The sequence below is a fragment of the Sapajus apella genome, unplaced genomic scaffold (assembly GCF_009761245.1).
Source record: "Sapajus apella isolate SASKATOON/1434 unplaced genomic scaffold, GSC_monkey_1.0 scaffold21, whole genome shotgun sequence".
Classification (NCBI taxonomy): domain Eukaryota; kingdom Metazoa; phylum Chordata; class Mammalia; order Primates; family Cebidae; genus Sapajus; species Sapajus apella.
In genome coordinates this window covers 26,997,871-27,110,953 of record NW_022436961.1, presented here as the reverse complement: position 1 = coordinate 27,110,953, position 113,083 = coordinate 26,997,871, and the positions used below count along the sequence as shown (strand labels likewise).

General features: G+C 37.0%; 2 protein-coding genes across 2 annotated transcripts in view; both read right to left on the bottom strand.

The window, feature by feature from the left end:
- Window positions 1–30,101: 30,101 nt before the first annotated feature.
- ADAM7 (ADAM metallopeptidase domain 7) lies at window positions 30,102–76,453 on the bottom strand. The gene is made up of 20 exons (XM_032288552.1): window positions 76,245–76,453; window positions 74,743–74,846; window positions 69,961–70,037; window positions 59,809–59,887; window positions 58,371–58,447; window positions 57,174–57,363; window positions 55,337–55,390; window positions 52,439–52,510; window positions 49,056–49,225; window positions 46,385–46,469; window positions 44,437–44,567; window positions 42,742–42,916; window positions 41,191–41,280; window positions 39,979–40,174; window positions 39,475–39,577; window positions 38,837–39,023; window positions 32,751–32,831; window positions 31,685–31,763; window positions 31,060–31,165; window positions 30,102–30,493 (listed from the first exon to the last, which is right to left on the bottom strand). Exons 1-20 carry the CDS (start codon window positions 76,294–76,296, stop codon window positions 30,337–30,339), a joined length of 2,265 nt encoding a protein of 754 aa, XP_032144443.1. The 5' UTR covers window positions 76,297–76,453; the 3' UTR covers window positions 30,102–30,336.
- A 29,032-nt stretch (window positions 76,454–105,485) lies between these two features.
- The window catches only part of ADAMDEC1 (ADAM like decysin 1), a 20,346-nt gene continuing 12,748 nt past the window's right edge, over window positions 105,486–113,083 (bottom strand). The window contains exons 8-14 of the mRNA XM_032288551.1: window positions 112,816–112,887; window positions 112,332–112,501; window positions 111,904–111,985; window positions 111,083–111,213; window positions 110,048–110,225; window positions 107,411–107,496; window positions 105,486–106,182 (exon numbers count right to left, since the gene is read on the bottom strand). Of these exons, the coding sequence (XP_032144442.1) occupies window positions 106,176–106,182; window positions 107,411–107,496; window positions 110,048–110,225; window positions 111,083–111,213; window positions 111,904–111,985; window positions 112,332–112,501; window positions 112,816–112,887 (726 nt within the window). The 3' untranslated portion in view covers window positions 105,486–106,175. The remainder of the gene's footprint in view (window positions 106,183–107,410; window positions 107,497–110,047; window positions 110,226–111,082; window positions 111,214–111,903; window positions 111,986–112,331; window positions 112,502–112,815; window positions 112,888–113,083) is intronic.

Here is a 113,083-nt window from a genome sequence, read left to right as displayed (position 1 = left end):
ATTCTCCTGCCTCAGCTTCCTGAGTAGCTGGGACTGCAGGCACACGCCACCACACTCAGCTAATTTTTGTATTTTTAGTAGAGATGGGGTTTCACCATGTTGGCCAGGATGGTCTCAATCTCTTGACCTCGTGATCCACCTACCTCTGCTTCCCAAAGTGCTGGGATTACAGGCGTGATTCACCGTGTCCGACTGTGTACTTGTATTTCTATTATGAGTAATACTGGGAATATTTTTTCTGTGTGTGTGCATTTGTGTGTGTGCATTTGAGTGTGTGTGTGTGTGTGTGTGTGTCTGTGTCTGTGATTGCTATTTTAATGAATTAGGACCACAATAGGCCTTTCCTTGGGGCATGTTGAACCAACCATCTGTAGTTGCTCAGTGAGGACATGAGTGAGTAGTCATAAGCCAGGCCAGGGCTAACAAACCCAAATGTAGTTCTATCTCTGAGAGCATAAACACGTAGGAATGAGAGTAACTATAAGCAGCATTAATTATTTCTTGATTTGAGCTGTCAGTTTACAGCGGGGTCTGATCTAATGAGTGGTACAAAACAAAGAGCTTCTATATAGTGAAGATATGCCTGATAAATAGAAACCAATGTCATGGTTCCAGGTGGTCCATGTGGTTTTGAACAAAATAAAAACCAACATATAAAATAGAGAAAAGGGGTTCAGTCCCCAAAGCAAATAAAAATGAGGATAAAGTTGTCTGTCAGGGTCCTCTCTATATCAGCTGGGTCTCAGCTCCAGTTTCCAATGCCATCAGGAAACTGGGAGTACAAATCAAGGGTAACTCGGGAAACAGATGCAGAAGCCCAGATGTGTGGTCTGGAAACTCATGGAAGAGATTAATGCAAGATTGCGGCTCATTGACAAGCAGATGTCTATGAATCACTGCAAACAAACCATGGGCTGATTCTTGACCCTATCCTGAGGTTCTTGGACTGGCCAGGAAGTAATAACTTTTACTCAATATAAGGCTGGCAACTCTAGAAGCCAGGCAAAACAATGGGCTGATTCTTGACCCTATCCAAGGGTAGCTGCCAGTTTTCTTACGGTCTCCCTTGGTTTAATCTAAATGGCTCAGAGCTGAGTCTTCACAGTATAGGCCCAAGAGCTATGGTCCAGTCTGGAAGAATGCAGCAGGAATTGGCTCATAATCATGATACCCTAAGATGTTTCAAACCTATATATTCAAAGAGAGATCATTCTAAATAGATTACCTATGCATTTTAAAGGCAAAATTAGGAATTTTACTGCCTTATTCTTTTGGAAACAATTTTCTTTTCTCAGTGGAATGTGAAATTAAGACAGACAAACCTCTAAGCTATATGTAGGCTATAGGAGCAGAAAGTTACTTCCCCAGTGGGGCTGCAATGGGAACTCATGGGGAGGAAGTGTCAGCAAATTAAAGGCCTCAAAGAGAAAGCTTATAATAAACATCTTATGCCTGGGGTATTCTGGTAAAAAATGCTGCACACTGTAATACTGAATTCAAACAAGGAAATATGACCAAGACATGCTGTAATTAGAACTGATAGGTATAGGCTCCAAACTACAGTTGTGAAAACAGGCACCTGAGTTCAAATTTTATGTCCAATATTTTCAAAGAATCAGAGCAGACCTAGGAGCAAATCTGTGGTTCTTTTAGCACCTGGTTTAAACTTTAACCGTAACCCTGTAGATTTTAACCACAATATTTTTACAGAAGAATTTGTTCTTGCAGCTCTTTCCCATCTCCTGGTAAAATTCCTTTGTCACTATTTAATTTCTTGTTTTTATTCTGCTCATAGTCCAACTGGGTTTCCACTGACATCTATTTCTGTAGCTGGAGGTAGATGAAAAAACTCCTGTGTTTTAGAAACACCTTGTGGCACCTTGGCTTTCTTTAAATGTACCATTCCCAAATATTCCGTTTTGAGAGCTGCAAGACTGGAGTTGCAGGGAAATTGGTGCTGCTTACTAGGGGTCATTCCAGTGTCAACCAAAGTAACATCTATGCTGTCTTTACGCAAATTCACACAATATAATAAATGAAGCCCAAGGAAATGAATATGAAAGCAGCCAAGCATTGAAACACCATGACACTATCATCTACCCCACTGAACCCCAGTAGATTTTTATTACATTACATAATACTGGGTGACTGAAGGCCAGCGGGTCATTAGGTTGCATGGAAGCATTGACATTTGAATGTCGTAATGAATCTTCCACAAATCACAAACATCAGTTTCCGTGACTCTCATATCAATCTTGGTAATGTTTTTCATTTTGCTCTTTTAAAGATATACCTGGTACTTTATTTATTTTTATCTTATTTTTTTTTAGACAGAGTCTCATTCTGTCACCAAGACTGGAGGGCAGAGGCACAATCTCAGCTCACTGCAGCTTCAACCTCCCAGTTTCAAATGATCCTCCCACCTCAGTCTCCCGAGTATTTGAGACCACAGGCAAGTGTCACCATGCTCAGCTAATTTATTTTTGTTTTTTTTTGTAGATGCAAAGCTTGCTATGTTTCCCTAGGCTGGACTAAAAGTCCTCAGCTCAAGCAATCTGCTTGTCTCAGCCTCGCAGTGTGCTGGGATTACAGGCATGAGCCACTGCACGCGGCTGAGACCTTGTATTTTAGACAATAGTTCCCCGTTGCCCTGAGGAGTCTACAGCAATTCTGGAGCTGAGATGGATGGGTTTATCAATCTAGGACATTGACAAAACTCAGGAAACTTTAAAATCTGTAATTCATTCCCGCCTCTTAGGCCATAGAATAACAAAATCCGTGCTGCTCAGGCCCTTACTCCTTGCCAAAGCCAAAACAAACAAACCAACCAAAACACAAAACACTATGACCTGCAAATCACTTAGAAACATCTTCTCATGGATCAAAAAAAAAATTACACGACATTTGGGAAATGTAAAATGTCATATTAATTCAAACATGGCTCCGTTAATCTGAAACCCTGAAATATACACATACAATTACATTATATGAAAACAAATATTTCTTTTGCTTAAGTTCAAGGCAGAGTGGGTGCTTTCAGTGAGTAACAGTATAAGCAGCATGAGTTTAGGTTCATGAAGTTCAGAGAAACTTTGGTTTCTCTGAAACTGAAAGCATTGCCCCTTACTAGGTATGTGATCTGCACAGATAATTTCTTAAAGTCTCTGTTTTTTAATCTACGAAAGAAAGATAATCACACACACACACCTCACATACATACCCCTCACAGATTTGTGAGGGCTGAACGAGATAACCCAGGCAAAGTACCCAGTGGAATTTCTGTCTTAAAATTTCCATAAGGCTTTCTATATAAATCACTAGAGGATATCATGTTCAATACAAGAGACAGACTAAGGAGGCCCATCCCAGTAGAGGTGCCACAAAGAGAAAACTCTGTTTGTGTCATTCTTTCTCATTTGAGCTCCTCTGCTTGGAATATTCCTGTGGACTCAGAATAGTGTTTAATTAATAGATAGAACACTTTCTGAACCCCATGCCATAATGGGTCACTGTGAGTTTATTGATAATGGAAAAATTACACTGGAGAAGGTATTGCTGTGGTTCGGATGTGGTTTGTCCCTGCCAAAGCTCATGTTGAAATCTGATTCCCAAGATGGCAGTGCTGGGAAGTGGAGCTTAGTGAGAGGTTATTGGGTCACAGGGATGGATAGATTAATACCATCTAGGGGAGTGGGTTCTCTCTCTTGCAGGATTGGATTAGTTAGCATGAAACCAGATTGCTGTTTCTCGTTTGGTCTCTACGAATTCCCCTTCCTTTTGCCGTCCCCTCTTTCTCCCATGAGTTGAAGCAGCAAAAGACCCTAACCAGGTGGGCTGCCTGATTTTGGAATTCCCAACCTCAAGAACTGTTCTCCAAATAAACTTCTTTTGTTAGTAAATTACCCCATCCCAGATATTCTATCACAGCAGCACAAAACAGGGTAAGACTGGTGTCCAGATTGTAGTAGAAGCAACATGAGACAGGTGCCAGGTATTTAGGGATCTATTTTCATTTGGCAGCTAGCTAGCAAGTCATCCAGTTTCTTTAAGTGTCAGTTTCCTCACCTGAAAAATGAGAAAATGGCCTAATGACCAATATAGCCCTGAACCACTCTTTGAATCTGTGAGGTAAAATTCCTTCATGAAAGAGTGAGTTCTGCAGCTCAGCAAATGGACCAACTGTTATGGAAGATTTAGAAGGTTTTAGAGGACTCAAGAAACCTATCTGTGTTATTTCCTAAGTGTGGGTTTGGCTTAAGGAGTTCCTGGAGCACTGACTGATGTCAAAGCAGTGGCTTCATCACTGAGAAGAAAAGTGCAAATGAGTTTATTCCAAATGGGAATATTGCCTGCAATGCAGCAGTAGTTTTCTAACAGTGTCATTAATGAAGCTATTCAATATCTTGAGGGTTTTACAACAATGTCATATGAATTTGATAGCATTTCATTTGCAATGTTTTATATAATACTCATGCATTTTAATAAGCATCATGGGTAATTAAGATGCCACAATATATTTATTATTCTCTCCTAATACCCTGTGAATCCAAATGGATTAACAAAGGTATTGCTTTGCATTTTACCCTCTCCCACATTAAGGAAGCTTTTCTAGGTCAGGGGCTTTGTGTCACTTTTCTCCTTACACCCAGCACATAGCATTGTGCTTAAACTGTGATTTATTTGGCAAATAAGATAATGAATCAATATTGGGTCACAAAGACCTGATGCAGTACTGATTTGGGACTTAGCAGACATTCAGTTCAGTGACAATCTACCAGGAAGTTTAAATTTAGAAAATGTGGAATTCAGTTTCCATCAGATCCAGGTATGTAATTTTCACCTCTCTGAGCTTACATGTCCTCCTTGTCAAATAAGAGGGTAGAACAAGGTAATTGTAAAGGTATCTTTCAGTTCTAAATTCAGTGTTTTCATGCTACATACATATTGAGAGTATAGATGTTCTCACAATTGTACTTAGAAACTACACAGATTTAAGGAATACTAAAATTGCTTTCCCCCCACCAAAATATAAAATGACTGTCCAGTGCCTAGATAAATTTCTGTTACTTAAACCAGGTATTCCATTCCTTTGTCAGAACATACAATTTATTACATTTGACATGACGCATTTTGCAAGGTTACTTTCAACATACAGCATTCACTATAGAATATACAACTTTAGAGGCTCAATAGCATTTCTTGTCATAATTGTCCACTCACCTTATTTTTAATGTCTTGAGTGGGGGATTGTAGTTTTTATTTTGGTTCTCATTGATGCTTTCCATATAAGAGATGCTGAAATACATAAGAGTATGAATGAATAAATAACATCAAATCTTAACTTCCTTCAAACACACATGGTGAAAAAATAAAACAATGAGTAAATCTAGTGAGAAAGATGGAAAAGGACTATGAAGTGGATCTCCTTTAGCTATAGGCTTGTTTTAATTCAGAGGTTTAATTAAGAGAGACACAGCTCAGCAGTATACTGTTGAAAATTCTTAGAGGAAAATTCAGATCAATTGGGTTGAACACATAGACATTCAAATAAATGATTTCTGTTAGTTATACCAGGTGAGTAGCATGTGAAAGGTATTGATTATGAAAACTGAGTGTTCTAATAAAAGATCTCTTTGTGTAATCTTGAGCAAACTACTAAACCCCTATAGACTTAAGTTGTTACTAAACAAGGAAATGCAAAGAATGTTGCATGGAGCTTGACCTTTTTTTAAGTACTCTAAACATGCTGGCTTTCTTTTTTCCTCCAAGATTTTATACTTCTTACAGTTGTCCATAAGGGAAAAAGAAGGCATCATATGCAGAATATTTAGATAATCAGAAAGTGTAGACCACTTTATGACCTGTAATCGCATTGGAGTCCATGTGAGATGGACTTTGTAGCCATTTCTGATCCTTTTCATCTCTTTGCCCTTTTTCTACATTATTGCTTCTTCTAGCCTACATTTCAAAAAGTGTGCCATCACAGAGGTAGACTGGGCCTAAAGAATTATGATCTACTCACTTTTCAAGAAATAGCAGTTAAAGAAACTTTCTTGTATGGTAACTACTTCTGGGTGAGTTTCTGGACATTTTGTCAGCTTTGCAGTTTCCACCTGCAGAGCTTTGGTGAAGCCTGTTTATCTGTCATCTCTCTTCTACTGAGCAGAGCTTTAGCAAAGTGCTGTAGTTCTTCGTAAGGCTTGCTTAACTATGATTTACAGATTTCCATATGTGCCATTATGGAAGAATGGGCCTGGCTTCTACTGGTTTCTACATTGTCCTGAAAGTTTAAAGGGTCATTTTGAAGATAGCACTACCAGAGCGCCAAGATCTCATTAAATTAAACAAAACTACTAAAACAGAATTCCTTCCAGTGGTCTATCACTTGTCTCTTCAGGTTGATTTTAAACCTTCAATGTCTTTCTATTGCTGATTACATCTAAATGTAAATACTTCTACGTAGCTTTCAAGATCTGCCTTCAAGTGGCTTCCTCTACGCATGTGACTTCATCTTCCATTGTTCCCTAAACCCCACTTCCCTCAATGTATTAATGTCCTACCTCATTATCTTTGCACCAATGTTACCTTTCCCTGAAATACTTTCTAAATTCCTTAATCCTTTTTATCTGTCAAGGTCAAGTCAATTTTGTCTCGTACATAAAACCTTTTCTGATTTGTCCAACCTTTGTAATTATCAGTTTCTTACTTCTCCCTGCTTCTATTATTAGAACTGAGAACGTTCTGCTTGGATAAGCTAATGCTCTGTAAGCCAAGCCTTCCCAACTCTTGTTCCTGTCAGCTGAGCCTCTTTGTATCCAAAGGCAGGCAATGTAATTTTTGTTTTATGCCTGGGAGGAATGTGGTGATTAGGAGGAGGATTTATGAGGAAAATAGAGGATGGGAAGAATAACTTGATTCCTTATTTTTATGGTTTTTTTTTTTTTTTTGCCCTTTTTCTAAGATTGTAGGGCATTGAGTTTTATGAGATTTGGTGTAACTGTTTGAGTTTGCTGGATATAAGCTGATCTGCTTTGGGCTCCATATAATTGCACGTGACACCAAATGGGAAAAGAGAGTGAATATATTTCTTCCCTTCCTTTGGCATGAAACTCAGCAGAATTTTGACATTGTGACAGTCAGAGTCCAGGCAGGTCACAGGTGCTGCACTTGAATGGGGGATAATTGATAAGTGTAAATGAAAGGAGTACCAGGAAGAGGATGATTTGCCATTTTGCAAAAAAGGTATATTTAGGATTTCAGGAAAGTCAAAAAGGGTGATGAAGAACCACAAGGCTCTCAGCAGCATCTGGTCCTTACCACCCTTATCCTAAAGGGCAAAGGGGGTGAACTATTGCCGGAAGAGAAAGGTGTGGGGAAGTTGCCGTAGGGGACAAGGCTGCTTGACAAGTGCTGTGGACTTTAATAAAGTAGCACAGCAACTTCCCAACCCATAGCCCTGTGTGAAAAGAGTTGGGAGAATGAAAAGCCCAATCCCTGTCTTTCCCTTCCAAATTTCTGGCTATTGTGTCTCCTACTGGACAAACTCCAAAGGAAGCCCCAGAAAGAAAATGTTCATTGCTGCGGTCCACAGCATCCTTGGGCAAGAAAAAAGGGTATAAAGTGAATCTGACAATCACGTAGAGAGTATCCAGCAGAGGCAGCCTGATGATTGAAAGTTCTGAATGATCTGGCGTGCACAGTGCTGGGATGAGACAGCAGAAAGGGAAAGCATAAGCCTGGGTGGGCAAACAGCATAAATTTGCATGAACGCAGCCACCTCTGTGATTTGTTGGGTACCTGTGAGAATCCCTGTAGGACTCCCAGAACTATTACAGATGGAGAACATTTTGTCAGGGTCACCAGCTGTGGGGGTCTGTCCTGCAGACCCTAACTCAATGATGGATGAATAAGGTACACTAACACACAGATGCTATGCTTTGCCAGTTCAGCTGAGTGTGTCCAGGAAGCTTATGGGCCCCCTGGAGAGTGCTGTAAACAGTTTTATTGGCCCCCACATGCTGGTCTCTCCAGCCTTTTTTCAGCACACGTTAAATGAGAAAAACTCTGAGCCAACACCACTAGAGTAAGGGTTAAAGGACAGGTTCTGATGCCCAAAGCAAGCACCATTAGTGAGTAATGTCCCTGGCTGACCTCCCCCCAAGAGAGCCATCCAGCTCAAAGGTTACTTGTAAGACCACATGAGTAAACAAGGTATTCATGTAAACTCCCCCATATACCCTAGCCATTTGCTTTTCTTATTAACTAAATGTAAAGAGGATTTAGGCTGCCTTCAACCAAAACTTCTACTGAAACTATGCAAACTTCTTGGCCTTCCAAGAAAGTTTGTGACTATATTTTAAAACTTTCTCTAATATTTTTCCCTTAATATTTTTGCCACCACCCTGAGTGAATCCCTACTATATTTAAAGTTAGGTATTATTCTGTACCTACCAGTGAAGCTTATGGGGAAGCAGTGAAAGCTTTAGTAATGGCTGAGAAACATGCCACTAGTATGTTTCAGAGCTGAGAAGTCTAACTTGAGTGGCTTCACTGCAGAGCCAGCAGTATTAACGATTTCACTCCTCTGTCTCTATTTTGAAGTCACACTGTAGGGAGACCTGGGATGTTTACATTATGTAAAACTATATACTGTGTACTATATCGAGCTTTGAATGACATACTTTGTATTGTTGATAGGTAGATCTTATTTTCATAATCTAAATAGAAAGATAAAAATTGCTTTTTTTTTTATTATGAGAAATAACAATGAAATTCTAAGCCTCCCAACTGACTAAATGGACCCCTTCTTGTCTAAGGAGACCTCAGAGAAACTTGAAAACTGAGTTCTGAGGCATGATGGGATGGGAGGTTAGACATGCCTCATTATATCCCTTCCTTGGCAAACTGCTATTAAGCTTTCTTCCCTAAGAGAAAAACAGAAACCAGCCCTTTCAAAAGATTCTACCAATGATGTCAACCAACCAATGGATACTGCTCTACCCTTTTGCAGTTTCAACAAAACAACAACCACATTCCTTCCTGATAAGAGCCCACCAACCATGGAGTGGCTTTGGCCAGTCTATAAAGAATGTATAATGAGGGTTTTTATGTTGTCGGCTTCACCTTTGGCCATCAGATGGCTGAAAACTCCACCTTGGGGGCATGCTTTTGCAGCCATTTATACTCATGAAGGATCATGAAACTCAACTGTGCGTGCACACGTTTCTCTTTTCATAAATATACATGACTGCCATAGCTTTCCAACTATACATATTTGGCCACCCTGCTTAGCATAAATTCCTGTTCCCTTTGCCCCTCCCTTGAGATGTGTTTTTGGCTCCTGATCAGAGGGTATGCTTCCCAGTCTGTCAGAATGGTCACCCTTTAGGCTGCAACCCTTTATGAGAAATAAAGCTCTCTTTTGTAAATTGATAAACCTCACTATTTTAAAGTTAACAACAGTTGTCATGTATATTTCATAGTCTTTCTGAGGGCTGAACACACAGTAGGTGCGAATTAAATTTTTGTTGATGGCTTAGTAGCCTTTGAAAGCTGAATTTTATAAAACTTAGTTATATATAAAAATAACTATCTGGCCATAGCTATTTTATCCCCATAAAACTTCTAATGAATGACACAATGACAATGACAATGAATATCCTTGCTGGAACCTACTTTCTGTGTATCTCATTTCCCTTGTGTTCATACATTTAACATGGGGAAGAACAACTGTTACATTTTCTATATCTGGCTTATATTCTCTCACTGGTAACTATGTTAGAATGTCATGAACAGGAATTACAATTACTTTGAGACATTTTATGTAAAGTGAATTGAAGAGAAAGATCACCCAAACAAGAACCAATGCTTTGAGATATATGTACAGCAAATCTAGTACCATGTTCTATAAATGAGTGCTTACTACAGAGCACAGTGTTATAGCAGGAGAAATGGCTATTCTCATTCACAATTAAGTGATGAAAAACTAAGAAAATAAAACAAGCCAAAAATTTAACCACAATTGGATATAGAAAGTTTCCTACTTAGTGTAGTGTTTTTCCAAATTTTTCTCTGGGATTTTCCTCTTGTACTTAATATTCAATACAGAAGACACATTTAAGTAGGCGTCATCAGGTAACTTCATCCTATGTTCCTCCTCTCCAGTAATACACAAGATGTTTTGAAAACTCCAAGAAGATTTTTTACTAAGATGAGAGGTGGGCAGTGCGATTGGCAATGCCCTTCATGATCCACCTTCTGTGTTAGAGGAAGAGTACGTGATGCCCTTGTTATGGCAGAAGAGCCTGTGTTATAGTTCTGCATCTGTTCTAAGATCTCAAATGAGCCATCTGCTGTTCTGAGAATGAGGATGGCAAGTCAGGTGTCTCTCATTTTTCCATCTTAAAAACAATTATTAATTTGTAGATTACTACAGGAAATCCCCATTGATTTTAACTAGTAAATTATATGGCTTTATAAAGATAAATTTGATAATCTCCTTGCCTCTTTTGTTTTCTATTTCCCACAATGACCCATGCTTAGAGCCTGAAAAAATAGTATTTCTCAGTGTCCTTCAGGGTCAAACACATAAACTCACATATAAGGATAGATCACCCTGTGCAGTCAGTCTATTTAAGGTTAATGTGTGCCACTTACCATGGGATTGTTTTCCTGTACATATTAGTCCTTCTTCCTAAACTTATATAAGTTCCCAAGAGCAAGGATGATTTAGAGTATCTGTTATGCCTCCTTTCAGATAAATACAATCCCATCTCCTAAGCCAAATCAAACTCACTCACTGCCAAGGTGTACTGCTGACCCTGTCTTGACATGACCTTTTCAATCATACTCTGAGGACCTATTAGAAATCCTAGTATTTTGGGGGCTATCACTGACTTTCTTAAACAAGTACCCCAGGTCTTAAAAAAATACTAAAATAAAACGAAAATAACACTTGTATTTCTTTTATTTCTAATATCTTGTCAAAATGTGACTTTCCTAAAGAAAAACTTTGCACCTCTTATAATGGGGGGAAAAAACCATACATGCATGAGTAGGAAATTTGACTGTGAAAAAGGGAAAGATTTTAACAAATGAATGCAAGTATTAATATCACTAGCTTATTGCATTTTTAATTTTTTCTTGTGACGTAACTATTCTTCTAAAAGCCATCTTCCACCTTCTCTAATATATATGCATACCCTTTGAATACACTCATAAAAATTACTGTCTTAGTGACTAAAGGAAAATTGAATTCTCATATTCTAAGTACTACAATGTAATGCAAGACATTCTAATCATTAGTTCTAATTAAAATAGTAAATCTCTTTTAAAATTCCTTGTGTTATTACTACAGCCTTGATTTTAACCTTCCTATATTAACATTGCTTCTTAAAGCAGAAAAGTATGCCCATTACCTAGAAGAAATGAGCTTTCAGTGCTAGGCTTTTTAGTCAAAGGCAGTATGTAGATATTTTGTCAAGTCAGATAATAGTGATGCTGTCATCCAATGATGCTGTCTCATCATTGCAACAAAGAGTTTTGTCTTGATCACTTGCAGACTGGTAATTTAATCTATTTGGAGGGCTCATAGAGGCCATGGATTGAATTTGAAAATTCAGTCCTTTGTGTGTTTAGGTATATATGTATTGGTTCTAATTTTGAGGCCTCCCATTATACGGCACACTAAAGTAATTTTTTGTCCCATCTTTTTTGAATGGAAGAACTCACTTATGCAAACATATATGGAGAATTTGTACAAGCCTAGTGGCAGACATTGGCTCTCATTCTGGAATTATTCCAGGCCACTTCTTATTTTCTTCCCTCATCTCAGCCAGTTCTCCCCAAATTGCCTAGCTTTCCGATTCTAGTTCATTTCAATATGTGAACTCTTGATGCTTCATCTATTGCAATTTTAAGGACCCACTTTGCACATGCTTCTCTGGCTCAGCCTCAACATTGTGAGTCACAATTTCACATTGTCTTTCTGGCATGAAGTAGAGATGATAAAGGAACAGTCCTGGTCTTCCTTGAGCCAACTTTGTGGACGTAACCCCTCATTCTACAAATTCTCCAATAGGGAAGCCAATTTGAAATTCAGAAACAAGCAAACAAACAAACAAACTATATATATATATATATATATATATATATATATATATATAAAATCTATCATCTCTCCATCCACACATCCATAGGCACCTATATATATTAAACATATGTCATATAATAATAGATATAATATTAGATATTTTGGGCTTTATACACTGAAGACCAAAAAAAAAATACATCTCATGTTATTTCAATCAAGAAATAAAAATATTGTTTTTAGCAAAATTATGTGAGTTACTTACTCAATTGTATGAACCATAAGTTGAATTTCTTCATTAGCTCACTGTATCTTGTGATGGATAGCTACTTTACCTTCTTTGAAAATAGGATATTTTTCATAAAACGTACACATAGTTTAAGATATCAAATAACATCCAAAGATTTATAATGAAATACGGGAGCTTCCGTCCCACACTACCACTTCTGATTCTATTTGTTATGTACTAAACATTCCCTGCTTTTATATTCCCACCACCAGCTACTTCCATATATCTAAGTAAGTTACTTCTACTTCCATTTGTACCCCTGTCGGTTTTAGGAATTATATGCTGTCTTGCAACAAAGAAAGTGCAGTCTGATGAGCATTTTCCTTCAACTCTTGAAGGCTTTACTCTCTTTTCTTCTAAATTCCCAAGCTGCATTAAGAAATATCATGCCATCCTATTTCTAATCCCTTTTTTATAAGCTGTATTTTCTCTTGCAGGTGTTGGGTTCTTCGCTTTAAACCCTATGATTTGAAATTTTACTATGACTTCCAAGAAGAGTACTTTTTGTGTGGAAACTCAAATGCTCTAGTTTTGAAGATGCTTTTTTCTTTTCTTTTTCATCTCCTTCTTTTTCACTTTACTGAAGCATATTTACCCATTGTTATTTGAATAATGCCAATCCATTCTCTCATCACTTCAGTTAGATATGTTACACCTTTCTACTTTCTCTTACATCTTTCAACTATTCTTTTACTTTTCAACTATATCTCTGTATGCTGTATTTTGGAATACCTTTTTTAGAATTGCCATAAAGCTCACTAAGAATCTCTTTGGTTATGTCCAAAATGCTGTTCAACACATTCACTGCATTTTAAATTTCAACTATGTTATGTACGTTTTAAATATTCAGGCTATTTTTTATTTGATGTTTCTATTTTTCTGGCCATCCTATAACTTTTTAAATATAATGAATGCAATAATTTTATATTTTGAGTCTATTACTTCCAAAATTAATATTTGTGAGACTTTTTTTTTTCTGAGACGGAGTTTCGCTCTTGTCACCCAGGCTGGAGTGCAACGATGCGAACTTGGCTCACTGCAACCTCCCTCTCCTGAGTTCAAGTGATTCTCCTGCCTCAGCCTCTCGAGTAACTTGTATTACAGGTGCCCACTAGCAGTCCAGGTAATTTTTGTATTTTTAGTAGATACAAGGTTTCACCGTGTTGGCCAGGCTGGTCCCCAACTCCTGATCTCAGATGATCCATCCGCCTCAGCCTCCCAAACTGCTGGGATTACAGGAATGAGCCACCTCCCCTGGCCATAGTTGTGAGTCTTAACATTGTTGTCTACTTTTTCTACTGACCCTTGCTCTGGATGACTTAGTTCCAGTTCTATTCTGTGATTTTCTGAAACATAGTCTCGTGTTCACAGGAAACTTATTGTGAGATGAAGCATTGAGGTTGGGATTAAAGTGGTTTGTATTTAGCTTACATTTCTGGATTTATGTTTCTCATTGTTTCTGGACTCAGAATAACCTTTACTTTCTTAGCAAAACAGCAGTGCATTTAAAAGTTAAAAAAGTTCCAGAACTTTTTGGTGTTTTGTACCAGGTATATTTCTTTGGCTTTCTTGTTCACTATTTTGCCAGCTAGGGAAGCTACAATTCAGCTTCACTCTTTGCTTGTATCCAACCAGGCACTAACTAGAGAAACAGGGACCGGATTTACCCTCTTATCTGGAACAACTGCAAAAACTTAAAGGGCAAACAGTATGAAAACAACAGTTCAAGGTACAAGCACTCCAACAGTGAAGGCTGATGAATCCTCAGAGACTGGAAATGAAGGAGGTGAACTATCTGGTTTCCCAAACTCACTGCCTTGAGAGTTTTCAGGCTGCAGCACAAAGAAGGGGGAACCCAGGCAGAGCCCAGCAGATTCCCTGAGGTGAGGAGGAGCTATGGATCCAAGTAAAGTAAGGCAGCTATATTTCACAGAATGTATTAGTTCATTCTCACACAGCAATAAAGAGATACCTGATATAGGATAATTAAGAAAAGAGATTTAACTGGCTCACACTTCCATAGGCTGTACATAAATTATGGCAGCATCTGCTTCTGGTGAGGCCTCAGGGAGCTTTTACTCATAACAGAAAGTGAGGCCAAAGTAGACATCTTACATAAAAAGAAAACTTAATCAAAATTAACCCAGAGCAGACACAGATGTTTGATTTGGCAGACTAGGATATGAAAACACTATAATATCCAGTATGTTCAAAAATTTATTTAGAGACATGGAAGATATAAAAGATATTAAACATTTACACTGGCATTCTAAGACAGGGAAATAAGGAAGATAGAATAGGATAAAAATGTCATTCTTTCTTTTCAAATAGAATGCCTTTCTTGCTTGAGGGAACCTTAACTTTCTCCCTTGAGAGGCCTTTATTGGGGCTTAGAGTGAAAGTTCTAGAGGGGCTTACTCAGGAGAGCTATAAGGTCTTTGCAGTTTGCAGAGAATTTTTGGAATAGCCTAATAGTCTTCTCTGTCTGACCAGTGAGTCTACAGGTGAGCAGGGACCATGTGCTCCATGAGAAGCAAGTGGAGTTGGATCCTGTTTGCAGAATCTTCCATCTCTTGTTATTTTCCACTAGTTGTTTAACTTCATTGGGCTTTGTTTTCATAACTTGTAAAAAGAATATGTTTCTTTTAAATCTAAAACAATATTTGATAAATCTACCCTGTACTGTATACCCTGTGCTCCTAGTCCAAGGTTCTAGACAGTCAACTGTTAGCACAATAACTGAGTAAAATCGAACGCATATTTTTAAGTAATCATTTTTTAGGAAAACTTATCTGAGTAATTATTTCTCAGTATACTTTTTTTAGATTTTTTGGTTGATATATAATAGGTGTCCATATTTTCAGGATACATGAATAGGGTGTCTGCACTTAACATTCATCAATTGTACATCATATTTCAAAGTAGCTGGAAAAAATAATTTGAATGTTTCTTGCATAAAATAGTTAAATATTTAAGGTGATAGGTATCCCACTTACCCCGATTTGATTACATAAACTTACCAGTATACGTTTATCATTATATTAACTCACTATGTTTATTTACATAAGAAAGTTAAAAATGCATCAAACTGTCATCTCCAACCTAACCAACTTCCCTCCGCTCCCCTCCCTTCCCCTCCCCTCCTCTCGTCTCCTCTCCTCTCCTTTCTTGGTGAAGGAACCAATGAAGCTTCATCCACGCAAATCAGAAACATAGAAGACAACATCAACCCTGCCCTCCACCTCATCCTTGTTCCCTCACCCAGTCAAAAAATAATTTATTGAAGCCCTCCCTTAATCTATGTTTCTACCACCCCTGTCTCTCTGAGGTTTCATATTTTCTAACTTGGAGAGTACAGTAATGTTCTCTCATCCAACCTTCAAAATCATGACTTCTTTCCCCCTAAAACAAATTTTACCTTATTACTTTCATTTAAGTTAATTTACCAAGTCAGTTGTCTTTAAGATACCCACAGCAGGCCAGGCATGGTGGCTTATGCCTGTAATCCCAACACTTTGGGAGGCTGAGGCAGGCAGATCACTTGAGGCTAGGAGTTGGAGACCAGCCTGGCCAACATGGTGAAACTCTGTACAAAAAGCAAAAAAAATTAGCTGGGCGTGGTGGTGCACATCTGTAGTCCCAGTTGCACGGCAGGCTGAGGCAAGAAAACTACTTGAACACGAGAGGCAGAGGTCACAGTGAGCTGAGATTGTGTCACTGCTCTTGAGCCTGGGCAATGTAGCAAGACCTTGTCTCAAACAAGAACAACAACAGTTAACCACAGCATAGAATACCCTATGTAGTCTACTTTGATCTATTCTCATACTATGCTTTTCTATATACCTTATGATATAATTACACTAATGTGCTTTCATGATCAGACCCATCAAACTCAGGTATGCTTAAACTCACTGCTTCTCCCTGGAATGCTGATTCTCTGCTTGGCAAACCACTGTACCTTTCTTAAGACCTTGATTAAAAGTTGCCTCATTGATGCCTTCTCCATTCCAACAAGCATTACACTCTTCCTCTTCCTTCCCCTGGGCAATTTCACCTATTGCCTTCCTCTTTGGTGCCATGTATCATTAATTTATTTTTCTATTTTTTCCCAAGCATTTCAGTTTTCATGTATATGTGGTAATGTATTTTATGTTTAATCTTTTAATTTTTAATTTTTGTGGGTGCACAGTAGGTATGTATATTCTGAGGATACATGAGACATTTTGATACAGACATCATGTAATTTAGTGACCATCCATTTAGAAGCCTGTTTTGCTTGTTCACAAGGCTTGGTTTTCTCAGGGCAGGGTTCGTACACCTGCATATCTTCACATCCCCAGAATAATCCTCTAACACAGCCAGTGTGCGATTGGTACATGTTGAACGAAAAAGTGAATGGAGAAGTAAACAGAATGTACATGACATCAGTCCATATTTGTTGCTTATTTGTATACTTTTTTCCTCTGAAATCTATAGTTGTTATTGATCTCTGCCTCTGCTTTTTTTGTTGTTATTGTTTCTATTTAGAGGAGTCACTGAGGGAGCCTAGTGAGCTTTGCCTGTTCTTTGATGCAGGAGGTGATATCATGTGGTTCTGCCATTTTATCGTTGTTCCTTCTGAGCCTGAGTGTTCTTTCTGTCGAAGATTCAAGTGAACCAGGACAGGAGGATGACATCACGCTGGGCTTGTACCTGACAATTCATTTCTGAAGGTGCAACATTAAGTGTCGCAGTGTCCAGCTGGTGATGTTTTCAGCATAGAAACCTGTTAAACAGCCAGGGCCCCATTAACGAGATGGAATGAATTGATTTATTTCTCTTCTGAATTGCTTGGCATTGCCTCAGGACTGAGGCATCAGATTTGCACAATGTGCTACTTAGGAGATTATTTCTTCCTTCCCTCAGCCAGACAGAAAACTGCAGTAGGTAATGATAGCTTAGACTTGGGAAATGTCCTTCTTCAGAGAGAGCACCAGGAGACATTTCAGAGAAGATCAGATGACTCTCCAGCTGCTTTCCCTGGTGGACCTGAGGAGGCCCGCCCCTCAGCCAGGACTTTAAGGGAGAGGGTGGAACGACCTGGAAGCTGAGGAGGTCACTCCAACCATTATTTCCCCATCTGTGGCTTATTGACAAACACTTTGATAACAAGACACTGATTTTGATAACGTGAGAGAAAGGAATAGGTTAATTATGTGAATGATGAGCATTTTAAATGCTAACGGCTTTGTCTAAAACAACTCGCATTTTTCCATCCAGTGATTCCTCTCTTGAATCTTGTTAGACTGGCAATAGATCTTTTAATTTTTTTCTCCCTCTAGGTATGACTTTGAAGAACCTGAAAATGTGAAAATGAAATGGATACTGTGCTCTTCTTGGCTAGGACTGGGGAGGGCCCACTTACTGATCTCTGCTACCCAGCCCCTTTTAACATCAAAGCTCCTTTTTGCAGGATTGAACTCCGAGGCCACTCAGTGGCCAGTTGTGATGCTGTTGTCACTCTTAAAACTGGAATGAGTTACGGTTCAGAGGGTGGCTTTTGTCTGAGGCCTTGGATTCCTGTTTTGCCATTTCTTGCCTGTGTGTTTGAGGCCCTCTTATCCCTAGCCTTTTCATTTGTAAAATAATCCTTTCTATGGACCTTGTACATTTCATGGAAAAATAGTAGCATCTTACAGGTGCCTGGGGTCTGGAAGATGCTTTGTAGATGCCATGTCTTTCCCTGCGTGTTCCAAGTGACCATCATGTGGTGCATTCTTCATTTGATTCAAGCAAGGAAGAAAGTGTTGGCAGAGGGCTCTATCTCTTTATTGGCCCCTGCCATTCCCTGGCCCACTCTCTTCCCTATTATGCACAGTGATGGCAGAGACAGCAACAGACGGTTTGGCCAGACACACTAAGCTGAATTAAAGCACTACTCAGGTTGAGGTCTATTATGTTAAGAAAGCATCATCCAGATCGCATGCGATGCCTAATGCCTATAATCCCAGAATTTTGGGAAGCCAAGGCAGTGGATAACCTGAGGTCAGGAGTTCAAGAGCAGCCTGACTAACAAGGTAAAAACCCTGTGTCTACTAAAAATACAAAATTAGTCAGGTGTGGTGGTGCATACCAGTAATCCCAGCTACTTAGGAGGCTGACGCAGAAGAATCGCTTGAACCTGGGATGCTGAGGTTGCAGTGAGCCACAATTGTGCCAGCCTGGGCAAAAAAAAATCCAGAGATTGAAGTCACTATAACAAAAGGGAAAGATTTAAGGATCACAAAGTGCCTGCTAGGAAGTGGCAAATGAGGGCTGCACAAAGTGTTTAAATTTTAGTCCATCCCCAAATACATACATCCCCAAATACAGCCTTGGACAACAGCATCTCAGCCATGCGCTGGCTGAATTGGGAGGTGACAGCTGCCTGGCTTTGCTCTTCCTGCCTGCTGTGTTAACTCATGCACCATTATTACTGTGGTTGGGAAGTATGGTGAATGGTAGATGGAAGAAGAGAATGGGAGTGAGATATTTACACAGTTCTGAATGTTGGGCGTGAGGGCTGTGCATTTTCCCTGTCAAAATTATATTTATATCAGCAGCGTAATAATGATTAAAAGCATACTCTTTGGAGTTAGACTTCCTGGCTTAGACTTATGACTATACTATTTAATTGGCTATCTCTCCTTTGACAGATTTGACTTTTTTGATATCAATTTCCCAAGCTGTAAAATGAAAATAGTAATAGTATTTAACTCATGGTTTTAAGTTAAATAAAATAATACATATAAAGTGCTTAGAATAATGTCTCACAAATAGTGTGCACTCACTAAATGCTGTTTGTTCTCACTGCTGAAGTAGCAAATCTCTGGTACCCTTGGGCAAGAGATTTTGGCTTTTGAATTTACTTATCTAAGATCCTTTAGAAGAGCTCTAATACAATTTCTTCCCAGCAAGCATTCCTGCGATCCCAAAAGCCCCTTTTCTATATTTTTGGTCCTTGGAGACTTCTCAGGTTTAAAGTTATATGTATCTTCTTTTCTTATCAATCAATACCCATTACATATGTCTCACAATTACAGCTTTTCCTGGAGACAGATGTTAATGGATTCTGTCCAACCCACAAGACCATCACTGCCCTGTACATCAGCTCTTGAGTTTCCTAAAAGCCTGACCTTCAGTTAGAAAGTGATCAGGAAGCTTCTAAAAAAGCCTAGGAATCTAATCAATATTTCTCACTCCATGATGATGATTAGTGGGGGCCATCAATTGTTGTCAGCAGTCCACCACAATATCAGATAAGGAACACAGGCTGCAGGCTTCTGACATTCACTATCCATTATACATCCCCCAGGAGGTGGGAGCCCTTCCAGTTTCCATGACAGCAGTCGGCCAAGCTAATTTGATGGTCTTCAAAAAAAAAAAAAAAAAAAAAGAAATAGAGAAACCAGATAATATATAAATAAACAACAGTAACAAAAACTGGACAGTAGTTTTTCAGGAGCCTGAGTTTTTTAGGGTCTATCCAAACACCAATGATTGGACTTCAAGACTCAAAAAGTAAAGAATATTTATCCTTCCAGTCTCAAATCTCCATTCAAAGCTTTCCAGCTGAGGGCCCAGTTCCCCTTTTGTTCAGGGATATGGTTCTTGATTGTTTATTTCCATCCACAGCTCTTCCAGAGATTAACACGGTGTTTGAAACAATTCACCTAGATTTCCTTCTATAATAATCGAGAATGGAATTGATCAAATTCCTTAAGAAATTTACTTAAAGCCACAGTTTTCAAGGCCCAGTGCTGTCTTGAAAAGGGACAGCAGCAGCCTGGAGCACTTTTCCAGCTAACAGGAATTCGTTAGCTATGTGGCCACCTAGTGGCGCTTCCGTGAATGTCACTGACGGACTGTCAGGTACACAGGCAATCGCTGCTAATAAAGAAGTTATTATCTTTCTTAGGCTATGACTTCCTAATTTTAGCACATATGATGTGAGTTTCTGAATTCTAGAATCGCCCAGGAGGACAGATGCCTTGAGACAAAAGGTAGAATAGCTGTGGGGAGATGGTTGGTATTTGAGAATAATTGCTGGTGTATCAGGAATGCTGGTGACAGGTCATCTGTCAGTGAAGGTTTTGTTTTGTGTCATCATCGGTGCATTTCTGGCAGAAGTGATGTAAATATGTACGTGAGATTCCTTGCACAGCAACATTTTGATAATATCTTATACCATATGTAGAATCCAATTTATTGTTTTGAGTGTTTTTTAATAAGTGGCTGAGCTGGTCCTAAACTGCACAATCAGTTTCCCGAGTCAACTCCCCTAACTCCGTTCCTGAAGTGTCCAGCCATGGGCAGCTCTTCTCAGGTTTTAATTCTCATTTTTATGTTTTATCCTGTTTTTCTATGGGTTGCCCTGGGGTGGGCGTGTTATAGTGGTCAGTAATTTGGACAGAGGTTTTGTTTAAGCCCCCAGGGGTCTGTAAAATTTCAGCCCTCAGAGCACTGGTCTGTGCGTGGGTTGGGAGTGTAATCAGATCTCATCAGCTTTCCATCCTCTCTTGGATTTACTCTCCGCCATGCTCTCTCGGGTACCCACTCCCATGCATGTCTCAGGGGTGATGGAGAGCTTGGCAACCCTTCAATGTTTCTTTTCATTCTCAGACGTCCCTGACTGTGACCCTAATTCCAACTTTGGCTGGTCCACTCCTCACCTCGGCTGCAACTCCAGTCCCAGGATAGCTAAGACACATCTTTGTCCTATTTCTTTTCCATAGGTTATAGCATTTTTGCTTATAAATCATTTGGATTTCCCCAATCCAAATCCAACCCATGGAAGGGCATTAAAAGTGTAAATGCAGAATTAGATAAACAATGTTGAAAAGGTCAGTACATATGATGGGCTCTAAAGGGCAAGATCATTTGCTTCCAGATAAATCTGTGTCTGTTGAGTAGAGGGAACATGACCCAACTGCAAGGACAACTCCATACCCTAAAACACAGCATCTCCAAATACAGCAAACTCAGGCTGAATTTGGGCAAGTGCCAGCAGTAGAATGGGTTCTACATCTATGTATGGGGAGGGACTCCCGATGTCCATTCCTGGGAAATCACAGTCAGTAACTGGCTCCACGGCCATGGCAAAACTGGGCTGGTAAGGGGTCAACAAGTAACAAGGAGCTGTGACATTTGATTCTGCTCTGTAGACACTGGAAGGAGAGGCTTGCTATTTAAAAGAAATAGAAAGTCCTAAGGCCTGGGGTCTACATATGGACAAATTTAGAGAACGTGACCTAAAATTAAAAAGGGGCTTAACTGTGAGAGGCTTCTGGGGTTGTTGGAAGGAAAGGGAAGCAAATTAGAAATGTAAAGTGATCTGAACAGGAAGAAATAAGGTGGGAGAATGGAGGGGGGCACAAGACATGTTTACTATTGGAGAGAGAAGAACTTTGAGAAACAAAATCACCAGAAAGTAGCAGTTAGTTAAATATGGAGCCCAAGACAGAAGCAATGGGGGGAGATGATGTTCTCTGAGAGAGCTACAGAAAGCATTTAAAAAATGAATCAGAAAGGTGATCCTTTTATAAAGGAAATGCCATATTATCAAAATGTGCTTTGTTCATTCACATATGCAGTGTTCAGGAGAATATGAAGATGTGGCTGTTCCTTAATTTTGGACGTTAGAGGCTTATTGTTTGCTTTAACGAGGCCAGCATATATTAGATGTGGAGTTTCTGGGGTTCTTCCTTTATCTACAAATTTACATAAAATGTTTAAGTTCGTTCCTTTGGCTTTAAGTGCACATTTGTCCATATCTTTTCTTTCTTTTTTTTTTAAATTGTACTTCAGGTTCTGGGGTACACATGCAGATCATGCAGGATTGTTGCATAGGCACACACATGGCAATGTGGTTTGCTGCCTCCATCCCCCTGTCACCCACATCTGGCATTTCTCCCCATGTTATCCCTCCCCGACTTCCCCACCCACACCCTCCTGCTGTCACTCCTTTGCCCCCCGAAGACAGACCCCAGTATGTGATGCTCCCTTCCCTGTGTCCATGTGTTCTCATTGTTCAACAGCTGCCTATGAGTGAGATACCGTTTCTTAAAGTGGCGGCTTTGATAAGAACAACAGACGCTGAAGGCAAGCTCCTGTGGTATCCATTGCTGAGTCACTGCTGTGCTCTGCTGCAGGCAGGCTCTCCTCCAGGAGAAAAACAAGTCAGCAGGGCAACACAAATGTCAACAGGGACAACAACCTTTCTGCCTTCCTTTGTAGCCTTTATTTATTTCATCTAGTCAGAACATTTTCATTTAGCACTTGAAATCTTTATTTCAGTAAATGAAAAAAAAAAACATTGCATGTAGCTTTAACAGTTCACAAGACGAAAATAGAGGACACAAGAGAACACCTTGAGAGGCATCTGCGTTAGAAGCAGCTGAAATCATTCCCAGGTTAACCCCCATCCCGTAACAGACAGGGAGCGGGCAGAGATAGCACAGAAATGGCACATTGTCAAGTTGCACAAGATAAAGACCTTAGAAGCCCTTCTTAAGAGTTGTATGTCCTCTCACTTGGAATACATTTTCTGAAATTCTTGTTACCCTCTGATTTCTCTGTCAGCTTCTTAAGAAATTCTAGAAAGGCAAACCTAGGAATTTAGAATTGCCAGGAGCATTCTATGTCTTCCTTTCCTGCCACTATTATTTTAAGGACTATCTTGCAGTTCTGGCCACTATTCTTTTGCCTCTTTCACTTTAAATTACCTGGTGGAATCCATGTCACTCTGCCCTGCCTTCTTTGGCATTTCTGCAGGAATTTTATTTAGGCCAGAAGTAGTGATAAAGACGTCATGTTGAGGTTTTTTAAAAGTAATTTTATGTTTTCAAAGAACTAACTTTTTATATGCAGTGTTTTACTTCTTAGACTATAAGTTATCATCCGCGAACTTTGACTCTTAAAAGAAACTAGAGTAACATTTTGTAGGAAAAATCCTACAGCAAGAGTACAAATTTTGATATTACACTAAAGAGCATTTGAAAGACCTGAAGAAATTTTTTTCCGCAGCATATGTCTATGATAGAGAGTGTGAATTCTACTGGTGAATATTAACAGGAAGAAGTTGTTTCTCTTAAACATTTTCTGTCTGAATAAAGAACATTAGAAGAACTACCAAAAATTTGAGTAGCAAATATCTAGGTAAGGTTGTGAAGATCTTGGGATCCAGAATCCCCAGCCTAGGCGTGCACAGCCATTTTGGATATCCAACTTCAAGCTCTACATAGAAACAGATGGTTAAAAATAAGTTGTTTTCTATAAAATCTGTGAACTATGTATTTCTTCATTTATATCTACTAATTAGAATAACCTTTCTGGATTCTGTAGTCTCACATTTATTTGTGCTTTTAGAGATCTCCCTAGCCATTGCTAATTAAGCAGTTATAAAATAAATAGGCCTATTATGAAAGAAAATAACTGTGTTTTCCATTATGGGATGCCAGTTTGCTTGCACCAAGGAGTGTCTCTACTCTCTACTCCCTGTGGGACAAGTTTGTCATTGTGGAATGTCAGGATCATTAGAAGATACTGTGCTTTTCAGTGGAGGGAGGCGGTGTATCTGTGTTAAGCAAAATTCCTCATAACGCTTTGTGGAAGGAACCTTCATACTAATCCAGTGCCTAGTACACTATAAAAACTCAGCAAAAATGAAAGAAGGAAGAAATGAAAACAAACTCGAAATATACTCAAGCCATGCTCGTTTTCTTTCCCTTTGACATAAATCACAATTTTTGGATAAATGTTCTAATACAGACATACTAAGTCAAATGTGTAATCAACCCTCCCGCTTATTGATTTGGTAAGGGGAAGATTCAGAAAAGTCATCGCCAAGGAAACTGTTCCTTTGCGGTGATTCCCAACATTACTAAGTCCTTTAACATACTTGAAGAAAACCTGTGGGTTTGTACCCTCTGACCAACCAAAGTCTGAAAGAATAGTGCTGCTTTCCTTCTTCCTGACCTGTATTGAGACTCTGGCACTGTTGAATTCTAGATTGCTCCTTTGGTCAGGCTTGAAAGTTTTGGATTAAAACAACCTTAGCAAAATTATGTATTAGAAATTTAAGCATATCAGCTAAAACAATTCTAACCCTTTTATTCTGTTGATAAGTACAGAAGATACCCCTAGTAAGTCAGTGAGTAGTTAAAGAACACAAAACTATGCCCGCATTGGAAAAACAACAAAGGGAGGTACTATCTGTCAGGGTAACCTACCACTTGGCATTTTGATTGGGATCTGCAATTCCTCTTGAATCCTTACTTGCAGGTTTCTATAATAAATAAATTATGTTGTATCAGGAGCTGCACCAGATGTTAACAGTCATGTGCATCCACACACAGACATGTATAGGCACACATACACATGAGCACATACACACATACGCAGACCACCTCTGCTTAACACAGTTTGTAAATTCCTATAGGACTGGGGGAGAGGTGGATAGATAGTTCTGGCTAAGTGAAGTTCTGTCAGAAACCATTATTCCTTGTCAAACTTGTGACTCTTCCCTAGAATATATTAGATAAGAGATTTTCAAATGCTTTTTAATTATTAGCACTTTCATTCCAATAATATCTCTATTGGAATCCCAGGAAAATTGATTTTAAACATAGGCACTGGTTCAGGAATAATTTATTCATACAACTCGCCCAGCTGTTTGGCACTTCCTGTGATCCTGTTGTGTGATCTGAAGATTCTGTGCAACCACAGACTAGAACTAATCAACGAATCACAGCGTTTTAGTCATCCATAAAGAAAGCTTAATGAGAATGGTTGCTTTTAAAAATACAGAGTTGAAAATCTGCGTGTATTCAGCACCCAGTTCTGAGTAACAAGTGCTCTATGGAGTAGCCTTGAGGATGTAGAGATAGAGATTCTAGCTCTTTGGGCAGTTCTTAGAAATCCTGTAATCATTCTCTCTCTCTCTCTCTCTCTCTCTGTCTTTCTCTCTCTCTCTCTCTCTCTGTGTGTGTGTGTGTGTGTGTGTGTGTGTGTGTGTTGACTCAGTCTCTAATGCATGTGTGTGCTAAGATGGCTATTTTGTTTCTCCCTTATAAAGAAAGATGCAGGGATTATACTCCCTCTGCTAAATGAGGGTTCCAGGGGAGAGCCCTCTGGCTGATCAAGGACACATTGAAAACCATCACTGTTTTTTGCCTTACAGAACAGGGGCCAGGACTAGAGTGTGGAGAGTGAGGCATTGGTCTCAGGAGCAGAATTTAAGGGGTGAAAACTAATTCAGCAATTAAGATAAATTATGTGCAAATGTGTTAGTTTAAAATATCCAAATTAATTTGCAAGAAAATACATGTATCATGATGAACAAAATGCCAACATTTTAAACAAAGACTAGGTCTGCCCCAGGACTTGTCTGGCTCACGTCACCCCCTTCACCCTAATCTCCACACTGTTAAGAAGTAAGCCTCTATGAGAGCATGTCCTATTTCTACCTCCACTCAGAGAGCTATCGATGTGATATTTTTCGGCCTTTTCAAAGAACCAGGAAATGGTTAAGTTGCATAAAAATTATTAGTGGAAAGGACACAGGCCATCACCAAGAGGAATGGGAGGGAGGACATACCAGTGTGATGTAGTGAGGACTTGAAAAACTGGTGGGCAGGCTTTCCAAGGACTCTGGAGTTGTCTGCTTGTGAAAAGACAGACTGTTAATCTGCAATTCCTAGTAAATATAGAAATACTAAAAGACCCAGATACAATATTCTTGCCTAGATTGTTACCCGACGACACTTGAGTCTATCTAAGGATCTGTCTATAAGGAAAATTTACATATAAAAAAAGTGGTTATTTGTACGTTGTGATATGAATATGATGAGGCAGGTCTGTTAGCCACCAAATCTTACCATCACTAAGGGACTGTATGCCTGAAATTCCACAACCAGACACATTCCTTTGGGATTTGAATGTCTTTGAGAAACTCCACAACTTCCTATTAAAGTACAAAAATTCCTAAATTAAGTTTCCCTCTTTAAAGTGCATCCTGGCTGGGTGCAGTGGCGGCTCATGGCTATGATCTCAGCACTTTGGGAGGCCAAGGCAGGCGGATCACCTGAGGTCGGGAGTTCGAAACCAGCCTGACCAGCATGGAGAAACCCCGTCTGTACTAAAAAAAAAATTAAAAAAAATTAGCTGGGTGTGGTGGCATATGCCTGTTAGCTCCTCGGGAGGCTGAGGCAGGAGAATTGCTTGAACCCAGGAGGCAGAGGTTGTGGTGAGCTGAGATTGTGCCATTGCATTTTAGTCTGGGCAACAAGAGTGAAACTCCATCTCAAAAAAACAAAAATAAAAAATAAAAAAAATAAAGTGCATTCTCATAAATTCCTAGTAGACATTAATACAACTAGAAAGCATGGTCCAGTGGAAGCAGGGCCTGGGAGAGGCACTGGATGCCAGAGCAAGGAGAGAAAAAATAAACAAACAAAAAGCAAGCATCATTAATGTAACAGGTAAAACACACCAAAGATGGATCTTCTACAAGCTCCCAGTGTGGCTGAGAAATGGTCTTTGGTGGGTAACTATGTCAAATAAGCATCAGTTAAATCATCATTGTTTGCAATATTTCATGCCAAAAAAATACAAAAACTCTAAATGTGATGTTTGAGGGTCCAAATTCTGCTATCTGTGTTAATATCATGGTGTATATGCCATCAGCAGCAAACTGAACTTATTCATATATTCAACAGATATTTATTTGTGTTCTGTTCAAGGACCCCTCATTTAACCAAAAAACCAAAAGCCCTTAGAGGAAGCTGAGAATCTGGAATCGTTAACAAATATGTCCTAAGTTCTCTGATTATTCATCACTGACCAGTGCTCAGGCTACCTTTCCTGACCCCTCTCTCTGGAAGTCCATCTCTTTTAACATATTAATTTAAGGAAAATGTAATTAGGAAAGTAACTACAACAGCACATGAGGCATAGTAGTTTTTTTTAAAAAAAACACATGTTGGCTGGGTACAGTGGCTCATGCCTGTAATCCCAGTACTTTGGGAGGCTGAGGTGTGCAGATCACGAGGTCAAGAGATCAAGACCATCCTGGCCAACCTGGTGAAACCCTGTCTTTACTAAAAATACAAAAATTAACTGAACGTGGTGGTGTGTGCCTGTAATCCCAGCTACTTGGGAGTCTGAGACAGGAGATTCACTTGAATCTGGGAGGCAGAGGTTGCTGTGCGCCAATATTGCACCACTGTACTCCAGCCTAGCAACAGAGCCAGACTCCATCTCAAAAAACAAACAAACCCACACATATCGAGTGCTAAATATATACCAATCACCGTGCTACATACATTTACATACAGTTTCTCATTTAAACCTCAGCACAAATGAATGAGAATTATATTAGCATCATGTGCTTTCATTCCTGAAACTTTCAGTGTAAACTTAAAAAAAAATCATAGATTTATTTTGTCCATTCTAATGGACAATTAAGACTCATTTTTACTTTTTGGAGTCACATCTGGCATAAAAAAGAGTATAAGTGGATAAAATGATAAGTAACCATCATACTTAACCAGAGAAAGATCCATTATGGCTATGCTCCAGTGACATTCAGCAGAGGCATTTCCGCTAAAATGTCATATGTGTGTTCTGGGGGATACAGTGAGGGCATGCTCTGCAATGCTGTACAGTAAAAAAACGCAAGGCTTATGGGATGCCGAGGGCCTGGTCAAAGCATTCAGATGTAACAAGACCACCCCACCATCCAAAAATATCCTGATTTTAAAATACTGCCAACATTATATCTGTATTGGCACTTGCATGTGGCAACAGTCACTTAATTATTAGCCTTAAAATTTGGGGCTTTCGATTCCTTCTTTATGATTTAAATCCTAAATCATTTCAAAGAGATAATCTTATCAAGGATGATGCTTTCTTCATCAGCTAATTTTTTAAAAAGCTAATGCCTTTATAGTTTCTTAAACTTTGCTTACAGGTTTTGTGTTGTTTTGTCGTTGTCGTTTGAGACAGGGTGTCACTCTGTAGCCCAGGTTCAGTGGCATGATCATAGTTCATGGCAACCTGACGTTTGGGCTCCAAAGATTTTTGGTGCCTCAGTCTCCCAAGTAGCTAGGGAGTACAGGTGTGCACCATTGTGCTTGGCTGTGTATATACAGACAAAGCCTTGCCATGTTACCCAGCCTGGTCTCAAACTTCTGGCCTCAAATGATCCTCTTGCCTTGGCCTCCTAAAGTGCTGGAATTACAGCTATGAGCCACCGTGCCTGTCCACTCAGTTTTTAAAGTGAGCTGAATGTATTGGGAATCATAGCTGTTGCTACAGTCATTGAGCAAGCTGTGATTAGCAGGGACATCTGCAGAATTTTCAACGTTTTTCTTAGATCTTCATATATTGCTTATATTCCTACTTTACTGAGTTTTTTCTGGAATAGATTTTAGATTTTTTTCAAATATTTTTCCTGCATCTATTGATATGATCAAATGATTATACACTTTCATTGATAATACACTAAATTAGCTTCATTGCTTTTTTGAACGGTGAAGTTTCCTTGCATTACTGCAGTAACACCTGATCATGATGCATTATCCTTTATAATGATCATGATGCATTGTCCTTTATCATGAGATTCAATTGGCTAAAATCTAATAACAATTCGTGCATCTATATTTGTTAGTGTATTGGTTAGTAGTGTTTTCTTCTTGCAATGACTTTGTATAGGTAGGTATCAGAGAAATATTGGCCTCATGAAATAAATTGGAAATTTCCTCCTTCTTTCCAATTATCTGAAAAAGTTTATGTGGAATTCCTGTTAGGTCTTCATGAATTTTTAAATAGAATTCACCAGTAGAGCCATATCGGTCTAATAACATTTTTGTGTGTAGAAAGTTTATCTACAAATTTAACTTACTAGATACAGAGCTATTCAGATTATTTATTTCTTCATGAGTAAACTTTAGTAATCTTTATCTTTTAAAAATTTCCATTTCATTGCACTGTCTAAATCTGTTAAAAAGTTTTTCATAATATTTTCTAATTGTCAACTTAATACTTACGGAATCTTCAGTGATATTGCCTTTCTGATTCTTGGTGTTAAAAATACGTACTAACTAGTTACACTGGCTGGAGGCTTATAAAATTTATTAATCTTCTCAAAATACATTTTTCTGTTTTCTATTTCATTGGTGACCAATCTGACATTTACTTTTTCTTGTCCTCTACATATAAGGCTTCATTTTCTTTATTTTCTCTTGTTTCTTAAAGTAAAAGCTGAGGTATTGATCTTCTACCTTTCTTTTCTAACATAAGCAGGTATAAATTTTCTTCTACTGATTTTACTATAAATTTTCCTCTACTGATTTACTGCATCCACCTGTTTTGGTGTGTTGTATTTAGTTTTTATTTAGGATAAAACACTTTTTAATTTCCCTTTTGAAATTTGAGTTCCTTAGAATTCATTATCTAATTTTCAACTGAGAATTTTTCTAATCAGCAGTATCTTTCCGTTAGTAATTTCTATTGTAATATAATTCTGAGAATATATTTTATATGGCTCTAATCGTTGTTTTTTTTTTTTTTTTCTTTTAGTAGAGATGGGATTTCACCCTGTTTTCCAGGCTGGTCTCAAACTCCTGATCTCAGGTGATCTGCCCATCTCAGCCTCCCAAAGTGCTGGGATTACAGGCATGAGCCACAGCACCTGGCCCAATTGTTTTAAGTTTAGTAAGACTTGCTTTATGGCCCATAATGTGGTTTATACTTGTAAATTTTTCCAACAGTGCACAAGTCAGTATTTTATTCAACCAATATATTCTGCTCTGAAATAGTATCTTGGTTATTGTTCCATATTTGTTTTGAGTACTGACCTCTTTCATTTCCCTACATGTAGATTCAAAGCTTCATGTGTGTAGAACCATGTTAAATTGCTCCTTTGCACTTTTGGCCTCATTTAGCTTAAGAAGGGTTCTACTTTAAACACACACTGTTGAAAATAGAACTTTCTTACATGTAGGAAATGAATTTCTGGCAGGATCGGCTCAGTCTTCCTCTGCTGCTCATCACCAAAGTATCCTTTATTTTCCACTCCCAGGGTTTCTGTAGGTGGGCTGTCAAGAAGGAAATTGAACACTTAATTTATTAGATATAGGGCCTTTCAGGTTACTATTTCTTCATGAGAAAGCTTTAGTAGTTTTTATATTTCAAAAATTTCCATTTTATTACACTGTTAAATGTACTGAAATAATGTTATTTATATTTTTAATTATCAACTTAATACTTGTACAGTCTTCATTGACGTCTCCTTTCTGATTCTTGATGTTGGAAATATCAGAAACTATGGGATAAACTTATGGCTAAAATTAAATCATCTACAAGATTTTTAAAATAATGATGCTCAAGTTGTATCCAATAACAATTAAATCACAATGTCCTCAAACCACATCAATATTTTTTGAAAGATCCATAGGTGATTTCAAAGGGCACAAAGTTTGGGAATTAGCATTGGGATTAGCATCTGGATATAAGCAAGTACATAAAAGCTTGAGTTACTACTATTCTTATCAGATCTTCAGTAAAAAGCCCTTACTCACCCCCATTGAATATACTCTGTGGCTACAAAGCTTATGTATTCTCAGTAACAACTCCCTTCAACACACAGAAAATGCAAATGTACCTGTGAACTTGCTTCAACTTAATACACTTTTGGTAACGAATTAATAGTATGACAACTCCGATACCGGTAATAACCAGGGCAAGCACAACGACTGAGATGACGACATCTGCAACATTAAAAAACATGGGCTTCAGCCAGGGCATCAGTTGCAGAACAGTGAAATATTAACATTTAATGGAGCTGTTACAATGCTACTTATTCCTTTCTATAGGACTTTGATTCTCCTGTCCTCTCAGTTATTTTACGTAAAGTAAAAACCCCAAACATTATATAAATTATCATTTGTATTTGCAACTGAAATTCCACCCAATATTCCATTATATTTAAGGGAACCATGATCATCAGGAAGGGTTTTGGTTGTCAGTTATTAACTATAGAATAGCCCTTGTGTGTTGAGGGTTTGTGGAAGACCTAAGAAAATCTAATTTATCTAGAAGAGACTACATTGGCTCTAGAAGAGGATTGCAGTAAAATCAATTTGGCTGACTATGTAAAATAATAAAAAAGACCATACAAATCCATATAAAAACAAAACAACTAAGTCCAGACTTGAAAAATAAGAAAAACAATTTTTCTTGCTGGGTAGACTTTTGATATATGAAAGATTTTATTTTAGGATGCTCACTGGTAACATTTAAGGTTTCTTCCCAGGCTACAGGTGCCTGTCCTTCTTCACAGTGGCACTGGAGTCCATGGTCATCCATCTGGAAAAGCAGCCAATGATATTTTCTCAAATGACTAATATAAATTGTGTTCTGCAGCTCACCTAGGTTGGTGCTACCTCTACATTAGACATACATGTACACAAGCACACACACATACACATTTTTTTTATTAGCTAATTAAACTACCTAACAAAATTAATGATGCATAAAAATAAGTAAACAAATTACAGGAATCAATCATCTTTGAAAAAGGCCTTTGAATAAGAGAATGATACTGACAAAGTCAATGACAGATGAACAAGACAGCATGATTTATCTTTCCAGAAAGCTCCCTTGTCATTAAATCAACAGCCCCTGTTAGAGCTGGATACATCATAGCTGAAGATCAGGCTCCAACTAAGCTTAGTAATTATGAGGTAATTTCGATGTGGGAAAAATGTAGTCTTTCTAAATTTAAATCCCAGCTTTTCCCATAACCTTTTAAGGTGATTATGAAGATTTTAAAACTTTATGTGTGTGTGTGTGTGTGTGTGTGTGTGTGTGTGTGTGTGTGTATTACTATATAAGTGTTACTGATTAACCCAGCTTATGAGAGATGTTATGCACAAACTGTTAGTAATTGCTGGTATTAAATTGTGTTAATTAAGTGAAAAAATATATGTTTGTTGATTTTCTCAAAAGCGTAACTTGACGTTGGTGTAATTTAACTATAAGGTATGTTGCAATAGATTCAACTTTAAACACCAGATTTAAACTTTATATATACATAAATTGCTGAATTTCTAGATAGCCAGTCCAATAATGAAAGCTTTACTTGTAATACTGGCTATATCTGTGTGTAATAATATGTGGTTTTGCTCCCTGGATCAATGTTGTTGATAACATATGAAAAAATCCCAAATATATGTTTGATTTAAAAAGCAGAAAACATACATATACACATACATATACATGCACATACAGACTGAGGAATAAATTAAATATATGGCTGATAAAACGTTAATTTTAAAAGAAGTCAAACCTTACAGCATTTTCATGGCACTGAGAAGAGCAATTGGTTGAGTTGTAGACCTTTTCCATGTTTAGACATTCACCAATGCTGCACACCTAGAAATGAAGCAACCAAGCATGAGTTAAAATGGCTTACAATTCATGTGAAATTGTAATTTCACATAATTCATGTGACGTGTACAATTTTGCTTGTAATTTACATGTGAAAAATTTCAATTTACATGAGTTAATTACAAGTTATGTAATTTTTCCTGTTGTAAAATTCCACACGTAGTAACTTCTGTGGATAAAGAAATCCCCTATAAATGTTCGAGGAATATACTGTACATGCAAACAAATATTTTAAACTCATTAGTTATTAAGTGTTTATGTTCTTAGTAATTCTCTCAATGTTAATCTGTCAAAGATTCTAAAACTGCAATCACAACAGTTTCTTTTGTTTCAGTGAAGTTTTTCTTTTGATTTGGTTTAACAGTGTATGTTTATTATACCACAGTTGCTGGTTGGGTATTTTATTAATATCAATTAATCTTTTTGTGTTTAATATTTTTGTTTCAAATTTTCCTTTGTCTTGGTAAATTTTATCAACAAAATATTATTGGTTTTGTTATTTTTGGTCTTTGGTGGTTCATCTTCACTTAATTTTTAATTATTTTTAATTTTATTTATAATTAAACATTTATTTATTGGCACCAATTCAAAGATTATATTTACATTTTGTATAGGGAGAACTTAATCCATTCATATTTATTGTAATAAGGGGTCTATATAGTCTTTCTCCTTTCATTTTTATTACTTGATTTCCAATATTAGACATTGTAGCATACCTTTTACTATATTTGTCACTTTTATTTGGCTATTGTTTTCTCTGATTTGAAAGCTATACATGCTAGTTTCTAAATATTGATTTGGTTTATATTAATATATTTTAATCTAAACAATTCTGTCATTTTCAAGAAAAAAATCAGCATTAATTCCTCCTTCTGTAAGATAAGAAATTTATCATGTTTTTACTTATTTCCTCTTTCTCTCAGTTCAAGTTTTTGATTGAGTAAATGAGATTCTAGGTTGTGAAAATTATTTGTTATTCATGAGATTATTTACATTCTTGTAATAAATATATTACAATAAATAACTAAAATTTACTCAAAAGTTTTACAGATTTTGTTGCTTGTAATCATTCCCTTAATATCCTACCTCCTCATTTTACCTTCTTAATTTTAATTTATTTCTCAGTTGGCCAGAATATGTCCTTGACTATTTTTCTTTTCAGAAAATAAGAGCAGTTTATATATTTCTATATATTTTATAAGTCATGATGTGTGTGAGAGTATCATTCTGTTGCTTTCCTGTCTGAATAATAACTTGGCTGTATACATAGTTTTAGGGTCCTAACAATTATATTTTCAAATCTCTGCAGACATTGCTCCATTATCTTCTGGATACTTGTTGCAGAGAAGTTTTATGGTAACCTGATCTTTCTTCCTGAGGAAAATTAATGGCCTTTTCTCCTTTGTGCTATCACGTGTATTCTTTATTCTTGACATTCAAGGCATGAGAGTAAGTAAAAGCACTCATCTCTTTCTACAAATTTTTCCTGGCACTAAGTGAATTTTTCATATATTCTTCAGATCAGGGACACATTATGATTATTTCATTAATTATATTTTCACCTCTCTTCTGCTTTTTTAAAAAAAATTTATAATCCATATTAAATCTTTAATGAATGTTTTAGAACTCTATTTCCTGCTTTTACCTATTTTCTTTGATTTTTGAAATTCCTTTGTCTTATTCTGTGTTAAGAAGTTTAGCTTCTAACTTACTGATCTTTTTTTGTAATATCCATTCAGTGCTTTACTCTCCACATTACATATAAACCAGCAATCATGACATTTTGTACTTTGAAGGCAATGCTCTTTGATCTCCAATTATACTGTTTCATATACATTTAATATCTTTTAAAATTTCATCCAAAAACTTAACTTTTTCTTAATAAAGGAGGAAATCTTTGAACATTGTATTAGTTTATTTTCATGCTGCTGGTAAAGACATATGTGAGACTGCTCAATGTACAAAAGAAAGAGGTTTAATTGGACTTATATTTCTACATGGCTTGGGAAGCCTTACAATCATGGTAGAAGGCAAGGAGGAGCAAGTCATGTCTTACATGGATGGCAGCAAGCAAACAGAACTTGTGCAGGATAACTCCCCCTTATAGTAAGCATCAGATCTCATGAGACTTACTCACTATCATGAGAACAGCATGAGAAAGACCTGCCCCCATGATTCCGTTACCTCCCATTGGGTCCCTCCCACGATGTGTGGGAATTCAAGCTGAGATTTGGGTCAGGACAAGCCAAACCGTATCATTCCACCCCAGCACCTCCCAAACCTCGAGTCCTCACATTTTAAAACCAAGCATGCCTTCCCAACAGTCTCCAAAATCTTAACTCATTTCAGCATTAACTCAAAAGTCCATAGTCCAAAGTCTCATCCAATACAAGGCAAATCCCTTTCACCTATAAGCTTGTAAAATCAAAAGCAAGTAACTTACTTCTTGGATACAGTGGCAGTACAGGCATTGGATAAATGCAGCCATTGCAAATGAGAGAAATTGGCCAAAACAAAGGACCTAACAGGCCCCATACAAGTCTGAAATCCAGTGGGCCAATCAAATCTTAAAGCTCCAAAATGATCTTCTTTGACTCCATGTCTCACATCCAGGTCACACGGATACAAGAGGTGGGTTCACATAGCCTCAGGCAGCTTGGTTTCTGTGGCTTTGCAGGGTACAGCCTCTCTCCTGGCTGCTTCTATGGGCTGACATTGAGTGTCTGCAGCTTTTCCAGGTGCACAGTCCAAACTGTGGGTGGATCTACCATCCTGGGGTCTGGAGGATAGTGGCCCTCTTCTCACAGCTCCACTAGGCAGTGCCCCAGCAGGAACTATGTGAGGGGGATCTGACCCTACATTTCCCATCAACACTGCCCTAGCAGAGGTTCTCCATGAGGGCCCTGCCCCTGCAGGAAACTTTTGCCTGGGCATCCAGGCATTTTCACGCATCTTCTGAAATCTAAGTCTAGGTTCCCAAACCTCAGTTCTGTACTTCTGTGCACCCACAGGCTCAACACCACATGGAGACTGCCAAGACCTGGGGTTTCCACCCACTGAAGCAACAACCCAAGCTGTACCTTGGCCCCTTTTAGTCACAGCTGGAGTGACTAAGGTGCAAGGCACCAAGATCCTAGACTGCACACAGCACGGGGATCCTGGGCCTGGCCCACCAAACAATTCTCTCCTAGGCCTCTGCGCCTGTGATAGGAGGGGCTGCCATGAAGCCCTCTAACATGACCTCTGGAGACATTTTCCCCATTGTTTTTGAGATTAACATTTGGCTTCTCATTTCTTATGCATATATCTGAAGTCAGCTTCAGTTTCTCCTCAGAAAATGGGTTTTTCATTTCTATCATATTGTCAGGCTGCAAATTTTCTGAACTTTTATGCTCTGCTTCCCTTATAAAACTGAATGCCTTTCACAGCACCCAAGTCACCTCTTGAATGCTTTGCTGCTTAGAAATTTCTTCTGCCATATACCCTAAATCATCTCTCTTCGGTTCAAATTTCCACAAATCTCTAGGGTAGGAGCAAAATGCCACCAGTGTCTTTGCTAAAACATAATAAGAATTATCTTTGCTCCAGTTTCACCTTAAACTCACCTTTACTTGAAATGACGATTGAGACTGAATGATTTTTATTTTATTCTTTAAATTCATTCATTCTTTATTCTGTTCCCTCCATTCTTCTGTTGAACTCATTCACTGAATTTTTGTATTCCAGGATTGTATTTTTTTCGGTTCTAAAATTTTTATTTGGTTCTTAGATTTTACACATCTTTGCTGGAACTTTCTTTTACTTTGCTGAGACCTATTTTTTTTTTTTTTAATTTCAAGCATGTGTGTAATTGTTCACTGAAGCATTTTTATAAAGGCTGCTTTAAATTCCTTATCAGGTAAATCCAACATATGTGTCACCATGTTGTTGAATGTGGAGATTGTCTTTTGTCATTTCAGTTGATATTTTTGTGGTTTTTTGTGTAGGAGTGGCATTCATATGTATTCTAGATACTTTGAGGACTATGAGGTATGGGATCTTATTCCAATCTGTTGTTTTAGCAAGCCTTTTCTAAAACTGTTCTTGTAAGGGAACAGAATCCCTGTGTCACTCCTGCCAGCTGGGGTGGAAACCCAGCCTCCTCACATACCTTCATGACACAACAGGGTTGGAAGAATTCATCACCCCTGAGCTGTAGTGAATATCCTGACTCCCATAAGCCTTTGCTGAAACCCTGTGTGGAGGCCAGGCATCTGTCAGAGCTGGAAGAAAATGAAGTCTGGGTTTCCCACTTGATCCTTGCTGATGTAGGGGGAGTCAGACCACAGATTTTTTCACTGATGTTTGGCTGGAGTGGGACAATTACTACCAAAATGTTTTCTGTCTTATTAGCCTACTCCTTTGCTTGTCTTTTGCTTTTAGAGAAGCCCTGCTCAAACAACAGATTTGAATAAGATCCCATAGCTCATAGTCTAAAAATAGCATTTCAGTGCCAAAAGGAAGATTTTTTCACTCACATCATTGTGATATTCACATAAACCAGCATTTACTATGCGTGAATTTCCTCGTTAGAAAATGGCCAGAGAACTGGCACCACTGTGATGGATGTACTTCTGCCCTAGGCCTTCTGTTGAAGGATTAAGCCTTCTATGCAGAGTACATGGTCACAACGTACTTAGGAGATGGAGATGGATTCCTTAAAAACTGCCTTTCTATCAGCTCCTTTCTTCAGCCCTTGCCACTCTTAAAGAAGGGAGCACTTTATATCTCAGGCTCGTTTTTCATCTCTGAAGTGAATAGCAAATCTTTTGGTATTTTCTTCAACCTGAGGCTTCACACTTTGTCTTATTCAGTATCTTTGAATTTTTTAGTTTTATGGTTAGCATACACACCTTAACTTTCACAAATATAAATTTCTTAGCATGTTGATATTCATTTAATCATTTTAATGGGAAGGAGTGTAGCTAAATATATAGACTCAAAATATAAGTCTCTATGAAATATTTAGTTCTAATTCTTTTTTTTTTAACATTCTGAACTTTGGTTTTCAATTTATTTCTCTATCACACTGTACAAATGTCACTGTAATATTTTTGGTGATAGTGTAGAGACAGAGGGGGAGACATACCACAAGGAGAAACTACTCAATTTCAAATAGCTGATTTTTGGAGTAATCAGCTATTTGATTGTGCTTCCCCTATATTCTTTGTGAGCCAGCTAATGTTTAGAGGATGCATTCTAATATTGTTGTCTTGCTGTAAAAACCTCTTTCCAATTTGGCCCCGTTCTGTCTTAATTTCATCTTTTACCATTTAACCCAAAGGTCAAGCCACTCTGAAATTGCTGGTTATCTGAATTATTCCATACACTTCGTACCTTTGCATATTGTGCAGGCATTTTTTGCTAAAATGTCTTCTTCCATTTTCTGTGTGTTCAAATGTTCATCAAGTTAAAGCTGAAATGTTACTCATTTAAGATGCCATTTCATCTTCTGTAAGCAAAGTCATGCACTTTTTCCTTTAGTCATGAATGTACGTTGGTCACACCAAGAAAACACTTTTGTTAAACTATAATTATTTAATTTTTAGCGTATGAAATTCTCATGTATGCTTACCTTTCATGTACAGTCAGTGGCACCATAGTACTTGGCCAGTAGATACGGTTGAATGAATAAAATAAATGAAGTATGTGAGGCTACTTATAGTCACATTAATTAGAATAATTTACATCTATAATTTCATTAGATATCCATTGTAAGTTACTAATTAAGCACATTTGTAACAATTATGTATCATTTGGCATGACTAAAGTTAGGCAAAATGGATGTTTATTACAGTGTTACTGCTACTCTGCTCCTCATTAAAAAAATACTTTTCAATATTTTTTCCTTTTCCATATCTAGGCCCCTTTGGAACCAATTACAGTATCCAACAATTTTTTGAAAGGATTGAACTAAGAAGTTTTAATAAAACAAAAGGCTTTTGTCTTACCATTCCATCTCCGCATTTTGTTCCTGAAGCCACTAGGCCAACGTCTCTAGAATCATGGTATAAAAAACTGGTTTTGCATTCGACAGTAACATTCTGCTGGGGATCCATAAGGTGATAGGTCTTGTCTTCTCCAAGGACAGAGGAATGGTCCCCTCCAGTGCAGTAGACCTTTCCACATCTGACATCTCTGAAGGAAAGGGAGAATAGTCACACTTGGAATTAGAAACACAACTTTTGAGACTAGGCTGGCAATGAAGCCGCCTGGCCACTTTTTGTCTAGATCCAGATTTCTCAGCAAGTTAAGGAGGCTGGGATGGGCAGAAAAAAAACACTGGGCAAAGTCTTGGTCCAGGGAACTGAGATGAGTCAGTAAAAAATATAAAATGATCGCATTTCTTTTGGATTTCCATGTGAACCTCACTAAGCAATGTTGACTTAAGTTTACAGAAGATATTTCTTATTAGTAATTTAAATTATCATCATTTTAATCAAGATGCTAAGATTTCCTTCTTATTTCCTGTTCCCCTCTTCTCCCAATCTCAGTAAAAAGAGGTTAACAGCTATGGGAACAGGAGCTATTCTGATTTTGGAAAAACACTGTAAGAAGGCAAATTACTTTTTTTCCACAGGGCACTTACTTCTCTTCACAGGGAAGAAATCTATTTTCCTTGTTTTTGCAGTATCCAAATTTATTTCCTTTTGTATTCATCTCGTAGCAGATATCATGACTTTCTGTTGCCTCTGGGGTAAAAAATTGTATAAAAGTAAAACAATAAAAGCATGAATATCATGAATCATAAAATACCTTAATTTTCTAATGTAATTAAACTTCCAGGATCATGTCATAGTGAAGTAGAATGTAATAAATTATTTTAAAACTATCTTCCTGTTGCCTTAGGATAATACTTTAGGCTGGAGGTAGAAAACAGTAACAAATGTACAGAGCTCACATACTGAGATAGTCAGTTAATACTGATGTAATATCAACTCATATTGGAGGTAATAGCCAGAGAAATGCTAAGCAATATCTTGGAATAATGCCACAGATGGTGTTATCTCTGATCTTGACCCAATTCCTATAGGGAAATAACAGAAATATAGGCCATCATCTGTGTGAATCATTCACTGTGATTGTCTCTCACCATCATCAAATAATTCAGAGCATTGATCCCCACGAGTGGGACACTTCCCCATGAAGCAGTAGCCTTCTGAGTTCTTGCAAGGAAATCCATTGACTCTGAACTGGTCCATAGGACATGCAGGCGAGTGGCCGGTGCACATTTCAGGAAAATCACATTCATCTTTCGCTGGTCTGCATATGGACCCTGCTTTTTTAATCTGTTGAGGAAAAACAAAAAGGTTCCTGAATACATTTAGGTCGGTAAGGTTTTGTAAGTGGGTAGAAAGTTGATGTATTTATCTTAAAAAGGTTTTAAGAATAGATCATAACTTCCTTCTTCATTCCACCAAGAATCATTATCATTTGTAAATGCGTTGGCACTCATGTGATCTTAGGAATGACAATGCTGTTTTTGAAATCTGGTATTAGAACAGCCTTAGGTAGAGTTGGGATGTACATCAGATGAAGAAATGGGCAGGTGTTTTTATTTTTCTTGTCTTGTCTTTGTCCCACGGGATTCAGTACACCATCTCCCTGCCCCTACCCACCTCGAACTGGGAACCCCTACCTATGATGAGGAAATCTCCAGTCTCAGTGAATCAAATTCCTGCATATGAGCTGGAAAAAAATACCCTTGCTTTCTCTCCTGGAGGGAACTGCACAGAGATAATATCTCATTCAGCCATTCAATACGAATTTGATTACGCTGGGTTCTAGATGAATTTGAAGATGCATAAGACATGTTTGTGTTCTTTATGAGTTTATAACATATTGGGTGAAAGAAGCGTCAATAAACCCCAGGACAGAGCCATTGGGGTTTCCAGTTGTCTTCCTTAGTAATGTTTCTCTACTTACTAGCCACTACCACTTTCCAATCCTAAAAAAAAAGCCCTTTCCCTTTTAGCTCCCGCTTGGGAGTTCACCTATCCTCTCAGCTAAGGTTAAACAGATTGGTGATTATTTACAAAGGAGCAAGGAAAGAGTTGGTCATTTGACTTCCCTCCTAAAACTCCAATTGCTTCTTGAAGTTTCACCACTCCCCAAGCCATAGCACAGCCCAATGCTCAGATGTTGGAGCATCTCACAGGAATCTCTGTTGGGTACTTGCAAGCCTAGCTTCATTCTGGAATCAATGGTGCAGGGTTCTCCAATGGTTAGATAACTCTTGGATCCTACATACTCTTAAACTGAAAAAACGCTTCTCCTGGCAATGTAGACCTTGTCACGACCTTACCTGACAAGATTCACAGCATTCTCCTTCTGCACAAGTAAATCCTGGCTTCAGTACACATGTGTGTGCATCACAGCAAGGATTAGTACACTCCTGGCAATAATCACAAAAGAAAGTTGAGAAGTTGGTATGTGCTTTGACTCCTGTTTGAAGAATTAATTAGTTCTGCTTCTGTGTAATCTGCTAGACTTAAATACTAAGGCATGATTGTTGGCTATGGTGTATACATAAAGATTACTGTTTGGAACTGCTGTTTGGGACTTTCACTGTGTCTCCTTCTCTCATGCTATTCGGTACATTACATGTAATGGATTCTCATTGACAGAATTAGTGAGTCCAACATTTGTAATCTTCCACTATCCTAATGATCTCCATTTCCTTGAAGGGTCTTAACGCTTCCCTGTACTGAAGTGTGATGTGAGATAGTTCAGCTGCTGAAGATCTGGTTTTACCTTTTGCTCAAGCTGCCAGATGATTCTGGCTCACTTTTATTTTTTGATATATCATTAAATAGCATCAAAACGGTAATTTATGCCCTGTTTTCTCAAATAAAATTAAAATCTCAAAGAAAATGGAGTCTGTCTGGATAAGGTACCTCACATGTAAGAATGAATTCATGGAACCATTCCAAAGAATGCATATGGACTGGAGAATTTGTTTCCAAAATTAAGCACCTCATTACATTTAAGCTGAGACATTTGAAGACATTCTTATGCCCTTTGGACAGGTCACTGTTTCCAGTCTGATTATGGAGTCTCTGACAGTCCTTGAATTGTGCATTATCTAGACTGTAGATAACAAAATTGTGGTCTTCTGGCCAGCAACATCAGTGTAACCTTGCAGCTAGGTAGGTATGCAGAATCTGAGCACCACTCCACACTTACTGAATCTGAGTCTATATTTTAACAGTGTCCCCTGGTGATTCATCTGCACTTATTAATTTGAGAGGCAGTTGTCTAGAACACACACCTATGTGATAAGGTCTTAAAACAAATAGCATCTATGTTGGGGAAAAGCACATCAAGAATCACTTTCAAATTTGCCTCAAGGGCTTTTCCTAAATGCTCCAGAGACCACAGCTACAATAAATACATGAAACAGTAGAAGGTTTCTGCTCTATTAAGAAAAAGATTTCTGCTCTATTAAGAAAGAGTTTTCTAATACAGTTAGAACTGTCCAACTGTGATACAGGTTTGACTCATAAGTTAGTAAATAAAGCTTGATTGAGTAAGAGATTTTGTAGAGCAGATTCCAACTGTGCATGAGAGATCAGACTTAAGGACACTTATGGGCCCTCTGACAAGCAGAACCAATGACATATAAATAGGAAAGGTGATGCTGCTAGTCTGCAGCAAGGTCACTACCCATGATTTATGACTTGTTAAGAAGCCTTGGGATGCACCAATAATTTGTTTTATAAAATAAAGATGGAAAGCAAAATTTTAAAAAGTGTTACAAGGAACACTGTGGTTGATTGGATTAATGGCCGTGATCTGCCTAGGTTCTACCTGGTCATAAACTTTGCACTTTAAAGATCATATCATTTGTACATACCTGGCTACTGCCACAGTCACATTCTTCACCCTCATCCACCCTCTTGTTTCCACAGTATTGGAAATCATCGAGATTGTAAGGAAACGGAATGTTGAGCATGCATGTTGGCTTGTAATCCTTCAGGTATTGCCCGTATTGGTCTTGGCTGCACTTACTGAATTTTAGTGCAGGAATGCTAGAGATAGGATGAGGTAAAATAAAGATTAGTCATATCCACGCAGAGTGCTACAGCAGCTGTGAGCATTTTATGAAGCATTTAGAAAGAACCAATGTAAATGTAAGTAACTGGGTTCTTTATTATAGAAAATACCTTCTCAAAACACAGCTAACCCATGCTATTTTAGCAAAAATATCTTGGCTGTACAGCTTCCAGCAAATCCTTCCTGAAGCCCACGTTATTGCCTGATTTTCTATGTTCACTGCTTCTATAGCCTCTTTAATTTGGTCCCCTTGAAATAACCTGTGTACTTGTTCAGCATCCCTACTTGATTGCAAGCATCTCAAAGCAATAATTGTATCATGTGCGATTTAAAAACAAAACAAAACAGAACAAAACACTAGTTAACACAGTGCCTGGCACAAAGTGGTTCTCTGAAAATTTGTTAGGACAAACGGTGTATTTAATAATACTCATATCTTTAAGAATGTTATATACTTCTTAAAATGAAATCTGTCTCCCTTCCATCTTCCTTTTCTTTTGATTCCCTTAACATTTTTATTGACTTAATAATTAAATACAGTAGGACTTTAGAATCTTGATTTCATTAGACTAAGATGGTAGGACTCTGAATAATATTACTAATTATGTAAATAATAATGTAAAGCTAAATATTAATTACTGAGTTCTTACTCTATGCCATTCATCACATTTGGGTGTGTTAGCCACTTTACTTCATTTAATTGGTGTTTGGAAGCATTGGTCTTTAAGAAACTTTTCTTACTATATATAATGCTTTATATATACCTGCTATGAAGGAATTCAGAGTTATGCAAGACTTAGAACCTGACTGCATGGTAATTTGCAGTACAGTGGGGAATGCTGGACAGTCATTTATTCTGTTACTATTTATGGTGTATCTAATATGTGCTTGGGACTTTTCTAGTACAATGGTGATGTAACAGTGATCCAAACAAATAAAATCCTCTGACCTTGGGAGACTAGCTTATATTCTAGCAGAAGAGTACAATTATAAATAAGCTAAATGCATAAAACAGAGAATATGCTAGATAGTAGTAAGTACGAAGGAGAAGACAAAAAACAAAAGGAGTGGGAGTTGAAATGCCAAGATATATGTGTGCTCTAGATCAGGGGGCCAGAGCAAACTTTGGTGGGACAAACATTTGAGTAAAGACGTGAAAGAAGACATTATAGCTGATAGAAAAGATGACAAAACAAGGCATACAGTCTATTTCTCCCCTAATTGCCTTAGTAGTGATTGGTACTAATTGTTCAGGGTACACTTTTGCAATGCACCTAGAAGGAGTTTTGGAATTTCTCTCACGGTATCACCATACAGAAACACTACCAGTTGGCAAGATTTAGCTTCAGAAGAAAAACTCCCATGCTTAGTTTATTATGTAACAGATTTTTTAGGAAATTCCATGGCATAACAACATATGCTGCAATAATGGATTTTGACTTGAAGTCCACTTCTGAAATATTTAAGTGTATTCTCTATATTGTTAGAACCTCACCTTCCATCGCTGTCCATCACACATTTTCCTGAAGGACAGGTACATGGGAACTCATCATGCTGCATCCCGAGGCTGTGCCCCAATTGATGGGCCATTCTGTTTGCAACTATATTTGTGTCAGGTAAAAGATCCTGATAAAACAACAACAACAACAACAACAACAACAACAATTGACTTAGAAATTTTTGAAAGATAGTACATAGTGCTTTTTTTTATTACATAGTGTATTACATAGTGCTTCAAACTAGTGGTTGAAAAACCTGGTTTCTAGCTCCTGGTTAACTGGTACCTATTTAAAAAGGCATGGACTGAATTACTTCTGTCCCCTGTATCTCATTTTGTTTAATTATATAATTAAGCCAAGAAAGTGACTTTTTAAGTACCTGTAGCTCTAACATTTTGAGTTTATTTCTTTGTGGCTTAATAATAGTCATTGTTAAATTTATAGAAACTCATTCTTATAAATAGCTAAAAACTGTTAGCTCTTCAAAGTTCATATGTTGAAGGAATAAAACTAACCTCAAGGTGATGACAATAGGAGGTGAAGTCTTTGGACAGTGATTAAGTCATGGGGGGAGAGCCCTCATAAGTGGGATTAACGGTCTTATAAAAGAGGCTTGAAGGAGATCCCCTTCTCCTTCTACCATGTCAGGACACAGCAAGAAGGTGTCAACTATGAGCCAGAGAGGCTTCACCAGACGCCCAATCTGCTAAGGCCTTGATCTTGGATTTCCTAGCCTCTGGAACTGTGAGAAATAAAATCTCTATTGTTTCTTAGTCATTCATTCATGACATTTTGTTAAAACAGCTAGAATGAACTAAGATAAATATCCTACACGATATAAGAAATAATATTGTCTTCTTTGTACTAGATATTCAAATTTGATACAAATAAAAATATGTGAGGTTCTCATTTTCAATGTATAGTCTCACATGGCATAACAAGGCTATACAATCTTAAAGAGGAAGTTTCTATTATGAGAAAAACTTAAATGTCAGAGATATCCATGGAAGAATTAGTTGTTAACTGCTTTAATTTCTATGTTAATAAAAAATTAATTTCCTAAAAGAAGTAGACTATCAGATTACTATAAAGCTAATCAAACACGCCAAATTTAATCAACTCATCTTACTCACACAAAGTTTAACATGTGTCCTGGAGTGGTTATAATATCATAATCTAGTCTAAGTAGCATAATCTAACAGCATATATCAGATTAAATTGACTTTATGATTCAAAACTTATGTTACTGAAATACCATAGGAAAATGTATAAGCATAAAAATAGCTATATAATAAATATGTCATGTGGTCATTTAAATAAGTACTAGCTTTTAAGTTTTTGGTTTTAATGCCAGAAATGGCATAGCAACAACTAGGCAGCAACATAAAGGAAATAAATAGAAACCTTAATGTTTTCAAGAATCTCTCACATGGGTTTACTTGGACAACATTTACTAGAAGCTTAGAGACTTTGGAAAGGATCACATAAACAGAGTCAACAGTTTATAGGTCTTATGCTTTCTAAAAGTAAATTGAAAGGCTGTCTTGAAATGCTTTATGAAGTGGTTTATGTTTCTCATTAACATCACAAGAACAATTATCTTCACTTGTTAAATGAGCCGTCAACTTTTGTGGACATTATTTGTCCTTATAAATAGCATATGTCATATGCAAAGGAGCTTTACTAATCATTGCATGCTGATCTGTGCTATGCCATCCTTCCAAACTCTGAACAAAACTAGTTTACCTTCAATATTTATATATAACTTTTAATGAGAAATTTTTACTCATTTAATAAAGAAAACAAAACAGTCTATTTGTGACATATCTTCCTGAGTATATATGAGAAAATGGACACATGGTCTCTTTCCATGGAACTCAGGACATTACAGAAATTTTATTCAAACATTTTTGATTAGGCAATAATAAATAAAACACAGCCCACCTTAATGACACTGGAGGAATAATAGGGCAGGCACATACCCCCTGGATAAGAAATTCCTTGCACATGTGTGTAGAGCCACTTCCCACTATGGAAAAGATGCAAATATACTCTTCAATCTGAGTTCATAGTTTAGTTAACACAAAGATCAAATTGCAGTGAACCCCAACAATGCCAATGCTTTTGCTTGTGAAAATGCCTTCTTCTTTTTGGAGTTTTGGAATTGAGGCTGACCTTAGTTGATATTGAGCTCATCTTTAATCTGTGGGATATTAGAGGCATTGAAAAAGCCAGTGCAATCTTAAGCTGACATTATAGAAAGGTATAAAACAAAAACAAAAAAATACAAATCAAAAAATAAAATTGAAATCCCATTTTACCTGACTCTAGTCTACTCTGCCCTCAGCTTTGGAAGAAACCACTTACAAGATGAGAAATTAATTAATTAATGAAGTTTAAAAGTGCTTAGAAGGAAAAAAATAAGTAACACAGTGAATGGACTTAACACCATGATTGATTAGCTGTGATTGAAAAGCATTAAGACTTTTAATCAACTGTAGAAACTCAGGTAGGATTTGATAGCTATAATAAAACAATGAAGGAGTTGTCAGACAAAATGAGGACTGTCGTTGGATTACTTGAAAAGACAAATATAGATATTTATACTATAGGAATCCAAATTTGATTTGATTTCAGGAATGGTATTTAGAGTTGAACCACTTCAAAAAGAGCCTTTTAAAGGCTGAAGGGCCATACCTGGAATGTAATAGAACTCAAAGACAAGAAAGGTGGTCAGATTAGATGACCCTTTACAGTCTTTACTTTTTGGTTAAGATACGCTCCATATATTTTTTTTAATAATTGAAATGTTTCTCTTCCTACACTTAAGGCATCAGTATTTGACCATCAGTATTTGAAATTGACTATACCGTGATAATGCCATATATACTGTCTTGCCTCTTCTATATCTAAGGGAATACAGAAGGAAAGACACCCAAGAAGCTTTTAACATGTAAGAAGACCCAAACATGATGCTTACTTGGCTATTTAGTAGCATTTCACCCTATCTCCTTACTTGCAGGCATCCTATTGATGTGAGATGCTACTGGTTAGAATAGAAGGTATTCTAAGGAAGTTAAACAGTTTTCTACTTATACCCATTCAAAATATTGTTGGTTTTATTTATTAAGTATTTAAAAATACATGTATAAGGAGAGGACAAAGTAGTTAGTCTTACCCACTCTGAAATTTATGGTGAAACTTTGCTACTCTCTATTCCCCATGATTTTGGGGCATGCTAATGCATGAATATTGAAGTCCAAGCCCAGGCACAACTATGCTTCTCGAGATACATGCTGTGGGCCATCCCAGATATAAAAACCAGAAATTACATTACTTTGGAGGTCTGATTCACTCTCATGAATCTGCCAAAGGACTGAATCTGACTTCTGACTACAGGTATTGGAAACTTCAGGGTTTTGAGTTCATACTGAAAGCCAACACTTAAATAATAATAGATTACCAGGCTGGGTTTGCAGGCCTCAGGGGAAATAACAGTATTATGGGTACATAAAGTAGGAAAAGTGGATACTATTCTAATACAGTAGCTTTAAGGGCATCAGAAAAAATGCTAAAAGATGGCATTGCTCCAAAGTAGTTCTTCCACAATTTAGCATTCTTTAGGATTACAGGACTGCACTAAATACTAGTTTATATTAGATTCAGTTCCATAATTACCTATCCTTTTCCTCTGGGTGAAGAACTGTGCTAGGTATCTTGAATAACAAAAATAATAAAAGTCCCCTTTTTAAATAAATTAAAGATTGAGTAGTCTAGACAAAGTCACACTTTTACTTGGGCATATTAAAGCTGTGACAGGTTTCACTTATCAGATAAGGTTCCTGTTCAATTATATAGTAGAGAAGATGGTATTGAAGGACTGGTCACTAGGTAGGCAGATTTTGATGAGGGGAATGTCCAGAAAGTGAGGTGCTTTCCCAAAAAGGCAGGTTTTGGTAAGATATTAGAATGGGACAACACTGGGAGGGTGGGAGGAGTTAGCACTGGATGCTGATAAGAAATGTAAATGGATTCCAAAAGCACTTTGTTTACCTAATGGCATTTTAAGCCTACCAAGCAATATGAAAATATTAGAATTTTTCTTTTCTGGTATTAATGTTAGAAAGATTATGAAGTAGTCCACTTGAAAACTTCTATTTATTTATTATTTATTTATTGAGACAGGGTCTCTCTTTGTCACTCAGGCTGGAGTGCAGTAGCACAGTCACAGCTCATGTTAGCCTTAACCTCCTGGATTCAAGAGATCCTCCAGCCTTAGCCTCCCAAGTAGCTGGTACCACAGGTGTATGCTACCATGCTTAGCTAATTTTTAATTTTTTTGTACAGATGGGGTCTGGTATGTTGCCTGGGACTGGTCTTGAACTCCTAGGCTAGAACGATCTTCCCACTTTGGTTTCCTAAAATGTTGGGATTAAAGGTATAAGCCACTGTGCTTCGTTGGAAAATTTTTGTATAGCTACAAATAGCATTTTGTCCCTGTGTACTACCCAAAAGTCAACTGCTTTAAAAGTTTGTTTTTTTTTTCCGTTCAGTTTTGTGTTTTCTTTTGTAATAATCCACCTACAATCTGCAAGGAAATAGAGCAGTCACCAACCTGAGTAATAGAACATGATCAAAATCCTTCCTTGTTTTAAGAATCCTTTCTTGCCAAGCTGAAAAATGCAACAAGGTAGTTTCTATATTTGAATGCAGTTCTATTTTATCTCCCTGTGTCCATATTTCAACACCAACCAACGTCACATGGATGTTTAAGGTTTTATAAATCTGTTAAAAAATCATTTTTCACAAAGTCAAGTTGCTAGAAAGGTTCTTCTGCATTACTATATTCCTCTATGTTTCCCCATAAACAATAACTTGAACGTGTGAGGTACATAAGGAGATGGTGAAAGCCTTATTTTACAAATAGATGTATCAAAGTGGAACAGAGAGTGCATTGCCCAGAATACCTGATGAATTTTCTGGTCAACAATAAAACTTGATCAGAAAGGTCTGCTTCCTTGAACTGTCATTAAGTCTTACAGGCATCGTCTCAGGATGTGCTGGAAGAATTTGTTGAAGTTCTGAGGTTAGAACTGGCCTAAAAGTGTGAATTTACTAACAGTGGCAGGTGGTGTGAGTGCTCCTTACTCACATTCATTCCTTTTTTTTTTTTATTGCATTTTAGGTTTTGGGGTACATGTGAAGAACATGCAAGATTGTTGCATAGGTACACACATGGCAGTGTGATTTGCTGCCTTCCTCCCCATCACCTATATCTGGCATTTCTTCCCATGCTATCTCTCCCTAACTCCCCACCCCCTGCTGTCCCTCCCCCATTTCCCCCCGACAGACCCCAGTGTGTGATGCTCCCCTCCCTGTGTCCATGTGTTCTCACCTTCATGCTTTAGCCCACGTGTTTATTCTGTGGCAGGTTAGAAAGCTGGTATTGGTTTTCAAAAACTTAGCTTAGCTGCTGTGTTTTATCTTTATGCGTGATTTTTGTAGGTGCCTTTTAAAAGAAAATCTGAGAAGTGTTATTAGGCATTGCTCTAAGCAGGCAGAAATAGTTGTAGCCTATAAACCTCACACCTGTCCCTACCTGATCTGTAAACACTTGGGTGATAGATGCTTTTATGCCGGGACAAAAGAAATCAGAGTTCATGTAATTATTATGGGAATTTTGAGAGAAAGGAATATGTGTTGTATCTGTGTTACATTCCACAATAGTCAGTACAAGAAGTTTGAAAGAAAGTGAATGATAAACTATGAACACAGAATGAACAGAAATGGAAAGATCATCCATACAAAGTTACTAGGCAATGTAACTAGTCAATACAAAGTGTGATACTCATATCATTCCTATAGCAATAATCTTGTGTTAATATTCTACTTTTTTTAACCTACAGGATATGAATATACTGAATTCCATGTGTCAATAGAGCCCAAAAAAGTCATTTCATAATCATGAGAATTAGGTGCCTTTTAAACTCTCCTGAAGTTAAATTCTAGTCAAACTCTGACCTCAGATCTATTCTGGAGCCTGTAATATGTATCCTTATTCTTCTTGGCCCTGAATATATATATATATATATATATATATATATATATATATATATTAGCACTAAAGGTGGATTGGATAAATTGGAGTAAATTTTTTACAAGATACTTCTACATGGGTAGTGCTATAACACTATCTGAAGTTAGATTGTGTTTTTTTAGAAATATATTGCACTCATATTTAAACACTAAAAATAGTTTTTAAAAACCAATGGTGGGGGTAGAATAAATCATAAAAAATTATCCAAAAGCAGGCAGGACAAAGGATAAGAGAAATGAAGAACACTGAATAAGTAAAAATAATTAACAAAATTATAGATTTTAATCCAATTATATCAACAGTTATATTAAATGTAGGTTGACCAAATATACCAGTTAAAAGATAGAGATCATCAGATTTGACAAAGAAAAAAATATGTTATCTACAAGAAATTATATTTAACTATAAAGATATAAGTAAAAGTAAAAACATGGCCAAAGATGTAAGCACAAATAAAAAAAAAGCTGCAGCAGGTGGCTGTATTAATCAGATAAAGTACGCTTAAGAACAAAGAATATTTACAAAGGTTATGGTCAATTCTCTGAGAAGGCATAGTGATTCCAAATGCATTTGCCACTAATCAACAGAGCTTTGGAATATAGAAAGCAAAGCTGATAACAGTGAAAGGAGAGACAGACAAATTCACCATTATAGCTGGAGAATTCAACACTCTTATCTTGGTAATTGTTATAAAACAGAAAATTAGTATGAATATAGAGATCTGAAAAACACTATCAACCAACCTGACATACTTGATATCTGTAGAAAACTCTAACAAAGCAATAGTGAAATATTTTTTTTTTTTCAGGTACATGCACATTCACCATGCTAGACCAGATTCTGGGCCATGAAAAAAAAAACTCAAATTTTAAACAATTGAAATTTAAAAAACCATAATCTCTAATTCTCAAAGAGTAAAAATGAGGGCTTAATAAACATAAATAAATATAATAAATTCCCAAATATTTAAAAATTAAAAAACACACTTAGGTATAGCCACTGAATAAGAGAAAGCTACAAGGCACATTAGAAATATTTTTAGTTGGATGAATATTTAAAATAAAGTATGTCAGAATGTGTGGGAAACAGCTAAAGAAGCACACACTTCGATATCACCCAGTATTCCTACTTCTTAGTTATTTACAAAAAATAAATTTTAATTTGCACATACAACTGTATACAAATATTTAAAGCCATTGTATTTACTGTTTTATGTATATCTGAAAAACACTATCAACCAACTTGACATAATTGGTGTCTAAGGAAAATCCTATAAAAACTACAAACAAATGTCCCTCAACTGGTGAACTAATAACCATTGGCCTAGAGGGGCCTTCTTTACAGCTTTTTCTTATTTTTCTTTATAGCTCTTTATCCTCGTATTCAGGCTGAGGTGTCTTAGAACAAAAAAATGTTCTAAGCAAACAGTGAGCAAAAAAAAATGTGTTGAAATTCAGTTTTTTTAGACAAATTGAGCATTTTAATATATTTTACTGAAACAGTTACCCCACTTACCATGCCAAACCATGGACAATAGATTATAGCTTAAAAGGCTTTTCATTATACAAGTCTACAGAACAGTGATTTAAAGTAGTGAGATTTGGTTTATAGTGATTGATATTCATATTCTTTGTATGTTGCTTCATAAATTTTGTGATTATAGACCAAGTTTTGAAACTTATTTCAATATTAAATGTCATTTACGTAGAAAACTGAAAATTCAGAGCTGTGGTTGTTGTTATTATTTCTAGTGGATTTTGGCTTATTAATTTATTTGGTGAATATCTGTAGTTTGTATTGCCTTAATATCAGATGACTACAATTGTCCAGCAGAGATCTGTGATAAAAGGTTCTTTGCATTTGTATTTTTGGCTCGATTCAAAAACCATATCAAACCTTACCATGTTGACAAAATTGACCATTCCCCAAATTCGGTTCCTTAATTTATCATGAGGATGAATATTCCTGCGATACTGGAAATATAAATATCATATTAACATTCATTAAGAATAGGAGTTGCATAAAAGCTCACCAAAATACTTCATTCATCATCAGAAAAAAAAATCATTGGCTTAATGTATATTCTCTTAATTATCAAATACATTGCAAACATATTTTCCTTTATGGTCATCTTGTCCACGTTTAATGTTGAACATTTTCTGTTTCAATAAATTTCTTAATTTCTTGGTTTCTATTACTCCGTACACTCCTGCTATTTTATTGCGCATTTCCATTATCTCCTTAAATGCTGGATAATAAATATATTTCACAACAGGATTTCTATTGATTGATTGATAAGAATTCACTGCCTAAAATTGACCGTGGAGAAAGATTCAGAGGCTATCTTAGGGATCACAAAGATCAGGTACTTTGTCAATCAGTGATTTTCAACCAGAGAAGAGGAATGAGGAATGGTTAGGTGTGAGATTTGCACTTTTATTGACAAATCTTTATTTAATGGTTGGTGTTTCCCAGGATTCAGACATTTGTGTCCTGTTCTTTTTTTTTCAACTTGTTAGCTCTGGGAGCATCATCTATATCCTCACTTCACTTTCCTGCTGAGAATTCCTCACTATCTTCAAGATATGTAAACATCTCAACTTGTTTCCAAAGACTGCCTTTGGTTTCCTTATTTTATACGACTGGAATGCTCGAATTTTCTACCCTTCCCTTGCTTTCTTGCCCTTTCTGTTATTGTTGTTCCTTGGGACAAGGTCTTGCTCTGTCACCTAGGCTGGAGTACAGTGGGGTGAACATGGCTCATTGTACCCTTAACCTCCTGAGCCCAAGTGATCCTCCTGTCTCAGCCTCCCATGTAGCTGGGATCACAGGTATACACCACCACACCCAGCTAATTTTTTTTCTTTTCTTGAAGTGATGGGGTCTTTCTCTGGTCTCAAACTCCTGGTCTTAAACAATCCTTCCACCTTGGCTTCCCAAACTTCTGGTATTACAGATGTGAGCCACCGCACCTGACCTCTGCTGCCTTTTTATTTGGCTATCATATATATCATTAATACTCAGAATCTAGCATATTGGATGTTCATTAACTATTTGTCAAATGAAAATGGATGACTTACCACAGGAACTTCTCTAAATAAAGAAACCCTTAAATATTTTGACACTATTAAAGCCGCATGTGTAAGAGCTATACATATAAAGCCCGTTTTAATGCAGCTAAAGTCACACCAAGCAACCCTTCTCCTTAGTATCCGAGTTAAAATTTTAATAAACTCTTCTTAGTCTTTAATAACATATATATTATTATTATTAAAATTTAACACTCATGCCTTACTTACAAAGTGTGAAATTGTGACTAACTTTACATTCCTAATCTAAAATTCTGTTGAACATTTTAAGTATGATTTTTTTCTCCCAACCTATTATCCTTGTCTGATATTTTAGTACTCAATTTAAATTATACAACATATTGCATTAACTGTTTGAACCTACTGTTTTAGAATCCTATGTCTTCTTTTGTTTAAAACATATGCTCTGTTTGTGGTTTACTTATAGGCAATCTATCTCCTTCTTATAGTTGATTTTTAAAGGTTTTTTCTTTGTCTTTGATATTCAGACATTTTTCTCCATGTTATCCGATTTACTTATTCCTTTACTTCTAGAAAATTCTCAAGAATTGTCTCTCATTTGTCATCTGTCATCCAATCAATCTCACTCACTCTTCATAAACTTTGTATTCTGAACTGATGTCTCTTATATTCTCTTTTACAGTTTCCAACTTTTTATTTCTCTGGAGAAATGGTGGTTTCTCTAACTCCTCCATTCTTTAATTCACTAATTCTTTCTTCACGTGTGTCTAATCTTCTGTTTAATTTTTTCAATGGTATATAATTTTTCCTTTTATAAATGTTAAAACAAGTATGCCTGCCCTTTTGTCCAGTCTTTTCTAATTATTTTAATGTCATTTTTATTCATCTTTACACCTTTAATAACTTTAAACATGTAATGTAATGTTACAGCATAGTCTGAAATATCACTGGATGATTTACAGCTCCTGGTGAGCTTATTCTCCTTTTCTTTAAATTGGTTGACTCTTCCTCATGTGGTTCATTTTATCTTGGATTATTAAAAAGTCATTTTAGGGCATTTTTGACTTGACCTCCAGCAGTTTTGCAGGCCTCTAATAAGCTTTTATATTTAAAAATTTGCTTGGCAATTCTGCATCTGTATAAATATATAATATCATGTCGCACATCTGTGCATAACACAAACACGGGATTTGTTTTCCCCTGTGTAACATTTTACCTGCTCATGGCTACAGGAAGACAGAAAATTTCCTTCACCTCTTACAGTTTCTGCGGCACATTTCTAGTTCCCTTTTCTGAGAATGATGCAGAGGACTCATTTCCAAGTTTCAGTATTTTCTTCTCATGAGGTTTAATTTCTTGTCTCTTTTTGTATTCTATATATCGGGGTCACCAAGCCTTTGAATTTTACTTACTGCTCTGATTGAGATTTTCTTCTTCATTTTTAGTACTTGGAGATTTTCCACTTTTTCTTTTGAGCTTAACAATAGTTTGCTAAAATATTTTCAACATTTTATATGTCATTCAGCATTTCCATATGTTCTTAATGGGGAGGAATGTTCTATTTTGGCTCAGTCTGCTATTGGGCAAAGAACCCCACAGTCTCTTATGTGTGTCTGTTTTGGGAAGCTAAAAGTAGGACTTGAGCCTAGATTGGAACTCTGATTAGAATACCTTTTTTTCTATGCTAGAATCATAACTACAAGTTCTACAAGGAAGAATAAAGAGAAAAATATTCAGTTGAAAACTTACCACAGTATCATCAGCAACAATGAACAATTCAACATACTTTTCATTGTAGATGCCCTGTAAATTTAAGGAAAATTCAGTGAAATATAATTAATACCTTTTATCTTAACCCTTTAAGTTGGAAAGAAAAACCCTAATATTTTCATGGTAAGAAATGTTAATATTATTGATACAAAAAGGGAAGGCACATGAATATATAAAAATTGTATGAATTTATCTAAATGAGATCTACTCTATGATTAAACATGGGGTCCTATGCACCAGATTTTATTATTATGGAAACAATGTTTCCTATTTGACTTTCTTTTTTACGTTCCTTTTTTTAAGATTTAATTTTTTAATTTCCAGGGTCCATGTGCAGGATGTGTGGGTTTATTACGCAGGTAAACATGTGCTATGGTGGTTTCCTGCACTTACCAACCTGTCAGCTAGGTATTAAGCCCAGCATGCATTAGCTCTTTTTTGTACTGCTCTTTTTAGGTTTTCAGATCAAATAAGAGTTGTAGATAATCATAAACACATACTTTAACATTTAGGGTTTTTTGTTTTTGTTTTTGTTTTTCATTTACTGAGTAAATGCTTCATTAGTAAGCTCATGTGAAAACATCCATCTGTACCTGAGAGTTAAAACATCAGCTGTACTAACAGGACTGACTACATTTCTCCCAACCTTCAAATTTGCAGTAGTCTCAATTCCAAGGAAACATGTATAAGTTTTGTTATTCATAGATATTTTGTTTTATTTTTTATTTTTATTTTGAGACAAGTTTCGCTGTCACCCAGACTGGAGTGCAGTGATACGATCTTGGCTCACTGCAATCTCCGCCACCTGGGTTCAACTGATTCTTCTGCTTTAGCCTACCAACTAGCTGGAATTACAGGTGCATGCTACTACTACCCGGCCATTTATTTTGTATTTTTAGCAGAGACAGGATTTCATCATGTTGTCCAGACTGGTCTCGAACTCCTGACCTCAAATGATCTGCCTACCTCAGCCTCCCAAAGTGCTGGGATTACAGGCTTAAGCCACCTCGCCTGGCTGATCTTTTATTTCTATCAAACACCAATATCAGGAAATTCTTCTAAGTGTTCAGCTTTCAGTATGCAAGCACTGAGGTACGTGCATATTCTCTGAGGACAAGCCGGAGGTAAACTGTTCAGAGATTTGGCGAGACCATTTTTCTGTGGACTAAGTAATCATTTATTTGGTGATTTATTCAATCAAGAAACATTCATTTGACATCCAGTATGTTTCAGACACTGTATGAATCATGGACATATGAAGAAGAAAAACAACCATGTAGTTTACAGGCTAACATCCACTAGGAATTTAAGGGGATATGGATTTGTTCTACAGAAAAGCCTAAAGCTCCAAGGAGTACATTTATGCAATCATCCCACCAAAAACTGAACCTGTTTTATCCTTAATTGTTAAAACGTTTGGATGATAAGAAGGGAAGAACATAGCTGTTCATCAATAAATGCAAAAAATGGCAGGGAAGACAAGGAAAGACAGTATCTCTAGATTAGGTTTTAGGACGTTACAAATTTCATTATTTCCAACTACTTATAGCCCCAATGCTTTCAATCTACATGTAGGATTGTAGAATCATCCTTTTTGGAAACTGATGAAACAAACTGAGATTTAATCTATGAAATAAATACTTTTTACATAGATAACAAAAATGAAAGTTTTCAAATTTCAAGTAGTAGATGAAGTGCCAGACTCAAAGTAGCACTTAGATTTCACTAGCTGGACGCAGACTTTCTCGTAGGCATAATCAAGAAAATAAAAAGTGTTTCATATGGGGTAAAGATGATTTAGTAATAAATTACTCACTTTCATTTTGTAGTCTCCTTTAGATTCAGTATCCTCTGGGACAGTTTTCCTGGTAAAATTAAGCTCCATACAGGAAAAATTGGCAACAAAAGGCACCCTTGGGTTATATTTGAACACCAAATGTTCTCCCTCATCTGAATATTTCACTGGTTCAATGAGGTATCTTTGGTCATTTACTCTGAAGAATCCCCTGTAGAAATTGGGAACACAATGTCTACTCAAGGTCTATAACTGCTCTATTTTATTTTATTGACTTTGCCTCTTCACGAAAGAGAAACTACAAAACCAGTGCTTCATGAACATGCAGGAGGGTGCTTTCATTGGTAAGGAAATGTGATGATACATAACCTTTGACTGAATCAGTACCTTTTTTCTAAGAGTCAACTTACTGGATTTTCAGAAGTTTAACAGTCCAATATCTGCTTTGAGTACAGGTAGAGTAGCAAGTCCCAATGGTGGTTGTGAACCACTTAGGAGTTATTGCAAAAATTTTGTGAGTTTCTTTGTCTGTCTTGACATGGGATAAATATGAAAGTAAATTTATGAAAGTAAAAATACTAGTATGTGATCATTGTGTCATTAAAGGGAGTTCTCGTTCTTGAAAATACTGAGAACTATTCAAGTAAATTTCTCATAATTAAAGACAGAGCTTCATTCTTGTCCTATTCTTTACCTCTCCACATTGTCCTTCTTTGTCTGTGATGTATAGAGAACTATAGGCTTTACTTCTGATTTTTTACTTTCGAAAGACTGTAAACACAGTTTGATTTAGTAAAAACCTAAATGAGTTGAGCATTATTGTATAATGGGAATTTACAAAATTCTCATTAAAAAGACCTGGGTTTTATACTCAGTTTTATCGCTAGCAAATGGAATATTCAGGAGAAAGTCTCTAATTTCAGTCAATACCCTGATCTGCAAAATGAGAGGCCAGACTAAATGATTTTCAGTAATCTTCCAAATGTGAATCCCTTATCCATGTACTGCAAAGCTTGTCTTGTTCAGGACTATGCATTAGACATCTCTTTGTCAAAACATAAACCACAGACTACAGCTGAAACTGATAAAAATCCACAGTAGCTTTTGTCTCATGAATTTTTCTACATACCAGGACTGATAAAACCAAATCAACAAAGTTAATTTCTTTGAAAATCCATAGGAAACTCATAAAGAACAAAGAAAGACATTCTGCATTACCTTAGACCATTACACGTACTGATACTGGCAGCTGAATCATATTCATGTACAATGGATCCTTGGTAAAAGCAGTGATCCTAAAATAAAAGAAGACTCTATTACTTTATGTATAAGTATTGATATTATGCAAATTTAATATATAAATAGTTTTTGTTCAGAATATATCAACATTTTATTTTGACGAATTGCATTGATATTTGTTCATGCATCTATTCATTAAATTCTCTCATTTGGAAATATTTGAGCCTGCTTCAGAGACCTTTTACCTTAATTATGTTATTATTTTGTGTAAAGCAAAGTATAGATCCTTCCCCTAAAAATTAAATAATCTGTTAGTGATGACAGTAGTTTTAGAAATGTGGCCCTTTTCCTTAGAAATATTACTTCTTAATCCACAATACAATTTTTGCCATAGTAACCTTTCTGTGATAATATAATTTTTCCCAGTTGCCCATGAAATTAAGCCAAATGCTTGATTATCATTAAAACTAGGTCCCCCTCTCCAACCAGTTCCCCTAATGCCTTTCTCTCCTGCCTCTCTGCTTCAATCAAGTTGGTCTCTTTGTTACTGCCTGCTGGATGCTCTGCCCATGGTAGTCCAATCAGGTAATTACTTTTCCCATTATTTCCATGTGTTCAAATCCTGTCTATGAATGACATTTTTTATGGCCCTCCAGAACCTCACACCCTCACAAATAACCCACTCCCTGCAGAGAAGAATGTTACCCAGTTTTCCTCTTGTCCTGTTTTGAAGATTGCATGAAGACTTAGCTCTCATAGAAGTTGACAGTTGCTTTAAAAGGAGGAAATACATTTTTAAATGTATAGTTTTGATAAAATTTTAAAAAAGGCAATGTTCTTGGTAGAAGGTTACAGAGGACAAGTTTTGGAAAAAAGCATTGGGGGTATAAAAATAAAATCTGTAAATATATTTTATTAAAATTAATGGAACAATAATAACAAATGAATGAAAAATCATTTGAGGATTGAAGAAAAGACCTCAACATTGGTGCATCAGAAAAACTGGGCAAGGTGGTGAGAATCACATAAGGATCAATGAATGGAGATTTTAAAGTTTTTCATAGCTTCGGATTTTATCCATTTAGCTTGATCACAGTCTCATAAGGTGCCTTATATTTTTGGTGTCTTGCTTTACCCTCTTTAGACTTAACACCATATTGAGTGTATAGAAATCAGTTTAGGAAAAGAAAGATATATTAGCAGTTACAGATTTGCTTGTTAGGCAGTCAGCAGCTTCCTTCAGGGTCCACAGGATTATATTTTTTACTCTAAAATTTTTCAGTGAGAGTAATCAATTCAGAACTTATTTCCGACGTAGTACTTTCTAGAGCAGCTTGTACAGCTAGAACAGGGTCTCTAGATCACATTAGGAAATACTGCTTTTAGAGAAGAGACGTAGGAATGTCCCATAAGATACCGTGATCTGAGGATGCCTGGTGAACGCTTCTCCTTTCATGGAGTAGAATGTTTCACTGTAATTTGAGCCTAGGAACTCCCTGAAAAAAGAGGGCAGAGAGGTGGTGAGATTTGTTCATTTAAAAATCTGACAGATAAAACCAATAATGTGATGGAGAAGTGTCTAGGTTGCTTCTAAATCTCAGTAAGACCCTCTTCTACTAAAAACAGTAAAGCAAAATCAAGCCCACTGATAGAAAAAGGCTTTCTTCCTGAATATAATGGTTCGTAAAGACTGTAGAAAAGCTAGAAAGTAAATTCTGGCAGTTTTAGCAAAGTACTATTTTTTAAATAACTTGGAGAAAATGTTATCTAAGCAAAAATCTGAGACCAAAATTAATGCAAAATACATGCATTAATATATGTGACTAATATAAGACATCATAAGATAGATGTGATGAATATGTCTTAGTATGTAATAACCTAACAGCGACATATTTAGATAAAAGCAGTGTATTAATTATAATAAATTCATATTAGCAATGCTATATTTGGAATTGAGCCCAATCAGTCTGTCTCCCGCGTGGCAAGACCCTACCATTGCAGTGGTCTCTATGTCTATAGTGATGGACCTGAATAAAGCCTGCCTTACAGTGCTTTAACAACTGTCATTGAATAATTTTTCTTTAACATCTTTTTGGACTACTCATGGCCACTTTTTGATACCAACCTGAACATAAGAAACTCCTAGATTCTTCAAAAATCAGTCCAAAACATACTTCCTGATTCCATCAATCAGATTTTGAGATTCCTTCCTAAGGTATATTTCACACTTCCAAAGATGTTCATTTTCACGTTTGCCACATTTTTATTATGTATTTTAGAGGTCAGCAAACCTTTTCTGTTTAGGCGAAGATAATAAGCATTCAAGGCTATATGGGCCACGTGTGTGGCTGCTATTACATGTTCTTGGTTTCATTTTTATTTTTTGTTATTGTTGCTGCTGTTTTGACTCCAAATATCCCAAATTTTAAATATTACTCTCAGATTAAGGGGTGTACATAAATAGAAAACATATCCAATTTGACGTACCAATATTGTTTGTTCATCCCAATGTATTTCATGTCAGTCTACCAGGTTACTTGTAACTACCTTAGGAAAGGGACTTTTTCATTTTCATTTATTTGTATCTCCTGGTTTCTAAGATAGTATTTGGAATATTAAGAATGGCCAAGAAAAAAAAATAAATAAATGCTGAACTAATGTTTAAAATGAATGAAATAAAGCATTTCGCTTCTGCTATGGCTGAATAAGCTATTATCAGACAGACATTTGATGTATAATTTTTTAGTTCTGGATAAGATATATAAAGAAAGTACCTAAAGGATCTAGGCACTGAGCAAAAGCAGGAAGACTCTGAAGGAATGTCAGCATCCTTAGGGAAAGGAAAAGAGGCAGGGGGAAGAAGGCACAGCATGAGATGTGAAGAAGCCACAGCCTGAGAAACAGAAGAAGGCACAGCATGAGATGAGCTTTCCAGTTATATAGCATTTAGCATGAGGTCAGGCTGAAGTCTACCTTATAGAGAATGAAAAAAACTCTGCTGGAAAACCACTGTTGTTCTGATTTGAAAAGCCATATAACAGGATTTGGAGTAATCACAGTAATAGGAATGTACACAGAACACAGTAATTGTTTACAGAAATGAGGATTCTCCCTGCCCTCTCATGGGGGAAAAAAAAATGAGAGCAAGGAGAATCCTCAGTTCTGTAAACAAACTCAGTCTCAAATTCAGAATTTTTCCTGAACTATGACATGTGAGGGATAGGCTAAAAGTAGCCCTGCTAAGAATGAAGAAACTGAACTATAATTTGAACTGCCATCCAAAATACAGAATTTGCAGTTTAAGTCCAGCAAAGTTCATCTCCAAATAAAATGAAAATATCAGAACTTTTCAGCAGAACAGCAGAATTCAGAGCCTGTTTCATATAATGTTCAAATTGTTCATAATTCAAATTAACACAATGAAGAAACATAAAACATTGAATTACTGTCAATGTACAACTGTGGCAGATAAATGGAAGTTATATTTTTCAAAAAACAAATTGAAAATCTTATAACTGAAAAATACCTAGATAAAAGTTTTACTGGACGTACTTAAAATAAGAACACAACTGATAAAAGAAAGAGTTGACAAACTCAATGAGAGATCAGTAGAAGTTACCTAACCTGAAAAAGGGTCAGAAAAAAAAAAGTAGAGCTTCAGAGCCATGTAGGTTATATCAAAGATGTAACATACTGATAAGTGGAGTGTGAAAAAGTGGGGAAAGGGTGTCATAGAAAAAAAAACAGAAAAGTAGTAGCAGAAAATTACCCAATTTGGTAAAGACATAAGTTATAATTTCAAGAAGTTCAGCAAACATCAAGCAGCACGTATATGAAGAAAGTCACTCCTTTGCACATCACTGTCAGATTGCAGAGTATCAGAAATAAAGACAAAATCTCTAACCCAGAAAGAGAAAGACAACACGACACATACTGAGGACAGAAATTTACATGACTGTTAACATTGCATTAGAGACTGTGGGCCAGGAGAGAGGAGAACATCATCAATCATCAACCTTTCTTAATACAGAAAATCGGTGAACTCAGAATTTTATATACAGCAAAATAGCCTTCAGGAAGGAAGACAAAATAAAGGCTTGCAGATAAAATAAAACTGAGGTAAATTTTTGTCACAGATCCATGCCACAAAAATTGGTGTAAGTTCTTCAGTCTGAACGAAATTACAACACATGAAAAACAGAACCTCTAACAAAAAGGGAGAGCTAAGAAATGATAAATAAATGAATAAACTAAAACATATTTTCACATAAGATACATATAAAGGTTTAAAGCAAAAATTATAGTCATGCATCATGAGATTAATAGTGTATATAGATGTGTGTATATATACGACAACTTTGTACAAATAAGTCGTATGCGTAAGTGAACTTACTTCAATGTATTTGCATTTTACATAAAACGACATGATATTAACCATAAATAATAACTTAATAATTGTAAGTATATGCTGCAATCTCTAAAATGAAAATTAAATATAATGGAGTCATTGTTATGAAGTTAACAGATTAAAAAGAAGCCAGTAGGTAAAGTGAAAAATAAATAAAGTAAGCCAAAGTTCAAAGGAAAAAAAAAAAATAACAGAGGAGATAAACAGAAATGAAATAACTCCAACCATACTAACCATAACATTTAATGTAATGTTAACAGGAATGTTAATATTAACATTAAATGTTAACCTATTAAAAAGGAATAACCCTAACATTCAGTGTTAATGTTAACATTGCTCTTAAAAATCAGAGATTATTGGAATGCACCAAAAATGAGGATCAAACTAATTTCTGTCTTACAAAAGACACATTTTAAATGTAAAGACACAGATACATTGAAAGGAAATGAATAAAAGAATAGTATCTTATTTATATATTAAACATAAGCAGACTGGACTAGCTATGTTAATATCAGATAACAAACTGCAAAATACACAAATGATTGGCCTAAAGATACGTTTTAAAAATTCAAACAAATACAAACATTGGTCATTAAATAACATACTTTAAAATGATTCGTGACTCAAAGAAGAAATCCCAAAAGAAACAAGATATTTTGAAATAAATGATAATAAAAATGAAACATATCAAGATTTTTGAGATGTATCTAAATGAAGACTTGAGGGAAATGCTATGACATTAATATTTTAAATACTTACAAAATATTAAACATTTGTATAACCAGAGAAAAATAAACAATAAGAACAAAAAAATAATGCAAATAATAAAAGAGATCAGTGAAATAAATAGACAACCAATAACAATTATTCACGAAGCTAAAGAAAAGATCAGGCCAGGCATGATGGCTTACTCTTCATAACCCCAGCAGTTTGGGAGGCCAAGGCAGGAGAATTGCTGGAGCCTCAGAGTTCAAGACCAGCCTGGGCAATGTGGTGAAACCCTGTCTTTACAAAAAGTTTTTAAAACAACTAGCCAGGCATGATGGTGCATGCCTATAGTCTTAGCTACTTAGGAGGCTGAGTTGGGAGGAAGACTTGAGGCTGGGAAACTGAGGCTGCAGTAGCCATGATCATACCACTGCACTCCAGCCTGGGAAACAAAGTGGGACTCTGTCTCAAAAACAAAACAAAACAAAATTAACAATAACTAAATAAATAAAAGGTCAACAATTGATAGCCCCTTTTAGGTTGATCATGAAGGAGGAAGGATCCAAATTACCAATGTTAGAAATTTAAAAAAATGTTATCACTAAATAAATTATTACATTTTAAAAAATTATAACATGATTGTATGAAACACTTTGTGCCAAAAAATGGAGCAACTTAAGTGAAATAGAACTTTTTCTTGAAAACTGTAATTTACAACTAATGCACGATACATTAGAAACTTTGAATAACCCCTTATCAATAAACTTGAATTTGTTATAAGACCTCTTTCCTATGCGTACACAAAAATATGCTCAAGGCACATGCAGGTTCATTTATAAATTCTGTCAAACACTTTGAAAATAAATAATTTATTTTAGAAAATATAGGAGAGAATATTTCCCAACTCAGGAGCCCAACATAGTTTATTATCAAAATGTGACAGATCTATTGCAAAAACTAGGAACACAGAATAGCAATCAGTAACATAATTTCAAAAACCTTTAATAAGATATTAGCAAACTAAATACAGTAATTTATCATAAAATAATGTATCATGAACCAAAATCATTGTATACTGTCATATGGACATTTCACTGGATTCAGACAAAATAGTTTAAGCAAACTTTTCAAGGAACTTTCTTAATCTGATAAAGTACATCAATGACAAATGTACAGGTACTGTTATATTAATCATTTAATATTGAATGCATTCCCTTTAAGATCAGGAGAAGCGTAAGGTTCCCCTCACTCCTTTCTAGTAAAATTGTAATGAAGATCCTGGCTATTGTCATAAAGTATAGAAATAAAAGAAATAATAATCAGAGAGGAAGATAAAACTATCAGTATTTTTAGATGACATGATGGTAAATTTCCTAGAAGATTTCTATGTACTGTACAAAACAATCAATAAATTCATTTACTAATGCTTCTGAAATCCAAAGCTAAAATTAAATAATCAATTTTTCTTTTATATAGTAGATGCAAATAATAGAAAAATGAAGTAATAAAAATAATTCATCTTATAAGACCTCCATGAGCAGTAAATATTTAGAAATAAATTTAACAAAAGACAGGTGAGAGCTGTAGATTGTAAACTTTAAAACATGTTGATAAACATTAAGGCAGATGAGTTATGACATGAATACTCAGCATTATTGAGATGTTAGGGCTCTCCAAACTTATCTATAGATTCAATGAGTTAAAATGAAATTCAATAAAATTCCAGCAGGCTTTTTAATAGAAATTTCCAAGATGATTCTAAATTTTATAGAGAAATGCAAAAAACCTAGAAAAAATAAACAGTTCTGATTAGAAGAGTTACACATTGTGCCTTTAAGGTATACTAAAAAGCTGCAGTAATGAAGGCAGTGTAGTCATGGCTTACAAGCTGAAAATAGATGAATAAGATAGAATAGAGAGCCCAGAAATAGTCATTTGATTTTGGCCAAAGGTGCTCAGGTAATCCAATTGCATGAGAAAGACAATTCAACAAAATGGACTGGGATAACTGGCTATAAATATGGAAAAACAAGAATATTGACTTCTCCAGCAAATCACACACACACACACACACACACACACACACACACGCACACATGCTCACAAATTTAAGGTTATAACAGACCAAAACTAAAAGCTAACACTATGAAGAGTGTGGAAGAAAACACATATCTTTGTGACTTGCAGGTAGGCAATGTTTCTTAGGTCCTAGAAAGTGAAATAAATAAATGGAAAAAAAAAAAGAATATAGGTGATGGGGGGATGGAAAGAGCAAACCACGATGGCATGTGTATACCTATGTAACAATCCTGCAAGATCTGCACATGTGTACCAGAAGTTAAATAAATAAATAAATATAAAATTTTAAAAAAGAAAAAAGAAACTGATGATCTTAAAGAAAGAAATTGAAAAATTAAAATTTCATTTTTACTTGTTAAAAGACACAATTAAAAACAAATACTTAAAAGGCTACAGACAAGAAAAAAGAAAATGAGAACTATATTTGACTAAGAGCTGGTATCCAAATTATATGGTGGCTTATGCCTGTAATCCTAACAGTGTGGGAAGCTGAGGTGGGTGGATTGCCTGAGCTCAGGAGTTCAAGACCAACCTGGCCAACATGGTGAAACCCAGTCTCTACCAAAATACAAAAAATTAGCTGGGCATGGTGGCAGATGCCTGTAGTCTCAGCTTCTGAGAAGGCAGAGAGGCATAAGAGTCACTCGAACCAGGGAGGCAGAGGTTGCAGTGAGCCAAGATTATGCCGCTCTACTCCAGTCTGGATGACATAGTGAGGAAAAAAAAAATCTCCTTGAACTCAATAATAACAGGACAAATAACCCAATAAAAATGGATAAATATTTAAAGACAAAAGAAGATATACAAATGGTCAAATAAGCACATAAAAAAGTTTTCAACAGGAAACAGATATTTAATAAAAATTAAATATGACAACTAACCAACTAGTATAGCTAAAATTTTTTAAAGTGACAATAAAAAGTGATGAATACATAGAGCAGCTAGTATTCTCATACACTGCTGCAGTATATTTATCCAACAGAATAGTACAGGAAAATAAAGCAAACTTCTGATAAATGCAGCAACATGAATGAATCTCAGCATCAGTATGCCAAATTTTAAAAGTCTTATACAAAAGAATACAGGTAGTGTGATTCTTGTTTTAAGAATTTCCAGAATGGAAAAAAGTAATCTATGGCAAAAACAAAACAAAACAAAAAAACTTCCAAGGACAAATTTTAACAAGAGGTGACTAGGAAGAAGCATGAAGAACTTTTCTGAGTGACATTTCTGTATTTTTATAGGAGTTTTGTAAGTATGTGCACTTTCCAGAACTCAATGGATGGACCCAGCAATTCTACTTCTGGGTGTTTATGTCAAAGATTTGAAATCACCATGTGGAAAAGATGTCTTCATCCCCATGTTCACTGCAACATTATTTACAATAGCCAAATTATGGAATCAACCTAGGCGTCCACCAACAGATGAATAGATTAAGAGAATATGGTAAAGATCCACAGTGGAATAATGTTCAGCCTTAAAACAGAAGAAAATTCTGTCACTTGTGACAACATAAATGGGATTGGAGAGCATTATGCCAAATGAAAAAAGCTAGGCACAGGAAGACAAATACTGCATGATCTCATTTCTATGTGCACTCTAAAAAAATTGAACTCACAGAAGCAGAGAGTAAAATGGTGGTTACCAGAGACTGGAGCTGTAGGAAAAAGGGGGAGATGATGGTCAAAGGGTACAAAGCCCAGGTTTCATAGGATAAATAATTTAGTTTGTGTTTTATTGATACCTATTGCATAGCACAGTGAATTTACTTAATACTAGTGTGTTTTACCACACAAAATCTCAGAAGAGTAAATTTTAAGTGTTCTCACCACAAAAAGTAAGTATTTGAGGTGATGGACATGTTAATTTGTTTGATTTAATCATTTCACATTGTATTCATGAATTATAACATCACTTTGGTCCCATAAATATATACAACTATAGTTTGTCAAATTATAATAAATGAATACATATATACATACATATTTACATACATACATACATAAAATGCAACAAATATGTAGATGCACATTTAAGATTTATGCATTTCATTTTATGACAATGTTACACAAAGAAAGATTTAATTATTAACATATATTAGGCCAGGTGCAGTGGCTCATACCTGTAATCCTAGCACTTTGGGAGGCCAAGGCAGGAGTTGCTTGAGCCTAAGAGTTTCAGACCAGCCTGGACAACATGATAAAACTCCATCTCTCTATAAAATACAATTAGCTGGGCATGACGGCATGCGCCTGTAGTCATCCCAGCTACTTGGGAGGCTGAGGTGGGAGGATCACCTGAGCCCAGGAGGTTGAGATCAAGGCTGCAGTGAGCCTTGATTGTGCCACTGCACTCCAGCCTGAGTGACAGAGTGTGGCTGTATCTCAAAACAAACAAACAAACCAAAAACAAATACGAAACTCTAATGCTAAGCTTATTCATGTATTGAGGGGAAAGTAAACTGATGTTTGTAATATAATTTGAAATGCATAAAAATAACATGACAAATAAATGGATTGATAAATGGATGAAAGGATAGATGAGGAAGATGGCATAAAACAGAAATAGTAATGAGTATGTATATGTATGTATATCTTAATGGGTCTATTGGTATATGTATATATTAGTGGGTATATGTACTTTGAAAATTCTGCTCTATGTGTTAAAATTTTTTCATAATACAGTGTTTGGGAGCATGAACTAGATGCAACAGGTAAATATAATTATTTAGTGGTTGTTTTGAAATAGCAAATGTAAAATATTTAATAAATTGCTTGGTTTTATAGTAGATTCTAAATTAATATTTCTAGTGATTCATATACACGTGCAAATAAAACTCTTCATCTGTTAATGGATTTATTGTAGTGAAAACGAAGTTGACCCAATCAGTGTTTCTGTGGAATAAACATACAGTCTGATTTAACATTGTTGTCCTAGAAAGATTCATCACTATTTCTCAACAGGAGTTTATAAAATAAGTATGTGTTATTATTAAAACCAAGCTGAGTGAAACTTACAGGGGAAATGTTGAAAAAAGTGGTCATGGAGAAAATGACAACTAGATGTCTAAATTAATAAGATCAGTTTCTGTTTGTTATTGAATTATAAAAACATCCAATTACATAATATTCACAGATTTGGAGGCTGTGTGGTACACATTACATTCACTTACTTTGTAGACCTGAGGGAATGAGTCAGTGTTGCCTATTAGAGATGCTGAAATTAGATTAAACTGTCCTGTGTATGTACAATTAAATAACATACCACTCTAGGCTGTTTACCAGAATTAAACAATGGCTAACACAATGAAATTGACTCAGAGGCATAGGAAGCCTGGGGTAATTGTGAAAGTGACTTGAAACTCTCCAGTCAGATCATCTGCATCATCATGTGCTTATGAGCTTTGTGAATCCAGACTAGTTATCTTTTCAGTGAACCTATGATTCTTCCTCAGTAAAGTGCAAATTAAACAGTATCTGTCTTATATAAGTTTTTCAGGAGTTGAAAAATAACTTGAGGGAAGAGATAGAAATCTCTCAATTAATGTTAGCTTCTTTCATGCTGAGAAGGTAAAAATATGCAGAGTCTAAATATGTTGTCAATATGGTTATGGAACTAAGTTTATTATTCTGCACATTTGTCCAGTGAGGGATTCAGAATAAATGAGGGCTTGGGGTCAGAGAGAGAGAGAGAGAGAGAGAGAGAGAGAGTGTGTGTGTGTGTGTGTTTTGTTATTTTCTTTTATCTAATAGACCAGTCTCATTTCCTCTTTCTACTTACCATCTGACGGCTCCTCATCCTTTTAATATCTGGTGCTCAGAGACAGAGCTATTATGTGTAGAAATGGCCCAACAGAAAAAAGATGAAAATTAAACAACAGCAACAATAGAGATTCTTTTGAAGAAAACCAATGAAGGAAGTTATATGCATTGGAATTACAGTATTTGGCTACACAAGATGTCTTGATGAAGCAAATGCTCTACAGTTCTTAGTTTACTCTGCAGTGGATATCTAGTTTACACAACTTAGAAGTCACTTTAAAAACCATATTTTTCAATTTTCTTTTATTCCACTGACCCAACACAGTAATGTATTAACCCCGTTCTTAGAGTGACTACACAGAGCTCGAAAAAGTCCAAGTATGCACAGTGTGGAGTTGTTGAGGCACGGGAGAACAGTGGCATCTATGATTGTCTTTAAGCTTTTGAGATGTGATTGGCTTACACGTGAAGATCTTTTATTTGAAGAGGAAAAATTCAGATTACATACAAAAAACAATGACTTGAGGAATTCACTTCACTGGCAGTTTTTATGAAAACTGGCATACCATAACTACTAAAATCCATAAGGTACTGGAATCACAATAGAACTTACCTGGATCTTAGAAGATGAAGGATTAAAGTTTTTCTATTTAGTTTTATTTCATACAATAATTCTTCTTCATACTTATTCTAAAAAAGAAGATGCATAACATGACTTCAGCGTGGGCTCACTTAGCGTGTGCTGGAGCAGGCAGTGCTACAGGTGAACGTTCCCTGTCTCCAATCCACCCAGCAGTCCTTTCAGCCAAATGCTAAATACTGATAAAGATTAATTGATAGAGAGCTAATATTAAAAGGAGGATTTTACAAACCTCCTTCTAGTCATATTTTATAACTAAATTTCTTTTAGTTATATTTAGAATAGAATAAAATATAATTATGTTTAGTTTAGATATATTTTATTATGGTCATATTTATATTATGGATATTGATATAATATAGAATATCATATTTTAATATAGATTAATAATGAAAATTATGATCATTAAATAATTACAATTAATATAATTGATATAAGTTAATATAGTAAATTAATGATATAATATAGTTTATAATATATTTATATTATCATTATTTATATTATACTATGAATATATTTACTTATATTTTTCTCCCAGTTATATTTTATAACTCCTCCTAGTTATATTTTAACTAAAAATTTCAAAGGGCTTTGTTTCTAGTTATAAAATACAATGAAACGGAAAATGCATATTCTCTCCTCAACCAAGATACACCAGTTACCATATGTCTAAGCAGCAGCCCTATACAGAGATATCCTGTTCATGCATTTTTAAAACAATTTCATGCACACAGTTTTTTGTTTACTATCCACTCAATGATAAATCATGACTATTTCTTATTTTAAGAAATTATTTTATAGTATGTGTCTTTAGGCAGCTAAGCAAAATGTGAGTGAAACGTTATTTACTTAATCTGTATTTACTATCAGAAATTTGGTTTGGGGTATTCCCTATAGTTGGACAAAGCTGCATTTTCAATGACATGAAAAAAAATTTAAAGCTTCTGTTAAATATTTCCAAACTATCCCAAAGAAAGGAAGTGCACACATTCAGAACTTCACCATCAATTTATAGCAGTTCTTCCATTAATAGAAATTATGATTAATACAAATATTTCATACAATGAAATAACTTATTGTGATAAATTATCTCTCTGGAAGATTATTTACATCAATACCTTTCCTTTATGCATTTAGTTATTTGTAGTTTTCATATGGATTATGATTCATATCCTTTCACCATTTTCTTTTATGGTATTTTCTTTCTTCATGCTTCATAAAAATTCTCTATAATTTAAAGATTTGGAGGTTGGTCATATTTGTTGCACGTTTCTTTGAGATGACTGTTCATTTATTCATTGGCTGCTATTTCAGGCACAATGATAATATGGAAAACACAGTAGTGTAGAAACCCCTGCTTGGCAGAGAAAAACTGGATAACCAAGCACACGTAGAGGAGTGTAATGAGCATGGTAACAGGAGAAATGGAAGGACTGTGCCAGGGATATCGCAAGGAGAAGGCAGGGGCACGCAACAGCACATGCCGAGGGCCTGAGCCAGGAAGGAACATGACACATTTGAAGAACAGAGAGAGGTTGAATATTGCTGGAAAATCAAGTGTAAGTTGAATAGAAATGAAATGACAACGCGGAAAAGAGTAAACCATGAACAACCTAGTAAGTCAAGGATTTGGCCTTAAGAACAAAGAGACGCTAAATATCTAGGCAGAAGCATGCAGTAGCAAGTATGGTGTTTTGGTACTTTACTTACTATAGGCAATGGATTAGCAAAACTCAGTACTGTAGCCAGGAAAACCATTTAAGGTTGTTGAAGAATGCAGGTGATACGAGCAAAGGAGTAAGGAGTAGATAACTTTGAAAGACATTTACATGCTGGAATTTACAAGGCTCAGTGGTAGATGGAGTAAGGGAGCAGTCAAGACTGAGCCTGGATTCCTGATTGGTTTAACTTGCAGAGCTGTGCTACTGTAGCAAGAAGGATCTCAAGAGGGGCAGCTAGGAGGTCGGGAAAGAGAGCTCTGTATTTGTTAAATGTTAGGTGTGCCTTAGTTAGGGTTGTTTTGACTGCAAGTTGAACAATAAAATTATGCCTTTATCATACAGACACAGAATTCACAGGTAGGAGGCAAAGACACTAGGCTACGTACTCAATCAGATGGAAAGGGTTTGGTCACATCTTGCAACATGATGAGTTGTATGTGTAGAGATGTGCATGTGCGTGTGTGTCTGTGTGTGTGTGTGTCTGCATGTATCTGTATGCGCTGTATGGGTGTAAAGATGGCACTGGAACTTTTTTAGAAATTCACATATGGATTTTATATTAACAAATATTAAAAGATTATTGTTAATATTGTCAAATATGATATTTTAAATTATATCACTAATATTGTTTTCGATAACAGAATTTGATTTTTAATTTTTTATTTTGGAATTATTTTAGATTTACAGAAAAGTTGAAAGATAGTACAGAGAGTTTCCACATACTCTGCACCCAGTTTTCCCTGTTTATTAACATCTGACATTGCTATAGTCTATTTGCCACATCGAATGAGCCCAGATTCACATAATATTATTAATTAAAGCTTATAGTTATTCAGGTTTTCTTAGTTTTTCCCAAATGTACTTTAACTCTTTCAGGATCTGATACCAGACCCAACACTACATTTACCTGTCATGTCTCCTTAGCCTCCTCAAGCCTCACAGTTTCTCAGAATTTTTTAATTTTTTATGATCTGGGCCTTTATGGGGAGTGCCCCTCAAGCATTTTGTACGCTGTCTCATGATTTATTTTTGATCTCATGTTTTTCTCATGCTTAAACAGAGGTCATGGATTTTGAGGTGAAAACCACAATACTAAGTGCCATTTTATTACACCCTACCAGCCTCTGGACTTAACAAGTGTTAAACTTGACCACCTGGCTGAGGTGGTGTTTTCTTCTTTCTCTCTGTAAAATTACTCTTTCCCCACTTCAGTATTGTACTCTCTGGAAGAATGTCACAATCTACAGCCCAAACTTAGAGGATGTGGATTTAGGTTCTACCTCCTGGTGAGGACAGCATTTACATAAATTATTTCATTCTTCTCTCAGAACTGTCCAGTTTTTCCATTTATTTATGTATGTATTTATTATTATATATTATTTATTTAATCATGTATTTATAACACTATGGGCTCATGATATTTGCTTACATTTCATGTTATAACACAAAACAGTATTATTTATTTTGTTGTTCAAATGATCGCAGCTTTGGCCATCGGGAGCTCTTTTTGTTGGCTTCTGAATTCTTTTGACAAGACCCCCTCATTGTAGTTTGAATTTTGTTTTGTCTGTTTGAGCACTTTGTGGTACTACAAGAAGCTTTAGGTTCATTGTTTGTATTTCTTGCCCTTATCCAAGCTTATCTGGCATATTCATAATGAGATTTTTATTTCATTTTACTTTTACTTTTTAAGAGAGTCTTGCTCTGTTGCCCAGGCTGGAGTGCAGTGGCATGATCTGATCTCGGCTCACTGCAACCTCTGTCTCCTGGGTTCAAGCGATTTTCCACTTCAGTTTCCCAAGTAGCTGGGATTATAGGTGCAAGCCACCACAGCTGGCTAATTTTTGTGTTTTTAGTAGAGATGGGGTTTCAACATGTTAGCCAGTTTGGTCTCGAATGCCTGGCCTCAAGTGATCTGCCCACCTCAGCCTCCCAAAGTGCTAGGGTTAAAGATGTGAGCCACTGTGCCCGGCCATAATGAGATTTTTAACATCAATCTTGATTAAATCTTACGACAGTAGTTGTGAGAAGAGCCCACCAGTGTATGTGCAATGGGTGGTAGAAAGTTGGTGAATGCCCCGTTAGCTAAGTACCAATCTTCAGCCAAGACAAAGTCTGAGACAGTGAGAAAAGTGTTGGACAGTAAGAGGAAAATCTTTGCAAAGAGAAGTGTTGAAGAAAAATAGTTACATATTACTTCCAAATGGAAGGTGATGGAGAGTTGTTTTTTTATTTGAATCATCTCAAGCCATAGGAAAGAGATTTAAATGGGACTGTTTAGAAAATTGAAATGTATCTAATTTAGGATTGAGAATGGTGGGCAGAAGAAACTCATTGGGAAGGGTTTGCACTTCCATAGTACGTTTGGGCAAAGTGCCTATCAGTATTCTCCATGAGCCAAATTAAAACATAAGGCTTAAAATCAAGTACATAATATAAATATCTAAGGACATTCATCTAATATCTTTTGTTACAGTGGAAACTGAAAACATCCTAATTTTGAAGTGTGTTCCCCCATACATGTTATCTATTTTCTATAATATGCATTCATTACTTTTGAAAGTAATATTTTACATATTTTTCTTTATTTTTAACATCTGAATAAATACCCTTCTAAGCAACAGACCAAGCAGGCCTTTGAGTTCCTCTGAAAGTTGTACATCTTTGCCGCAGTCTCTATAAACAAAAACCTGCATAGCAGCCCTCGGCGAAAGCAAAATGCTCAAGATGACATTTTCCAGGCACCAGCTCAGAACAAATGAGGTTGTTATAAGTCAGCCTGGAAAGCTATTGGTGGAATTCCTTCAGAAACTGGGAAATTTAGAATGGTTTCCCTTAAACCTGAGCTTTACTCATTTTTGTTTTCTAACCCATTGAGAGGTTGCTTATTCCCAAGCACATACTGTGTGACGAATGGGAGTCCTTAGGAAAATTGAAACTCCTCTCTTCCTATTTGCTTCTGGTTGGAGACAGAGACAACTGTCTACATGCCTGTGAAAGCAATAAATCTTATTTACTAAGTCAAAACCTGTACCGGTATGTCATCATCATGGGTGTGTTCAATATCTCGTTTCTGTATCAGAGGAAGCTTTTTAGGATGAACCAGTTGTTGACCCTCTACTCCAAGGACGACCTTTTCTACAAGAAAACATAAGGGGGAAAATCCATCTGACATTAACATTCATCCACAGTGGCTGAAAAACATAATTTTCTAATACAGTTCATTTTCCCCCAGTTAGCAGCCATGGACAGCAACACTATGAAATATTATTCCCACTTTCCTGGCAAGGAAATTGACACTGATATTTACAAATCAGGAGAATATAAGGAAACTTGGAAAGAAATCGGTGTCCCTCTAATTTTTCCATATTTGCATCTTGTTCTGCAGGTATAATTTCATTTTTTATTTTGTTTATTTGTTTTCTTAAGACAGAGTCTCGCTCTGTCACCCACGCTGGAGTAAAGTGGCATGATCTTGGCTTACTGCAGTCTCTACCTCCTGTGTTCAAGTGATTCTCCCACCTCAGCCTCCAGAGTAACTAGGATTACACAGGCACACCACCACGCCTGGCTAAGTTTTGTATTTTTAGTAGAGACAGTGTTTCACCATATTGGCCAGGAGTAACTAGGATTACACATGCACACCACCATGCCTGGCTAAGTTTTGTATTTTTAGTAGAGGCAGGGTTTCACCATATTGGCCAGGCTAGTCTCAAACTCTTGACCTCAGGTGATCTGCCTGCCTCATTCTCCCAAAGTGCTGGGATTACAGGTGTGAGTCACCAAACCGGCCTACAGTTGTCATTTTATTTTCCTCATGCCAGTCTCCGGATTTTGTCTCCTGTCAAAGCCTGCACTGTTGGTCTGTTTAAATGTAAATCACTGAATTTGGTCTTTCAGTTTGTTTGCATTTAAAGTCTTACCTCCCGTAGTTAAGTATAAGACCTTTACCTGTTAGAGAATTTTGGGTAGCCCTGAATCAGTGCTAACCATAATCTTCTATTCATGTCCTATCACCTCGATAGTCACCTGTGAGGTGAGTCCTGCTTGATTAAGGTGTGGTTCTTAAAGAACAATACAGAGGAGAGGGCATGGGCTTTTTGGAATATGCTCTGATTTGAGTCAAAGCTTTACCAGTTTGTTAACTGTGTGGCCATAAGTAGGATATCTAATCTCTCTGATTTGTAAATACTAGTCTCATTTTCCTTATCTGTAAAGTGAAGATATTAATTTCAAGTTTTAAACCCTTTAACATACAAAGCAGCTACTGCCAGCACAGTGCCTGCCAGGTTGCAGGTATGCAGTGCTTGTCTACTCCCTTCTCCTCCTCCTCACTGTGGGTCAGAGTATTCAAGAGTGATATGGCATTACCCAGATGTATAGACTCTCATGATTAGCCACCATCCGGTTGAAGCTCTCGGCAAAATCACCAAAACACAATTAAAGTTTTTATCACTTACAACTTAAAGTCTGTGACTAAAGAGACATGGCCTCATAACATAATAAGAAACTCCTGATAAAAAGAGCAAGACATACCTTTAACCTGAGGAATGAGAAAAATCATCAAGAATATATACCCGGGAAGCATTCTGAATGATTCTGGTGAGGGAGAGCACAAGTGCTTGAGAATGGCGTTCACCTTTCTTCCTCCTCACTTCTACTGCAGGGATGAAGCATCTCACAGATAGGTGGGCAGTTTTGATCCAGCATGAGGAAGTGTTCCTTGAGGGAGTTACACAACTTGCTAGGTGCTTGAGGCTAAAACCTGGAGACTGAACATCATGTTCTAATTAAAGACAACCTCTGTGGTGGTGGTGAAGGTTGGCTGGACATAGATTCCTGGCTTATGTCTAATATAAATTTGATTTCAGATATCTGAAAACTTCAAAAGTGGAAAAAATCAAGAATGTCTTAGAAAAAAATGTTGAAAATATTTATATATATACTTTGGTTGAAGACGGTGAAATTCTTGCTAGGCAGAGTACCCCATGTAAAAACTATAAAGGAACATTTGTTAAAATAAGTAAGAAATATTGAAAATTTCTATAGCCTAAATCACATATTAATTGAAATTTTAAAATAAACCCAAACTCCAGAAATGTGTGCAATAAATGATCAAAAGGTGGGAGTAAGTGTCCTTATAATATAGAAGTCTTTCAAATCAATACAAAAAAAGAGATTACTAATGGACAAATTTGCAAAGGACCTGGACAATTCTATTTGTATGTCTGTGTTCTTGTTGTGTGGCCATGGCCAATAGAATCTCTTTATCTTCGTTTGGGATTCTATTTCTCTCTCACCTCTATATCTCTTCAATATTTTCACAAACTGAATCAATCTATGTCAATTGGAAGCTTCCTTTTGATATTTAGACCCTCTGCTCCAAAGATTGCCTTTTCTACAAGGAAACAGAAGGGGAAAAATCCACCTGGCATTAACATTCATCCACTGTGACTAAAAAACAGAACTGTTCTCATACAGTTCACTTGCTCCCAATTAGCAGCTATGTATAGCAATATTATAAAAGATAATCCTCACTTTCCATGTAGGGAAATTGACAGTGATATGTACAAATTGGGATAAAATAAGCTGACTTGGAAAGGAGGCAAGGAAATCAGTGTCCCTTGGCTTAAAATGGGGGTACCATTTTAAGTCAAATCAAAAGTCTCTCCTTCTTGAAAAATCCTAGTCTTTATTCTCTATGTCACTGTCATTTTCTTTCCCATTTCCTTTTCAGCTAAATTTATTACACGATATCATCTGGACTCCTTGTAATTTTCTTACCTCCAACTTAACCTAATATGTCCCAGTTCTAGCATCTGGCTTTATTATTCTACTGAAATGGCTAATATCGCCACTGATTGTACCATTTCTATATCCAATAGATATTTTGTTTCCTTGTCTCATTTGCCCTCTCAACCACGTATGGCACTGTTGACAACATCCTTCTTCTTGCAATGTTTTATTTAGCTCCCTTGACACAATAGCCTTCTTAACTTCTTCCTGGTTCACTGGCAACTTGTAGGCATATCCTCTTCTACCCAGGATTTAAATTTTTTAGTTCCTCGAGGTATTTATTCAATACCCTGTCTTCCTCCAATTATACTTGTTCCAAAGTCATCTCCTCTTCTGAGGCAGGTGAATCACTTGAGGTCAGGAGTTTGAGATCAACCTGGCAAACATGGTGAAACCCTGTCTCTATTAAAAATACAAAACTTGGCTGGGTGTATTTATTCTATATCCTCTTTTCCTCCAACTATGCTTGTTCCAAAGCCATCTCATCTTCAGTTATCATTGAACTATTGCTATGCTATGCCTCACATTTTATATTTCCAGCCATTTGGGGAAGAGATCTTTACAGCCAAGTTTCTAGTTCACGTCCTCATTGCGAAGGCCCAAAGTCTCTGCAAAATCAATGGGTACAAGACTTAAAATACATCCCCCCCACCCGTGCCACTTCGTCCTCTGGCTTGGCCAGCACTGCCTCATCCCTTTTGTGCTGCAATTCTGAAAGTCAGTATCATCATCGACACCCGTTATAATCAGTCCACCACTTTGTTTTTTTTGCCTCCATTCTAGTCTAAGACTTTGTTTGGCTACGTTACAACGTGTGATTATTTATTTATTTTTTATTTTTGAGATGCAGTCTCACTCTGTCACTCAGGTTAGAGTGCAGTGGTGCAATCTCAGCTACCTGCAACTTCTGGGCTCAAGCAAATCTCCTGTCTCAGCTTTCTGAGTAGCTTAGACTAGAAGTGCACGCCACTATGCCCAGCTAATTTTTGTATTTTTAGTAGAGACATGGTTTCACCATGTTGGCCAGGCTGGTCTCAAACTCCTGACCTCAAGTGATCCACCTGCATCAGCCTCCCAAAGTGCTGGGATTATAGATGTGAGCCACTGCACACAGCCACAAGTGCGATATTTTTAATATGTAAACCTGACCATGGTCATGTGCCTGTTAAAAAAATGCTTCAATAGTTTTTGACTGGTGTTAGAAAAAAGCCTCACTTGGCTTAAACTGCCCAACCCTTATTAACTTTGTGGCTTTGGTTAAGTATAAAACATTTATATACTTCTGTTTTCTCATCTATAAAATGGGCATAATAATATAAATCTGAAAGAGATGATGTGAATATTAAATGAATCTGTGCTGACAAGCCATCTTTTATTTGGTAGTTAATTCACTCCCTGCTTCTCTTAACTATTGTACACCCTTTCTCCTTTCCGTAAATCTCTGAATCTCCTCTTCCTTACTCTCATCTGGGCAACTCGACTTTCTATTTCACTGGAAAAAAATAAACTATCATAGGAACTCTCACTTTTTCCCATTGTCGCATCTACCTTATAATGTGTGCCTGTATAGAATCATTCCTTCCTGTTTTTATGCATGCACTGTTCATGCTTCCAAGGTCTATTCATCTTCAATAGGTAGGATTCTATTCCTTCCCCTCCCCTCAACATCATCACTCCAGCAATTATTCCCCATCTTTACCATATCATTTCATTTAATATATGTATAAACATGATCAGTTTTTCTATCCTCTGAAAAATATTTCTTCTTTTACATCACTCTCCCTTCACACGGCTACTACCCATTCTTGGATTCTAATGGTAAAATTTCAAAAAAATAAATGTCTACAGTTTGTTTCTAGTTCCTTTCTCCCTATTTGTTCTTGAAATTAGTCCTGTTAGACTTTTTATCCTTTGCTCAACAAAGCAATGTTACGAATGATCTGAACCTTGCTAAATTCAGTGATGAATTTTCAATCCTTACTCACTTGATCTTTGAGCAGCATCGGACGCAGTGGATAATTACCATCTTTTAAAAGGAGTTCCAGGTCCTAAAATGCAATAAAATAAATCAATAAATTAATTAATCTAAAAAAAGGAGTTGAGTCCCTGGTGCACGATGGATTTCCTCCACGCTGATTGACAGTGCCTTCTTGGTCTCCCATGTTGCATCCTATTTATCTCCCAAGTGAATAAATGCTATAATTCCCGTGGCTTCATTTTTGAGACTTTTCACTTCTCTATAAACTAATGAGGTGGTTCCTAGTCAATCTTTTGGTCTTCCATATGATGTATAAAATGATGGCTGCCAGATTTATTTATCTAGCTTGATCTCCTCTGAAGTTCAGACACATAGAGGCAACTCTCTTTTCAACATCTTCATTTGGAGGACTAATGGATCTCCCAAGAACGAGTACAAAGCCAGATTCCTTCTCTCCCCCTCCAGTCCTGGTGTTTCCATCATCTTTTCTATCTTAGGATATTGCAACTTCATTCTTTCAGTTACTCAAGAGTCATCCTCAGTTCATCTGTTTTCTCCACACTTTGCACTCCATCCTTTAGCTAATCCAGTTGCCACTATCCTGAAAAGGCATCAAGGCTCTGACCATCTGTCACCACAGTTACTGCTACTGTGCTGATTCTTGGATGATCTAGATGTTATCGTCTCTAGCCTAGTTTATTGAAATGAAACTCTTAATTAGTCTTACTGTTTTTCTCTTGGTTCCTCACAATGTATTATCCACCTATTACTAGAATGATCTTATTAACATGCATCACATTATGTGATTTCTTCTGTCCAAACTTTTTAGTAACTACCATTTTCAGAGTAATAGGCAAAGTTCTGATAGCTCCAGGATCTACATGATCTAGCCTGATGTTCTCTGGCTTCATATCTTACTACTCTTCCTCTCCCTCACTCTGAATCTATTACCAGGTGTCCTTGGCATCTATTGAGCATGCCAAGCTCATTCTGCTTCAAGGGTCTTTTTTTTGGCATTCCTTCTTTCTGGAATGTGACCCTCTCAGTCACACATCTGTCCTTTTCTCTCCTTTCAGATCTCTATTAAACATAACATTTTGTAAATCTTCTCTAAGGACCGTATGCAAAATAGACCTGCCCACTCCCACCCTGGCACCTCTAAGCCCTTTTGTGCCTTGTATTAGTCACTATCTGAAATGCTATATATTTACTTGTTTGTTTACTCATTTTTCATAGCTTGACTCCACTCCTTAAAATGTAAATCTGTGATGATCAAATTGTGTCTGTTTTGTTTATCACCTTATCTTTATTGCCTAGAACCATAGATTGTCAGTATAATTTTTTATTGAATGAATGTATAATAGAATACATTTACTACCTTGGAAAGATTATCTGGTACATAGTAAGCACTCAATAAAAGTAAACTATGGGCCTTTTCCTCTAGGAAGTCCCCTCTCTCTCACTAGAGAAAGAGAGCTGTTTTCTTTTCTCTTTCTTTCTTTCTCTTTCTCTTGGTATTAAACCTCCGCTCCTAAACTCCTCGTGTGTGTCCATGTCCTAAAATTTCCTGGTGCGAGATGACAAACCCCAGGTATTTACTCCAGACAATGCAGCTGTTTTATATTGGGGACCTGGTCCAGATACAAAGGTTACAACATTCATCAAAACAGACGAATAGAGAAGCTTCAACTCTGTCCTTTCATTTTGGGGCTCTCAGCCTCCATTTTAGAACCAAATCAAATCAATAATGGGCATCCGTCAGCCAGTTAAAAGCACAGTTAGTGTGGCTACCATTTTTTATTTGTTTGTTTATTTGTTCGTTTGAGATGGAGTTTTGCTCTTGTTGCCCTGGCTGGAGTACAGTGGCATGATCTTGGCTCACTGCAACCTCTGCCTCCTGGGTTCAAGCAATTCTCCTGCCTCAGCCTCCTGAGTAGCTGGGATTACAAGTATGCATCACCACACCCAGGTAACTTTGTATTTTTTTTTAAGTAGTGACGGGTTTCTCCATGTTGGTCAGGCTGGTCTTGAACTTCCAACCTCTGGTGATCCACCCGCCTTGGCCTCCCAAAGTGGTGAGATTACAGGTGTGAGCCACCGAGCCCAGGCGCGTGGCTGCTATTCTTAAAGACTCCAGTGTGAGGCTTACTGGGGAGAACACAGAGAATCCCTCAGCATTCAGGTTGCTGTGCATTTCGGCCATGTTTGAACCAGCTTCTTTCACAGAGGACTTAGCCATTGCATGGGGCTGGAATACGTTCTGGAGCACCTGAGGATGTCTGTCTAGGAGTACTCTCTGGTGTCATCCAAAGTTTTCTGGACTGACGCCAGCCTCCAACCAAAGTCTCCGATCCGTGCGCAACAGGGTCTCCAGCTTTGCTTTCTTTTTTTTTTTTAATGGTTTTAAAATCCTGGTTTTTTTTTTCCCATTTATTAATTTTATTGCATTTTAGGTTTTGGGGTACATGTGAAGAACATGCAAAATTGTTGCATAGGTACACACGTGGCAGTGTGATTTGCTGCCTTCCTCCCCATCACCTACATCTGGCATCTCTCCCCTTGCTATCTCTCCCCAGCTCCCCACTCCCCACCCCCCACCATCCCTCCCCTATTTCCCCCCAACTGACCCCGGTAAGTAGTGCTCCCCTCCCTGTGTCCATGTGTTCTCATCGTTCAACACCCGCCTATGAGTGAGAACATGCGGTGTTTGATCTTCTGCTCTTCTGTCAGTTTGCTGAGAATGATGGTTTCCAGGTTCATCCATGTCCCTACAAAGGACCCAAACTCATCGTTTCTGATGGCTGCATAATATTCCATGGTGTATATGTGCCACATTTTCCCTGTCTAGTCTATCGTCGATGGGCATTTGGGTTGGTTCCAGGTCTTTGCTATTGTACACAGTGCTGCAGAATCTCCAGCTTTTCCAACCTACTTTCCTCCTTTCTTGTCACATCCGCCGCCAGTCGGCCTTTTCCTCTAGGAAGTCCCCTCTCTTACACCAGAGAGAGAGCTCTATTCCTTTCTCTCCCCCTTGCCTATTAAACCTCCACTTCAAACAAAAGGATAGTAAACTGTGATTATTTTAGTTTCTAATGATGGGGAGATTATAGAAAACCAAAGTACAGTCAATAAAAGTACACACTAAGAAGCACACCACCTGGGTTCAGTTTCCAGCACTTACACTTACACTTCTACCTGTAAACCTTGGACAATATCTGATCTCTCTGTGCTTCCGTTTTTTCATCTCTCAAAATAAGAATAGCCATTTTATCTAACTTGTAACAATTGTTATGAGGATTCATGAAGTGGTTTATGTAAATCACTTAAAAAAATGCCTCTCATATGTCGATAGCTAGATAAGTGTTGATTTTCTAAGAGCTATATAAATGCTGATTTTTGGTATCATTACTTTCATTGATCCAATTGTATCCACTATTTTTTTTCTTTCTTTTACTCTCTGAACTCCAGGTTCTCTGGCTTTCCCTCTTTACTCCAATATGCAATGCTTTCTCCCATTAAAAGTCCTCTAGACATACTTCTTTACTGCTAGTCCTGTTCTCTCCTCCTTGTGGACAAATTAATTTTCTCCTTTTTCAGTTCTCAGTTCAGGGGTCACTATCTCAAGAAAGTCTTCCTGAACACCTAAGTCTATCCCACATTTCTTTCTGAAAAATATTCTTTTACTTCTGAAAATGTATGTTGGTGTGTCCTGCGCGTATTAGTCTGAGTATTTGAATATTTGTCTCCCCCAGAAAACCAAAACTCCGTAAAGTAAAAAGCGTAGATGCTTTGCTTATTCTAGTACCACAGACCCAACAAGGTCTTGTATATAGACATTGCATTCATTATAAATGTGTCAAATGAATTACTAAATTAATTTGCAAAATAATTATTATCTGATTAGATCCTTACATATTTTCTTTCCAGAAATTTCGAAACTGCCGTTGAGACAACTTTAACCCAAATTATCATCTTTACTAGTAGAATTTCTAATACTCTTTCTGGCCAATAGAAGAGACAGCTGAAGACCAATGGGCCTGCTGAGTGTATCTGACCTTTCACCAAACAAACATTCATTCATGCATCAAGTGGAAATTGTTAGCTTTATTCACAGTGATGATTGAAAATAACATTTTAAGTTGGGTGATAGGAAATACGTTGAACTTGGCTCTCTTACAGTCCAGATTGTGGAAAATATTGGCTGTGGGTTTGTCATAAATAGCTTTTATTATTTTGAGATACATCCCGTCAATACCTAGTATATTGAGAGTTTCTAGCATAAAGGACTGTTGAAATTTGTCAAAGGCCTTCTCTGCATCTATTGAGATAATCATGTGGTTTTTGTCTTTGGTTCTGTTTATGTGGTGAATTACGTTTATAGACTTGTGTATGTTGAACCAGCCTTGCATCCCCAGGATGAAGCCTACTTGATCGTGATGGATAAGCTTTTTGATGTGTTGTTACAATTGGTTTGTCAGTATTTTATTGAAGATTTTTGCATCTATGTTCATCATGGATATTGGCCTGAAGTTTTCTTTTCTTGTTGAGCCTTTGCTGTTGGTCTCATAAAATGATTCCCTCTTTTTGGATTGTTTGGAATAGTTTCAGATGAAGTGCTACCAGCTCCTCTTTGTATATCTGGTAGAATTAGGCTGTGAACCCATCTGGACCTGGGCTTTTTTTGGTTGGTAGGCTATTAATTGCTGCCTCAACTTCAGCCCTTGTTATTGGTCTATTCAGGGTTTCAACTTCTTCCTGGGTAGAAATGCCAGGTATAGGTGATGGGGAGGAAGGCAGCAAACCACATTGTCTTGTATGTGCCTATGCAACAATCTTGCATGTTCTTCACATGTACCCCAAACCTAAAATGCAATTATATATATATGTGTGTATATATATATATATATATATGTGTATATATATATATATGTGTGTGTATATATATATATATATATATATATGATTGTGGAAAATAAAAGAAGCCAATTTTTAAAATACCAGCTATGGAATCTGAGTTATTTATAGTGTTATGTTAAAAGATAAGGCTTTATGGCATTTGTCCAATATATTTCAGCAACTTATGGTCAAGTCAACTTTCTAATACCTCTGAAATATTACATATGTCATTGGCTGTGGTTACCCCAGGTGAAACAACCAGGAACTTGAAGAAAATTCAAAGAAAAGTTTTTGTAATTTATTCAAACCATATAATGAGCGGAAAGCAGACAGGAAAATAAAATTTCTGCCGAGCTTTGTGTTATTTTTATTACGCACTGAGGCCTCTCTTTTTTAATTTGGGAGAGGAGAAATTTATTCCTTCTCATAATCACTCTATGATCAATTTTTCAAATTTCAGGAATATGGTCCCTCAATTCTAAACCCTACCAGGTCATTGGTATGGTATAGTAAAAATAAAAATGAAGATTTTATAACTAGTTTGTAATCTATCCTCATCTTAGGTCACAGCTTTCGGTATTTAAATTAATGATGTTAAAGAATACAAAGCTTTAAAAAAATGAACCCTGGAACATTTCAATATCAAAGGAATTCTGTGGAATCCAAATGTCAAACAAAAGCAGATTTTAGAGAAGATTAAACAAGTATGAGAATGTTCTGTTCTCTTATTTCTCTGCTGCAAATTAGTGAAGCAACTTCTCATAGCAGGTGTTCTGACTGAGCTGCATCTAGGTTTCCTTGAGGAGTTTTGAGGTTGTAGATTCATGCATTCCTTCCTTATCACCACTGGGATCAGCTCTTTACAAAACACTCAACCAGTAGTCCTTGTCTTGGAGGCTTCACAGCTTTGCACACAACTTGACTTTTTCTTCTTTTGATTTCTCTCAAAACCCAGATACTCCTTCAGACTTGCCCTCCTAAGCCTCCTTCTCTCTCTAGTTTCCTCATTCCCACTCCCATTCCTAGCTACCAACTTGGAGAGCAAATTCGTCAACTTTCTTAAGGACTTAAAAGAGTGAATTCGCAATAAAGGAGATCTGGGAAGAATGGCAGTTGATAAAGAATATATTCTGAGTCGGAAATGGAAACCTGCCCACTTTGTGGACCTAAATGCTTACCCTTGTACCACCTTTGTACAAAGAAACATGAAGAAAAGCTGCAATATGTCCAAGTGAATGGAGAGAATGATTAAAAGTATCTTATTTAAATTATAATTGTAATGACAAAAGCTTCATATAGAATTACTGGAATAAAAATTAGCATTTTCTATCTGACTTTACAGTAAGTATCAACATAATGTACTCCAAAGACACATTATTCCAGGGGAATTTGTAAATTTCGTCATAGATTCAGAAGCTCTTTTCAGCTAATAATTATGTTTTAAGTGATCTGAAAAGAATACCAATTTCTTGGCAACTAAACCTCCTAAAATGATTGAGACTTGTCTCATCAGTTTTCTCGATTGAGAGCAGCAACTCACCCGCCTTGCCTCCTTTTCCTGTGCTGTCCTGAAGCATTTACACGAGCTTATAAACAAGTTGCACTTCCTTTCATCTTTAAAAACTTATAGTAACTCTCTTGATCTCGCATTTCCATCCAACTGCCTTCAGTTTTCTGATCTCTTTATAACAAAATCCCCTTAAGGAGTTATCTATGATCATTGTCACTAGTTCTTCTCATCATTCCCTCTTTGGGCCACCCCACAGGTTTTTGCCTTCATTACTCTGCTGAAACTACTCATCAGGGTCACTAAGAATCCCCAGATTTTAAATTCATTGGTCTGTTCTCAGCAGTCCTGACTTCATTTGACCTCTCATTCGTGTTTGATTTGTTACTGATCATCTGCTTTTTGGATACACTTTCTTTGTGTGACTTTCAGCTCAGGTTTTCCTTCTTATTTCTCCAGACATGTAAACATGGGAAGAGCCTAAAAGCTTACTCCTTTTGCTTATTCTCCGTTCTGTCTACATTTACTCTTGAATCTCAATAAATTGTATGTCTTTAAAACTAGCTGTGTGGTTGACTGTCAAATTCATAGAAACCAGAAATATTTCCTTGACTTCAATTATCTATTTATCATCTTCATTTTGGTCTCTAGTAGGGATTTCAACTTGAATACATACAAAAACCAAACTCGTGATCTTCATCCATCAACTCTTTCTCCATATGTCTTTCTCACCTCAGGTACATGGCAACAGTGTCAATAGAGCTCCTCAAGGCAAAGACGCTGAAGTCATCATTGACACCTTGCTTCCTCTCACACTCTATAAATCTGTCAGGAAACCCTGTTGTCTCCTCTTTCAGAATATACTCTGAATTTAACCACTTCTCATCTCCACTGTCACCACTCAGCTAATCCATAATCCCCTCTCACTAGGACTTCTGCAGCTGCCTCTTGATTGGCAGTGTCATCACTTTTGTTCTTGCTTCTCTCCCATAATTCCTCTTTATAAAAAATTAGCCAGTTATCCTTTTAAAATGGACACAATGCCATGTCATTATTTGTTTAAAATCTTCCATAGCTTCCCACCCTGCTGGGAGTAGGTGAGTAGAAACTAAATTCCTTGCAGTGATCTCCAAGTCCCCACTTGCTCTGGGGCCCTGTTGTTCATGAACCTTATCCCTTACCCACCCCCTGCCCACCTTCTCTGCCCTTCTTGCTGTATGTAAGTTGCTGTGTTCTTGCTGTAAGACGCCGGCATGTTGTTATTCTAGGGCTCCTTCCTCCTAGCTCTGTCCCTCACCTCTTTTAGTTCTTTCTTTACATGTCACCTTTGTAGTAAGACCATCCCACTTTTCAGAAAATATCAGCACTTTCCACTCTACTTTAGATTGCACTTCCCCCACATACATGCATTTAAACATGCATCGCCCTCCCTACTTGGTGTCTTATATCACTTCTTAGCACCTGCTTGATGAAGCCTTTATTTATGTATTTCTCATCTATCCTTCTGTACTAGAATGCAACATAGAATTTCATCTGTGGTTCAGTGCAAAATCCTTAATGTCTAGAGTAGTCCCTCACATATAGTAGCCTCTCAATAAATACTCTTGGTGTAAAATGACCATTTTAAAGGATATTGTCCTTATAGTACATTTGCTTGCATTTCTTATAATAGCTTACATTTTCTTCCCAAGAACTGAGTGTAATGAATAAATAACAAGACTCCAGATTCTTCTTTCTGAAGACAATTTCCTAGTATCATGAGTGCTCAAGGATAAGGAGACCTAAGTTATCATGCCCAGTCACTGTTTGGAAAATGTTTTATAATCATCAACTAAGAAAGAGTAGAGAAGCTACTTTTGGCCAGCTGGTCTCTTGGTTGGTTGGTCTGCTCAGTTCTTGGTGTCCCTGCTCCTTTTATTGGCATGCCTGTGTGAATTCTCCCACACACTATCTTTGCTTTCATCCCCCTACGGTTTTTGCTGAAACACAGTTTTCAAGGTTGACTGAACAGAACTCTGAGGGCAGCTGTAAAGCCTTTTGCAGCTTAATCATATTTTTAATTCCATATTACCTTTCTCGTCCCATTTGACAATATGATAAATCATCCTCTGGCATGAGGGGCTTCCTGTCCCATGCCCATCACTTTCCCCAAACCCACACACGTAATATCACATTCTCCAGGAAAGCCCTGCTACCTCTGCCTGACTCCTAGCACTCTGCCTGCCTCTGCTCTGCCATCTGCCTGTTTGTGTGTGAGGGCCTTTGAGGGAGTCTTGGATCTTTTTGTCCCTCGTTATTGTGGACTAGCTGTAGTGAGCTGTGAGGTATTCAGTTAGTTCGTTTGTTTAGGCCTTAATAAAGGGATACATTTTAAGTTGCAATTCCTCGGCCTATTCCTGCTTCTGAACATTTGCAATGCCAGGAATCATAGGTCACATTCTCATATTATCTTTCACAATATGTGTAGGCTCCTTGAAGACAGAAACCATGGCTAACATTCACGTGTCTTCTGCAGGGTCTGAAAACACTAGACCGTGCATATTGCTCGGACTCTGTAAGTAGTAGTTTAAGAAGTTAATGGATTTATCGTAACTTTATTGCCACACTCAATTTATAGAATAGATGGTAAATATTATAGATTTGATGTGACTAAGAAACAATTACCACTGCGACCTTTATTTTCCTAAAAATGTATACTGCTCTGGGTCTCTATCGTTAGCTGAAGGCTGCTGACAAGCTCCAGCATTATCTGGGATCAAGAGCTATTCACGAGCCATTGAATACCAGAGCCAAAGTCCACAGTAATAGTTATAAAATCCTGAGTATCCATTATCATTTTGTTTTGTGGTTTTGAAAAGAGAAATGAGTGTGATAGCATCTCTACAGTCTGCTCAGTCAACTCTGTAAGATCGCTTTCACCCACGGTTGTTCTTTTGGGCACAGCCTGATCTGTGTGCGCCTGTACCAGCAGGTCTCCATTAATCACAGGTCAGAGGCTGAGTGTGGCCCTCAAATCTGTGCCAGAAGCTCCCTGATGCTAAGATTGTCCTCTGGCAGGAGAAAGTGAAGAAGTGTATTCTGGCACCCAGAATGCCCTCCTTAGGTTGGAAAGTGTGCACTTGAGGCAGGTTTGAAATTAACTCCTCTAGTAATGATGAAATACAGCTAATATCCTGAGCATTCGCTCTGTCAGGCCGAATCATTTAAACAATATATGTTAGTTATTGTTTAGCCATTTTACCGATGAAAAAACCGAGACTCAAGAGAAAAATTCACCTGCTCTAGGAAAACCAGCAAACGGGGAAGATTTGTCCAAGCCCAAGTCTACTAGACAATTAATTCACTGTGTTTCACTATTCTAACTCTCAATTCTGTGCATCACGGAGAAACCCTTTATCAATGATAGTCTTTAGAAAAACATTTTTGCTTCTCAAGGTAACCACCACCTGCACGAGGTTTGAAATTAAGAAAACCAGTCTCTTCCATTTTCAAATTCTAACTGCAAATGATACAAAGGTAAAGGCTGTTATTGGAGCCTCTTCCTTCCTCTGTGTCTTGTTGGTGGTCCTGCTGCTTGTTCATGCCAATGGTTGTCCTAGATAGAAATTTAAGAATTTCTAAATTTTCTTTCATCAAAGTTTCTTCCTTCAAAAATCATGCTTGTTTTTCCCTAATGGTTAAGGGAATTCACACAAAAAAACTATTCTCACTGTCTCCCTGCGAAGTCAGGAAGTAGGCTTTTGTTTTCTTTTGTTTCTTTCATTCTATTTTGTTTGTTGTTATGGTTTAAGGCCCTCCAGCATTGGCTTCCAACATATTTCTTGCTGGAGTTTCTCTGTTGCTTTCCCTGAGTAATTCATGCTTGTAGCAATTGAATACCCTTTTGAGAAGTTTTTTTTTTAAAAAGTTAGATGTTAATGGGAAGGTGAGATTTTCCCACAAGTGCTCTCTAGCGCAGTGTTGTTATGAATTGAAATGAAGTTGCTTAAAAACAACATCGATGGAGTCAATGCACATGTAAACGCTGACACATTCCTGGAACTGGGTGCTCAATGGAGTTGTGTTTAGCGATGGAATCAGTTAATGGGTTTGGGGAGAGGAAAGGCAGGGCATGAGATGAGCTGCTCAGGTAGGGTGGAGATGGATTGTGAAGAGGTCAGTTTGCTAGGGTAAAAATATAACTTATCCTGATGGCAATAGCTGCTAAAGATTTTAAATGTAGACATAAAATTGTTTGACCTGTTTTTTGAATGATAAGGATACCTGAAATAATGGATTGGAATGAGGAAAGAAGAAAACGGTTTTTAGTGCACCAGACTGCATCTTAATTTAGTTTTTTTCTCACACTGATATATTTTATTTTTATCATTCAGGCTCAGAAATTTTATTCCTGGAACTTTCTTTTTCTGGAGAAAGGGTATCCCAGCTGTGTTTAACATAGGTATTAAATGTGATGATTTTCAAAGCATTTTGAAAGATTTTTCTCAGTGATTTGAAAGACTACTCCATGATTTTCTCCAAAATTAAGAAATAAAATGGTAGGCATTGCATTTCTTAAGCCAGGAGAAAGGATACTGCAATCTATGGAATACAACAAGTTTTATAAATAAAGCTTTATTGGAACATGGCCATGTCTACTTGTCTGTGGCTGCTTTCATGACACAATGGCAGCTTTGTTGCAAGATAAAACATATGGCCTTTGAGATCTAAAATAGGTACATACTATCTGGCCTTTACAGAAAATGTATATCAACCTCTGACTGAAGTGATTTTTTTTAATGTTAGGGTTATTTTTAATTTTTTGTAAGCATTTCAAATTTGGGGAGATTTTTGAACCACTCAAGAGGAAAATATTTAATAGTATTTATTTAGGGTGACCAGTTCAGCCTACCAAAAAAAGTACTGCTAAATAGATTAAACTCCAAGGAAATAAATGTGGAGCACATATAAATCATTATTCCTTCTAAAATAGATTTTCAACTAATTATATAACTGCAGCTATAGCTCCCTATTATAAGAAGGCAGAATGGAGAGGAGGAGTCATTTTTTTAAGGATATATTTCTAACTCAAAGTATCTATTGTCCCTAGAGGTTTATTGCATTACATTTTACTGACAAGAGCTCTTAAGAAGAACTGAAATGGAAATTTGAAGAACCAAGATGAATAGAAGGCATCTCAAATAGTAAAAGTAATGGAGCACTGCACCTGTACATGCAGACATGTGCATGTGCAAACATACACATATATATAAGAGCAAGGAAAAAAAAGCAAGAAAACAAAGATAAAATCATTTGTTTGACCTACTGTGTAACTAACTTAATGTTATATATTTTTTGTTAGAAAAAGCCAAGCTTGTCTCTTAGAATATCTAGCCTCATAATAAAGCTTCTGGGAACTCTTTACCTGGACACTGGGGCGCCCCTCTTTGTTGTAAGTGTGTAAAGGACTGTGTCAGTACATGTGACACAGAAGAATGAAGGCCCCAAAAGTAGACCTAAAGAAAGGTGCTCAGTGTGCCCTGGGCTACTATCTTCTAGATCAGAAGGTAATGGTGCAGCAGAAAATCGGCAAAGCTGTGACATTACATCTGAGATTGAACAAAGAGAAAAACCTTTTCTATTATTGATATTTACTAATATTACCTTCCATTTGTTGAATGCTTACTGTGTCTCACACACACTGCTAAGCAATCTCTATCAAACCTTCCAAAGATGGCAAAAGATAACCATGTTTTATCCAGGGATTGCCTACCCTGTGTCCTCATCTTTAATGTGGGAGGATGGGATGGTCATTTTATAGATAAGTAAATGAATTTTCCTTCTAATTTCACATGGATATTAAGTGCCAGAATAAGGATTCCTGAGTCTATGTCCTAAAAAGCCAATTGTTTTTTAGGATATCATGCTAATACTATTAAAAGTAAATAACTTTCAAAAAAAAAATACCAAGTATCTATCTCTTGCCAAGACTTAGGATTCAAAGCAGTAAGAAATCCCATTTAGGTAATAGGAAAATAGAGTGGTAACTGGAATATATACTTCTGAGGAAACATGAACTTAATCAGTACTAGGAATCAATATGTGTCCTAAATTTACCTTTTTCTAAAATTAGCTCTAAATCCATTAAGGTTGTTAGGTACTGAAGTTCTTTACTAGCTCCAAAATAACCTTTTTCTAATAAAGAAGTCTGACTTTCACAGCAGGCCCTGGGAAAAGGCGCTTTATCTAAAGAGTAAAATTACTGGAAAAACATTTTAAGTCAACCAAATGAATGTTTCCTTTTAATTTAAAACAAACTATTTTGATTCTCTAGTTCTAGGAAGCTTATTTTAATTTCCCAGATGAAAATAAAACAAACACATAAAACAATATAGTCACATTTTTTGAGTAACAATAATGCATTTGTTTTGTTCATTTGTTTTCTACATGAACATGCACAGGCCTACATGTGAATGTGTTTTACCCTATAGGGAGAATTACTTAACTAGAAAAGTAGTTGATCTACAGGATTTACTAGAAAAGATAATTTCAAGAACTTTAGCTGGTGCTCCGTTAGCCTATTTTTCTTGTTAATCTAGGTTGCATGATCTTACTGCTATAGTTTTGTGGAATATGGAGAAAATGTTTTTATGTTTCTATGGACTAGATAGAGTTTAGATGTAAAAACTTTCTAAAAGTCTACACAATTTACATCATTAGTATTGGAAATGATGTAATAGTGAAATTCATAGCATAGCAAATTGTAAAAAGAATAATGCTGACAATTTAAAACAGATGGGGGAAAAACTAAACAGAGAAGTTGGACGCGTGAAAAAGTATACTACAGGGACAGATTTGGTAGGAACAGAAGTAGTTCCTAAGAACTGACTGACTTTTATCATCATTAACTATAATTTGAAGTCTCGCATAATGATGAATATCTACTTTTCTTTTCCTCTTAGGAGATAGTTTTTGGAAAATACATTCACATTCATTTTTTGCATGGCTGTGTTCTTTCTGAAATTTTCTATGAATTGATGTGCATAGATGTGAGAATTTCCTATTGAACTTTCCCACCTTCTCTGCCATGCTTCTGTGTTGTTTCGGATGTCCAAAAGTTCGTTTCACTTTCCCTCATGTACAGACCACAAACTTGGTGGAAACAGTACTGGTGATTAAATAGCAACCCCGCTGGGTAAGTGTTTGGGATTATGATCAGCACCACTTTATGCAAACAAATATTTAAACCCTACGTGAAACGGGGAAATTCCTTAAAAGATTTAAGTTGTTTAAGCATACTAAGCAGTATATAGAAAATCTTAATAGACACAGCAATTAGAAATATGGAATTTGTAGTTTTAAACCTTCCCTCAATGAAAACTCAAGACCCAGATAACTTCCTTGGTGAGATTCATTCCAGTATCTTAAGAATTCTACATGAACTCTTTTAAAATTTCAAACATAAAGGAAAATGTTCACAATTATATTTTGAGATTAGAATTAACCTATTACCAAAACCATACAAAAACATTTTAAGAAAATGGTTGGCTTATCTTTCATGAAGAGAGCAAGAAAAGAGTTAAAAATATAAATAAGTATAGCAATATATTAATGAATAATACAGCATGATCAGGTAGAGTTTATTCTAGAAATACAAGTTTGGCGTAACATTCAAAAATTAACCTCTACATTTCATCATATGAGCATAATGAAAGATAAACTAATAAAGGAGCTAGAAACAAATTATTTAGGCAGATAGTAAGGGTAGACTACTTGGTAAGGTTTTCCTTTTAATAAAAAGCAGCCCCCAAATCATTTCTTTTCTAACAAAGAGCAGCCTGTTAAATCGAGCTGTAGACATAATTAAACAAGCTGGAAGCTTGTATAGGTGAACACTGGCAGCTGTCCCAGTAGGAAAAGACTACCTAGGGGGCAGTCATGTTTAAAACGGAGATTCCCTCATCGGTTTTCTTTTTTGCCACGTGTACAGTAAAAAGACAGGCAGGCCAGGCACAGTGGCTCAGGTCTGTAATCCCAGCACTTTGGGAGGCCCAGGCAGGTGGATCATCTGAGGTCAGGAGTTCAAGATCAGCCTGGCCAACATAGTGAGACCCCTTCTCTATTAAAAATACAAAAATTAGCAGGGTGTGGTGGCCAGTGCCTGTAATTGCAGCTACTTGGGAGGCTGAGGCAGGAGAATCACTGGAATCCAGTAGGCAGAGGTTACAGAGAGCCAAGATCATACCACTGCACTTCAGCCTGGGCCACAGCACAAGACTCCACCTCAAAAAAAAAAAAAAAAAAAAAAAGTATAAAGGCAGGCAACAGGACAATGACCAGGTAGAGACCCCATCTGCATAATAAAAGACTAGGGTAGGATGACCAGGTTCTTGCTGCGCTATGTAAATGGCACACCTGTGGGTCTGACCAATCTTTTGGGCTCTATGTAATTAGACACTGCCTCCTCAAGCCAATCTATAAAACCCCATGCATTTCTCCATGGAATCAGAAGACCCACTCAAGGACCCCTCTCTCTCTTTTCTTCTCTTTCTTTCATCTATTACACCTCTGCTGTTAAACTTACTTCGTGTGTGTCCACATCCTGATTTCCCTGGTGTGAGAAGACGATCCTTAGGTATTTACCCCAGACAGCAATGCCGCTTCAAAATTGTAGGACTTATTATAATAATAATATCCTTTGATAAATCTCTATACCCAATGATCATAAAAGTTCTCAGCAATCTAGAAATGGAGGAGAAATTTCTCAGCCTAATAAGGTGCATCTCCATAAACCCTACAGTTAAAAATCATACTTCATGGCAATGTTGCTCAACTGGGAGTAATTTTTGCCCCTAGGGAACTTTTGACAATGTTTGGAGACAGGTTTGCTTGCCACAATTAGGGTGGAGGATGACGTTCCACTTGTGTCTAGTGCGGAGAAGCCTAAACTGCTGCAAAATGTCCTATGATACATAAGACCCCACCTGCGCAGTAAAGAATTGTCAAGCGCCAAATGTCAACCTCATCTCTATGAGACTGAGAAAGCTTGCTTTATTGTGAATGAGTGAATGTTTCCCCCAGAAGATCAAATACAAGACAAGGATATTCATTCTCAACGGTTCTACTAAATATTTTTCTAGAGTACCTAACATCATGATAAAATAAGAAAAAAAATAAAAGGTGTACTATTTAGAAAGAATGAAGTAAAAACCTCTTTATTTGCAGACAACATGATATCGAATATAGAAAATCCTAAAAAGTCTCCAAAAACTATTGAAACGAATAAATTAGTTCAGCAAGTTCAAACCATCTAAAGTATGGAAGTACAGATCAATGGAACAGAAAAAGGAGGACAGAAATGGATTCTCAAGTCTATGCTCATTAATTATTTTTGCAAATGTATGAAAGTAATTCAATAAGGGAAGGATACTTTTTTCAATTAATGGTGCTATAACTACTGGACATAGGTATGGAAAAGATGCACATTAAACTATATCTGACATTATACATGAAACTGCATCAAACATATAATGTAAGAGCTAAAATAATACAATTCTGGAAGAAAATATAGGAGAAAACCTTAACAACCCAAGAGAAGCAAAGATTTCTTAGTACAGTGAAAATAAGACACAAAAGAAAAAAATTATTTGGACTGGGAATGATATTGTGTATATGTATATCTAATAAAGAACTTATATCCGGAATATATAAAGAACTGCAATCATTCAATAATAGAACAAAGAACTCATTAAAGGCATGCAAATGATTTCAACACACATGAGCCAATAAGCATTCAGAACTGTGCTCAAATGACATTAGTCATTTAGGAAATGAAAGTTAAAATCACAATGAGATAACATTATATAGACAATTGAATGACTAAAATTTGAAAAAGCTGACAATACTAACTTGTTGAAAATGTAATGCAACTTGAATTCTCACATATGGCTGTCGGGGATGTAAAGTGATATCATTCTAGAAAACATTTTGTCAGTTTCTTATAAAGTTAAATTTATATTGCCATATGGCCTAGAAATTTTACTCTTGGTATTTACTCTGAGAAATGAAAATATATGCCCACACAAAGACTTGTACACAAATGTTCATTACAGTTATATTCACAATACCCAAAAACTAGAAACTGCCTAACTACCTACGAATAATTAAAAAATTATTTCTTAAAAAATCATTAAAAATGATTTTTAAAAAATGATTCTAGTACAATTAAATGATGTGGCAGTTTTAATATATATCCACAGATCCTTTGTCAAATTCTTTGTTGAGCCTTCCCTTAAATCTACACTGACCATGATAATGTGCTTAAAAGCAACATAACGCAACCCAAGTGACGCTATGTAACCTCCATGACTAGGTCAGAAAAGGCCAAACGGCTTCTTCCTGGAATCCTGACCTAGGGATTCTCACTATCCTGAGACCATGAAGTTGTCAGAAGACCACATCCAAGTGTTCCAGCCCATACATGCCTTTGAGGTCTCTACCAGTAATTAGCATCACTCCTTAGGCACTCGAGTGAAATCACCCCCATTACTCTGGCCCCCAAGCACTTACTTAACCTTAGTCTTCCCATATTCCCAGCTGAGGCCCTATAGACCACAGAGCTGTCCCTATTGTGACCTGATGAAAGTCTAACCTGTGGGATCAACGAGCATGCTAAAATGTTTGTTACCTGCCACTGAGTTTGAGGTGAGTAGTGATGCAGCAGTAGTAATGGGAACAATAAGCGAATCTCTTAAACATTATGCTGAGTGAAAGATGGCTGGCACAAAACACGTGTTCTGGATGATTCCCTTTGCTTGACACTAGAAAAGGCAAACTTAATTTACAGTGATAGCAGATCAGTGATTGCGTGGGAACCAGGGTGAAACTGGGCTGACAAAGAAGGGGAATAAAGGAATGGGTAGTGGAAATGTTTTATATTATGATTGAGGAAACTGTTACATTTGTTAAAATTCACTGAACTGTGCCATTAAAGGAAGTGCATTTTATTGTGTATAAATTACATCTTAATAAAGTCATATTTTCAAAAAATTAGAGGCAAACTTCCGTAGGTAGCTAGAAACTAGAAAAGAGTGCTATCTACCTGCCCAAATATTAGGTAGATACCTGCAAATGTTAGTCCAACTACCGGTCTCCAAATGGCTCACCACCATATCCTGAGGGAAAAAGGCAGGGAGTGGGAGGTAGAGAGACAGGATTGGGGCTGTTTAGAATGTGTCAATGACAAATGCTACATGCTTAACACTGGACTTTAAATAGTCAGAAAAAAAAAATAACTTATTTGTTCATCTTCCTCCAGAAGTTTGCATGTCTTAGCACTTCTTTCTTTTCCATAGTAAAGGCTTGCTTTTGAGAAGAGGGTAAGTTCTTTATTTCCGACAGCAGGTGTCACAATTGCCTAATAAAAGAGAAGCAAGCTGCAAAATTTCCTAAAGCAAAAAAGCAAACCACCAACCCCTAAAAATACAGGCACATTCAGTTAGTATTATTAACATGTTACAACAGCCCTGATAATGAGTATATTTCCTCCTTTCACAAATACCATACTGGGATAGGCATGAAATAGACAGCATGCATTTCATCATAGCTTTCAAAGGGAGAAACAGGAACACTACCTTATAAAGTAAGTATGTTTCTATGTGTATATGTACATGTGCAAAAAATATACATACATATATAGTATAAGCAGTATCCCAACTTCATAAATGTTAAAATGTGAAAGCACTTGAAATATGGTAACCAACTACATGCTATTTGGAAGGTACCCAGTGAGTCACACATCCCTGCCAATGCTTTCCAGTTTGCCAGGCATCTCTCTGCCCAGTTCTGCTTTCCTTACACAGAGGCTAACTCTGGTAGGTGTCACTGCCCCTAGAAGGTGTCATGTGTCAATGACTCATGACAACAATGGAGAATTTTGAGGCAGCGATGCCTGGGTGGTGAAGGATGGCAGTAGGAATGGTGCTATTTGCTGAGGGATACAGGAGGTGACACTCTTTCTTTCAGCTTGTGTTTTCAGAGTAACTAGCAGGGAAATAACTCTCTCTACTCTTTGTAATTGTAACCTATAGCAGATTCCTATTGTCCTGGCCTAGGGCTATAGGGGAAACTCAAAAAACACAGAGAAAACACAACCACTAACAACCTCTAACTGGCGATCATTGCTTAGCAGGCTATGAGAAAGTTCATTTCCCAGTATTCAACCAATTTTTTTTTAAGACGAAGCCTTGCTCAACTGTTGCCCAGGCTGGAGTGCATTGGTGTGATCTCAGCTCATGAGATTCTCCTGCCTCAGCCTCCTGAGTAGCTGGAATTACAGGTGCACACCACCATGCCCGGCTAATTTTTGTATTTATAGTAGAGACAGGGTTTCACCATGTTGGCCGGGCTGATCTTGAACTCCTGACCTCAAGTGATCCACCTGCCTCAGCCCCCCAAAGTGCTGGGATTACAGGCATAAGCCCCCACGCCAGTCTCAGCCGAAGTTTTTATCTTCCTGTGCTCCTGTGCTTAGAGAAGACTTTACTATTGAATACTCTCTGGACTTTTTTTTTTAAGTAATTTAGTATTCAGTTTTTCATATAATGTATCTCTGCACTCAACCCTGGGCCTTACATTTTAGCTAAGATTATTACATCTGTTTTGGTGAATATTCTTTTGTAGGGTGAGGTCTATGTCTCCTACATCAAAAAGATGTCCTCAGAGAAGCGGAGCTGTAAAATTCCCAGACACAAGTTCATCTTCTTCAAATTGAATATTTCTTCTGTAACTCCCTTTAACCCACAGGGGAAGGAATATTACCCTAAATAATCAAATGAATAAATAAATGATATTAAAGTTAAAAAAGTATTAATCTTTTAAACTCTCAGTTACCAATGGATATGGGATTCCCCACCCCCCAGAAAGTTAACCCCCTCCAGGGTGAAAGCTGAAAGATTCATTTGCTAAATTGAATTTCTGTACTAAAGCTGTTGTCTAAGCAAATATATATGATACCTCTGACTTAGAGGATGAAGAAGAAAGAATGACATTCAGGACAACAACCTGGTACAGGGAGGAAGCTATTGAGTATGGGACCAGAGGACCATCACATGGCAGGGTTTGGGAAGAGCTTCAGGATACAGAACAGGACACACGTGTAGGTCCAGATCCAATCCAGGTCGTTGGAAACGGAGCTGGCTGCACAGTGTGAGTTAGGAATAGTCATCAGTGTCTTAATAATGTGGCAAGTCAATGGAGAGCACTGCATTTACAATCCTGTAAACAAAGTATATCAAGAAAAAGCAATGTCAAAATCCAGAACCTACATAAAAGCTATTAGAATAAGTTAATTTAGCAAGGTTACACGATCAATATACAAATCAATAAAACAGAATAGAGAGGCCACGAACTGCTTCTCACATAGATGCTTATTGACTTTTTTTTTTTAACAAATGTATCAAGGCAAAGCAATAAAAACAGGATATATTATTTTCCAAGAAACGGTGCTAGAACAACTCATCATATATATGGAATAAATAAACATTGAACCTTACCTGACACCATACATGAAATTTAATTTGAAATACATCATATAACTGAATGTAACATCTAAAAGAATGTAAGTTCTGAAAGAAAACATAAAATAAATTCTTGTCAACCAAGAAGGAATACAGATGTGTTAGTACTGAGCAAATATAAAGTGTAAAAGAGAAAAGATAAATTGGATTTCACCAAAATTGAAAATTTTTAACCTTGAAAAGATGACAATAAGAAAATGTAAAGGCGAGCCCCAGCCTGGGAGGAAATGCTCTATGTACATACATCTATGTGACATGTCTGGAATATTTGCAAAGCGTATATAAGACAAAGAACTTGTGCCTAGAATTCTAATCCTCAAAAATGACAGTAGGTAGGTAGTCATGATCCAATATCCATTGGATCCATTTCTCATATTGTCTAAATACGAGAAATGAGGCAAGCCTGCAGTTGCAAGTAAAACCATCAAGGAAAAAGCAAAGGAACAAACCAAGAGAAGGGAGGGAGACTGTGTAGAAGGTGTGCTAGGCCACTCTTTGTGTTGCTGTAAAGAAATATCTGAGACTGGGTAATTCATAAAGAGGCTTAATTGGCTCATGGTTTTTAAAGCTATACAGGAAACATGGTGCCAGCATCTGCTTGGCTTCTGGGAGGCCTCAGGAAGCTTACAATCAGGAAGCTTACAATGCAAGGTGAAGGAGGAGCAGGAATCTCACATGACAAGAGAGGGAGCAAAAGAGGCTGGAGGGGAGGCGCCCCGCACTATTAAACAGCCAGATACCAGGACAACTCACTCATGATCACGGACAGCACCATGCCATGATGGATCAACCTCCACGACACAAACACCTCCCAGCAGGCCCCACCACCAACACTGGGGGTCACATTGCAACATGAGATTTGGGCAGGACAAGTATATAAACCATACGAGAAGGTAATGAGAAGGTAGCTTTTTCTTTGAGTAAAAGGAGATGGAAAAGGTTGATTGAACTCTAGGATAAGAGACACTGGTTGGAATAACTGTGATACCACAGAGGAACAGATGGTGGTGCCATCTTGCCAGTTATTGCCCTAGAAATGAAACTCAAGGAGTTTAGACCTAAACTCCCTGAAAGTCCCTTACCTCGAAATCCACCTGACAGTCCTGAGCAGGCTTTTTTCTGGCCATCTGGGCTGAGGTTACCTGCCTAGCCTGCTAGTCTGGGCAAGGGGTCTGTTTCTGCTCAAAGACAGTCTGGAGCGGGTGATCTGCCCCAGAAACTGTTCACCTGGACCCTCGATTCCTCGAATCCCCTTTTCCTTCTTCTTTTCATATCCCTGGACGATAAGCCAGAATCTCCTTAGTATTTGGCCTTCTCCTTTTGCACTCCTGAGTAGAGACAACAAACCTGTGGTCAACCATCCCCTGCGCAGACTGCAGGTGACAGCTGGGTGGGTCTCTGTGGAAGCCGTCGGTCACTCTCTGGAGTGACTTGGTGTGCTCAGCTTGCTTGTGAATATGTGTGTGCCTGAGGCACATTAGCACTGCCCCAGGGACACCGTTTCCAGAGCATGGATGTTCTTTTCTCCTTCCAAGATTCTTCTCAGGCAAAAAACTGGCCAAATCAGCCATGAATAAGAAAGAGGAACCTTGCAAACTCTTAGTCTCAAATTCAGTTTGAAATACAAAGTGGAACGGAGATGGAGGTCAATTATTTTTTCATTCAACAGCTAACAATAGAGGGGTTGCTTCTGCTGAACTGAATGAATGAGGCTTGGCCAGGGATGCGGTTTTCAGCCCAAGAAGCTCAGCTTTTTGTTCAGGTGAGCTGAAGGACCTGAGATTGGCTGAGGGTAGAGGCTTGGGCAGGCTGCGGTTCAGGTCCGGTGGAAGCTGTCTGTGAATCTGGGTTTCTCCTCTCTGCCACGGCCACGTGCTCACAAATGGCTGGACCCGCACAACTAGAGGCCTGCAATAAAGCCATTCTCTGCGGCTTGTGTTCAGTCTTAGGATTGAACGGAAGATAGAGACCTGGGCTCTGCTGCTGTCAACATTATGGCCACACGAGGGCGTACAAGGTCCTCGATTTTGCCCACAAAGGCCTGAGTCCGGTCCCTACACCAGGATGCAGAGATCTCCTACTCTGCCTAGCTACAGTGTACCAGTCACAGCCCATCTGATGCAGGAAAAATGCAGAGGAAATGCAAAGGCAAAGAAAGGCCAAGAACTCGGTCCTGAAGGCCTTCTCCTCCCACCCTGCTCTGTGGGCACAGAGACCTGTGGGGCTGAGGCAGTGGGTTCACCTTCCCTGTCACCTGCTAAGTGGGCTCCTGGTGGAAAGCGTCCATGGAGGTCAGGGGCTCCTTACAGACGGTTCTCAAGAGGGAATTTTAGGAATGAACGGGATCAGGAATTGAGGAGGAAAGATTAGGAAATCAGTAATAAAATGCAATTCCCTGCCTGCAAAATCAGGAGCTGAAAGGGAACTGGGCATGATACATAAAGACTTGCCAGTCCTTTGCCCTGAGGTTTGTCCTAAGGTCTGAGAGCTGCACCCTGGAAAAGCGACTCTATTTAAGTTTGTGTGTTATCACAGTATTTATTTATTGTTTTTATTAAGGATAGAATAAAATTATTTTTCAGAAAAGCCCTTTATTTGGCTTTTCTTTTCTTTTTTGTGATTGAGGATGCAGCTGTAAGAAGGAAGTCTGACTATCTCAGGAATCCGCGTGGTGCATCCCCAGACCACCTCGACTGGCCCTTCGGGGGCTCTCTTCACAATATTTGAGAAATTTTGCATTTTTCTCCTAAATACCTACCTCTAATTTAAATTTCTCGGTACTGAATTTTGAAACCTTGGCTCTTACTCTCAGCTTCTTCCCATCTGTCCATGAAAACCTTGTTATGTTCCCTTTCCTCTGATTTCTCACTGTTTTCTTGTATCCTGGGGCCCTTCTTATACCTGAGCCAACAGCATGTTGGGTTTTTTTTTTTTTTTAACCTTTGTGATGGGTGGGAGGACTTTCTTATTTTTGCAGGTTTCTCTCTTCTTGCCTCTTATTTTGTGCAGATGGAGATACTAAAATATAGGTTAATGTGATTTCAGAATGAAAAATTCTGCCAACTTAGGGTTGTTACTAGATGGTGGTGGGTTTGTGGGTGGGCAAAGCCAGAAAGACATTGTGTACAGCCCTCTTCTCCCATTCTCTCATGATGCATTACTTTATTCTTTCTTTCATTTTTCTGGTGTCTGAGAGTTTTATACAATGTGCTAAATGGTGAGGTACCGGGCTTATGGACACCCTTTTCCTTTTTTCTCAAACCCTCATTCTTTTGTTTTATTTTGTTTTGCTTTGTTTTTTGAGATGGAGCCTTGCCCTGTCCCCAGGCTGGAGTGCAGTGGCGTGATCTCGGCTTACTTCAACCTCCACCTCCTGGATTCAAGCAGTTCTCCTTCCTCAGCCTCCTGAGTAGCTGGGACCACAGGCATGTGCCACCATGCCTGGCTAATTTTTTGTATTTTTCAGTAGAAACAGGGTTTCACCCGGTGAGCCAGGATGGTCTTGATCTCCTGACCTCGTGATCTGCCCACCTGGGACTCCCAAAGTGCTGGCATTACAAGTGTGAGCCACCATGCCCGGCCAAACCCTCATTCTAAAGAAACCTCCAGGAAGAAAGTCCAATTGAGGGATATTGTCCGGCACAAGATTCTAAATGTTCACTTGAGAATGCCTCCTTAAAACAAAGCATTTGTTCCATGCTTTTCGTCTGTTCTCTATTTGAGTGTATTACAGCAGGTAAAGTCCTCCCTAAAATATCCTTATTCATGGATATTTCTCATTTGGTATTGACTTTCTTAATCTCAGCCTGCAATGTTATCTTCTAACCCATGCCTTTCATACAAGGATCTTATTTTTAAACTTTTTTTGTATTTTTTAATTGATAGATCATAATTGTACATATGTTGGGGTCGATGTGATATTTTGATCCATGTATGGAACATGCAGTGATCAAATCCGAGTAATTGGGGTATCCATCACCTCCAACACTTATTTTGTGTGTTTATTTTAAATTTGACCTCTGTAAAAGCTCAAAATACTTGTCTTCCTTTTTAAATAGCCAGTTCAATTTCTTTCTTCTTTTCCAAAACGCATACTACTACATGACTTCCCTCATGAAGGTCCTTTCTTTGTTCTGATTTTGTTCCCTCTTCTACCTTGCAATGTCACTTTAATCAGCAAACTCTTCATCAGTTCTCTGTTTCATCTTCATTTCTCACCATCCACAGCAAAGCAGTTTGATCAGTGAAATCTTCCATGTGCTGCCTCCTCCCTTCCCATAGCCCCATGCCAACACCTGTGCTCTTCTTCGGTCTTCTCTGGGGTGACTGAACCTTATCTAGCATCCTCACTCACTGACATTCTAGGGAAGCTGGCTTCTCAGACTTTTCTTTGGATGTGTTAAGATCTTTCCGGTTTGAATGGAGTCCTCTGAGGAAGTACACACGTGCACACACGTGCACAAATGCATATGGACATGTATCTGACATATCCCTTGGTTTCTGTGATGTCTAAGGCTTAATTAGATTGGTCTTTTCATCTAGTCTAATTATTAGAGGTAGATTTTTTTTTTTCAATTGTTTCTAGATCAAGATAATAACCACATTTAAAGCATTAGGACCTGACCTCTGGAGCACTTCATATCTATTTTTCTCTTGCCAGTTGTGAATGCTACGAGAGATTCCAGAGAATCCTATGTGCTAGGATCCAGTGTGCATAAATCCCAATACAATGTTGGGATTGTGTTAGAAACCTAACATCTTTTTTTTTTTTTTAATGATAAAGTCTGGGATCTTATTGTATTCATCACCTGAATAATGTACATTGTACCCATTAGGTAATTTTTGATTACCCACCCCTCTCACACCCGCCCACCCGTCTGAGCCTCCAGTGTCTGTCATTCCATATTCTACGCCCATGTGTATACGTTATTTAGCTACTTAGAAGTGAGAAAATGAGGCATTTGGCTTTCTGTTTCTGAATTATTTCACTTACGACAATGTCCTGCAGCTCCAGCCATGTTGCTGCAAAAACATGGTTTCATTTTTTGTTGTGGCTGAGTAGTATTCCGTGGTATATATATTCAATTTTTTAAACTTTCATTTTAAGTTCAGGGGTACATGTGCAGGATGTCCGGCCTTGCTAGATAAGTAAACTTGTGTCATGGGGGTTTGTTGTACAGATTATTTCATCACCCAGGTATTAAGCCCACTACCCATTAGTTATTTTTCCTGATCCTCTCCCTCCTTCCACCCTGCACCCTCCAATTGGCCCCAGGGTGTGTTACTCCCCTCTATGCGTCCATGTGTCTCATCATTTAGCTCCCACGTATAAATGAGAACATGCCCTATTTGGTTTTCTGCTCCTGTGCTAGTTTGCTGAGTGTAATGCCCTCCAGCTCCGTCCATTTCCCTGCAAAGGACGTGATCTTGTTCTTTTATATGGTTGCATAGTATTCCATGGTATATATGTACCAAATCTTGTTTATCCATTCTATCATTGATGAATATTTATGTTGGTTTCATGTCTTGGCTATTGTGAATAATGCTGCAATGAACATACACATACCTATGTCTTTATAATAGAATGATTTATATTCCTTTGGATACATACTCAATAATGACATTGGGGGATCTAATGGTATTTTAAGTTCAGCAAGGTCATGAAGGGGGAGACAGGGCATCCCAGGAGGCCTTTGGTTTCAAAGCCCAATGTTTAGAAATAGGTCTAAGTTTCTAGTGTCCCAGGATCGGCATCGATGGAAATTTAGGTGACTTTTATCAATTGTTAAAAATTATTTAGAGAAGGAAACCTCAGGAAGAAGCCTAGTTTTCCTGTGTGACTGGCCTCACATCATTCCATTTTGGGCATTAAAAGATGATGTGACCTCCTTTTATCAGATCCATATAGCATTGCTTGGCTATCTGTGGCAATATTACTGAATTACCAAAGTGACAACTTTCTAATGATGTGGGTCTTCAACAGCTAACACAAACCTTCAAAGAAGCTTAAAAATATTCAGTTTTGAAAATGACCACACAGAAAATCCTCAAAAGTGCTTTTATTGACATTGCATTTCATTAAATCATTAAGCCTTCTTTGCTGGCTCAATTAAATGGTAAGAAATGTAGACTTCTCAAAATAAACTTCATATATGATGGTGAAAGGAAGTGTATATAAGATTATACATGATAAAATGAAAAATGTTTACATTTAATCATTCTTCATATGAGATAGAAATATACTACACTTTCAAGCAAAAGGCAAGGTGAACAGAGGGGACTAAGGTAAAACCTGAATTCTGCTCTTTCTATTGCCAAAGCCTTCACCCATCAAACGGTATTTCTTTTTATAGGCCATACTAGTAAAATGAAAGAAATGTTAAAGCACAATACTTGTAATTTAAAAATTCAGGATTAACTGAATAATTCAGCAGTGCGTTTTAAGGTGCTTTGATCAAAGGCTACTTTCTTTTGCTCCCCAAAGAGCAGAACAAAGTCCAAACTTCATGATCTTTAAACAAAACATGAAAGATTAGGCCTAAACAAACAGGCAAGGTCTCTAAGTACATCTATTTACCTGTTTCCTGAACCGATAACAATATAGAAAGTAGAATGACAAGTGAAAGACCAGTATGTCGAAATACAAAGGTGAAAATTCACAAGATTCCTGCACAGTGAGAGATCTTGGTCCTCGTCCTGGCAAGGTAGCATCTCAGTGAAGTAGACTTTTTGATTCACTCTCTGATTAAAGGAAAAGTAAAGTTTGGAAGCCAGGGTTATTATAAATTATAAAATATTATGCAATAATGATAATGAAAATGTATAGAATTTAAATTATGTGAATAACAATTCATATTATTTAAGAGACAATATCATTAACTGTATCTTATAAGTCAAAAAAAAAAAAAAAAAAAAAAAAAACTAAGTTAACTGGATTTGAAGTTCCAGAGCTAGTTTTTGGGAGAAAAGATTAGAATTTTAGTTTCCTGAGTCCACCTTCAATTTTCTTTCCATGGTTTAAATTGCTTATCTTGCACAATAAGGGGCATGTTCACCTCGGGTTCCAAGCCTCTAAATAGGTGGATGATTTTTTTTTTTTCATCTGAATTGCTATGTTTCTGGCCTGGGCACAATTTCTAGAATTCCCTGGAGAGTGGATTAATTCCATGATTCCCAGCAGGCTGTATTAAATGGTGCTTGGTAAATAAACAAGGCTTGGTCCTTATCTTTGATCTTGCCAACCCGTTCCCAATGAAATGATAGCTGATGGCGCTGGAGTAAATTATTTTCTTTGTACTCTCTCGACAGTTTCAGTTTCAGAAAAGATTCAGGAAAAAGCGGTAAAGAAAATGTGTTGAGTCTTTCCCCTATTTTTGATTTTTGTTGTTGTTGCCATTTTTATATTTAGAGATTAGTTTTCACTGCAACAAGTACCATATTCCAAGTCTCTGGGTTTCCTAGTCCAACTCACAGAGGGGATGTCTAAGACACAGAGCTAATGCCTGAATTATGACTCATTGAGATACTTTAAAGGAAATAAAGCTGTCAAATAGTATAGAATGTTCTTAAATGCTGTTGATTTTCTGACAGCATTGCAAATTAAAACTATCAGCTTTTAACCAAATGTAAAATGAGCTCATCAACTGAGGCCGTTTTAAAATACACTCTTCTGTTTTCATTTCAGTTTGTATTAAACTTATCACTAATAGGAATTGAAACTGTTTTTGGCATGGATTCCAGCAGCCCTGATCTCACAGATGTCAAAGTAGCTACTTTCTCATGAGTGTTTGTCCACACATCCTTAGTTATATTCATAATGGTTGCTAGTTTTAATCTCCAAAATTGAGTCATTTAAAAAATATAAAATACGTTGTGTTTTATTGTATAATAGAACTCAGTGGCATATCTTTCTCAAATCTGAAACAAAAGTGAGAAAACATTTTGGAACAAAGAAAACAAAAGGTCTTACATGGTATGGTTTGAAGTGTCTCCTTTACAATCAGTTCCAGACTTCAGTTTACAGGTCAGGGCTTCGCAGCAGGGATTGGTGCATTCCTTCAAAGCACAAACACAATGGGAAAAGGTGGTTCAGCATTTTCTTCCCATAAATTAGCTGATAGAATTCGGGTACACGATGGCAGTGAAATTTTGTTTTTCAATTAAATTACTCTGAGAGACAAATTCCAGTGAAAATAACCAAGGATATTGAAAAATAGAAAAAATTATTATCAACAATGAAGACTACCCCTTAAAAGATGAGAAATAGAACTGTTCAAGAATATTTCAAAAATAAATTTTGTCTAGATGTATGATTTGTAAGTCCAAAATAAAAAAAATTGAACATACTCAAAGGAGAAAGAAAGTTAAGAAAATAATTTAGTAAAACTTTCAAAAATGCAGGAACTGCATGAAGAACTTGTATATAACTTGCCTCATAAACTTCAAAGGCAACTTGTCTTTTTAGGCAATAGTTAATATTGTGAAAATATCAGTGCCCTTCAAAGTTAAATATAAGTTTAATGCATTTCCATCAAATCTCAACTGTATTTGTGGGCAAATTTGCAACAACAGTAATAAAAAACAAAAAGCAAAAAAAAAAAAAACAAAAAACGAAGAGACTTGACATTAAAATGCATTGTCAAGTTGCAATCTTTAAAATAGTCTGATACCTAGGAGAAATATCTAGACAGAATGCTTATTTTTAAAATCTAAAAAAAAAAAAAAAAAACAAAAAACCTAATTATGTACCTAGGAATAGCAAACTGGCAATCATATCTGTGAGAAATTAGATTATTCAATAAAAGTTACTATATAAAGCATATATACTATTTTTGTGATAATAAAACAGTTATTTAGAAATTCAGTTGTTCCTAAGCCTGAACTCTCTAGTTTTATTCAATTACATAAGACAACAAGATCAACAAGGTATGACAATAATACAGGAGTTGACTGAGATGCTTAAAGAATTTTAGATCTTACATTTTGTGTATACAATGGTTCTCTCTTAGCCTCTTCCTTCATCCTTTCCCCCTTTCCTCTCTGTAAATACATACCATTTGCATGCTGAAACCAGAAATGCCTAGAGTTATGAATATCTTCAATTGTCTTCCACCCAAGAAACCATAGATGGAGTAAGCAAGTAAGAACAAGACAAACGTAACTCTAATTCGTTGTAAAATGTCGAATCTTTTGTATAATTCCATGCCTCTTTATAATAAACAGAACATTTACAATATTCATCACAAATGATTAAGCTACGCTGTGTAGACTTCAGATGTAATCTAACCACCTAAAATTTCTCAATAAATAAACTGCAGGATAGAGAGTTCAGATGCCAAGTTCGTTGTCAAAGAGCATCGTAAATAATGGATCCTTCTTGGCTGCATCGTGCTTCACCAATGGTTAGCTGTGTATCTTTGAAACTAGCAACTTTTCTGAGCCTCCGTTTATCTCTAAATTTGGACAATGACAGTATTTATCTTGTATATTTGTGAGTTAATAGAAGAGATGGAGTATATGAAAGTAATTTTCACATTATCTGATATGTGCAAATCTCTTCAAATAGGAATCCTATTATTTGTCTTAAAAGAAACTTGTTAGGACAACAGAAATATCCTTCAGAAGCCAATCGGATTGCTAGTGATCAGCATTCTTTAGAGTACACGAATGCCTTGAAGTAGTCTGATTTATATAAATTAGCAGAATCACAGTGCTTATTCTGGATGTTCTATGTTAATAGTCCATTTTTCTACAGATTTTTGTGATTGTTTTTTTCTTTTCTTCTTTCTTCTCTGTTTTGTTTACCACCTGGTTTACACACTGGCTTGATGTGAAAAGACCAACTCTCTCTCTAAGTAGAACTTACTTCTGGATCTCTAATTGTTACACCTCAACAAATGATCAACTGTGACATTACGTTTTCGAAAGATTATAAGTGACATTTTATAGTTATTTACTTCTTTATATTCAACTTTATATAATTATGTTAAAATCATGTCCTGGTTTTTGAAATGCCTTTCAGAAGATTACTAAATTAACACCCATCAATGATAGACTGGATAAAGAAAATGTGGCACATATTCACCATGGAATACTATGTAGCCATAAAAAAAGGATGAGTTTATGTCCTTTGCAGGGACATGGATGAAGTTGAAAACCATCAATCTCAGCAAACTGACACAGAACAGAAAACCAAACACCGCATGTTCTCACTCATAAGTGGGTGTTGAACAATGAGAACACAGGGACACAGGGAGGGGAACATCACACATGGGGGCCTGCCAGGGGGTGGGGAGCTATGGGGGGGATAGCAGGGGGTGGGGGGTTTGGGGAGGGATAGCATTAGGAGAAATACCTAACGTAGATGATGGGGGGATGGATGCAGCAAACCACCATGGCACATGTATACCTACGCAACAAACCTGCACGTTCTGCACATGTACCCCAAAACTTAAAGTATAATAATTTAAAAAGTGAAAAAAAAACCACAAGCACAAACATACTTTTTACTATGATGCCGTTTGTTTTTAGAAAGAATTTCCAAAAGAACATTGAAAAACAAAAAGCTGCACAATTCTTCTGCCCCAGTAACTCTAATAAATAATACCTTAGGAGAGCCACAGTCACAGTCTTCCCCCACTTCCAGAAGGTGGTTCCCACACACTGGTATTGTCATTATATTTGTAGGAATAGGTGCTCGCAGCAGGCACTTTGGTTTCTGAGATAAAAGGTATCTTTCAAAACGTGAGCGGCAAGATGCACTGAAATCCTTTGGGAATTTTGAACTGTAATCAGAAGAAAACTCAAATAATATGATACACAGTGTGGTGCCTTCTGTGTGATAAAGGAACACGAGACTCTGACTTAACTAACCGTATTACCGAGCTCAATGGAAATCCCAGATTTAGCAACCAATTAGGACTGCATTGTATTAAATGTGTTGGGTGGTAGGGCATGCATACTCTGATATTTGGAAATTTTTTCATAGAGCTCAAGTCATAGAACTGGAAGGATTTCAATTTCCACGTGGCCATTTAGTATTGTTCTAAAGGACAGCAGTGATGGGCATCACCATTTGTTATTATCTACTCATTTTGCATTGAGAAATGAGGGGCAAGAGATGATAATAATGAACCAGTGAAGGGAGTTAGTTGCAGGCTTCTGGGCTCTATGGAAATATTTCTCTTCTTCTTTGTAAACATTTCAAGAACAAGGTATGTCTTATTTATTTTTCTATCCCAAGTATTTGCAAAATGCCTGGCATTCACAGGCAATTCATAAATATGCAAAAATGGATTGATTGGCTGATTGATGATGGGTATATAAGAAGATCCTATCATCATCTTAATGAGATTAATATTTTTAGAAACTATGGTTTCATTTTAAGTTGATATTACTTTAAGTTAAAATTATGAGGTCACCATACTTGCAAGCTCTATCTTGGCATATTTGGAAATCATTCTTTAAGATTTCCAAATATGCCAAGTTAGTTGTTAAAATTTGTGCATCATGAGACTAAAGGTTGAATTAATGGGATACACAACCTTTGGGAAAAATATGCTCATTCAACATCTATAGACTGCATCTGAATTCTTTAAGATTTGGAAAACAACTTTCTTCTTCTAGGATGACAAGCTCTCACCTCAGATACTGATTCATCACACAACTGCCAGAGGGACACTTGGTAGTGAATGGAACATCAAGCATACCAAGGACATGGCCCAGCTCATGTGACATCACTCCTACAAGGGCCACGTTATTCTTTCTTTTAGCCTGGAAAAAAGTAGACACATATATTTCTTTTTTTATCCAGTTATTCCCAATGTGAAGTACTTAAAAATGGCTCGAGTGCGGAAAACTAGTAAATCATTCGCTCCTTTCCCTGTCACTATGTATTGCAAAATGTTGAAAGAGCATTTGAAGTGGTTGGGTCCTATGAATACAATACATTTTATTCAATGAATATTTGTTGCACTAACTGATAATAAGTTTTCAGTAAATCATGGTGAAATTAATTACACTCTTTGTAGGAAGTACTCATAGGCACCATATCAGAGGTCTCCAAAACTTATTGCTGTAATACCTATGACATCGGAATGCTTGGCCACATGACACCTGTAAGCACCCTTCTTCCTTGTCTAGCCTCTCTGACCATAGATACTGGGGATGACTAGCATTAGTCCAGGCCACAGAGGGTACCTGGATTCCCTTTCTGTTCCAATCTTCCTACTCTGATTTTCTAACATGAACTGAAGAATGACAGGGCACCTTCTAGCAAGGCCAATGTAAGGTGATGTTCTGTTTCATAATCCAAGGGATCGTCAGTGCAATGACTTACCAGTAGTATCCTTTCTACTTTCATTCATTAAGGAAATGTTCATTTTGGTAATTCTGTATAAGGTGTTATGGTGGCCTTCGTAGAGAATATAGAATCACAGGGAACCCTACTATGAGTTTACAAACCTCAATAACAGCAACCGAAGATGGGGAACACAGGGAATTTGAGGCTGCCATTCCCACACGTCGATTGCTGAAGCCAATCCCACTGTATGAAAGTTACAGATACTACTGTCACAATCTGAGCCTTTGTAACCATTAGCTTCTGTTAATCATGTTAATGAATCACCTCACTGCCCTAGCCCTTTTATATTTCACTAAGCCCCCCAAAAACTTCTATTCCATAGTGTTATAATGACCACAGATGGTTATCTTATATCCAAGGGTTCATTCCATCATCTGATTATTGATCCAATAATCTTGCAGGTGAATTGCTACTGGTAGAATGTCATGCACTCTGATCAGGGAAATATTACAGAGATGAAATCGCTGCTAAGGAAGCTTGGGTATAGCTGTCCATTCTTCCTACATTTACCTGGCCAGCATGTGCTCACCTGAGGAGCTGAGCATGGTCGTGGATCTTCTTCTTCCCCAGGTTGGAACGGTGCCATATCAGGAAGTTGTTAAATGTGGTGCCTGTGGTAGGCACCACATTTATCTTATCCCCATCAGACCAGATTTCCATACCTACCAAGGCCACATGAACATCTATGGTGTTATAAATCTGTGGAAAGAGCATTTATCCTCATCAAAACATTCAGGATTCCTTTCGTGTTTCAGAGCTTTTGCTGACCACAAGTGATAGATAAAGTGGTGAATCACAAGTAATTAATTTTCATTTTGAAAATAAAAATGTTAAAAGTTGACTTTGTTGCAACATATGTGATTTTACCTTGATGAGGATCCTTGTTCTGCTACAATTTCCCTGAACTGTTGAACTCAAGACATTTGTGACCTTTGTAACTTCTTGTTGGTGAAATCATAGGGAAGTTACAGGCTTATATGCAGAAACACGAGGTTTACATGATAAGATCTTACCACATTGAGTAGGTTCATCACATCAAACACAAAGCTTCTTATGAGAGTTAGATTCTCCTTATAGCTCTTATACTGTAAAATACAAAACACAAACTATAGTGAAACAGCAAATTAGACTGAGAAGCTGATGGCATAGAGGGTTTCACATTTTAAGAAATCTATGCATTTTGATATAATTAACATCTATTCATTCCATAATTAAATTATGTCAGACTGTGTTCTGGCAAATTCTATTTCGAATGTTAAGAGTTTTTTGATAAAAGTTAGA

Bases quoted from the DNA above. Each gene is read 5' to 3' on its own strand.
- ADAM7 (XM_032288552.1), bottom strand. From the start codon at position 76,296: ATGCTTCCCGGGTATATATTCTTGATGATTTTTCTCATTCCTCAGGTT. The intron at 44,568-46,384 runs GTGGGCTGTGTT...TTGTTTTATCAG, and splicing joins ATTCCTCCAGTGTCATTAAG to GATCTTTTACCTGACACAAA. The intron at 41,281-42,741 runs GTATGTACAAAT...GATTATTGCCAG, and splicing joins GTGACTGTGGCAGTAGCCAG to GAGTGTACTAATCCTTGCTG.